At 41.7% G+C, this 144,179-nt stretch overlaps 1 long non-coding RNA gene across 1 annotated transcript; it reads right to left on the minus strand.

The window, feature by feature from the left end:
- Positions 1-13,098: 13,098 nt before the first annotated feature.
- LOC148148801 (uncharacterized) lies at positions 13,099-67,500 on the minus strand. The gene is made up of 3 exons (XR_015758582.1): positions 67,391-67,500; positions 17,718-17,850; positions 13,099-13,185 (listed from the first exon to the last, which is right to left on the minus strand). It is a non-coding gene; the product is annotated as an uncharacterized LOC148148801 (long non-coding RNA).
- Between the last annotated feature and the right edge of the window lie 76,679 nt (positions 67,501-144,179).

Here is a 144,179-nt window from a genome sequence, read left to right on the forward strand (position 1 = left end):
TATATTCAAATAATCTGGCCTTCAGCACTTCCTCACACTGCCTTTTGGATAGATAAGAGTTGCGAATGTTTATCTATAAGTATCAGAAAATAATTGAAAATGTTCAATACATCATTACCTTCAACTGGTAATGTAACTATGTATCTGAGATAAGGTATCCTGGTGGCTCAGTGGTTAGCACTGCTGTCTCACAGAGTGTGACCTGGGTATAATTCCAGCCTTGGTTGACTGTACAAACTCTACACAGACATTCTCCCCATATCTGTGTGGGCTTGCTCCGATTTCCTGCCACAGTCCAAAGATGTGCAAGTTAGGTGGATTGGTCATTGCAGACTTGATGGGCCAAATGGCCTCTTTCTGCACTGTATGGATTCTATGATATTATAACAATGATTCCACTTCAAAAGAACTTTATTGTGTATAAACAACTTTGCGATTTCCTGATTTATGACAGGTAATGCTTAAGTGCAGTTCTTTCTTAATGTTTTTTCAATGCTGGTGTACTTACCTCATAGATGGTGATCAATTCTTGGTACTGTCACTGTCATTGATGGAAATCGCATCATTAAAACCACAATTGCCAAGACACTATAGTGCTATGCAAAAATTTGAGATTTTTGGTTATTCATTCTTAATAGACCCAAAAACATAGAAATAAAAAAATCATTTACATCAGAATTACAAGACTTCAAGAAATAGAGATGAAGGAAGTCATTTTTCCCATCAGTTCATTAGTCTGCAAAGATTGTATATGCCACCTATCATATTATGCAATTGTTACTTAAGTGTTACGGAAACTTTGGTCCAATTATTCTCCTGGAATCACTTCCATGCATGTTCTCTACATGTGAATAACTTTCACATGTAGGTAAAATCACAGGTAAAATCTTTTATCTGTCCATGGTCCCACAGGCAATTCAATTTAAAGTCATATTCCATCCCTATACTTTGTAAATTCTTAATCCCGCATAGTTCTGTTGGATCACTACTCAGGAACTTCATACACAGACTAAAAAGTTGGACTTCCTCATAATTTGTTGCAGTCAATTCATAAATTTTGGCATCAAAACAAAGACATGGGGCCAAGCAGCTTTATGACAATGCCAGTTTGCTCAAGAGCTGGCTTTGAGAATTTCCACAGAACATGTACTCAACTAGTTCATCAGGAAGTGATCCTACTCTCGCATTGTCCAAATACTGCATGACTAACATAGGATGGCATTCTTCATGCCAATGTTCGTTACACAGGATGATGCCATGTCTTTTTTGTTACTCAGTTATCTTCAAGTCTGAGAACCAAGGCTATAGATAGCTTCTGGAAAACAATACTCACTCTTCCTGTAGCAAATGACGTCAACCAGCCATAGAACAGCAGTATGAGTCAGTGATTAGGCTGATGGTCAGGTAGCTCCCTAGAGAATTGTGGCCCTGATAACATGGGATGAATTTGGAAATCTCCTGTATAGCAGATATTGAGTATGGATAGATTGCTGTATGCTTCTCAGAGATGCTTATGGGAGGCCCTGTCTCTAAACAGAATCTGGGACATGTAAGCAGAAGTTTTGACTGCCTCTTAGAAGGAGAATCAATTGTTAATTTCTGAAAACCTCCCCTCAATCTACAGTTGACACCAGATCCTTCTCTCCCCTGAGCATGTAAAGAGGCATTCAATTCATCCATTACCTACGAACATACCCACCATCCTTCTTTACCCTGATATGACTAAGTCAGTAATCATCACTCGAGTGAATATTTCTGCAATAAGTAAATGTACTCTTCTGTATAAGACTCTAACACCCAAAATGAAACAAAGCATTATGGCCGCGCACAATCTATTTTAATAGGATTAGACTATCCTTTCTTATTTCTGTGCTTCCCTGTTTGCTTAAAGTGTCCTATCAACCAAGTTACTGCTCTCCCAAAGGGTCACCTCAGGTTGTTGATTTCAGGAGTAAGCTATTAAGTCTGTCATGGAACTATGTCTGGCATGGTCCTCTGAGGAACATAATCAAAGTAATTATTTTGAAACTGTTTGATTGGAGACAGATTCCTGACATCTGCTGGACCCTGGATCTGTGGACTCAATGATTGGTGGGATAGGTGATCTATCAGAGTTTAGATCAGAGTGGTGCTGAAAAAGCACAGCAGGTCAGGATTCTTGATGAAGGGCTTTTGCCCGAAACGTCGATTTTCCTGCTCCTCGGATGCAGCCTGACCTGCTGTGCTTTTCCAGCACCACTCTGAACTAAAAACTCTGCTTTCCAGCATCTGCAGTCCTCACTTTTGCCAAGGTGATCTATCAGCAGATATCAGATTCTGAAAGTTCTGCAACTCAGGAGTAGCCATGGAAACCATCGTTTATGCTATATTCCATTTCATTCCCTAATGCCCCAAAACAGCAGTCTGTGATTCCAATGAAGAGAAAGTTACCACAACATCTTTGCATCAAGGACAGCTACAAATTCAAATGTTACACTTGTCAGTTTATTGTAAGTCCTTAGAATCTGACTCTGCTCAAATGTCTTTCCAGGTACATATGAGTTCTAACTCTTGAGGTACTCTTGACCTCAGTTTCAGTTCACACGATGGCACTTTCTCATTCAGTCCATACACTTCCGACTTCCTTCATGTTCTACAAACATTACAACTGCATAGAAATTTCCACACCAGCCTCTGCTTGTGGATGCTTGAGATAAAAGTAAGTAAAGTGAATGTGTTGGGGCAGGGGAAAGATGGGTTAAGATGGAATAGTTGCCATTGGTAGATATGCTTAACTTCATCCTCTTCTTCTACAGCATCAGTTTCATACAACATGAGGAACAGAAAGTTCCCAATGTCACACTTGTTGCTCTGACAGATTATTGGGCATACAGACATAAAGTGATAGCTCAAGACAGTATTTTGTACAGTGGGAGTGGAGCCATTATTGCTAAAGAAATGACAAAAGAGAAGCTGAAGCACATCCATGCAAGCCATCATGGAACTGAATCTAGTCTGAGAATGACAAGAGCAATTCTCTATTGGCTACACATGAGTAAAGGGGTTAAGGACCAAGACAGCCAGTGCAATGTTTGTAACTTACGAGTTCAGCATGTTAAAGAGCCAAGTATCACACAGGATATCCCAGACAGACCAGAAGTGATTATCTTGTCACCATTAACTAGTATTCTGACTACTGGAAGTTAGATCAACTGACATCAACAGTTTCTACTGAGGATGTAGAATTCCTAAAAGCCCACTTCAGTCGTTATGGTACTCATGATATTGTGATGAGTGACACTGGCCTTCAAATCATGAATTAAGAATTCAGCTGCTTCACAAAGGATTGGGAAATTCAACATACAATATTACCATACAATCCCCAGTCAGATGGAAAGCTGGTGTGGGACTGAAAATCACTAAAGACATCATAATGAAACCTAGCATAATGAGCACAGACTTGTGAAAGGCAATTCATGATTGGTAAAACAAACCTGGAACACAGTCCAGTTGAAAGACTAATGTCACACCATACCCAAGCTGCATTCTCTGTAATGAGACAGCTCCTGAAGTCAGAGGTAGTTACATAAATGTTTGACTAAATCAAAATGAAATTGCAGAAAGCCAAATTTCACTTGAATAAACTGCCATGTCATTGTCAAAGCTGAACACTGGAGAACTAGTTAGTTAAAGGACAAATATTCAACACTCAACAGGAGTCAGCCAACTTGAGTCGTATGTGAAGTAGTTGTCAACCATACATAGTGAACATTAATATTAAATGTATTCTTCCAACAGCAGACATCCACGTACAAGTAGAGAAGCTGTTCTTTCACTGTGGAAAGATGATCAGGAAGATGTGATCTCACCACCTGCACAGAATGCAGAATGACCATCAGTTTCAGAGATCCACCATGGCTGGCAGTAGAAATTGATCAGCAACAACAATTACCACATCCTTAACATTTACCATGGGAACATTCCCCAAGAAAGACCTTAAAAATGAGTAGATACCTGATGAACAGTCAGTCAATGTTAATGCACATTTTATTTACCAATAAGAGACTTACACAACTTAAAGATATGTATACAATGCATGTGCAAACATTGAATGAATAATCATTTTCTTTGTCATTATGTAGTTTGGGCAATTTGTAACTGCATTTTTTGTTGTGAAGTGTGGGACATTTGGTAAAATGCATTTGTATTCAGTATATAGGCTACATTGCATCATGTGACCATTACCTCTATTGCAAGTGCCTTAGTGTGCAATTTCTGGTGACTACTAATTTTAATTAGAATTATTTCACATTAAAATCTATCAAACTTTCTGAAAATGTATGTAAATTATTTTATAAAGATCATAATTTATTGATGTCTTGCCGGATTGTATGAATCTTGGATACACGATTCATGTATACACGAAACTTGGACTTACCACCAATTCCAAAAAGACTCAGATCATCTATCAACCATCACCAACTGAGACAAGTCAGACAGAACCATCAATTCAGCTTGGTGAAACAACCCTGAAAAATCTGGACCACTTTCCGTATCTTGGAAGTTACTTCTCCAATGTTGAACTTTAATGATGAGATCCAACATTGTCTAAAATGAGCTGAAACAGCTTTTGGACATCTCCAAATAAGAGCTTTTCATGATTGTGACAGCCAGACAGACACCATACAAAGCAGTGGTGATCCCAACGCTCCTGTATGCACAAGAAGCTTGGACAACATACCGATGACATTTGAAAGCACTTGAAAAGTGCCATCAACACTGCCTTCGACACATCTCGAATATTAGCTGGGAAGATAGAAGAACCAATGTCAGCGTGCTGAAAGCAGCAAAAACAACAAGCCTTGAAGCCTACGTCATCATGAGCCAACTAAGATGGAGCGGTCATGTTGTTCAGATGAAAGACTAACATCTGCTGAAACAAATCTTCTACTCCCAGCTTAAAGAAGGCAAATATAAAACAGGCAGACAACAGAAGAGATTCAAAGATGTTTTAACAGCCAACTGAAGAAATGTAACATCAACATCAACATCAACAATCGGGAAACCAGTGCCAAGGACAGGAAACTCTGGCAAGCCATCATCCAAGAAAGAACAGCAACTTTCAAAGATAATAGATGTGCAGAACTAGAAGGAAATAGAAGAAAACAGAAAGCGAGGCAGCAACAACCAAAGCCCAATCTGCCATCTAGAACTACGGGTCCTGAATGTGAAGAACTTTCATAGCCAAGATTGGACTCATAAGCCACTTGAGAGCCCATACATAGATCAACGTAATGAAGACCATTATCTCGACCTCAAGGAATAGCCAGTATAATGACAATGATGAATCTTGGAACATAATCATTTTGTGCCATTTTCAATAAACTAAGTTATCTGTTGAAGACAATTTTTGATTGTTTGGTTTAGTCTCCCTCTTGCATCCTTAAGGCAGTTAATTTCAAAAAGAATGGCCAATAATCAACTGTTAGTACTCTATAACCCATGATTGACATTCACAGATGGCAATTTATAACATAATTCAAATGCACAATTTAAATAATTTCAGACGTTTGCTTTAGAGAATTGAATTTTAAAATTATTCAATCCACTATAATTTGGTTCATGTGGGTTTCAGAATTCAATTCACTGTTCTTTTCTGTCAGTGAATATAATTTAAGGCTGAACTTTTCAATTTCAGTTAAAGTGGAGTGATATTCATGTAAACTAGCCCACTATGACTTGAAATGACAATCTTCCATTCCTCATCTCATTAATGATACTGCCAAGCTCTTTGGTGCTGTTCTTGTGAAAATGTAGGATAGGAGAGAGGAAGCACTCACCAGTGTGGGGACCTTGCAGTGTGCCGCATTTAACTCCAGTTGTGCATAACTTCAGATTATGCAAACCAGGAACCAACTCATGCTATGGTGCTCCATAGCAATTACTGAACACATAGCTCAGAAAGGAAAGCTCTCTCCTCCATTTGTGACAGATTTGGAGCTGCTTCAGGAAGCGATGGTGGAGAGGAGCATGGTCAGCCAGCTACCTGACATGGGAGGCTACACCACTACACCCACTAGCTTAGCACAAGGTAGGGGTCTGCATCAGTGCTGTGTCAGGTTAAAAGGAACACTCAGCTTGCAGGAAGATGCATTCTGCACTTCTGCACTCAGCAAGGTAAGTGCCATTATCTTCTTTTGGTTACGTACACTCAGAGCCACTACTCATTCTAACTCTGTCACTGCATGCACTTCTCACCAAGGCTCATGGATTATGGCTCTCGCTATTGCCTACATCATGTCTACTCACCCACCATATCCTTTTAAACGCTGCCTGTTCTCTTGGCTTCTGACTCTGTGATGGCACAGTGGTCAGTACTGCTGCTCCACAGTGCCAGGCACCTGGGTTTGATTCCACCCTCAGGTGACTGTCAGTGTGGAATTTGCATCTTCTTCCTCTGCCTGCGTGGGTTTCCTCTGGGTGTTCAGGTTTCCTCCCACAGTCCAAAAAGATGCAGGTTTGAGTGGATGGGCCATGTTAAAATGCCCATAGTGTTCAGTGATGTGCAGGTCAGCTGGATGAGTCATGGGAAATGCAGGGTTACAGGGATAGAATAAGGGGGTGGATCTGGGTGGCATGCTCTGCAAACGGTTGGTGTGGATTCAATGGGCCAAAAGGGATTTTATGATTCCAGTCACTTGCTATGGATATCTCACTACTACTCTAGCTAATCCATCACTACTGACAGCTCTTCTGTCAACTTCCATCACACTCGATCCCTCCCTTTGTCTCCTCACAGAAAATAGTGTCTTACAACCAGGCACTTGGGGCCTAAAGGATTTGAAGGAGAAGAGTAGGACCCCTCCAATGCAGACAAGGGGATGGAGATGTTGCTACAAAGTACTGCACCATGTCAATGTCACCGATAGTATATACTAGCAGGTGACACACCAGACAGCCTGTACATAGAGTCATAGAGATGTACAGCACGGAAGCAGACCCTTCAGTCCAACTCACCCATGCTGAACAGATATCCCAACCCAATCTAGTCCCACCTGCCAGCACCCGGCCCATATCCCTCCAATCCCTTCCTATTCATATGCACGTCCAGATGCCTTTTAAATGTTGCAAGTGTATTAACCTCCACCCTTCCTGACAGCTCATTCCATACACATACCACCCTCTGCATGAAAAAGTTGCCCCTTAGGTCTCTTTTATATCTTTCCACTCTCACCCTAAGCCGATGCCTTCTAGTTCTGGACTCCCCCACTCCAAGGAAAAGACTTTGTGTATTTATCCTCTCCATGCCCCTCATGATTTTATAAACCTCTAAGGTCACCCCTCAGCCTCCGATACTCCAGGCAAAACAGCCTCAGCCTATTCAACCTCTCCCAATAGCTCAAATCCTCCAACCCTGGCAACATCCATATAAATCTTTTCTGAACCCTTTCAAGTTTCACAACATCTTTCTGATAGGAAGGAGACCAGAACTGCACGCAATATTCCAACAGTTGCCTAACCAGTGCCCTGTATAGCTGCAACATGACCTCCCAACTCCTGTACTCAATACTCTGGCCAAGGAAAGCATATCAAACACCTTCACTATATTATCTACCCATGACTCCACTTTCAAGGAGCTATGAACCTGCACACAAAGGTCTCTTTGTTCAGCAACACTCCCTAGGACCTTACCATTAAGTATATAAGTCCTGCTAAGATTTGCTTTCCCAAAATGCAGCACCTCACATTTATCTGAATTAAACTCCATCCGCCACTTCTCAGCCCATTGGCCCATCTGGTCCAGATCCTGTTGTAATCTGAGGTAACCCTCTTCGCTGTCCACTACACCTCCAATGTTGGTGTCATCTGCAAACTTACTAACAGTACCTCTTATGCTGCCATCCAAATCATTTATGTAAATGACAAAAAGTAGTGGACCTAGCACCGATCCTTGTGGCACTCCACTAGTCACAGGCCTCCAGTCTGAAAAGCAATGCTCCACCACCACCCTCTGTCTTCTACCTGTAAGCCAGTTCTGTATCCAAATGGCTAGTTCTCCCTGTATTCCATGAGATCTAACCTTGCTAACCAGTCTCCCATGGGGAACCTTGTTAAACGTCTTATTGAAGTTCTTATAGGTCACATCTTCCGTTCTGCCCTCATCAATCCTCTTTGTTACTTTTTTAGAAAAATCATTCAAGTTTGAGAGACACAATTTTCCATGCACAAAAGCCATGTTGACTATCAGTCATTGCCTTTCCAAATACATGTATATCCTGTCCCTCAGGATTCCCTCCAACAACTTGCCCACCACCAACGTCAGGCTCACTGTCTTTCATTCCCTGGCTTGTCCTTACCACCTTTCTTAAACAGTGGCACCATGTTAGCCAACGTCAGGTCTTCTGGCACCTCACCTGTGATTATCGATGATACAAACATCTCAGCAAAAGGCCTAGCAAGCACTTCTCTAGCTTCCTACAGAGTTCTAGGGTACACCTGATCAGGTCCTGTGGATTTATTCACTTTTTTGCGTTTCAAGACATCCAGCACTTCCTCTGTAATATGGACATTTTTCAAGATGTCACCATCTACTTCCCGACATTCTATACCTTTCATGTCCTTTTCCACAGTAAATACTGATGCAAAATACCCGTTCAGTATCTCCCCCATCTCCTCTGGCTCCACACAAAGGCCACCTTGCTGATCTTTGAGGAGTCCTATCCTCTCCCTAGTTATCCTTTTGTCCTTAATGTATTTTTAAAAACCCTTTGGATTCTCCTGAACTCCATTTGCCAAAGCTATCTCATGTCCCCTTTTTGCCCTCCTGATTTCCCTCTTAAGTATACTCCTACTGGCTTTATACTCTTCCAAGGATTCACTTGATCTATCCTGTCTGTACCTGACATAGCTTCCTTCCTTTTCTTAACCAAACCCTCAATTTCTTTAGTCATCCAGCATTCTCTATACCTACCAGCCTTTCCTTTCACCCTAACAGGAATATACTGTCTCTGGACTCTCGTTATCTCATTTCTGAAGGTTTCCCATTTTCCAGCCGTCCCTTCACCTGCGAATATCTGCCCCAATCAGCCTTTGAAAGTTCTTGTCTAATACCGTCAAAATTGGCCTTTCTCCAATTGAGAACTTCAACTTTTAGATCTGATCTAACCTTTTCCATCACTATTTTAAAACAAATAGAATTATGGTCGCTGGCCCCAAACTGCTCTCCCACTGACACCTCAGTCACCTGCCCTGCCTTATTATCCAAGAATAGGTCAGGTTTTACACATGCACACACAATCAGAAAATTGTCTTGTTCAGACTTAACAAATTCCTATCTTGTTCTCTGCTTTGTTCCTGCCTGCCCTGCCTGTTTGACTCTCTTCTGTTCTCAACTGTGCCAGTGTCAGATTGACCTCTTTCCTCACTATCTCCCTGCGCCCCCCCCATCACCGCCACTTCCCCCTCCGCACCCCCCACCTTACTACTTTAAATCTTCCTGAGCAGCTCTTGCAAATCTCCTAGCCAGTATTTTAGTCCCCTTCCAATTTAGGTGCAATCCGTCCTTCTTGTACAGGTCACGTCTACCCCAAAATAGATTTCAATGATCCAAAAATGTGAATCCTTCTCCCATACACTAGCTCCTCAGCTATGCATTCATCTGCTCTATCCTCCTATTCCTGCCCTCATTAGCTCGTAGCACCAGGAGTATTCCAGATAATACTACCCGAGAGGGCCTCCTTTTTTAAATTCCTGCCTAACTCTCTAATCTCCCTTCAGAATCTCAACCTTTTCCCTTCCTATGTCGTTTGGTTCCAATGTGTACAATGACCTCCTGCTGGCCCCTCTCCCCCGTGAGAACATTGTGCACCCTCTGAGACATCCTTGATTCTGGCACCAGGGAATCAATACACCATTCTGATTTTTCACTGCTGGCCACAGAAATGTCTGTCTGTACCTCTGATTAGAGAGTTCCCTAACACAATCAATTTCTTGGTACCTGATGTACCTCTCAGTGCATTAGAGCCAGTCTCAATACCAGAAACTTGGCTGTGCTACATTCCCCTGAGAATCCATCACCCCCTACGGTTTCCGAAACAGCATCCTTTTTTGAGATGGGGATAGTCACATAAGAGGTAAAAACAATGACTTCAGATGCTGGAAACCAGATTCTGGATCAATGGTGCTGCAAGAGCACAGCAGTTCAGGCAGCATCCGAGGAGCATTACTTGCCTACCTAGCTTAGCTTTCCGAGAATTAATCCATCTATGTGACTGTATCTGTGACTTTTCCCCCTTCCTATAACTGCCATCCATCATATCCCGTTGCTCTTGTAAATTCCTCATTGCTTCTAACTGTCTCTCCAACTGATTCATTCAATCTGATAGGATTCACAACCAACCGCATTTATTGTGGATATAATCCTCAATAACCCATAAACTCTCCCTAAACTCCCACATCTGGCAAGAAGAGAATATCACTCTCCTAAGGGACATTTTTGCTTCTTTCAATCTACAGACCCATTCCTCTACAAAACACTGCTCCAGACTAAATAATACTTATGGTTTATATTTTAAGTTTAATCAAGAGACATATCTCAATAAAACATTAATCAAGAAAGAACCCACTCTACTCACTACTGCAGATTAACTGTCAGACCACGCTTAAAATATTCCCTTGTCTGTTTCTGTGCTGTGACCTCTCCCAAACAGGTCCCTCCAAGATCAGTTGTGAATTTCACTGTTTGTTAATTTTCCCAGATGCACTCCGATGTCCAGCAATACACGAATTCAAACAGCAAAGGCAGTAACTGTGCAGGTTCACGACTGTGTCAGTTAGCAGTGTGGGTTTCTCTCTCTCTCTCTCTCTCTCTCACGCACGCACTAACCTCGCCATGTGCTTCCTTTGTCTGTTTCTCTCCCTTTTAAATGTGCTGTTATTTTGACTTTTCCCCAAAGTTCCAAAACAATACTTCAATCAGATGGTCCTGTCTGAAAGTCTAAGGGGAGGGGTCAAAGAGTGTCCAATCATAATCAGTCAAGGGCACATCCAATTTCCGAAGGGTTTGGATATGGTCAGTCGTCCACTTAGTACAATCAGAATCCGTGGATCCATCCTATTACAACTGGGGAGTGGGCCGTGGTCAGTCCTACAGATAGGGCGCAACCAATCAATCAGGAGTTATACAAAGATCTGTCAGTTGTCCGGTCTGTCAGCCTGGGCTGTCATTCCAATTTCATTCAGTGGTTTATCATCCCAGGGTTCTATACATTGAGAGTCAAGGTGGGTTATCAAGCAGCATTGCTGTGGTGGGGAAGCTGATAAAGTCAGTTATTGGGATTGGAGGCAACATGCTGAAATACAGGTGGTACAATCACTCTCTGAAGGGGTGCAAGTTTTGGAGACAATTACAGCATGGATGGGCGCGGGCTACTGCCGATGGGGAATCATCGATGGTCAACACCACTGTGGTTTTGCATTTTTGCTAACATTGTCTAATGCAATGATATGATTCCTGCATATCAACCTTAGGAGTCCTAGATCAGGATTTTCTTAAGTCCCTTCATACTTTAGATTTTCAAATCCTTTCCCTATTGAGAAAAAGTCTATATCTCTTCCCACCAAAGTGCATAACCTCACATTTTCCCATATTGTATACCAGCTGCCACTTTGTTGCCTACTCTCCTAGCTTGTCCAAGTCTTTCTGCAGCCTTGTCTCCTCCTCAACAATATTTGTCTCTCCACCTATCTTTGTATCATCTACAAACTTAGCAACAATGCTTTTCATCCAGATCATTAATGTATAATATGAATTGTTGGATTTCTAACGCTGAGCCCTGCAGAACTTTACTAGTCACTAGCATTCAGCCTGAAAAAGACTCCCATGTCCCCGCTCTCTGCCTTCTGCTGATTCGCCAATACTCTATCCATATTAGTACCTTGTTCCTAACATCATGGGCTGTTATCTTATTTACCAGCAACCTGTGTGGCACCTTGTCAAATCCTAAACTGGCATCTGATGAACTTCTTGGCTGGCCATGACAGTCACCCCTGATTAACCATAGCCCCTCTAAGGACAGCTGACTTTGGCATTTACACTCGCTTAAAGAGCATGCAGTGTGTTTGCCACAGAAACTGATGCTCAGTTGTGAACTGACGTAGCTCAGTGTCACACAGTACTATACGCACCCCGAATGCTCCCTTCCATCACACTCTGTGTCTCACTCTGCACTAAAAAGCAATGTCTTCCACACACCAGCTTGTAACTCAGCACAAAAGACACTGTCCTGAATGCAATCCACACAGAAGCTGGCAGGCTGTAAGTCAGTGCTGAGGTCAGTGAGTGTGCACTAAGAAAGCAACAATATATAAACAGTGGCTAGGCAGTTATTTGGCATCTTCCAAATAATTGAAAGGTGAATGAGCACTAAGAAAACATGCTAAGAGTCATAAGATGCATTTTGCGCATGAGATGTGGGTATGCTCTTATGTGCAAACCAACCTCACAGAATGATTCAATTAGTTGGTATCCCTAAGCTCCAAAGTGTTGAAGGTCAAAAGTTGTGTTGTACTTTGTCTGAGAGCAGTCAGGATGCTATGATGAAGCTGCGAGTTGGCATATTCCAACTTGTGCAGACAAGCATCATTGAAGATGGTGGCTATGGAGAATGCAGAGATGTTGCTGTGGAGGAACAATTATATGATGATCGGGACAGGCATTCAGTGAGCTCCAGATATTAGGTATCTGCTATGATTTACATGTTAGGCATTTGAACCATTTTTTTCAAATTGAAGAAGAGGAGAATTGGAAGTAACATGCAAAAAGATAAATTGAGATGTTAGAGAGATGCAAAAGCATTGAAATAAAATGGTCCCCCTGCTCAATGTAAGGTCTGAAGTCATCATTTAAGGCTTAAGTAAAAATTTGGAAAAAACGTTTCTTGACATCACGAATCTAGTTTTCTCACTTTGACCATACCTTCCCACCGGGAGAAAGTGAGGACTGCAAATGCTGGAGATCAGAGTCGAGATTGTGGTGCTGGAAAAGCACAGCAGGTCAGGCAGCATTCCAAGGAACAGGAGAATCGACGTTCCAGGCACTACACTCTCATACGTTCCCACCTTCCTTTAGCTTTTCAGACTGAACCAGGTAGCGGAACAGTTGAAGGAATCCAGTCTGATTTGCAATATCCAGAATTCTAGAGCATTCTAGTGATATAGAAACAGCAGTATGCATTGCATTTCATCATATGGTTATGCCATAACTACAAAAAAGGTTTACCATTCTATAAGAGATTTGTTTTTATTTCATACAAAAAGATGCCAAGATAAATCTTTTTTTTAACATAAACACAATGGCAAGTAACTTACAGCACAGTAAAGACTGCAGATGCTGGAAAACAGAGTCAATAGATGGGAAGCTGGAAGAACACAGCACATCAGACAGCATCCAGGGAGTAGGATAGTCAATGTTTCAGGCCCAAACCCTTTGTCAAGACTAGGGGAAGAGAAGGGAGCCTAGAAATATATAATGGGAGGGGGTGAGGTTTGGAGAAATGTAGTAGGTGTTTGTAGGTAGGGGGTTGTTGTGATTGGTCAGTGGGAAGGGTGAAGCAGATAGGTGAATAGGAAGATAGATAGGTTAAGTCAGGTCAGGGAGGTGTGGAGAAAGGGGAGGGCTGGAGATGGGAGAGGAGGGATTTTGAAGCTGGTGAAATCAATATTGAGTCCAATGGGCTGTAAGCTTCCCAGATGTTGTTCCTCCAGTTTCCGTTTGGTCTCACTCTGACAGTGGATAGGGCCAAGGATGGACATGTTGCTGTGGGAGTGGGAGGGGAAATTAAAATGGATGGAAATTAGAAACTCAGGTTGATTAGTGTGTGTACAGAGTGCAGATGCTCTGTGAGCCGTTCCCCGAGTCTGCGTTTGGTCTCCCCGATTTAGAGGAGGCCACATCAGGGGTAATGGATGCAATAGATGAGATTGGATGGAGTGCAGGTGAATCTCTGCTAGATTTGGAGGGCTTGATCAGGGCCTTGAACAGAGATGATAGGGGCAATGTGGGGACAGGTGTTGCACCTCTTGTGGTTAAAGGGAAATGTACTGGATGTGGTGGGGAAGTTAGTGGGGAATGTAGAATTGATGAGGGAGTTGCAGAGTGAACAGTCTTTGCAGAAAGCAGGCAGTTAGGGGAGGAGGGGAGGAAATATTGCTTTGGTGGTGGGATCTGATTATAGGTTGCAGAAATGTCGGAGAATGATACATTGGATTGAGAGGTTGGTGGGGTGGCATGTGGAGACTAAGGGGACTCTATCCTTTTTTTGTTGGGGAAGTGGGTTTGAGGGCAGAAGATGGAGGAAATGCAGTTGAGCGTATCCTTAATTATGGAGGAGAGGAAACTACAGTCCCAAAAGTAGTAGGAGGAGGATATCTGAGATGCCCTGGAGTGGAACCCCTCATCCTGAGAGCAGATGTGGTTGAGGCAGAGGAATTGGGACAGTGGAATAGCATTTTTGCAGGAGGGTGGGTGAGAGCAGGTAGTTATGAGAGTCAGTGGGATTGAAATGGATATCAGTGGTGAGTCAGTTTCTGGAGAGATGCCGGAAGGGAAGGGAGGTGTCAGGCGAATTTGAGGGCAGGGTGGAAGGTGTTGGTGAAGTTGCTCGAGCTCCACATGGAAGCATAAGGATAGCACAAATGCAGTCATCGATGTAGTGGAGGAAGAGGTCAGGGATGATGCCAGTGTAGTTGTGGAAGAGGGAGTGTTCCACGAATCCAATAAAATGGCAGGCATAGCTTGGGCCCACGTGCGAGTCCATGGCTACCCCTTGTAGGAAGTGGGAGGAATCCAAATGAAAAATTGTTGAGGGTGAGGACCAGTTCTGGGCGAATAAGAGTGTCAGTGAAGGGGGACTAATTGGGCTTCCAGGAGAGGAAGAAGCAAAGGGCCTTTACACCCTTCATGCAGGGGACACAGGTGTAAAGGGCCTGTACATCCGTGGTCAAAAGGAGGTGTTGGTGGCCAGGGAATTGAAAGTTTTGGAAGAGGTGAAGGGTGTGGGTTGTGTCTTGAATGTAGGTGGGGAGTTCCTGGACCAAAGGGGAAAAAAACGGAGTTGAGGTAGGAGGCAATGAGTCGACTGGGACAGTTAGTTTTATGGATTTTGGATGGGGGATAGAAACGGGCGGTGTGGGGTTGGGTAACTAATAGGTTGGAGGCTGTGAACAGGAGATCTTCCAAAGTGATGTGGTTCTTTATGGTCTGGGAGATGATGGCTTGGTGATCAAAGGTGAGGTCATTGTTGATGGGATGGTATAAGGAAGTGTCAGAGTTGGTGTCTGGTTTCAGCGATATAGAGGTGAGTTCACCACACTATCACCACACCACCCTTTTTGGTGGGTTTAGAGTGAAGAGACTAGAGGGCTATGTATGTTGATAGGGAGAGGCTGAAGTGGATGTGAGGGGTAGAGAGATCCGAACGATTGATGTCGCGGCAGTAGTTTGAGATGCAAAGTTTGAAGGAGGGTAGGAAGCCAGGGGTTGGAGGGGAGGTGACCAGGAGGATAGAGTTTGCTGAAGGCAAGAGAAGGAGTCATTAGAGGATGGGTTGGATTACTGTTCAAAGAAATAGGCATGGAGACGGAGGCAGTGGAAAAAGAGCTCAACATTGTGGCGTGTGCGTAACCCGTTCACATGTGGGCGCAGGGCAATGAAGGTGAGTCCTTTGCTGGGCACTGACTGTTCAGTCTCAGTGATGGGGAGGTCCAGAGGAATGGAGAATACCTGGCAGCGCTTGGCATTGAATCTGAGTGCAGAGCTGGGGCCCGGAGCAGGGGTGGAGACTTCACCGGAGTAGGTGTGTGTGTTGGAGTGGTCACGTGGATGGAAGTGAAAATAACTGGTCATTGATGATGTCGGCAGTCATGTGGTCCTGGACGCAAGCAGAAGCAGCAGTCAAATTATGTTCATATAATTTCTGGAACATGCTGCTGCATTGTTGAGAATAAATTCATGATTGGTTATAATATGTTCCTAAAGGAAATTTTATGTTTTGTCACAGTGTTCGTAAATCATGGCGGATCAATTTTCAACTTAAATTGCCTGATACTTAAAGCCTGTGATCTTCTTGGACTAAGTGTCAAGGCGTTCAGATTTCCTGTTTATGTTTATACAAGAAGGTACACATATTGGACATGAAATTGATGCCTTCAAAAATCCAATTCGGAAAGACAATAGAGCCAGACTCTGTAAAACAACAAATTGATCTTCCTTCAGTAGATACTTGGTTAAGAAGCAGAGTGAGGAAACGGATTTATAACACACAACAAGAGGACTTCCTTTGGTCTCCTTACTCTCGAAAAGCATAGCCCAATGATAAAGCAAACTAGAGAAACAACTATTCTTCGAGACCTCAAGCATATTTACAATTTTCGCCACTGCTCAGGATATCAGGCATTCATTAAAAAACAAGGTCTCTGGCTTAAACCTAACCCTCAAAAGATTCTAAGGATATGTTTTTAGACTGTATATTCTTTATTCCTATTGCCTGAGACACTCTCCCGTTTTGAAAGCTATCGACTTTGTATTTGACTGTGTGTGTTTGTGCTTGCTGTTGCAATTTATTATTTTTCTTAGAGTTAGTAAGTAATAACATTCCTCTTTCTTTCACTCAAAAAGACATTGTAACAGGCTTCTTAATTTTGATTAGTACCTAGTAGTTAGCCCGCGATTAAAGTATGATGTAGCTGGGCCTCCTGGATCAGGGGTACGGGCACTACCACTGTTTCACAACACGCCCCTACACTGAAGATTTTAAGATATGACAGAATAACTTGTTCAGATCTACAGGAAAAATCAATTAGTTGGCAGCTGGGATCACTTTAGTGAGAGCTCTAATTCTCTTGTGATATCAGTTAACACACAGCATCTGAAAAACAAAACTTGTTTACAAGTAAAGTGGTTTTGCTTAATCAGGAATTTGGCCCCATTGAAATTAATTGGGCAATTTATAGGTGATTATGTGACCCCTGAGAACTGTTATTAGCTTCCCACAATAACGCGAAGGGAATTGTTGACATTGCTGTTCCTGCTAAACGCAGGTTGGCATGTCTGTAAAAAGGTTAGAGATTTTGAGTCACAGAGGCAGGGGTTGATGCACCCAGTAAGATGAATATGAAATCATATCAGGAGAGTTAAAGTGCTGATTGAGTAGAATATGATAAAAAATGTAAGAACTAGAAGCAGTTTTGAAAGCCAGCTCGACCATTCAATAAAATTACGAATAATCATAAACCTGAACTTCATCTTCCCACAATGACTCCAATTCTCTTTGTCCCCTTAGTATTTAAATAATTGTTCAACCATTATCTTAAAAATGCTAAACAAAATCAATTGTAACATTTAAAAAGCCTCTGGATAGGTATATGAATAGGAAGGGTTTAGAGGGATATGGGCCAAATGCTGGCAAATGGGTCCAGATTAGGTGCGGATATCTGGTCGGCAGAGATGAGGAGTTCTGAGGAGTGGTCACTCAACCCAAAACATTACCTCTGCTTTCTCTCCACAGATGTTGCCAGAGATGCTGAGCTTTTCCACCAACTTCTGGTTTTGTTTCTGATTTACAGCATCCGCAGTTTGTTCAGGTTTTTTTAAGTAAAGCTGTTCAGGCTGATCTGATTTTGTTGTTCATGGGGTATCTAACAAGTAACTTTAGACCTGGTAGGAGAAAGTTTCAACTTACCAGAGGTAGAGTGCCTTTTTGTATCGACGATGTACCCTTTACGATGTGCTCCCAGATCAGCTCTGGGGGAGGCCAGGTGCATTCTTGAAGAGGTAAAGTGCCAGCTGGGAGAGGTAAAGCATCCTTTGGGATTCTGAAAAGTAGACACTAAGTGCATAAGTAGCGAGTAATCTCATTAAATATGCCAAACTCATTATAATTGCCTAAAGGTTCTGTCAACAGAGCTGTCAGAGGGAACCACTGATGGAGCCATCAGCAGAACAAAGTATCAATAAAAATATCAAATGGAGCTGTCAATAGAATGATTAAAAAGAGTTGTCAAAAGGAGCTATTTAACTGAGCTGTTACATTGTTAAGGCATTCAAAACTCCTACTCTTTAAATATATGATATAAGCTGTTGAGAGTATTTAAAAATAAATGCTTGCTATGTCATTCTATCTGCTAACTTAAACTTGAGGTTGTCATTACATCTGTGTGACTGATTTCACAACTTTACATTGTCATAGTGAAAAGTCTGTCAATTCAGTTTCATTGACATTTCCTAGTGGTGCTAAACTCTTTGAAGTAGGGCTGTGAATGCCAATGCTTTTTTAATATAATGAAATTAGATGTGCTTTTATTTTTAAACAATCAGAGTGTTATTTTTAAAAAAATAATTTATCAAAGTTAAGATTTTTATTTAATCAAAGTTTCTGTGAATTAGTATAGTAGTCAAAAGGACAACGGGTGGAATGTGATGGCATAGGTTAGCATGGGAGGGCAATGAGCAGCCATGATTGTGGCTAGAGAGTATGAGTTGGCATGGATTGACATAATTGGGCCACAGGAAGTGTGTGGAAGGTGAGGATTGTGAGAGATAGACGTTACTTTTCTGTTTTATGTTTCTTCCAATGCCTTGGCAAATTGTTGGTATCTTTGGTCTAGCCCATCTCCACACAAGCAGTCTCTGCGTTGTTTCTAACATCATCCACCATGACTCCAATTACCTCCTCTATCCAGGAATAGAAATCTGAAATTCTGAGGCATATTTTCCCAGGCTTGACCTTGGTGTAAAATGTCATTGCTATGGGAAATGGGCCTATCCCATCTAATCTATCTTCACAAAATAATCCAGTTAGTCCAGAAATCTAACTCATGAATCTTTATTGAATCCTCTTTAAGGCAAATATATCCTCCATTAGACAAGGAGATCAAAATGGTACACAAGGTATGGACTCACCAAAAACCCATGTAACTGCAATAAGACTTCCTTACTTATGTACTCTAAGCACTTTATAATGATCAATAATAGCCACTTATATTTATGTATGCCTGTTATGTAATAAAATGTTCTAAGTGACTTCACAAGAGTATTATAAAGCAAAATAGACTCCAAGATATGAAGGTATATATTAGGTAATATGGCCAAATATTTGGTGAGGGAGACAGGTTTGAACTATCATCATAAAGGAAGGAAGAAACATAACGAGTTGGAAATTAGGGAGATGTTTCAAAGCTTAGAGGCTAGGCATGGCCATCAGTGGTGGAACAATTAATCTTGGGGCTGCTCAAGAGACCAGAATTAGATGTGCTAAGGGTTCTGCTGCTGTAAAAGCTCATTGAGTTGCTGATGTGGGAAGGCCTTGAATGAGTTTTAATACAGATATAAGAAATTTAAAATAAAGGTGTTGGCTGACAAGTGGCCATTGTCAGTGAGTAAGAATACAGATAGCAGAATCTTGAATGATCATACCAGAGAGACAATACCAGAAGTAAAAGAACCATTAACAATATCATCTAATGTGGAGAGGAAATTAGATAGGCAATGGTTATATAGGAATAGCTTTGAGGCAACAGGATGTGGGTTTCTTGGACAAGATGAGCATAAATACAGCATGAAGGGGGCTAGGAGAGAAGCTAGAGTAAAATGCAAGTTCAGGCTAGGGCTGGAGATATTAGAGGAAGGTGGATGAGTTGAAGAGAGTATTAAAGCAAAGGCAGCTGATCAGATGGGCTTGATTCCAATGACTAAGAAATCATGAGCATCTCATATTTATTGCTGAACATAAATGGGGAGATTTTTGAGGGATTTAAGATAGTTGCAGCTAAGGCAAGATGTTGAGGACATAGTTACATTCCAGGACACATATTTTCTGAACCTGCTCAGGTATGTTATTACACATCTCTGGAGCAGAGACTTGGGGCTTGAATGCAGGCCTCCTGACTCTGGGGTAGAGACTCTGCCAGGATCCCTTGCATCCCTGGATTGGTTTCGATCAGTGAGCAATGTTTGCAGACATGAGTAAAATCTGATATTGTTTGTGGTCCAGTCAGATCTTGCACTGACTGACGAAATGAGTTAAAATCAAAATACTGTGGATGCTGGAGATTTAAAGGTGCTGGAGAAACTCAGCAGGATTGTGAGTTTTTGTCAAGAGAGAAACTGAGCTAACATTTCAAATCCAAATGACTCTTCTTCAGAACTGCCTTCTTAAAGAAACCAGTTATCTGTCAAATTCTTTCAAGTCTACTTCCAGTGGACTGCAAGGAGCAGAGAGAAAAATCATACCAGGGAACATTGATGTGGTGAGTGACTGTAATTTGTAAAAATATTTGTCAAAAATGGAGTTAAGGGTGCAGTTAAGAAAATCAGTCATTGCTGAAATGCTGTGGTGAATGGTGGGTCAACATTATTTCATGTAAAGTCCAATATGACAGCACAGATGGTGCTCCTGGTTTGCTTTCAGAAAGCAAATGGATCTGTTCTAGAATATAATTTCATGGGGCTCAAACCGAAGGAAAATCTCATTTCTGTACATTAGCAATCTGTCAAAATTGGACTTTCTGCTCAGTATAAATTTAGTACAGTTCCTATTTTAAATAAAGCATACGTTTGTGATCCATTCCCATAATTGTGTCTGTTTGTACACACTCCTGTATGGATCAATGATTAAGGTAAGGAATAACAAAAATAGCTTTGCTACATTTTGGTAGTGTTCTGAGGAAAGCTGCAGATGATCCTGACATCTTGTCAATCAGTTTGACTTCATGTTCATGGGTTAAATATTCCTAACGCTATGGAGATAGGACCGGAAGCGGTTAACACTATAAATGGAAGGGACAGTGTCAGCTGAATACATTCCTGCTTCTGAGGAACTTTCCTGGAACAGACCCAGAACTGGATTGGCTTCATGGAGGCAGGCAGCCTAACAAGACTAATTAAGACCCAATTTAGAGTCATTTTGGAGCAGTGACAGCATTTTACTCCGATCAGAGCAACCCCTTACTGCACGCAGAGATTGCCAGCTCCATACAGCTGGCTTCCAGGTGTCAGACCAGATCTCCCTCAGAGCCAGGGAGGCCATAGCCTTGATGACGGGTATCAGGGATAGAAGACCACAATCATGTCTGATTTCTGCAGTGGGGGTTCTCCTTTACCAGCTTTTTATTTAATGACTTTAATGCAGGCGAGGAAGGCACCTTTGTGTTGAGGTGTCCTTGCACTTGCTTGCCAACCTTTGTAGCATCCATCACTCTCAGTGAGGTTACACTGGTTGGATATTGTTATTTCCCTTTAGCCTCCATAATCCACCCATTGTCCTTCGCAGGATGATATGAACAGTGATGGCCAGTTAGGGCATTGCCTCCTGGCAGGTTCAAATCAAAGTAGAAGCTCAACCATTACCTTAATGAGTGAGACCAAATGGCCTACTCTGGATTCATGTTAATTTCTGTCTTTTAATATTTGAAGGACTTTTAAACATGGGTCCAAATCTCCACAATTCCAGAGGGAAAATGAGAAATGAGCCAAGGTCAACAGCAGTTTATGCTGTTAATAATGCAAAAATAGAATTCATAGGCAGAATGAGGACTTGTGAGTAGTTAGTACAAAGTCTCATTTCACCCATTCCCTTGGTAAGGCAATTTGGAACTTTAGACTCTGTACCAGGTAACCAATTTTACAGAAATCAGCAAGTCTTTACAGTATTATTTTTGGGGATGGTATTCACATTTTTTCGTTTTTATCATTACATTTTCAATACAAAAAAATGTCTCTTAGTTCATTTGTTAAATACAGCTTGAACTTACAACAAGAAAGATCTGCTCCAAAGGAAGACAGCATTTTTTCTCTCCATTTCCTGGTTTAATATTTAAAGAGTAGATCTGGCTTGCTTGACTAAAATTGCCAAATTCTCCTGTTTCTCCAATTCTGGTCAAGAGCCAATTTCCTTCCTTTTTCCAGCAAGTTCACAGGAGTTGTGATACAGACAAAACCCAAGCACCAAACCATTGATACTAGAGAACCATCATCACATTTACCTTCAAGCTAAAAGTTTAATTGTTTCTGTCTTCATCATCATCTTTCAATTAATTTAACCAAAAGATTAATGGAAACTGAGGTTATTTTCCATTCCCCACTTCAACAGTGAGCAACTCCATTGGAGTTTTGTCAACCTTTTCATTAAAAGAAAGTACTGATTGTAAAAGTTGTTTTGACATTTTCTTTCCACTTAAAGTTGTTAACCCCATGTCTTTCATCCTATTTTGGATACAAGAATCAAATTAGTAGTTTTACTATTTCTTTGCTCTTTCCGCTTTGAAGTCTCCTTGCACTTGAATGTTTGCATCAACAGTAAGGTCACAGAGGTGATCAATTGTACTTTCTGAAATCCCAATGAAAACAAAGAGAGTGTCAATGTACTTGTAACACCCGCCTTGCCGAGGGCTAGGTGTCATTTTCTTGCCTCAACATGCAGTTATTATTGTTAATGGTCATATTCTCTCAGGATACAGAACAAATACGAAGCAGTAAAAATTGGTTTCAGCCAAATCGATTGGGTGTTTTCAGGAAGTGAGACCGCATGAACACATCTTAGGACTCAAATTAGTTCAACTGAACAATTAAAATAAAATAAGCAGACTGCCAGATTTACTGTGCTCATTGTCAGACTGCCAGATTTATATAATGTTCATTGCCAAATCATTGTCCTGCCAGAAATATTGCCCCAAAACATGATCATAATATAGGAATAAACAACATAACGTTCCAATGGTAATTAAAGTAAGAAAGCAAGTCTTTCACTGATGTATCAGACATCAACTCCCCTTGCTGTACCCATCGAGCTGTGTCCAGTGTTTTACTCTGCACAACGTCTGACAGTTTTAGGAGCACAGTTCCATTTGGCTTACTTACAGCAGGGTGCATGACGAAGTCCATGCAATTTAATGTGAACTAACTGACCAGCATATGGTTTACTCCACTTTTATGGATCCTCTGGTGATAGCTTTGATTGATATTCGGAATCTTGTAGGGCTTAGAACAACATGGCCTATGATGAGATATGTGGCAGAATCAGGTGACAAGTGTGGCGAGGCCTAGATCAATGTTGAGATCATCTCGCTACAGTTTTTATGCATTCCACAGGTAGCATGGCAGGGTTCTCGTTAAACAGCAGTGAGATGATAACTGACTGGAATTAATAATTGTTAAACACCTTGTTAACACCAGACCTACCAAATTAAATATTTGGATTTTAATTTACCAAATTTGTTAAACAAGCTAGATGTCAAGAAAACTTGACAAGGAAACCAGAACAAATACTTGGCAGATTCAGCTCATCACTTGCTCTGAGCGACCTCTAAGTTGAAAGCTGGGCATTGCGATCTACAACAGGCACTGGACACAAGCACCCCCACATCTATAGACATTAGCATCTGACATGTATCAGCCTCTCAGAACCCTCATAGCGCATCTCCATTACAATGCTGCATTGCAGGCTGCCCTGGCAACTGTTATTTTTACACTGCAGAAGGGACACTGGGCACTCCGGGACAAAGACCCAGCTCATGGACTGGACTAGGCTGCAACTCCAGGCTCTTCACTTACTGTCACAGCACTCACTCGATCTGAGTCTATCTGAATGCTCACAGCATTCCTGTCTTCCACTGTCTTGTCTCGCCTTTTTCTGCTTTGCCTCCTTAGCCAAAGAGACCAGGCTCAAATAGGAACATAGAAGATGGGAGCCTGGAGTAGGTCATTCAAACCCTCAAGGCTGCTCTGCCATTCAATATGATCATATCTGATAATCAAGCTCAATTCCCTAATCATGCACTACGTCATATCCCTTGAGCCCTTTAGCAACTAGAACTATACCTATCTTCTTATATCTGGAGATTGTCTCGTAAATTTTCTCAGTGAAAACTTTGCATTAGGTTTACTATTAATACCATTAATATATACCACTCAGCAGGAACAAGCCAGTCTATATTCCAAAATATAATATCCTACAAGGCAAACAAGCAAAGCTTTGTTGGTAATTAACCATAGCTAGATTGAAAATGATTTGTCTTTCACATTTATAAAGTAAGCAATACAAACTGTCCAATGCATTGTTCTGAAGGTGTGCTTGCATTAAATTATTAAATTGTAATTTTCTTGATGTTTTCAGTTGGAGATGTTTTCAACAGGTTATTTCTATGATGGTAACGTAAGATGGCCAAAATCAATTTGTATCATTGTGTGGATTCTTCCTTGGAATGGTGATAGAGAGCTGCACAGAGATAGTGGCACCTCTGGAGGTGAGAACTGATTTCTTCCTATTTCATCAATGGATCTTCAGGAGTTTGTGATTGGGACAATCACCTGAACTAACCATAACAATGGTTAAGATCATTTGAACAACTGCTTTTTGGAATATATACAACCAACATGGAGAGAGATCAGATGCAACCTCTGTCATGCAGCTGCAGTTTTTGAGATTTAGTCCGTTCTCACACTTTAAAAGCATTCTCATCACTTTGAACCCTCTCTGTGGCTTGGAAACCAATCAGAAAACCTCAACTCTATAAACAGGAATTTTAAAGGAAGAGAATTTTAAAGTAGCTGACAAGTCCACTGAGCAGGAACACATTGACGACTGCTGGTGCTATGCTGCATGGATATTAATGAGTTACATTTAGCTAATTCTAAAATCTACCTGGGTTAGGATGAGAGACCCCAATGAGACGAGATGGAGGTGAAGGGGTCAATACTGTGGGAGATATATCTCCAATTAACATAATACTCATGAGCAAGATACACATCCTTTCACTGACCAGTAGCCTGCAAGGTTAAACCTGCTGGGCTACCCATTGACCATAGCCTTCCAGATGTTTTCTAATCAATCTGTTCAGAGCTGTTACACACTTCTATAAAAGGTGGGGCTTGAACCAGCGCCTCTTACCACTGCACATTTTATCAGAGCAGCAGTAAGATGAGACCCTTAACTGAACATTCATTGCCCATTTATGAAACTTAATTGGCAGACTGCTGGGTAATCCACCTGATGACTCCTAGACTACCAGTAAAATTGTAAAACAAATGCAGGTAGGTGGTGAGTAGAGAGGCAGCAGATACACTGTTACTCGCTCTCATTTATAGATCCACCTTCCTACTTTGTTGCTTGCGAGTGCCCATAAAATTAATCTCAAAATGAACATTTCAAATTGTTAAAGTTAGGCCACAGATTAACATGGCCATAAAAAAAGTAAACCAGTCATTCGCCTTTGTTTTTCAAGGCTGTTATAATGGTGGTTATATATTGACTATTAAATTTTAACTTCTATCTGATAATTATACTAGAGACTTATCATAGACTAAAATGATTTCTAAAATACAGGCATGAACATAAAATTACATCAGATAAGGCAAGCTTCAAGAGACTCATAGAACAAATGAAGCCATTTACACTAATTTTTTTTATCAAAAACAAAACAGTGCAGTCAGCATCCAAAAATACCCATCTTCAGTTTAATTCATGTGTGTATAACTACTTCATATATTAAGAAATGACTGGTTTATTTGTCAGTTAGTCAGCTTGGGAATAAAATGGAGCCAGACTCTGGAATACACACTTTTTAGCAGAAAAGCAAAGAGAAACAAAAATATTTTTGCAATAACCAGAGCTGAAATGGTATCTCTGAAATTTCCTGCCTATTTTTTTCATCATCTTCAAATTAGTGAAAAATAAAATTTGGAAAAGAGTCATTCATCAAGAACTCAAAGAAATCCATGGATTCTGATACCACTGAAGATGCAAGCCAACCATTAAATGACTATTGGCAGGTTAAGAATGTAACACTTTGAGGACTCTCCGGATGAGTTAACCATATACAGAGGAACCTCCATTATCCGAATATCAACTATCCGAATTTTGGATTATCCAAAGGGGATCGCAAGGTCCCGGTAGAAACATTACGTCAAAGAGCTGTTTCAACCCTGATCACATCTTTTGTTTACAGTTACAATGATTAAAGATGAACTCGGCTCACTGCTGCTGAGAACAGTCCCGGACAGTCCACGCACTGCCTCTAAATGATTGACCTCCCGCCCTCTCTCTCTCCCCCGACACTTTCCCTGGAGTTCTACATAGGGGTGAACCCTAAGCCCCCCTTCCCAGATAATCTCTCCAACATTGTCCTGTACAGGGCAAAGGTGGAACCTGTCAAGAAGTTATGTGTTTGTATGTGTGTGTGTGTGCGCGCGCATATATGTGTGTATGTACGCCCGTGCGCTATTTAGAGACTTACCCCACAAAGGCAGCAGCAGTCTTACTGTTGGTGTACAGTCCGGCTGCCCCGGATAGGGGGAGTGGACAGGGGGTGTGGACGGGGGCAGGAGCATGGACGGGGGTTCAGACGGTGGGTGGGAATGCACGAGAGTGTGGGGTTGGGGACAGACAGGGGGTGGTGTTGGATGGGTTTGGGGAGGGCGGGGGAGCGGGGTGGGAGCAGACGGGGTTGGGGGCATCCAGGGGGTCGGGGTGGGAGCGGACAGAGTTGGGGTGGGCGGAGGGGTGGTGTTGGAGTGGACAGGAACAGGGTCTCATGCACGATGTGCTGCTGCCGAGTCTCCTGAACGGGGAGCAGACTTCACAGAAAACTCCGAGCCCCAGAGGAAATCAATTAACTGAATAATCAATTATCCAAACGAAATAGTGCCTGCCCATCTTGTTCAGATAATCAAGGTTCCTCTGTAACCTTAATTCTCTCAGTATTTATGAGATACTGTCTGGTTTAAACTTATTAGCTAGGGGTTTGTGTGTGATAGGTATTGCATTTTTATTACTTTTTTCTTGGTGTTGGAGGTAACAAAATTCCTCTTTCGTTCATACAAAGAAATTTTAGTGATTGCCTCTTCCATTTTCTAGCAAACCATGTTTTCATTGAAATGTGCTTCGTGCAATAAAACAAATAAAAATATTTGTTGCAGCTGACTGCTGAGGTTAAAAGAGGGGAACCAATTCCCCTTCCTCATGTGGTTTTCACAAGACAAAGAAGTGAGATGAAAGAATATTTTATTAGACTTGATAAATTATCCTTACGAGACAGCATACAGTTCTGATCATCACATTATAGAAAGGATAAAAAGTACTGGGGAAAGTGCAGAAAATATTCACAAGGATGAAATCGGATGTGTATGTGTACACATCAAAAAGGTACACGTGAAAATCTAAAAACCTTATTTACTGAGCCGCAGTTACACATCAGATGGCCTCATGAACTATTTAGATACTTTCCCACAGGGTGTACCTGAACAGTAGCCTTAAAGAAACATACCCAACGAACAGATAAACATCACAATTATTCTTCAGACTACCTTGATAATGCCGTGGGAGATGAGTTAGTGCATACTTTTATTTGTTGCCCAAAAGAACATTGAATGAATGAAATTTATTGTAATCAAATTCCCACACAGATAAATGTTGTTACTACAAGAAAAGTAAAAGTCTTTGTGACATAGCTAATGAAAGGCAACAGTCATTGGGTAACTTAACAAGTATTACAAGTTTTGGGAAGAGGTGTTTGACGAGATGCCAGGATTAAAATCAGTGTTTCGTAGCCTCGAGAGCTGGACGTGCATTGGCAAGTACATTAGTGGAATTCCATATTTTCATTTTAATGATGATTGCAATATTCTTTAACGTATTTGATAAAAGTATATTTGTGACTACAGAATGAAATGTCACTGCCGTACTGTATTTCTGGTGCCAGCTCAATGCTAAAATTATTGATTCCTTGCTTCCAAAGGTATAATGCAGTGTTAAAGGCCTCAGATTGAAGATATTACATCACTTTTCTTCATTAGGTCAAAACTTTGATATTCACTTTATTTAAGAAGTTCTTCTGTACCATTATTAATGGACTGTTATTTGAGCCATGTGCTAATTTAGTTAGAATCATAGAGTTTTTAACAGCATAGAAAGGACCATTCCACCCATCATGTCCATACCAGACACCAAGCATCTACCTATTCTAATCCCATTTTCCAGCACTTGCCCCATTGCCTTGTATGCTAAGGTGCTTCAAATGCTCATATGAATACTTAAGTGTCTTGACAGTTTCTGTCTCCACTACCCTTTTAAACAGTGAGTGATAAGAGTTTCCTAAAATCTCTGACAAAATTTCTGCTCCCTTACTTAAAAGTGGTTATTGACCTCTCTATTATGGAGAAACGTTTCTCCTTACATACCCTATGCACCTCATGATGTTGTACATCTCAATCAAGACCCCACTTTAGCCTTCTCTGTTCTAAGCAAAATAACCTCAGCCTATCTAGGTTCTCTTCATAGCTAAATCACTTTAGCTCAGGCAACATCCTGGAAAATCTGCAGTGCACCTCTCAAGTGCAATCACATCCTTCCTATAATGTGATGATCCAGAACTGGCCTAACTAACATTACATTCAGTTCCATTAGAACTTCTTTGCTATTGTATTCACTACCTTGATTGATAAAGGTAAATTTTCCATTTGGCTTCTTACCTACCTGTCCTGCTGCCTTCAAAGATCTATGGACATACATACTAAGGTCCCTCTGATCCTCTGTATTTCCTCGAGTTCTAGCATTCGACACCCTTACTTTGTTAGCCCTCTTACGTCACACTTCTCAGGGTTAAATTCCATTTATCACTATTCTACCCCATCTGTTCAGCCCATCCACTTTGTTCTGTAGTCCAAGGTTTCCCTTGTTGCTATTTATTAAACCACCAATTTTCATGTCATTTGTGAACTTACAGATCATACCTCCTTCATTCATGGCAAAATCATTACAGTACAACCAGCAAAGGGACCCAGCACCAAACCCTGTGGTACATCACTGGACATAGGCTTCCATTCACAAAAAATTCACCTTTTGACTGCCATCTTCTCTTCCTGCCACAATGTTAATTTTAGATCCAATTTAGCAATTTGCCCTGAGTCCAATGACCTCTTATTCTTAACCAGTTCACCATGTGAGACCTTGTCAAAAGCTTTATTGAAGTTCATATAAACTACATATATTTCACTACCCACATCTACACACCTCATCATTTCATCTAAAACTTCAACCACATTTGTTATACATGAGTCCCCCCTCGGCAACGTCGTTCTGACCACCTCTGATTAAAGCATGCTCCTCTAAGTGGAGTTTTTCTGCCTCTGAATTTTTCCAAAAGTTGCTCTATTGCAGATGTTAGACTTACTGGCCTGTAGTTTCCTGGTTGTATCCCCACTAGTGTCTGGAGTATTGGTGCCACATTATCTCTCCTTCAGTCTTCTGGCATACCTCCTGTGGTCGGAGAGGATTTAAAAATTAATGTCAGGGTCCCTTTTATCACCCCTTTGCCTCCCACAGTAGCCTGGGATATATACCATCTGGGCCTGTATGTTTATCCACTTTCACACCTGTGAAATCACCTAATACCTACACACCCTCTCGATGCTAATTTGTTCCACTCCTTGTCTAATTATATCACAATACTTCTGTACTGCGAATACAGATGCAAAGTATTCATTTGTCCAAACACAGAATTCTCTGCATCCTTCCTCATTCCATCTTTCTGTTGAGTTGTACGTGCCACATTGAAGGTTGAAGCAGGTTTTAAGAACTCATCATAGAAACATAGAAAATAGGACCGAATGGCCTATTCCTGCTCCTTTGATCCTGCTCTACTATACAATATGATCACGGCTGATCAACTCAATATTCTATTCCTGCTTTCGCCCCATATCCTGTGTTCCTGAAAGCATTGAATTATTTAGCCTCAACCACTTTTCTGGTTTTCTAAAATTTTCATTTAGAGTCAGAGAGTCATACAGCATGCAAACAGACCCTTCGGTCCAACTCGTCCATACCGACCAGATAACCCAACCCAATCTAGTCCCACCTCCCAGCACCCGGCGCATATTCCTCCAAACCCTTCCTATTCATGTACCCATCCAAATGCCTCTTAAATGCTGCAATTGTACCAGCCTCCACCACCTCATCTGGCAGCTATAAACGTACCACCCTCTGTGTGAAAAGGTTGCCCCTTAGGTCTCTTTTATATCTTTCCGCTCTCACCCTAAATCTATGCCGTCCAGCTCTGGACTCCCCCACCCCAGTGAAAAGACCTTGTCTATTTACCCTATCCATGCCCCTCATGATTTTATAAACCTCTATAAGATTACCCCTCAGCCTCTGATGCTCCAGGGAAAACAGCCTTAGCATATTCAACCCCTCCCGAAAGCTCAAATCCTCCAACCCTCGCAACATGCTTGGAACTCTTTTCTGAACCCTTTCAAGCCAGAATTGCACGCAATATTCCAAAAGTGGCCTAACCAATGTTCTGTACAGCCGTATCATGACCTCCCAACTCCTGTACTCAATACTCTGACCAATAAAGGAAAGCATATCAAATGCCTTCTTCACTATCCTATCTACCTGTGACTCCACTTTCAAGAAGCTATGAACCTGCACTCCAAGGTCTCTTTGTTCAGCAACACTCCCAAGGACCTTACCATTAAGTGTATAAGTCCTGCTAAAATTTGATTTCCCAAAATGCAGCACCTTGCCAATATTTAAATTAAACTCCATCAGCCTATTGGCCCATCTGATCAAGAACCTATTGTAATTCAAAGTTACCTTCTTTGCTGTCTGCTACACCTCCAATTTTAGTGTCATCTGCAAACTTACTAATTATACCTCATATTCTCACATCTAAATCATTTATATAAACAACAAAATGTGGTGGACCCAGCATTGATCCTTGTGGCACTCCATTGGTCACAGGCCTCCAATCTGAAAAACAACCTTCCACTAACACCCTCTGTCTTCTACCTTTGAGCCAGTTCTGTATCCAAATGGCTAATTCTCCCTGAATTCCATGAGATTTAATCTTGCTAATCAGTCTCCTATGGGGAACCTTGTCAAACGCCTTACTGAAGTTCATAGAGATCACGAATACTGCTCTGTCCTCAGCAATCCTCTTTGTTACCTCTTCAAAAAACTCAATCAAGTTTGTGAGACATGATTTTCCACACACAAAGCCATTTTGACTATCCCTAATCAGTCCTTGCCATTCCAAATACATGTACATCCTGTCCCTCAGGATTCCCTCCAACAACTTGCCCACCACTGACGTCAGGCTCACTGGTCTATAGTTCCCTGGCTTGTCCTTACCAGCCTTCTTAAATAGTGGCATTTTTGTTAGCCAAGCTCCAGTCTTCTGGCACCTCAGCTGTGACGATCGATGATACTAATATCTCAGCAAGAGGCCCAGCAAACACTTCTCTAGCTTCCCACAGAGTTCTCAGGTACACCTGATCAGGTCCCGAAGATTCATCCACTTTTATGCATTTCAAGGCATCCAGCACTTCCTCCACTGTAATATGGACATTTTTCAAGATGTCACAATCCATTTCCTTACATTCTATAGCTTCCATGTCCTTTTCCACAGCAAACACTGATGCAAAATACTCGCTTAGTATCTCCCCCATCTCCTGCGGCTCCACACAAAGGCCACCTTGCTGATCTTTGAGGGGTCCTATTCTCTCCCTAGTTACCCTTTTGTCCTTAATTTATTTGTAAAAACCCTGTGGATTCTCTTTAACCCTATTTGCCAAAGCTATCTCATGTTCCCTTTTTGCCCTCCTGATTTCCCTCTTAAGTATACTCCTACCACCTCTATACTCTAAGGATTCACTCGATCTATCCTGTCTATACCAGAAATATGCTTCCTTCCTTGTCTTAAGCAAACCCTCAATTTCTTTAGTCATCCAGCATTCCCTATACCTACCAGCCTTCCTTTTCAGGTCAGGCAGCATCCAGGGAACAGGAGAATCGACGTTTCGGGCATAAGCCCTTCTTCAGGAATTTTAATGGCTGAAGAGCTTCTGTGCTTCTCCTGTTCCCTGGATGCTGCCTGACCTGCTGCACTTTTCCAGCAACACATTTCCAGCTCTGATCTCCAGCATCTGCAGACCTCACTTTCTCCTCAAAGCCTTCCTTTTCACCCTAACAAGAATATACTGTCTCTGGACTCTGAAGGCTTCCCATTTTCCAACCATTCCTTTTACCTGCGAACATTTGCCCCCAATCAGCTTTGCAAGTTCTTGCCTAATACCATCAAAATTGACCTTTCTCCAGTTTAGAAGTTCAATGATTAGATCTGGTCTATCTTTTCCATCACTATTTTAAAACTTATACAATTATGGTCATTGATCCCATAGTGCTCCCCCACTGACACCTCAGTCACCTGTCCTGCTTTATTTCCCAAGAGTAGGTCAAGTTTTGCACCTTCTCTAGTAGGTACATCCACATACTGAATCAGAAAACTTTCTTGTACATACTTAACAAATTCCACTCCAACTAAACCCCTAACACTATGCAGTCCCAGTATATATGTTTGGAAAGATAACATCCCCTACCATAACCACCCTATTATCCTTTCAAATTTGTTTCTCAATTTCCCTCTGACTATTAGGGGGTCTATAATACAATCCCAATAAGGTGATCATCCCTTTCTTATTTCTCAGTTCAACCCAAACAACTTCCCTGGATGTATTTCCAGGAATATCCACCCTAATAGCTGAAATACTATCCCTTACCAAAAACGCCACTCTCCCTCCTCTTTTGCCTCATTTTCTGTGGTTTTTGTGGCATTTGTATCCTGGAACATTAAGCTGCCAGTCCTGCCCATCCCTGAGCCATGTTTCTATAATTGCTATGATATCCCAGTTACATATTCCTAGTCATGTCATGAGTTCATCTGCCTTCCCTGTTAGGCCCCTTGCATTGAAATAAATGCAGTTTAATTTATTAGTCCAACCTTGTCCCTGCCTGCCCTGACTGTTTGACTTGCCTCTTTTCTCAGCTATAGCAGTCTCAGATTGATCTCATTCCTCACTATCTCCCTGGGTCCCAACTCCCCCTCCCCCCCCCCCAACTTACTAGTTTAAATCCTCCTGAGCAGCTATAGCACATGTCCCTGCCAGTATATTAGTCCCCTTCCAATTTCGGTGCAATTCATCCTTCTTGTACAGGTCACTTTTACCCCAAAAGAGATTCCAAAGATCCAAAAATGTGAATCCTTCTCCCCTACACCAGCTCCTCAGCCATGCATTCATCTGCTTTATCCACCTATTCCTACCTCACTAGCTCGTAGCACTAGGAGTAATCCTGATATTACTACTCACGAGGACCTCCTTTTTAAATTCCTGTCTAACTCTCTGTAATCTCCCTTCAGAATCTCAACCTTTTCCCTTCCTATGCCATTGGTCCCAATGTGTACACTGACCTCCTGCTGGCCCCTCTCCCATTTGAGAACACTCTGCACCCTCTGTACCTCAAGCTAGAGAGTCCCCTAACACAATCGATCTCCTGGAACCCGATGTACCCCTCATTGCATTACAACCAGTGTCAATACCAGAAACTTGGCTGTTCGTGTTATGTTCCCCTGAGAATCCATCACTCCCTTTCTTTTCCAAAACAGCATACGTGTTTGAAATGAGGATAGCCACAGAAGACTCCTGCACTACCTGCCTACCTCTCTTACCTTTCATAGAGTAACCCATCGATGTGATTGTATCTGCAACTTTTCTTCCTTCCTATAGCTGCCATCCATCACATCCCCTTGCTCTTGTAAATGCCTCTAACTGTCACTCCAACCATTCCATTCAATCTGATAAGATTCCAAACCAATGGCATTTATTGCAGATATAATACTCAATAACCCGTAAACTCTCCCCAAACTCCCACATCTGGCAAGAAGAGCATATCACTCTACTAAAGGCCGTTTTTACTCCTTCCAATCTACAGACCCAGAAAATAGTTCCCTCATATTTCCTCTACAAAACACTGCTCCAGGCTAACTTAATACTTATGGCTTATATTTTTAAGTTTAATCAAGAGATATATCTCAATAAAACATACAACCAAGAAAGAACCCACTCTATTCACTGCTGCAGATTTACAGCAAGGCCCCAAGGACACACTTAAAACTGTTCATTTGTCTGTTTCTGTGCGGTGACCTCTCCCAAATAGGTTCCTCCAAGATCAGTTGTGAATTTCACAGTTTGTTAATTTTCCCAGATGCATTCTGATGTCCAGCAATACATGAATTCAACAGTAAAGGCAGTAACTGTGCAGGTTCACTACTGTGTCAGTTAGCAGTGTGGGTTTCTCTCTCTCTCCTGCACTGACTTGACCATATGCTGCTGTTGTCTGTTCCTGTCCCGTTTAAAAGTGCTGTTGTTTCGACTTTTTTTCTCTACAAAGTTCCAAAAAAAATGCAACAGTAAAGTAAACAGTGATTGCTACTCCTGGAATTCGAGGAAATCACCTCCAACATCTAAAATGCCTCAAAAACTGAGTAGCCTGTTACAAGTAGAAATTTTTCCCGTCCTCCATCTATTGCTCACACTTAGACCATAGTTTCAGTTTAACAGAAACTTTAGGTTGGAGAACTGTTATAGATACATTATCAAAGCGATCAGATCATCTTTAATGACTCAAGATTATTCACTTTGATGTCGAACAATTGAAAAGTTAGCTTGAATTCTCTCTTATTTTGACATTCCTACAGTATGAATTCCCTGACCTGGCATTGGAACAAGCACATTACTATTCTTCTGATTTCTTCCTTCCCATGTTTCCTTTCCCAGACGGTATGATGCATCTGAAGTTACCATAGAAAAAATGGCAGCCAAGAGCCTACAGTATGCCATCACTTAAATACAATGGAAACAAATGTGCATAGGAAAGCTGATGCTTCACAGCAAGGTTTCTTCAACTTGTTGAAGAAAAGAATCATATAATTAAGATTGAATTGTAGGGTAATGAGATAGTGATGCATATGATGATGTGACAGTGATTTCAGCAGTCATGTTCTCGATTCCAAGAAAAGTGAAGGAAGGGTCTGCATCAGCAGGTAATGTAGCACCCGTGGGAGAGTATTGAGTGCTGTGTAATTAAAAGGAGTTTTGCAGAAACCTACTGCAGTTGGACTACAGACACTTAGATAGAAGAAACCTCACTAATATATAATAGGTGACAAGCTACCCAGAAAGATACCAATTATGATTAAAAATAGAACCCCAAACCACAATCTAGCATTGAAAGTGGTGTTACATTAACAGTGTAACAATATTGGTTAATCTTATCCTTTCAGAATCCTAAGCAGTCACTCGATAAAGAAAACAATAATTGCAGTGTATGGATATAAATGAAATGAGATTGCTGCTTCACTGTAATCCTTTCAGTGTTTGGTCCTTACAAATCTTTAGACGTTTGCTATCCCAATGAATCATTATGGGTGGACAATGGAAGTCTTCAAAATTAATTTCTATCAAATCATTCACTTCTGAAACCTCTGCAAAAGACAGAGTAATTACCCTAAGAATTTAAAGGTTGGCTCCACCCAATGGCTTTTGTTTCCTTGCAAGAGTTGACTTCATATGGTTCTGTTGAGTAGATTGATATACTGACAACATATCAAAACATAAACCCACTCTCAACTATTGAATTAATAATTGGCTCTGTAAGCCATTGCTTATAATGACTTTCTTCAGTAAACAGGATCAGACAAGTAATTGGATCATAGTTTTGCAATGAACTGAACAATGGAGCTCGTGCAACTGGTTGTGACTTTCTCATCACATGTTTCTACATTTTCAGTGTTACCCATCTTATTATCTGTCAACATCAGAAACATAACATCCCCATTTGATGGTCAAGAATAGAATGTTTCAGACCTAATGTTGATAATGAAGATGGCAGCAACATGGCCCTGTCAAATATTGTTACCATTGCCTCACAGAAAGTTCCCTACAAATGGTCGAGTTGTCCCAGCCATGAATACCTTCTGCAATTTTTTTTCTCTTGACTGGTAAAAGTACTCTGTTCAGCATGGCAATGAATGGCAGCTCAGAACAGTAGGAATTGAACCTGCATCTACTCCTGTTTAAAGGTCTGGAGTAACACCAATTTGACTCATTTTAATGAGGTAGATGTGAAATTCTGATGGTTTTAGAAAAAGATTGAGCACAAGCCAAAAGGTTAACTATTCCTTCTGCACTCATTTAACTACGATGGTTAAAATTTATCAACAAGTGGATTTCCAGCTGCAATTTTCTAAGTAATTTGGGCTAGCATTCATAAACCTACACAATAGTAAAATGAGTAGTATTTTACTATTGTACTATAGTACTTGATATGTTCATATCTGACAATGCCAAATCAATGAGCAGCAATGTGGATGTACAAGACAGATGATCAGTAATGTCTTGTGCAACTCCATGTTTACAAATTGCAGTTGCTACCAGATTAAATGGAACAGGTACATGCATCTCATTCATGATCAACACAAAACAGATGTGAAACAAGCAGCAGGTCTGGCAGTACCTGATGAGTAAATCAGATAGATCAAGTTATTGGGAAGACTCTGATAAAATTAAGGATAATTTTAATATGGGGACCAGGGAAAGTGGACAGAATTTAATTTCTCCCCCATCTGGGAGCAGAATAGGAGAATAGAGTTGGTGTGTTTGATTGGACAGTAAACCAGGAAATGAGCCAATTTACTTTTCTAGGTATCAGTACCTTGGGAAATTGAAACCTTTAAGTAGCATGTTAAGGGCCATTAGAGTGTCTCATTCTATTGTCACGAATTCTAGTAATAACCGATGGAGTGAGGTGAGGACGCTGAAATAGGCAGCTAGAGGCACTGCTAGATTCATTGCAGCTGATTGGAATTGGTTCTTGATCTACTATAAGAAAGGCACTAGCTGTTTGGTGAGTCTCTGATAGAGGTTAAGGACTTTACTATTCTTAAATTTTAACTGTGTAGAAATTGTTGGTAAAGTTAAAAAAATATGTTAAAGGCAACAGATGCAAGTAAATAATCCAATAACAAAAAAAGGCTATTCAATACAGATCACAAACATGTCTGTAATAAGTGTTTGACATCCAAGCAGCTTCGAATCAAAGTTTATGAGCTGGAGGCTGAACTAGTCCTTTGAGCGTAGGAGTTGGGACATCATGTTGAGGTTGTACAGGACATTAGTGAGGCCTCTTCTGGAATACTGTGTCCAGTTCTGGTCGCCCAGTTATAGGAAGGATATTATCGAGCTGGAGAGGGTTCAGAAGAGATTTACCAGATGTTGCCGGATATGAAGGTTTGAGTTATAAAGAAAAGCTGGGACTTTTCTTTTCACTGGAGTGTAGAAGATTGAGAAGTGACCTGATCAAAGTTTATAAAATAATGAGGTTTAGATAGAGTTAATGGTAGTTGTACTTGCTCTTGGACAAGGAATTTCCTAGGACAGGGGGCACAATTTTAAGGTGAGAGGAGAAAGATTTTATAAAAGACGAAGCAATATTTTTTTACACAGAGGGTGGTTCGAGCATGGAATGACTTCCTGAGGAACTGGTGGATGTGGGTGCAATTGCAACGTTTTAAAGACATTTGGATAGATACATGAATAGGAAAGGTTTGAAGGAATGTGGGCCAGGAGCAGGCAAGTGGGACTAGTTTAGTTTGGGATTATGTTTGACATGGACTGGTTGGACTGAAGGGTCTGTGTCTGTGCTGTATGACTTTATGACGCTATAGTCATTGTGACAAGGTTCTTGTGATGCAGTGGTAGTGTCACTAGATATGAACAAGGAGACCCAGGCTCAAGTCCCACTTGTTCCTCTGTATAAAAACATCTCTGAACAGGTTAATGAATAATATCTAGAATCTGAGACTCAACAGGGAGGTGGAGACCAGTTACACTACTCAGAAAAGGGCCTTCTGTTTTGGTTAATTGTCAGTGACAAGAGTATAACTGTTCTCTCAGCATGGCACAGGAAGGCATTCAAGATGGGGGAGCAACAAGGAATGGAGAAGTAGTAGGTGATTATATAATTAGAGGTTTGACACCTTTCTCTACAGCAATGAGAGAGAGTCCACATTGTTGTGTTGCTTGCCTGAGCCAGAGTTTATGGTACATGTTCAGGGCTGGAATGAGGAGCAAGGCACTAAATTAAAAGCAGAACATCAAAGATTGTAATCTGCATTATTACTTGAGCTGCATGCAATTTGGCACAGGAGTCATAAAATTAGAGACATGAATATGAGTCTGAATGTCTGCTTGGGGAAAAGTAGGTTCCAGTTCATTGGCCACAGCAAAAGTGGAGGCTCTGCCACATGGTAATCTACATCTGAACCACGCTGAGACACGTGTTCCTGAGAACCACAACCAAGGGAGTAGACAGGGTATGAGATTAAATGGTGGGATCAAGGAAGTCACTTTTGAGTTGGAGTTGCTTTAGGTTCACATTCCCGGAAAGGATAAGACCCAGATCAGCTCCATCTGCTCACCCCAAGATCAAGCATTCGATCTGCATCCAAAACATTCAATATTTTCAAGAAGTTGGGTTATAGTTCTTAAAGCTAAAGGGATCAAAGGGGTATGGGCAGAAGGCAGGACCAGGCACTGAGTTGGTTGATAATTGAGTAGCCGAGCAAGTTTGAAGGATTAAATGGCCTACCCCTTCCCTCCCCCTACCCCCACTACTTTGCATGTTTTAGCCCTGAGGTCAGGAATTGAATGTTCAGAGTCTATGATCTCATGCTGTTCCCAGAATCAAGGAATAGATATTTATTAGGGTCAGGGATTAGGCCCCACTTCAGCATCACAGAACAACCTTGAGAACAGGGTCCACTCCCTGGCTCCCCAGGGTTAATAATCAAACTCCTCTCCCTGGAAGCAGCTAGCAGATATCCTTCTGTAGGTTTCCAGAGTTGAAAACTCCGTGCCCATTAAACTGTTTTGGAGTATGCTCCATCTGAATGGAACAATACACTGTTTAACAGGTGGATATTTGACCAGAAACCTCCAAAGATGAAAAGCAAATTCTGTTGAATTAGAAGTCTGGAGCATGTGGGTAAACCCAGAATTCCAGATTTCCCGTGCCCTACTCTGGCCACCTGCTCAGATTAAAATTCTTCCTTAATTCTGTACAAAAGTGAGATCTCAAATATGATTTCTGAAATATTTGACATTTGCTCTAATTCCAGAACAAACAAAAAAAAAGTAATAACAATTAAGCAGATGACTCAAACATATCTGGGATTAGTTGTCAGTGGGGTTTAAGATTTAGGATATTTTAACAAGAAACTAGATGTCATGATTGGGAAAAAATCTTCATGCTGGCTGTGAGCCACAGTTTGAATTCCTTTCTCCACCCTTTGAAATACTATAATGCCACTGTCAATATCTTTTACTCTACATTCTAGCCAAAAGAGAAAATATGCTTTACATTTGACAGAAAGAAAATTGAACAAATGTGGCTGTTTTGAAATTTTTCATGAAGATCAGCAATCTTTTTTTAAAAAGTCTTTCACGGGATATGGGTGTCATTGGCAAGCACCCACTGCTAAGTACTCTTGAACAGAATAGCTTGTTTGGGGGATATCAGAGTGCATTTTAGGATCAACCACACTGCTGTGGACTGGAATCACGTCAGCCAGACCAGGTAAAGGTGGCCGATTTCCTTTCTTAAATCACTCTTAACTGCTGTTCACCTTAGATTATTGAAAATTTGTCTCTTTTTGTTCCAGTTTTTTATCTATACATCTTATTCTTATTGAACTGCCCACTGTAAATATTTACTTCCTATCAATTCCCACAGATCAATAACCGCTTATTGAAATAAAGAATTCAACTGGAAATAAAATAACTTTTCAAACTTACCTATCACTTTTCTGTGTTGTTTCAACTCTGTTTTGTAAGAAAATCTTGTCAATTTATTTTCCTGACTCTTATAGGGCTTGGTTCAGTGGGACAGAATGATGGCTCAGTGGTGAGTACTGCTGCCTCACAGCACCAGGGATCTGGGTTCGATTCCTCCCTCAGGCGATTGTCTGTGTAGAGTTTGCACATCCTCTCTGATGTCTGCATTGGCTTCCTCTGGGTGCTTGGTTTCCTCCCACAATCCAAAGATGTGCAGGTTTGGTGGATTGACCATGCTAAAATTGCCCATCATGTCCAAAGATGTGCAGGTAAGTGGATTGAGCATGCTAACATTGCCCAGTGTGTCCAGAGGTGTGTGGACTAGGTGGGTGAACTATGGGAAATGCAGGGATGGGGTGGTCTGGATGATATGCTCTTCAGAGTGTCAGTGTGGATTTGATGGGATGAATGGCCTGCTTCCACACAGTAGGGATTCAATTCTGCCTTTTGTGTGAGAAAGTTGCAAGTTCGAATACTGCTTCAAGACTTGAGCATGTAACCTATCTGATGTAGTAATGCAGTGATGAAAGTGCTGCCTTTCAGAAGTGACTTTTAAACTCAGTCTGTGAATGCTTTTTCAGCTAGGAATAGGCAAAGCCACAATTTGAAGAACAGCATGAACATTTTTTTTGGTGTCCTGACCAACACCCTGTATAAGTGCATCATATAGCACGTGGCAGACCTGTTTAAGAATGCAGGACCTTTAGTTTGTTAGTGTAGTATGCATACCCAGTAATGTAAAGGACTCAATTTGTGCCCTACCTGCTCAGGAATGTTTGGGCCTCTGCATGACCACCAAGCCTAAGAGGAACATTGACCCTAGGTAATAGTTATCCCTCCACCAACATTATTAGAAATAGATTCTCTGGTCATTAGATTAGTAATATTTGTGGGATCATGCTATGTGGTAATTGGCTGCTGCGTTTCCTTACATTAGAACAGCAGCTCCTCCAAATTGTTGTCCATTGATACAAAACGGAATAAGGGGTAAATCTTGAAATTACAAGCCGGTCTGTCTGACCTTAATGGCGGGCAAGTTATTGAGAAGAATTCTGAGCACCAGAATATATCTATACTTGGAGAAACATGGATTAATCAGAGTTGGACAACATAGCTTTATTAAGGTAAGCAAAATCGGAAATAGCACAGTCAACTTATTTTCTTGTCCCCCCAACTAATAGTCTCCACTAGCAGCCTTTCTTTCTCCCGGGCTCACCATTATGCACTCCTTTGTCCAACCAACTACAATTTTCTTTCTGTGGATCCTGTCTCCACCTATTATTTATTCCTTCCCCCTACCTGCAACACCCCGCCTCCTCCCACTTCCCAAACTTCAGCAAATACAGGAACATAAGAATTAGGGACAGGATTAGGCAATTCAGTCCTTCAAGCCCACTCTTCCATTAATGATCATGGCTGATCTTATCCTGGTCTCAACTCCAATTTCCTGCCTGCTCCTCATAGCCCTTTATCCCACTTTTCATCTGATTCTTCTTGAATCTGTTGATTGATTCTGCCTCCATTGCACTCTGTGGCAGATTCTCTAACCTATGAGAGATGTAGTTTCTCCTCCTCACCATTTTGAACCTTGTTTGAGACTGTCCCATAAGGGGAACATTTGTTCAATGTCCACCTTATCAGTCTCCTTTAGTATTTTATTTACCATAATCAGATTTCCCTCGCCCCCTCATTCTCCTGAACTCCAGTGAGTACAAGCCCAAGCTATTCAACCGCTCTTCATACAACAGCCCTTTCATCTCTGGAATCAATCTGGTGAACCTTCTCTGAACTGCTTCCAGTGCCACCACATCCTTCCTCAAGCTGGACACAATACACCAGGTCTGGTAATTATAACTACACTTCTTCACTTTTCCAATTACTTGTTGTGCCCCTCTCACAAGCCCTCATTATTTCCTCTTTTATACTGTGCCCTACTTTGGAACTACTGTTTGGGGGCCTGTAAACTATTCCTACCAAGGAGTTTGTTTCATTGCTTTTTATTTCTTTCCAGACTGATCAACATTTTGGTCCCTCATGCCAATATAGTTTCTTCATACTGTCTTGATATCCTGAAACAAGGAAGAAACTCCACCTCCTGCTCCTTCTTATCTATCCTTTCAGAATACTGAGTACCTTTTTGGATAATTAACTCTCAGTTCTGATCTTCCACGTTTCAGTAATCCCCACCACGTCATACCTATTGTCTCCATTTGCGCTATCAGCTCATCAACCTCATTCCAAATACAGTGTTTTTAAATAAGTTCTACTGTTCTGTGTTTCTCTTTTTAATATTTTGTGTACTATGCTTTCCACACCCTCCGTCCTTATTTATTAATCCCTAATAACTCTGAGCCTCATCTCTATCTCCAATCTTTTCAACTTACGTTTTGATCTTTTATGATTCTTTCCCTCACCCTGCCTGTTTGTCCTATTAACCGCTACCTTTTGCTCACTTTCTGACCTCTTGCTTTGGTTCCCACCCACATGCCTTATTAGTTTCACTTCATAGAACAGCAAAGTCTGAGAAGGAATCTTATTGAGAAGTATAAATTTTGGAGAACATTGATAGGGTAGTTAGTAAGGCACTTTTCCCATTAGGTACAGGGGTCAATAATCAGGGCATAGATTTAAGGTGAGAAGTTGAAGGCTAAGAGAAAAGTTCAGGGGAAACATATTCACTCTGAAGATGGTGGGACTCTGGAATTCACTACATGAAAGTGTGATTGAGTCAAACTCTTGTAACGTTTAAGTAGTATTTAGCTATTTACTCACATTTCCATAGCCTCAGGGCTACAGGCCAAGAGCTGGAAAGTGGGATTAGTATAGTCAAATCTATGTTGACCTGTACAAAAAGCTAAGTGACCTTTTTCTGTACTACAAACATCAATGAGTTTACTTAATTTTCTGTGAAGTGTCTTGGGAATACCTTGATACCATGAAAATTATGTATCTATGTAAGTTATAACTTTCTGTGACAATACTCCTGCAATTTCCACTATTTTCCTTAAAATGGTCCTAAATAACGTTTGTAAGCTCTGCCATAATTGCCTTGATGGATACATTTTAACAAGTTCAGTAGTCTTATAACTTGTACAGAGTTAATAATGAAGCTTGTAATTTTAAAAAAGCATATTCATTATATTATTAAGAATCACGCTATGATGATTTTAGCATTAGGAATTCTAGACTGACTTTATTGGTGTAGCAGACTGTAACACTGTACCCATTTCCACTCCAATCTATTCTCCAGACTTATTGTAAATAAATAATTAGCCATAGTCCACAAAGGACTATAGGCATTTCTCTCAATAGTGATTGACCATTTGTAGCTCGAAGGACATTGTTCTGCAGATATGGGACAGTACACCACTGCAGACCTCCATAAACTTGCACAGCTTGTGTAGGAATTGAACCAACATCATTGGCATCATCCTGCAATGTAGTCTAGCCAACTAAGCTCATTAATCTCCATTCATAGAATCACAAGGATCTAACTAATAAACAGGAGGTAAATTTAAAAAAAGTAGTGTATGGTATCTTCATCAACCCATTTAATTACTTCCATCCATCCACTATTTATTGAATGCATCCTCTTCCTCCAACTACTGTATTACACTATCTCATAGAATGATGGGCTGACAGTCCCCAGTTGCAGTTAAAGTGTGATGGCTCGTGGGTTTCATTGGGTGAAATCTTCTAGGGGTCTGAACGCTGTGAGCTATGGTGAGAAATATGGCTGAAGAATGGTGAAGTGTCCTGATCGTGTGAGTAGGCAGTGTAGAGGCCATGCAAGATTAAAGGTATGGAGGGTTCAGGGGAACTAATTTGAGGGAAGACATTGTGAGCAAGAGTGAGAGCCTGATCCTTGCTGAGAGGTGGCTGTAGTAGCAGAGTGAGAGTGAGGGCAAGGTAGCAGAAAGAAGAGTGTAGCACTCACACTGATCAAATGGGGAAGCTCATTGACTATATTGTGGCACTGCTGGCCATTCCCCTAGACCATGGAGACGGTACGGGTCCAGGTGGCGACCTTTGATCAGGCTGGCAGGATCTGGTAGTGTGGCATCATCTGCCAGTCTTCCAGGAAGAGAACATCCTCCTCTGGATTACGCCAACCACCAGGATCTCCCGGTTCCTATCGGAGAATCACGGTGCCATTTTCTCCTTCTCTAACATTTTTAGAACAACTGTCCTTCGGCCCTAAAGCACTTTTATTTTATTATTCAACCAAGATTGCTGGTGTCTTTCTCAGTGAATCATGTGACAAACAAGCCTGAAGTGTCAACTATTGTTGCAACCTTCTGACTTACAACTTCCATTGGCATATTTAAAGCCCACCATTCAGATTCAGCAAAGCAGGAACAAACCCTCTCATCATGCTACTCATCAGTGAAAAGGCTCAGAGGAAAAGGATCTGGAAGTGCTGGAGGATAGGGTAGTGGGGAGGAGAGCAGTCTTTATTCCTGCCAAATGTCAAAGGAGACCATGCCACAGATACAACCAGTCTGGACAGAATTTGGAGCACTGCTCAGTGTTGTGTCCCTCATTAGTGTTGTCTTAAGTTCCATGTCAATTATGGTTAAGTGCCACCATCTTCTCTCTTCTTAACTCACAGGGCCAGCACTCTGTGCCTAACTCAGACACAGCACACAGTTCTCAACATGGCTCATGGACTAAACTCTAACTATTCCATTCATCATATCCACTCAAGGGATTCCATGCACTTCACCCTCCCAAACTACTAGCTGTCCTGCACTCTGCTTCCTGTTCACATACTCAGGACTCCTCACCACTTCCCTGCAGGTGCTTCTTCTCCAAGTCCTCATACAATACCGCTCTCACCACTTTTTCCTGCATGCTCCATAGTCATCCATTCAAGTGGCCATTGCAAAACCACCAGCCTCATCACAACATGATGTCTGTTATCAATCTAACCCGCACTCCCTTCAGCCCCCATGACTTCAATCGAAATTAGGAACATTTATGATTTGCATATATTTACCATATCGCTTATGTGCAGGGACATATAATATAATGTGGGGAAATTGTGAGGTGTGCACATTTGTAGGAAGAATAGAGGAGTTAAATATTAAATGCAGAAAATTGCAGCACAAAGATTTGGCAGTCCTTGTGAGTAAATCATAAATTAACACACAAGTTCTGCATGTAACAGGAAAATCAAATGGAATATAGGCATATTTATTCCAAATGGAATACATGGAAGGTTTAGTTTCAGCATAATTAAACTGAAAAGCAGCAGATCACGTGAGAAAATCAACATGGGCTATGGTGACCTCCCACCATGAATCTCTCCCAAAAAAAGTTAAAGTTCAGCCACTTACAGCTTCCAGCTGGAGAGGAAAATCATGGCTTCAGCTGTTTTTGTTGCAAGCTACAAGTGTCAAAAGCAACCCTTCTTTAGCTACTTAATAACAATTTCCAGGCTCTATTTTTCCTATTTAGTTACATCGAAGCTTACAACAAAATATGGAAATCTATCCAATTTATCACATGAAAAATTACTACATAAAGACAAAAGGTGTAGGTCATGATGTTGAACTGCGTTGATGTCATCAATACATGTCAAGGTATCTAAAGAATTTCAAAGATCATTGCATGAAAATAATTGCATTTACTTTCTGTCCAATCATTACCAACTATTCAGGTCATTGCTGAGAATTATTATACATAGCTGTTCAGTCAAACACTTTGCTAATCTGACAAAACAAAGAATAAAGCACTTTAACAAACAACACCCAAAAAACCAATATCAAACATAAACAGGAAGAACAATCCAATCTCATGGACTCAAAGGCCAGCTTCGAGAGTTATGGGGAATGTCTGCTTCTTGTCCGAGGTTCCTGTATGCTGAATCAATATTCCTTTGTTGTTGTGCTTTATAACCAAGCAGCTCCTACAATCTCCATTTATAAAGAACAAAAGCACTGTGCACATACTGACCGATGTACAGATCAGTTCGAAGGGAATCCAACCCAGTTTCCGAAATTGCCTGATTGAGTGCTAGGATTTCATCTGCCCAGAATTTCTGCCAAATATATCATGAAGGAATTTTCTCGTGAAAAATATTTCTGGATGCAGCCAGTCCTCAATTAACGCAGTTTACCATAACGTGGTTTATGGTACAAAAGCATTTCTATTGGCCTGGAATGCACAAAGATGTGGTTAACTTTTGCCATACATGCCAAATGGTAGGTAAGCCAGAGGCAGTAATAAAACCAGCACCTTTGTTGCCAATTCCTGCAGTGAAATAATCTTTCAGGTGGGTTATGATTGATTGTACCAGTGGTAGAAGATCCCTTCAAAGCCAGGTTTAGTTCTTCCAAGAACTAAAAGTGGGAATCAGCACTTGTGTGCCATAATGCATGTGTCTACCAGATTTCCGGACGAAATTCCATAACAGATTATTAAGGCAAAAAGGTTGGTAGAGAAGTTAATAGCTTTCTTCACACAGAATGGGCTATCCAGAGAGAATTCAGTCAGACCCAGGGTCTAATTTTACTGCTAGGCTGTTTAAGGAAGTCATGGATAGCCTAGGTATACAGCACTTCAAATCAAGTCTGTATCATCCTGTTTCCCAGGGAACTTTGGAAAGGTGGCATCAGACCCTGAAAACCATATTAAGAGCGTATTGTCAGGATTACCTGAACGAATGGGATACTTTTATCCCAATCATATTGTTTGCAATTACAGATGCCACAAATGGATCTACTCATTTTACTCCCTTTGAGTTAATATATTGACATGAGGTGGGAGGCCCTTTGAAATTAAAGAGAAATTGACAGGACCAAAGTCGGAAATCTCACACTTGGATTACGTATCAGAGGTGAAGGAAAGATTAAATTGGGTAGGTGAGTTAACTAAACAGCACTTAAAGAGGGCACAGTATAGAATGAAGCAAGTAGCAGATAAAAACTCTGAAATTCAGACATTTTCCCGTGTGGATGACATATTAGTACTATTACCAGTGGTAGGAGATCCCTTCAAAGCCAGGTTTAGTAGCCCTTATGAAATTGAGGAAAATTTGAGTCACGTAAACTATCTGATAAAGACACCAGATAGAAAAAAACTGTATCGTGTCTGTCATGTGAATATGTTGAAACCTTATTATAATAGAGAGAGGGAGCTGGAGAAATAGATGGTAGTTACTGCCCCGCAGAGTGAGGAATCCAATCCAGATGCATGGCATCTCTGCATCATTGTTCACTGTGGGACCATCACAGACAGTAAGACTTTCAAACAATTTATAGCTTGAACTTTTATTTCCAGAAAGCAAATGTGAATGGAAATGCAATCAATAGAAACTGCATTCCCTACTCGAGTTGTACATATGAACTGTTTTATCTTAAGCAACAAGTAGCTCACAGTCAATGAGTGCTCACTGCACCCAGCTCCTATCCACTGGAATCAAGTCTTCATTAAATCCTCTCTGACCTATAATGTCTGGCATCCCTTGGCTTTATCAAGCACAAGGTGGTGTTCTTCCTGCTTCATGTCCTCATTCTCCTCTGCAGAAGACTGGACAGGTCATTCCACTACAAAGTGCATTTTGTTAATGCGAATTCACTACAACACAATTGACCAATCGGGGACACTGTTTCTGAAGCATGAACTTCTAAAGTATGTGTTGGTTATAACATGATTCCAGCCCCAGTGCTGTTATTACACGATCGTCCTGTAACATGAGGTTGCACAAAAACAGAACTACTGCATTATTGCAGAACTGACTCTACCTGCTTTCTCATTTTCTCCACATTAATCGGGTCTATTTGTTGCCTGTTCTAGTTGTGCAGAGCACAGGACACTAGAATTATACCGACCTGGCAGAACTTCAGCAGATCCATCACCTACACCACTATGTACCTGTACTCCATCACAGTCAGGGAATTCTGTAACACTGTCGTCAGCCACGAATGCAGAAAGTAGCCTTTCTCCCAGTAACCATTGAATTACAACGATGATGATATAATTAGGAAACTCAAAAGCTGAGTGAAGGAGTCAGAGCCAGTCATTTAAAGTTTCTGGTAAAACTGGGAAATACAAAGCTATTGAAAGCTAAGAGCAAATGTGGACTATTTGCTATAGAGATGCCATGCAAGTGCCATGTAGCTCAAAGTATAAGTTGCCTATAAAAAGAAAATTCATGTTTAGTCAACAGCATGTTTTGTTTCCTTTGTTTGAGATGAAGTTTTTAAAGTTAAATCTTATTATGGCAATCTTTCAACTATTAACTGAATGTTTAAATCTTTTTCAAAAACAAATTGCTGGAGAAACTCAGCAGGTCTGACAGCATCTGTGGAGAGAAAGCAGAGTGATGTTTCAAGTCCAGTGACAGTTCAGGTTACTGGACTCAAACAGTTAACTCTGTTCCTCACTCTACTGGATGCTGCTACACCTGCTGAGTTTCTCCAGCAATTTCTGTTTTGTTTCAGATCTTCAGCATTCAAAGTTCTTTTTGTTTTATTTCATTGTACAAATCCTCTTTAAGTTATCCATCTCTACAGAGGTCATGACAAATTTAATTGTCCTTTCCAAAAGATATAAAATGCTGTATTCAAATCATAAAACTAGGTATATCTATTTAGAAGTTAAGTAACACATAACAGTCTTGAATGAAAGAAGATTCTCAAAATTTGCAAATTCTTTAAAGGAAGTGTCATTGAATATTAATTTCCTTAATCATTTTCAAAAATTAAGTAGCTACATTACTTTTCCTTGAAGTCATCCAATAGTTGAATTTTGACTACAGCCCGGACGACTCAATATTGAGTTCTCCAATCTCAAACAACCTCCCTTCCCTGACTCTTATCCCAGCCCCTCCCCCTTCTTTCCAGCTACCAACCGGATTCATTCCTCCCACCGACCAACCAGATTGTACCCTCTACCTGTGTTCACCTATCTCTACCTCACCACCCTGCTCCCCCCTCCCCATCTACAGCTCCCCTTACACCCACCCCCAGTCCTGAAGAAGGGTTATACCTGAAACATTGACTTCTCCACCTCCTGCTGCTGCCTGGCTTGCTGTGTTCTTCCAGCCTCCTGCTGGTCTACCTTGGATTCCAGAATCGACAGGTTTTTTTTTTGTCTCAGACTACTAGGCATTGACATGGGAACAACATTCAGAAACATAGGATGGAACCTTCCGAGACCCTGAACACAAGGCTATTGTGGGAAATTTGGGAAAATATCCATGAAATGTTGAACAAGGTTCTTTTAGAGGCTAGTTGCATTTTTCAACTAGGTTTGGGACATTGGGAAGATTCTTTCTAGGCAGCAGTCGAGGTCGCTAACAGACAGAACACTTAAAAACAGTGAGAGGATTGGGCTGAGTCAGCATGGATTAATGGAAGTGAAATCATGCTTGGCTAATCTATTGGAATTTACCACAGGATATAACCAGTGAATTGATCGGGGAAATTAGTGAATGTAGTTACTTGCACTTTCATAAGGTTTTACTCAAGATTCCACATAAGAAATTAGAATGTAAAATTAAAGTGCATGGGGTTGGGGGTAGTGAACTGACATGGATAGCAAACCGGTTGGCAGATAGAAAACAATGAGTCTGAATAAACGGGTCATTTTCTTAATGAGTCAGTGATTAGTGCGGAAGCACAGGAATTAGAGTTTGGATCCCAGCCATTGGTAATATGTATTAAAAATTTAGATGAGTGAACTAAATGTAATATCTCCCAGCCTGCAGACAACACCAAGCCGGATGGGAATAAAGTGTTAGGAGAATGCAGAGATCCTTCAGTGTGAGGTGGACAGGTTGAATGAGTGAGAAAATGCGTGGAAGATGAAGTATTGAAGTATAACAAGGATAAATGTGGGGTTATCCATTTTGGTAGCAAAAACAGGAAGGCATATAATCTGAATGGCAATAGATTGGGAAAGGGGGACATGCAATGAGACCAGTCACTGAATGTAAGCATGCTGGTGCAACAATAGTAAAGAAGGCAATTGGTATGTTGACTTCCATAATGAGACAATTTGAGTGGAGGAGCAGGATTGTTTTGCTCAAATTGTACAGGGCATTGAAGAGACCACATCAGGAGTACTGTGTGCAGTTTTGATCTCCTTATTTGAGGAAGCATGTTCTAGCTATGGAGGGAGTGCAACAAACGTTTACCAGACTGACTCCTGCGATGTCAGGACTGACTTTTGAAGAGACACTGGATCAGCTAAGATTATGTGTACTGGAGTTGATAAGAATGACAGGAAAATCTTGTAGAAACCTATAAAACCCTGACCGGGCTAGACAGGGTAAATGCAAGAAGGATATTAGCAATGACTAGGAAATCCAGAACCAAGTGTAACAGGCTAAGGGGTACACTATTTAGGACTGAGATGAGGAGAAATTTCCTCACCTAAAGAATGGGGAGCCTATGGAATTCTCTGCAACAGAAACTGAATCAGGCCAAAACATTTAATGTTTTCAAGTAAGTGTTAAATGTCATTGTTAGGGCTAAAGGGATCAAATGAGATGAAATTAGGAACGAGGTATTGAATTGGATGATCAGCCATGATCATATTGAGTGGCAGAGCAGGCTCAAAGGGCCAAATGGCCTACTCTAATTGTCTACATTTGTATTTAAAGGGGAACAAAGACTATTTGAAGGTGATTACAGAACTTAAAAAAACAACAAAACAAGAAAATAGAAACCATTCAATCCCAATCCAATAACTGTAATCATAGGAATTCTTTCCTTTTACTTCTGCATTTGAACATGATGGGACCAGAAATACAACAATTCTTACAATTAGTTTGAAGCTGAAAGGTCCACAGTGGCAAAGGTTAGGGTTAAGCCAAGAAAAGGCCAATTCACCACTGAACTAATTCATGCTAGATTTGAAAAAGTCGTGTAATTCCAGATTTTACTATGTTGAATTTTAACTCTTACTTTGAAAAAATATGTAAAACAAAGACCTAAAAATCTTGATTCTCTGATGGTTCTTAAGCAGAATCTGTCAGATATTACAAACTTGGAGTTACATGATTGTTCATTTCCTAGTTTGGTGATGCTACTCCTTGATTTTAATGTTATAATTTCACTTATCACTGCAGGTATGGCTTTAACTGTACTGTGGAATAAACAGTCACTTCCTTCAAATAGTAACCTTTTTTGCTGCTATCAACAAACAAAGTTCCTTCCAAATCGCTGTCAATAAGAATTCAACTTCATGCTGTTACAAGTTGATCTCAAACTAAAGTATTCATTAATTGGATGTATGGTTGATTGTGAACTTTAAAGTTTCAAATTTCTGTTACGTGAAATGACAGATATATACATCCTTTGAGCTAACGTGGGCATATGGAGTGGGTGAAATTCTGGTTTTGTGCCAAGAAAATAAATCACAATATGAAGTCAATAGGACTCTTCTTTTTTTCTCCGATTGTATCTGGCTTCAAATATAATCTTTAAAAACACAAAGATCAACATGACATGTCTTTTCATATTTGCCTTACAATGTAGATTGTGTATTTCAGCATTGGAAGTAAGAATCAAATTGCATTTATATAGAACCATTTAAGTAAACTTGGCATCCCAAGTTGCTTCTTCTGGCGAAAGTAAGGACCACAGATGCTGAAGATCAGAGTCGAAAAATGTGGTGCTAGAAAAGCACAGCAGGTCAGGCAGTGTCCGAGGAGCAAGAAAGTCGGCGTTTTGGGCATAAGCCCTTCATCTGGGATGTGGGTTTGGCAGTGGGGGAGGGGGCTGAGAGATAAATAGGAGGGGGGTGGGGCTGGGAGGAAGGTAGCTGTGAAGGCTCAATGAGAGGTGATGGTGATAGGTCAGAGGGGAAGTTGGAGCAGATAGGTGGGAAGGAACATGGACAAATCAAGAGGGAGGTGCTGAGGTGGAGGATTGAAGCTGGGATGAGATGTGGAGAGGGGAGTTGAGAAAACTGGTAAAGTCAATGTTGGTGCTATGTGGTTGGAAGGTCCCAAGGTGGAAGATGAGACATTCTTCCTCCAAGTGTGAGGTGACTTGGATTTGGTGGTGGAGGTGGCCCAGGATTTGCATGTCTTTGGCAGAGTCGAAAGGGGAGTTGAAGTGGTTGGCCACAGGGTGGTGGAGTTGTTTAGTATGCGTGTCCTGGAGATGCTTCCTGAAAAGTCCCACAAGTTGGCGTCCCATCTCCCCAATGTAGAGGAGATCACATCAAGAGCAACAGACTTGGTAGATGAGGTGTTTGGATGTGCAGGAAAATCTCTGGCGGATGTGGAAGGATCCTTTGGGGCTTCCCAGAGAACAATGCAACCAAAGGTTGGATGCTGAGAAGTAACAGGAAAATAAATAGGAGAGCTCGCCGAAGGTGCAGTTGAAATGACAAGTTTTGAAAGGCTTGTGTGTCTGAGAGGAGAGTTAACAAGGTAGAAAAACTTGAGGGGAGGTGATCGAGTACTGATATTATCACTACAGTTCATGTTCCTGGTGCAAATGTTCAAAAAGCACCACATCAGATTGTAGAATTTAAACTGAACAAATATACAGCTACCATCCCCACGCTGATTGATGACATCACTACCGCCCCCATCATGGCCGCTTCCACAGCCACTTCCGCCCCTCACAATTCCTCATGCACCACACGTGACATCACTTTCACCCCTCACATCATCGCTGATGTCACACGCTCAGTGACTTCAGCCCCCTGACTGGCGGGTTTGGCACCACTTCCACCCCCAGCAATGCCACTCACCTGCATTCTGCTGACATGCCCCCAACAGATCCCACTGTTACCATCCCCGCCCCCCACAGATCCCACTGTCACCATCCCCACCCCCCCCCAAGAACCCTGAGGGGAACACCACCCCTGTCGTGAATCCACCCCCATTCCCCCCACCACCACACCCACTCCAGTTAAAGGCTCTGCCCCACTCCCAATCCCACACCCACACCAGGCCCTAGCTCCCAGCCCTGCTGAGTTTTCAACATCCCTCCAGACCTCCCCCTCAATGAGGACGAACAATCAATCCTCAGCAAAGGACTCACCTGCATCCCCCTCCACATCAATGAATTTAATACACACCGTGACGTCGAACACTTCTTCCACCGCCTTCGCCTCCGAGCTTACTTTCACAATCAGGACTCCCGCCCACCTTCCAAGGACCCTTTCGCCCGCCTCCAACACACTGCATCCACCTGAACACCCCGTACTGGCCTATTACCTGCACTCGACCTCTTCATTTCCAACTGCTGCTGGGACAGTAACTGCCTCAACCTGTCTACCCTCCTCCCCCACTCCGACCTCTCACCCTCACAACGCGCTGCCCTCCACTCCCTCTGCTCTGATCCCGACCTCACCATCAAGCCAGCGGATAAAGGGGATGCAGTGGTAGTCTGGCGCACTGACCTCTACATCGCTGAAGCCAGACGCCAACTTGGCGACACCTCCTCCTACCGCCCCCTCGACCATGACCCCACCCCCTATCACCAAACTATCATCTCCCAGACCATACAGAACCTCATCACCTCAGGAGATCTCCTACCCACAGCTTCCAACCTCTTAGTCTGGGAACCCTGCACTGCCTGGTTTTACCTCCTTCCCAAGATCCTCAAGCCTGACCACCCTGGCCGACCCATTGTCTCAGCATGCTCCTGCCCCACTGAACTCATCTCTACCTACCCCGACACTGTCCTATCCCCCTAGTCCAGGAACACCCCACATACGTTCGAGACACCACCCATGCTCTCCACCTCCTCCAAGACTTCTGTTTCCCCGACCCCCAACGCCTCATCTTCACCATGGATATCCAATCCCTCTGCACCTCCATCTGCCATGACCAGGGCATCTAAGCCCTCCATCTCTTCCTCTCCCAACGTCCCCAACAGTACCCTTCCAACGACACTCATTCGTTTGGCCGAACTGGTCCTCACCCTTAACAATTTCTCCATCGAATCCTCCCACTTCCTCCAGACCAAAGGGGTAGCCATGGGAACCCGTATGAGCCCCAGCTATGCCTGTCTCTTTGTTGGCTATGTAGAACAGTCCATCTTCCGTAATTATACCGGCACCACTCCCCACCTCTTCCTCCACTACATTGATGACTGCATTGGCGCCACCTTGTGCTCCCGCGAGGAGGTTGGGCAATTCATCAACTTCACCAACATATTCCATCCTGACCTTAAATTTACCTGGAACATCTGACACCTCCCTCCCCTTCCTGGATCTCTCCACCTCCATTAATGACAACCGACTTGACACCGACATGTTTTACAAACCACAGCTACCTGGATTACACCTCTTCCCACCCTACCTCCTGCAAGAATGCCATCTCGTATTCCCAATTCCTCCGCTTCCGCCGTATCTGTTTCCAGGAGGACCAGTTCCACCACAGAACACACCAGATGGCCTCCTTCTTTAGAGACCGCAATTTCCCTTCCCACATGGTTAAAGATACCCTTCATCTCATCCACATCCCGCATCTTTGCCCTCAGAACCCACCCCTCCAACAGTAACAAGGACAGAACCCCCCCCCCGGTGCTCACCTTCCACCCTACCAACCTTCGCATAAACCAAATAATCCGCCAACATTTCCGCCACCTCCAAACGGACCCCACCAACAGGGATATATTTCACTCCCCACACCTTTCCGCAAAGACCATTCCCTCCGTCACTAACTGGTCAGGTCCACGCCGCCTAACAACCCACCCTCCCGTCCTGGCACCTTCCCCTGCCACTGCAGGAATTGCAAAATCTGCCCACACCTCCATCCAAGACCCTAAAGGAGCCTTCTACATCCATCAACATTTTACCTGCACATCCACTAATATCATTTGTTGTATCCGTTGCTCCTGATGCGGTCTCCTCTACATTGGGGAGACTGGGCGCCTCCTAGCAGAGCGCATTAGGGAACATCTCCGGGACACCCGCACCAATCAACCACACCGCCTTGTGGCCCAACATTTCAACTCCCCCTCCCATTCAGTTGAGGACATGGAGGTCCTGGGCCTCCTTCATCGCCACTCCCTCACCACCCGACGCCTGGAGGAAGAATGCCTCATTTTCCGCCTCGGAACCCCAGGGCATCAACGTGGACTTCACCACTTTCCTCATTTCCCCTTCCCCCACCTCACCCCACTTCCAACCTTCCAGCTCAGCACTGTCCCCATGACTTGTCCTACCTGCCTATCTTCTTTTCCACCTATCCACTCCACCCTCCTCTCTGACCTATCACCTTCATCCCCACCCCCATTCACCCATTGTACTCTTTGCTACCTTCCTCCACCCTCCTCCCTGACCTATCACCTCCATCCCCACCCCCATTCACCTATTGTACTCTATGTTACTTTCTCCCCACCCCCACCCTCCTCTTATTTATCTCTCCACCCTTCAGGCACTCTGACTGTATTCCTGTAGAAGGGCTTTTGCCCGAAACGTCGATTTTCCTGCTCCTCCGATGCTGCCTGAACTGCTGTGCTTTTTCCAGCACCACTAATCCAGAATCTGGTTTCCGACATCTGCAGTCATTGTTTTTACCAAATATACAGAATTGCTGATCACCAGAAAATCCCACCTGGTTCTTGAAGAAAGACATCTGTCATTCTTACCTGGTGTAGACTACATATGACTCTAGAATCACAACAATGTGGTTGACCGTGAACTGCCCACTGAAATAGCCGAGCAAGCCACTCAGTTATATCAATCATTATGAGGTCTCAACAAAGAAACAAAACTGGGCAGACCACCTGGTACTTATCTGGGCACTAGAAATGACAATGACAAAAACTGCTGTCGATCCCACAAAGTCATCCACACTAATATCTAGTCCCAGTGGCAAAACTGGGAGAGCGGTCTCTCTCAGAATAGTCTAGCAACTGCCTGACATAGTTATTCTCAAAGAGTCATACATTTATCCAACAGGACAGACCCAGCATAAGTAGCAGCAAAACAGTATACATCTGAAGATAGTCACCCTGGAAGTCTTCAATATTGATTCTAGACCCGATGACATCTCATGGCTTCAGGTTAAACATGGGCAAGGAAACCTCCTGCTAATTATCACATATTCCCCTCCCTTAGCTGATGATTCAGTACTCAATGTTGAACAACACTTAGCGGAGATACAGAGTGGCAAGGCCACAAGATATACTCTGGGTAGAGGACTTCAATATTCACCACTAAGAGTGGCTCAGCATCAGCACAACTGATCAAACAGATTGGGTCCTAAAGGATATAGCTGTGAGACTGGCTTAGCAGCAGGTATTAAATTAACTAACGAGGGCAAAGCATATTTACCCTCATCCTTACCCTTATTCTTACCATCATGGACAGGTGCATCTGCGCAGACAGTTAGTAATGATCACACAGTCCTTGATTGAAAGTCCCACCTTCGCATTGAGAATACCCTTAATTGTGTTGTCAGGCACTATCACCATATTAAATGTGACAGAACTTGAACAGAACTAGTGACTCAAGACTTGGCACCCATGAGGCACTTTGGGCCATCAATAGCAGCAGAACTCTACTCCAGTACAATCTGTAAACTTATGGCCCAGCATATCCCCCACTCAACCATTACCATTAAGCCAAGGAATCAACCCTGGATCAATGGAGAATATAGGAGGGAGGACATACCAGGGTTATCACTAGGGGCATACTTAAAGATGAGGTGTCAACCTGGTGAAACTATCAAATAGGATTATTTGCATGGACAATTAAACAATTGGCTGGAGGAGGAGGTTGCACAAATGTCCCCATCCTCAATGATGGAAGAAACCAACACATCAGTGCAAAAGGTAAGGCTGAAGCATTCACAGTAATCTTCAGGCAGAAGTGTCAAATGGATGATCCAACTCTGCCTCCTTCAGTGGTCTCCAGATTCACAGATACCAGTCTTCAGCCAATTTGATTCACTCCACACAAATATCAAGAAACATTTGAAAACACTGGATATGTCAAAGGTTATGGTCTCTGACAACGTTCTGGCAATTATACTGAAGATTTAGGCTCCAGACTAGCACACAAAGCCAAGCTATTCCAGTAGAATTGCAACACTGGCATCTACCCGACAATGTGGAAAACTTCCCAGTGTGTCCTGTCCAAACAAAGCAGGACAAATCCCATGCCACAGGGCAAGAGTTCTAGATGGGGGAAGGGCAATTATTATGCAATTAGGCAAGACTTAAGAGGCATAGAATGGGGTAGCAAAATGCAGGGGATGGGAACAATCGAAATGTGGGGCTGGTTTAAGGGACAGATATTGCATGCTCTTGATAGGTATGTCCCTGTCAGGCAGGGAGGAAGTGAACCATGGTTTGCTAAAGAAATGGTGTTTCTTGTTAAGTGGAAGAGGGAGGCTTATGTGACGTTGAGATTTGATGATTCAAATGAGGCAATGGAGAGTTACAGAGTAGCTAGGAAGGATATAAATAAAGAGTTAAGAAGAGCATAGAGGGGACATGAGCAATCTTTCACAGGTAGAATAAAGAAGAACCCTAAAGCTTTCTATAGGTATGTGACAAATAAAAGGATGATTAGGGTAGAAATAAGACCAGTCAAAGACAGAAGTGGGAAGTTGTGTGTGCACCCTGTCGAGATCGGAGAGGTGCTAAATGAATATTTCTCATCTGTTTTCACACAGGAAAAGGAAAATATTGTAGAGGAGAAGACTGAAATACTAGCTATTAGACTTGAAAGGATTGAGGTTAGTAAGGAGTAAGTATTATCAATTCTAGAAGGTATGAAAGTAGATAAATCTCTTGGGCCGGAAGGGATTTATCCTAGGATTCTCTGGAAAGCTAGGGAGGAGATGGTAGAGCCTTTGGCCTTGATCTTTGAGTAGTCATTGTCTACATGTTTAGTACCAGAGAACTGGAGGATTGCACATGTTGTGCCCTTGTTCAAGAAGGGCAGTAGAGATGACCCAGGTAATTATAGACCAGTGAGCCTGTTGTAGGAAACGTTTTGGAAAGAATTATAAGAGATAGGATTTATATTATCTAGCAAGCAAAAATTTGATTGAAGATAGTCAACATGGTTTCATCAAGGGCAGATCATGTCTCATAAACCTCATTGAGTTTTTTGAGAAGGTGACCAAAATGTGGATGAGGGTAGGGCAGTTGACGTGGTGTATATAGACTTTAGTAAAGCCTTTGATAAGGTTCCACATGGTAGGCTTTTGGAGAAAGTGTGGAGGCATGGGATTGAGAGTGATTTAGCAGTTTGGATTAGAAACTGGCTTTCTGTAAGAAGGCAGCGAGTGGTGGTTGATGGAAAATATTCAGCCTGGAGTCTGGTTACTAGTGGTGTGCCACAAGGGTCTGTTTTGGGACCATTGCTGTTTGTCATTTTTATAAATGACTTGGACTCAGGCATAGGTGGATGGGTTAGTAAGTTTGCAGATGACACTAAAGTTGGTGGAGTGGCAGACAGTGTGGAAGAATGTTACAGGTTGCAGGGGGACTTTGATAAACTGCAGAATTGGACTGAGAAGTGGAAATTGGAGTTCAATGCAGATAAATGTGAGGTGATTCACTTTGGGAAGAATAACAGGAAGGCAGATAACTGGGTAAATGGAAAGATTCTTGGTAGTGTGGAAGTGCAGAGGAATCTTGGTGTCTAAGTACATAGAACCCTGAAAGTCGCCACCCAGGTTGATAGTGCTGTTAAGAAGGCACACGGTGTGTTAGGTTTCATTGGTAGAGGATTTGAGTTCCGGAGCCGTAATGTCATGCTACAGCTGTACAAAATGCTAGTGCGGCCTCATTTGGAATATTGTGTACAGTTCTGATCGGAATGTCATGCTACAGCTGTACAAAATGCTAATGCGGCCTCATTTGGAATATTGTGTACAGTTCTGATCGCCCCATTACAGGAAGGATGTGGAAGCATTGAAAAAGGTGCAGAGGAGATTTACCAGAATGTTGCCTGGACTGGAGGGAAGGTCTTATGAAAAAAGGCTGAGGGAATTGGGTTTGTTCTCATTAGAGAGAAGAAGGCTAGGAGGGGATTTAATAGAGACATACAAGGTGATCAGAAGATTAGATAGGGTGGACAGTCAGAGTCATTTTCCTAGGATATAATGTTGGCTTGCATGAGGGGGAATAACTGCAAATTGAAGGGTGATAGATTTAAAACAGATGTCAGAGGCAGGTTCTTTACTCAGAGAGTGGTAAGGGCGTGGAACGTCCTGCCTGCCAATGTGGTTAACTCAGTCACATTAGGGGCATTTAAACAGTCCTTGGATAAGCATATGGATAATGATTGGATAGTGTAGGGGGATGGGCTTAGATTAGTTCACAAATCAATGCAACATTAAGGTCAAAGGGCCTGTTCTGCGCTGTACTGTTCTATGTTCTAAGTTCTAATCCAACTCAGCCAATTATTGTCTCATCACTCTACTTTCAATCATCAGTAAAGTGATGGAAGGTGTCATCAACAGGGCTACCAAGCAGCATCTGCTCAGCAGTTTGGGTTCCGCTAGAGCACAGCTCTTCATCTCATTACAGCCTTGGTTCAAACATGAACAAAAACACTGAATTCCAAAGGTGATGTGAGAGTGACATTAATTTATTGACATCAAGTGTGGCATCATGGAACCGTTGTAAAATTGGAATCAATGGGAAATGGGGACAAATTCTCTACTGGTTAGGGTCATACATAGGAAGATGGTCGTGGATGTTGGAGGTCATTCATCTCAGCTCCAGGACATCTCTGCAGGAGTTCCTCAGGGTAGAGTTCTATTCCCAATCATCTTCAACTGCTTCATCAATGACCTTCTTTCCATCTTAAGATCAAAAGTGGGGATGGTCACTGATGGCACAATGTTCAGCACATTCACGACTCCTTAGATACTGAAGCAGTCCATGTTCAATGCAACAAGACCTGGACAATATCCCAGCTTGGACTGAAAAATGTCTAGTAATATTTGCACTATATATATGCCAGGCAATGATCTTTTCCTGTAGGAAACAATCTAACCACCACACCTTGACATTCAATTGTGTTACCATCACTGAATCTCCCATTAATCAATATCCTAGGAATTACCATTGAGCAGAAACTCAGTTGGACTCACCATGTAAATGCAATGGATATAAAAGCAGGTCAGAGGCTAGAAATACTGAAACAAGTAACTCACCTCCTGAATCCCCAAAGCTTATCCACCAGGTACAAGACACCAGTCAGAAGTGTGATGGAATATTTCCTACTTGCCTGGATTAGTGCAGCTCCAACAAACAAGAAGCTTGATACCATCTAGGACAAAGCACCCTGCTTAATTGGCACTACAAGCATTCACTCCCTCCACCACCAACGTTCAGTAGCAACATTGTGTACTATTTACATGATGCACTCTGGAAATTCACCAAAGATCCTCAGGCAACACCTTCCAAACCCACAGCCACTTCTACCTAGAAAGACAACAGTCACAGATGTATGGGAATACCATCACCTCTGAGTTCTCCCCCAAGCCAACCACTATACAGGCATGGAAATATGCTATAAAATCTTTAATGTTCCTGAGTCAAAATTCTGGAACTCCCTCCTTAACAGCATTGTGGGTATACCTATAACACATAGACTGCACTGGTTGAAAAGGTACAGGAGTTACATACTTAATGGTAAGGTCCTGGGGAGTGTCGCTGAACAAAGAGACCTTGGAGTGCAAGTTCATAGTTTGTTAAAAGTAGTGTAAAGGGTAGATAGGATAGTGAAGATGGCATTTGGTGTGTTTTGCCTTTCAGTGCATTGAGTACAGGAGTTGGGAGATCATGTGACAGCTGTACAGGACATTGATTAGGTCACTTTTGGAATACTGTGTGCTATGGGGAAGGATGTTGTGAAGCTTGGAAGGGTTCAGAAAAGATCTACAAGGATGTTGCCAGAATTGAAGGCCTTGAGCTGTAGGAAGAGATTGAATAGGCTGGGGCTATTTTCCCTTGAGCATCAGAGGCTGAAGGGTGACGTTATGCAGGTTTATAAAATCATGAGGGGCATGGATAGGGTAAATAGCCAAGGTATTTTGCAGGGTGGGGGAGACCAAAACTAGAGGGCAAAGGTTTAGGGTGAGAGGGGAAAGATTTAAAAGGGACCTAAGGGGCAACCTTTTCACACAGAGGGTGGTGCGTGTATGGAATGAGCTGCCAGAGGAAGTGGTGGAGGCTGGTACAATTACAACATTTAAAAGGCATCTGAATGGGTATATGAATAGGAAAGGTTCAGAGGGATATGTGTCAAATGCTGGCAAATGTTACTAGATTGATTTAGGATATCTGGTCGGCATGGACGAGTTAGACAGAAGGGTCTGTTTCCATGCTGTACATCTCTGATCCCTAAGATAGCTCACCACCACCTTCTCAACAGCAACTTGGGAAAGGAAATAAATGCTGGCCTAATCAGCAACGCCCACATCATATGAGTGATTTTTGTTTAAAAATTGCAGAACGCTAGATCCCAAAAGTCACATTATGACCTTATGGCTCATACATAACACAAAGATATCTAGGTGGGTTAATATTTTCAAGGCAAAGAGGTTATATTGGTTTTACATCCCATTTCAGTACTGCTGTAGACCAATGAAGGGTAATGGAAGATGTATTAACCTTAACTAAGGTGCAGTCAAACAAAATGCTAGTTTTACCCAGTATGACAACATTAGTACTATGTTCCTTTATGCCCAGGAACTCTCTACTTCAGAATTCTAGTAGCCATCAGCATTTATGGAGCAGATGTAAGATTCATTAGATATCTCTGGTAGGGACATTTGCCTGCATAATTTCTACACTCCATGGCAAGATGCTAAAATGGGCTGACAGCAATCTTGCCATTTGCCACTTCAACAGTAGTAAGAGTTAGGGCACTCTTACTCAAAGCTGGGAAGTGAACACTGTGCTATTTGGATGAGACACACACCATTTTGTATGCTGATCAGCCTCCACATGAAAATGTCATAGCAAAAGGTTCTCTTGGGCTCTGGTGTATGATTGGAAGGGCCAGTGTACAGACTTTGCTGGCATTTTCTCCAGATGAGCAAAGCACAGTGCTGCTGCCAGAGGAGGATATCCTTGGACACTATAACAGAACTATCACGTGCTGGATCAATATATGTGATCTGAAGGGGTGGGCGAACCTCCTTTCTGACAGCCATCAAGGTGATATCTGAACTAAATATTCATGCAATTGGCTGCCTCCAAGGTTCCATTTGGGAACTGTGTGGGATTTCCCAATCCTCAAGTAAGAAATGTCCCAAGACTGGTACCAAAGCAGTGCTTGTCAGATTACACCAATTAATCTTTAATTCCCCATGACAAGGTCAATTCCCCAAGTCAAGGATAGTAGTGGGAAGTTGCGTGTGGAGGCGGAAGAGATTGGGGAGACACTGAATGAATACTTTTCTTCAGTATTTACTCAGGAACAGGGCATTGTCGTCGATGTGAATACTGGGTCACAAATAAGTAGAATGGATGGCTTTGAGGTATGTAGAGAAGAGGTGTTGGAAATCCTGGAAAAGTTGAAAATTGATAAGTCCCCTGGGCCTGATGGCATTTATCCTAGGATTCTCTGGGAGGCAAGGGAGGAGATTGCAGAGCCATTGGCCTTGATTTTTATGTCCTCTTTGTCTACAGGAGTAGTGCCAGAAGACTGGAGGATAGCAAATGTGGTTCCCTTGTTCAAAAAGGGGAGTAGGGATAACCCTAGTAACTATAGGCCGGTGAGTCTCACTTCTGTTGTGGGCAAAGTCTTAGAGAGAATTGTAAGGGATAGGATTTGTGCACATCTGGATAGGAATAATGTGATCAAGGATAGTCAGCATGGTTTTGTGAAGGGCAGGTCGTGCCTCACAAACCTTATTGAATTCTTTGAAAAGGTGACGAAGGAGGTTGATGAGGGGAAAGCAGTAGATGTGGTATATATGGATTTTAGTAAGGCGTTTGATAAGGTTCCCCATGGTAGGCTACTGCAGAAAATACGGAGATATGGCATTGAGGGTGAGTTGGAGGTTTGGATTAGGAATTGGCTGGATGGAAGAAGAGAGAGGGTAGTAGTTGATGGCAAAGTTTCTTCATGGAGTGCCGTCACTAGCGGTGTTCCGCAAGGATCTGTTTTGGGACCATTGCTGTTTGTCATTTTTATAAATGACCTGGAAGAGGGGTTAGAAGGTTGGGTGAGCAAGTTTGCGGATGATACGAAAGTCGGAGGAGTTGTTGACAGTGAGGAAGGATGTGGCAGGTTACAGCAGGATATAGAGAAGCTGCAGAGCTGGGCAGAAAGGTGGCAAATGGAATTCAATGTAGCTAAGTGTGAGGTGATTCGCTTTGGGAGGAATAACAAAAAGAGGGGGTACTGGGCTAATGGTCGGATACTTGGTAGTGTGGATGAGCAGAGGGATCTTGGTGTCCATGTACACAGATCTCTGAAAGTTGCCACCCAGGTAAATAGTGCGGTGAGGAAGGCATATGGCGTACTGGCTTTTATTGGTAGAGGAATTGAGTTCCGGAGTCCTGAGGTCATGATGCAGTTGTATAAGACTCTGGTGCGGCCGCATCTGGAATATTGTGTGCAGTTTTGGTCGCCATACTATAGGAAGGATGTGGAGGCACTGGAACGGGTGCAGAGGAGGTTTACCAGGATGTTGCCTGGTATGGAAGGAAGATCGTATGAGGAAAGACTGAGGCACTTGGGGCTGTTTTCATTAGAGAAAAGAAGGTTTAGGGGTGACTTGATTGAGGTGTACAAGATGATTAGGGGGTTAGATAGGGTTGACAGCGTGAACCTTTTCCCGCGTATGGAGTCGGGTATTACAAGGGGGCATAGCTTTAAATTAAGGGGGGGTAGATATAGGACTGAAGTTAGGGGTAGGTTCTTCACTCAGCGAGTCGTGAGTTCATGGAATGCCCTGCCAGTAGCAGTGGTGGAGTCTCCCTCTTTATGGGCATTTAAGCGGGCATTGGATAGGTATATGGAGGATAGTGGGTTAGTATAGGTTAGGTGGGCTTGGATCGGCGCAACATCGAGGGCCAAAGGGCCTGTACTGCGCTGTATTCTTCTATGTTCTATGTTCTAAGATCAATTCTGCAGCCAGGTAGTCTTCTTTGCCAAACTAGTTGATTTCCCTGAGGTGCTGGATGCTGTGTAGTGTGCACACATCACGTTGAGAGCACCATATCATAGCACAGTTGACTCAGCAGCAGAAAAGAGCTCCATTCCAACTTTGTAGAAATCGTCTTTGATTATCAGTCCCACATCCCAGAATTTGCAACAGGTACTCTGGAAGTTACCATGGTCCCTAAATCTTTAACAGCAATCAGGTTCCTGCTTCATTCGAAGGATCGGATGCCATACAAGAATGGTCACTGGGAAATAAGCTGTCCTATCCAAATACGGCTGGTGACACCATCACACAATGTGCTGACCGAGACCAACTGTAGACATGATACAGCCCATGCTTCCACAAGGGCTGTGATGGAGTGAAAGATGGACCTCCTTTAAGTGAGGTTCTAATGCAGACAGAATGTGTCACGTAATCTTAGCATGTGGTGTTCTGAACAACTGGAACACCAGAGAGGATTGGATTTTGAAAAGTTGAGTGAGTGGCATCAACTATGCTCCCTGCTTTACCTCTTCTTTGTGCTTCTAATGCTCATTTTCACATGTCTATTATTCTCAATGTTCATTCCCTTCCTTTATAATTCTCTGGTTTGACTTTTTTTCTCTGCGTCAATCTCTAGTTTCTTCATTTTCTCCTTATATTCCAGTCGCTTTAATTGTAACTATCATCAGATTCCGATGTCTCACTATCCAAAGTAGTGCCTCCTCAGTATTTCCTCTAAACCCAAGTATTATACTAGCGCCTCCATTATTTTTGCCATTTTTGCCCCATCAGACAATACTACCTCCATTTACTTGCCAAGTCAATCAGATTCCTTAAGACTACCACGGAAAAATCTACCACTTGCAGGAAATCCTTTGCCATTTCCAGTGCTATGTCTTAAATCTAGTACAGAAACTGGTATTTTCCTTCACCTGTGTTATTTACCAATATTACATACAAATCCTTGTCTCTGTTTCCAATCCAATCCAACCTAAACCCGGACAAACATCAACGTTTATCATGACACACTGAATCATGCCCTCTGATCCCAGAAGCATCACAAAAGAAAGTGTTTAAATCCTCAAACTACCTGATTTTCAAACTAAGGTCGATTGAAAGCACAAATCAGGTTTCTTGCTTCATAAGCACTATTAATTACTATTTATTATAGTTACAGTGATTAAAGTCTAGCTATAGATAAATAGTCAAAGTAAGTTAAGTAATTTCTACAAATTAAACTTGAACGCCCTTTAAAAATTCCCTTAGACACAGACAGACAAACATAAAGAAAAACACATGGGTGGATGGAAAACTGAAGAAACCATTCTGTAGATTTTGCTCTCAAGCTCTGGTTACGTCTTACTGATTTAAAGGTCTCTCTTCAACCTTCCTTCTTTCCAAATGCTTCCGCTAGTTTGCAAGATGCACAAGCTGGCTGGTTCACTTATGAAAGTTGTCTGATTTATCCAATTCAAAGTCACAACTTGTTTCTTCAGATTTAAAATGCCTCACTATAGAGAAGTAAGAGAGGGAGTTTTCTGCCTGCTGTAGAACTAATGGTTTCTTTTCTGACCTGAACTGGGTTCTCTCTCTCTCTCTAACTCACTCACTCACACTCTCACACTCTCACATTCACAGGCCATAACTAATCATAACTAAGACAGAGGACCTTTGTCATTGATAACTGGTCACCAGTCCATACCAATCAGCTTCACTCATAAACAATCCTTCAGCTCCAGTTTGTCTGTCATGTTGCTGGACCTCACAGCTGCTCAAATAAAGCTCACAATCAGGATCACATTCCTTACTTTCCAAACGGTTCTTTCTCGTTTTAATCTTTTTTTATATATATAAAAGCACAAAACATAAAAAGACACAGTCTTTACAAAAGTTATGAATAGCAAGCTCCTGCCTAAGGCTGAGCAGGTTCCTGGTCTCCAGGAGCCAGTGCCAGTGCCCTGGGCCATTTCTTCCTCACCAGCTGGGAAGAGATGCCAGTGATATGCCACTGATCACCAGATTGTTCTCGTGACTAATCCAGCTAATTTGCATACTAAGGGGAATGGACCAACTAGTTGAAGATGCAGGTGGCACCTTTGTCAGTGCATCCTTTGAAGGATCTCTGGCCTCTTTTTCAGAGGCTGAGGAGAAGCTAATGTCTGAAGAGGTACATCTCCTGGCAGAGACTGCGCAAACGATCCAAACTATGAAACATTACTGAGCTGGGTGGTAATATAGGACCATGCATGCAGTGTCTGGTGCAGTAGTCTTTTCCGGAAGTCCTGGGAAAATGGGATGACCCTCTTCTCCACCACCCCATTCACCAGGATCTCCAGGACCCTCTTTGCAAAGCAAGGGGGCAATTTGCCCTCATATATTTATACAGTAACATACCATGAAGGACAATTCTGGGCTCACAGCATTTGAAACAATGCATAGCTGAGATTTAATTACAGCATCTACAGCATGAATGACAGAAGGTCTCAATATTGGTGAGCATTTCTCCTTCTGAAGAGTAAAGATGCACAATTAATGATGTGGCAGAGCAGATTTGTGTAAGAAAAGTCATGAGAGCTCGCAAAGTGAAATCCCTGCATGAAACTCCCAAAATTAACACTTTGCCAAAATATAGGAATATTCAACCAATCAAAAACATATAATTTGAGCCACGTAATATTGTGAATGGGATTGTATGCAATTTTCTTTAAAAGGGTCTTGAAATGATAAAGCAGTAGGAAGCAATTTGTCTTGTGTAGTCACTGGACAGTGAAATGAGTATTTACAGCCTGGAAGCAGTAGATACATTCGGAAGCATTTTATTCAACTAAATTGAAATATTTGCTACCCATTATTATGTGACTGGAAAAGCAGAGTCATTGGAGGCAAAAATGATCCTTCTTCAGTCAAGCTTAAAATGTTTCAGGTGTTCACTAAATTTACCCAGGAAAGAAACAAAGCTTAATATTCACTTGAGTCCAAAGATAATTCCAGACTTTGATATATTGATACTGCTTGTCTCTAATCAACAGTTTGTCACTGACACCTGATAATTTGATAACTTTTATCTCCTTAAAAATCCACAAAAATGTACATAAGAAGTGAATGTTTACAAATATGTTCCTTTCCACTATGAATATGGTGAGCCACAAGAGGGAACCAATGCAGTTTGATGCTATTGGATCAAAGGAAGTCTTGTCAACATTTTTGCTGGTACTATTGGGATGCCATACAAAAGCAGAAGTTGAAGGAGGGGCAACATTCACATAACAATAGCTCTTAATTACAAATGGATACAGAAAGGTCAGCTCCTCAACCTGGTCACAGTAAATTTGTTACTTGCAAAAGCTGTAACAACTCATTTGAAATGTTTGTAAATAACATAAGATGCTATTTCCCACTTCAAAATTGTGCCCAAGATATTTATAACTTACTATGTATAATAGAAACCATCTATAGAACCTTACTATTTGTCTTACCACAGGAGGAACATAATGTTAGTAGCTTATATGTATAGCAGGCACAGGAAATTATAATAGCAAAACAAAAATAAGGACAGAAAAGGGAACCGATGTCTGCATGCTTACCTTCGTCTAATTATTTGTCACTTTTGGGCAAATTTCACTGAGAGACATCACTTGATCCTTACTGTCTACATGCAACCCCGTGTAGATTAAAACGTTATGTACCATATTGGGTTTGGTTAGTGAATCAGGTGATTTGATTTTGGGTTGACATTGAATCAATGCTATGCTTGTCTGCACACGATGTCCTCCTCAAGCAGGCCACATCATTTTAATGATTTGGTACAATATCGGCGCACTACAAATGTTTAACCAGCTATTGCAGAATCTTCCTGCTGGATGAGGGAGTGAGTGAGAAATCCAAGGAGCCCAATCTGGAAATTCCGTCTTAAAGGAAGCCGAGTCAGGAAGAGTGCAAATGGGTCAGAAATAAACTGGAAGATTCTCCTGATCTCAAAATCTACAAAGGTCTTTAAAGAAAGCTTATTTTGGAACAGTCTGCCACTCCTTTAAGTGCATGCTTTATCTGACAGAGCTCCAAAAGTGCGTTATGTTCTATAGCCCAGGCAGGGACCAATTTTGACAAATAGGCTGCTGCCTGATGTGGGTGGTATTTGGGCTGTCCATGAGTGGGTCCAACAAAATATCAACAGGTAGAGTGAGAATGAAAATAGTAATGGGGAAATTTCAGCCTGTGATTCATGAAACACAACTGGTCTAGCACAATCTTTAAAAATTGGCCCCAACAATATTGACTTTCATCCAGTATAACATTCAGCGTGAATACATGCAATGAATGTTTTTCAGTTATGCTTCAGTTATATCCATGAAAGCTTTCCTTGGGTCATGGTGGAGTTAATCTAAATTTAAAATAGCATGCAAGCCATTGAAATAAGAATTATGTTGTATCATAAAAAGTGACATCAGGATTGTATACACCTGCATTTTGCCAAAAAGAACATTTAAAGCAGGCCTTTGAATATAATTCAACCATTTTATTTCCCATGAAACTATACAAGCTGAGTCCAATCAGATATGGTTGTGACATTAATGAAGATATTTTAGTTTTAGAGACTACCATTATCTTTGTATTTTGATGACATGCTTTGTGCTCATGTATTATGAGAAAAATACTCCAGCCGTTGATAGTTTCAAACCCACAATGAACTATAGAAATTACTAAAAGTCAGTAAAATTACCAAACCATTCAGACTGCATCAGAAAATGGGAATTGAAGCTTGACCTTTACGCATCTATTATTTACATTTTGCAAGAATTTTTTTTATTATAACTGCGTACTTTGAGCAGTTTTTGTTCTATATATTGGCGATGCACAATATTTGGGAAAAGACTAAGTTTGTTTACTACATGTTTGTCAAGTGCAGAATTATAACTGAGAAATTGGGAAAAATCATTAGTGAGATATTATGGGCAGCACAGTGGCTCAGTGGTTAGCACTGCTGCCTCACAGCGCCAGGGATATGAGTTCAATTCCAGCCTTGAGCGACTGTCTATGTGGAGTTGTATATTCTCCCAATGTCTGTGTGGGTTTCCTCCAGATGCTCCAGTTTCCTCCCACAATCCAAATATATACAGGTTAGGTGAATTGGCTATGCTAAATTGTCCACAGTGTTCAGGGAAATGTAGAGGAATGGGTCTGGGTGCGTTACTCTTTGGAGGGTCGGTGTGGACTTGTTGGACCAAAATGGCCTATTTACACACTGTAGGGATTTTATGATTTTGCTGTGTGATACACTGCTACCATGGGCTGAATTTTAGCCATAGCTTGGCTAAGTGACAATTTCAGAGTTTCACAGAGGGTTTCTCTCTAATTTCCAGGGAGCTATGTCATGGAATTTTCTGCTACTAATGTCTTTACATGTGCATCATGCCTCTATGGCACTGCTTTTTTTGCCATGATGTGCTCACCAATGGTGGAACTGCTTGCCACTGTCAGGATCTTCTCGGAGTCCCATGCCTGATGCCATATTGAAAACCAAGCTGTGCACTAGGTCAACTGCAACATGCCAAGAACTGCCATTTACAGTTGTAGTTTGGGAGGATTGTGCCAGCTGTGGCCAACATAGGCAATTTGGCACCTCTATTTGCTGACAAGGACCTGGAGGTTCTGGTGGATGAGTTGGTAGAGAGAAGGACAATCCCTCTTTCTTAAGAACCAACAGACACACCAAGCTCTGCCAGCCTGGACTGACATCACTACCCGGGGCAGTGATTTATCACAGGGTAAATCGTTATCCACAGGAACACTGAGCAATGCAGAAGTAAGTTCAGTGGCTTTCTGCATACTGCAAGAGTACTGACCACCAACCTGTCTCTGTTAACTCCCATTCTAACTCTGCTCCTGCATCCACCTCCCACCAAACCTCATGATTGAGCACTCCCATTATTGCATGCAGTACCTTCTCTCAATGACCCTTACCTACCACAAAACTGCTCTCTGTCTCTGACCATTATATGGCATATGTGAATCCTACTCACACACTGGGGACACCTCACCACCTTGCTGCCACCATATCCATGCCTTAGTGGGGAAGGACCGTGACAACTCACATGGTTTTGCTGAGACCTCCATGCCCTGGCATCCAAGTAAGTTAATTTGTCAGGTCATTGTCAAGCACTTCTCTACTCTTCCATTCTATTAAGAATGTATTCTTAAAATGCCCAAACATTATACCCCTAGTTTACAATTTATTTTCTCTCTCTCCAGTGACATCGACACAGTCTATACCATGAACTGACAAGCTCTTAGAACATCAACTCTGCCTCCTCTGTAGACCTGGGGGAAGAGGAAGACCTGCCTGTGCACCACCACATCCAGCAGGACCACCAGGTCACTGCCTCAACAAAAGGGCGCCACATTGCAATGAAATGTCAAAGACTGTGCAAAGCAGCTCTGAACTAACAGTGTTTGTCTGAGTGTGTCATGGCTTTTTAAAGATGGCTTTGGCACCAATATGTTAGTCAATTCTGGGTTATCTTAGAATTTGTCCAGGGAACAGCATCTGATAAAATGGGTCTAGAATTGGATGTGAAGAATGCATAAGGGTGAGGTAGGTAGTCAATGAGGTGAGTTTGGTAAGATACAGTTGGAAATCATGCTGGGTCTCATGGCAAAAAAAATCCAAAAAAACTCACATTTAACCAAAAAATGCAAAATGCAGCCGATTGATTAGTACTCGGGCAATAGGATGCTTTGTGCCCAATCATACATTCAAACCATTGCTAAATTAATTAAGCACAAATCTGGTATCTCTGGCAGTTACTTAAAACAGGTACTCCAGTATATTTGTGAACTATCCCTCAAACTTTCTGTACAAAACAGACAGGGGAGAGAAGTGTACAACAACATAAGTAGTGAAATTGATGAATTGGGGACAGGGTTGGGATGTGAAGAAGGGTTAACTATGCCTTTCCTCCAATGATAGCTGTGAACAAATGCTTAAACAGCTAAGTCATGATGATGTTAGATCACATGAAACTGGGACTTGGGTGTATAAGATTGCAGAAATGAAATTTCCTAACTTTCTTCTGTGTATAATGTATAAACTGAATAAATGTCATTGATGCTCACTGACAAGACTATAGATTGCCTTCTATCATAAGGCAGATATGATTTTACTGCAATCTCAATGAGCTTTCTAAATGAGGAGTGAGAAGTGCAGAGTTTTATGGAAAAAATGTTAGAGTTTTGGGTCTTGATCAATTCCTAACTTATCACTCTAATGTCAGTGTTCAATTTAATACCTTCGTCTTAGATATTTTGGCCCCCATCTCCCTAAAAACCTGTGGCTACCATTATCTAGATGTTCCTTACCATTGAATCACTAACTAATATAGGTCAATTACTCACCACTATAACAAATGTAACTTGCTATAATTTCAAGCTCTTCTCCCACAATGTCATGCATTTATGTTTCACCCTTTCTCTTGCAAAGAAGAAAGAACGTAACGCTTGTAAACAATCTAGTATATTACTTCTGTTAAAAACCGAAAGAACTGCGGATGCTGTAAATCAGAAACAAAAATAGATATTGCTTGAAAAGCTCAGCGGGTCTGGCAGCATCTTTGGAGAGAAATCAGAGTTAAATAGCTCTGAAACGTTAACCCTGATTCCTCTCCACAGATGCTGCCAGACCTGCTGAGCTTTTCCAGCAATTTCTATTTTTTTGACTCTACTACCATTGCTATGTTCCCATCAGTAGGGAGGATGTGAATGGTCATAATGAATTTATCCCAAGTTAAAGGCTGAGTGGACAATATTCCAATGTAAGACTGCTGAAAAGAAGTTTGCAAATTTGTTTCATAGCATCACAGTCGTAAACATGTTTTTCTAAATGTTTCAGTTAATGTATCAATTAAATATTGTGCATAGTCGAAGCCTGCAAATTCAATGCTTTAGCAAGAAATACAAATAGGTTGTATCTCTTTTCTACAGAATTCAATTCAGTTCAATCAATGGCTTTGGACAAGTTTTGGCCTCATTATCCTGTCATTCACAAACATCCCTCACCTTTTAGGCATTCACTAGAACTTAGCAAGTAGTATAAAAGAGGTGTAACTCACATATCTAATGACTTGTGCTCCAACTTCTGATCTCCTCACCAAGAAATACTGCATATTTTTGCACAAGACTCACAACATTTCTTGTTGCAAGATTCTCCAATCTATTACCACCATCTTCAAAACCCTAGAAACAATCTTAGAACCAGCCTATTGTATCTGTGCTGTCTCTTTGAAAGACAGTTCAACTCTACATCCCAAAATTTTTCCAAGTAGTCCTGATAGCTACTACTTTTCAAGTATATGGGCTGCTTGACACCATTAATATTGTGTAATGTCCATTTGGCCTTTAAAAGTTCCTATGGAATCAGACACCAGTACCCTTTCAAGTAATGTACTCCTGATCTTAACTGTCTGAGGAAAGTAATTTATCCTCATTTCCCCTGTATTACTTTGTCCAATGACTTTGAATCTATGATTATTAGTTAGTGAAATATTTACCACTGCGAAGGGAAATAATTTCTCCCTACTTGGTCTATGCAAACTCCTCTGAATTTTGATTGAGTTTTTCCAATCCCTCCACAAAGCTGAACTTTGTATCATTTTAATATCATCACTATGGCCTTGACGTCTGCCATAAATTGTACTGTCCAGAATTATGTGCAGCAAATAAAGATTTAACCAGAGATTTATGAAGGTTTAACCTTAGCTCCTTGATTTTGTATTCAATGTTATCATTTACAAAACCTCGAATAACATATATATTCTTACCTGCCTCAGCAATCTGGACCATCACTGTCCAACATTTATAAACATATACATCTAGGTCCCTTGTTTTGGAACTCCCCTCAAAATAATACCATTTAGATTATATTTTTTGGACTGAATTTTAGCTAAAATCAACTAAGAGTCAACTTCAGGGAGATGCATGGAGGGATTTCCTTTGTGAGTTCTAGCAAGTTATCTCATGCAATTCTCCATTGCTCATCCCACTACGTACACATCAGCATGGTTTTGTATCTGATTCATTTATTAGAGTTTTTCAAGGAAGTCTCAACCAGAGTGAACAAAGGCAAAGCCGTAGGTGTGTTGCATTTGCACTTCCAGAAGGCATTCAAAAAGGTACCTCACAAAAAGTTAAGTCGTAATATAAGAGCCCAGGGTGTTGGAGGTAGTATATTGGCATGAATAGAGAATTGATTTATGGGCAGGAAACAGCGAGTGGTGATAAGGGATTCTTTTTCAGGTTGGTAACCCGTGACCAGTGGGGTTCCACAAGGATTGGTACTTGGACTATGACTGTTTATAATATATATTGTATGACTTGGAAAAACGAAGTGAATGTACTGTAGCCAAATTTGGAGTCAACACAAAACTAGGTGTAAAGGCAGCTTCTAAGAGGGATACGAACAGTTTATAAAAAGAGATATTAATAAGTTAAGTAAGTGGCAAAAAATTGGCAAATGGAGTATTATATGTGAAAATGTGAAGTTGTTAATTTTGGATGGAAGAACAAAAGAACAGAATATTATTTAAAGGGAGGAAAACTGCAACATAAAGGAACTTGGGGATACTTGTAAAGCTAGCACACAGGTACAGCAGATAATCAGGGAGGCTAATAGAGTGTTGGTCACAATTACAAAGGGTTTGGGTATAAGAGTGGGGAAGACTTACTGCAACTGTACAAGATGCTGGTGAGGCTACATCTTGATTACTGCAAACAATTTTGGTGCCCTTCTCGAAGGAAAGATATAATTTCATTGGAGGTCTGAAATGTTTCATTTGGATGATCCCTGTTAAGGAAAGACTATCTTATGGCCAAAGACTAAATAGCTTAGGGCAGATGTTTGTGGGTAAAGGGACAACTGGAAAATGGGAAGCCTTCAGAAATGAGATTGCGAGAGTCCAGAGACAGTATATTCCTGTTAGGGTGAAAGGAAAGGCTGGTAGGTATAGGGAATGCTGGATAACTAAAGAAATTGAGGGTTTGGTTAAGAAAAAGAAGAAAGCATATGACAGGAAAGGACAGGATAGATCAAATGAATCCTTAGGAGAGTATAAAGGCAGTAGGAGTACTCTTAAGAGAGAAATCAGGAAGGCAAAAAGGGGACATGAGATAGCTTTGGCAAATAGGGTTAAAGAGAATCCAAAGGGTTTTTACAAATACATTACAGACAAAAGGGTAACTAGGGAGTATAGGGTCCCTCAAAGATCAGCAAGGCAGCCTTTGTGTGGAACCACAGGAGAGGGGGGAGATACTAAACAAGTACTTTGCATCAGTATTTACTGTGGAAAAGGACATGGAAGATATATAATGTAGGAAAATAGATGGTGATACCTTGAAAAATATCCATACTTCAGAGGAGGAGGTGCTGGATGTCTTGAAATGCATAAAAGTAGATAAAACCCCAGGACCTGATCAGGTGTACCCTAGAACTCTGTGGGAAGCTAGAGAAGTGATTGCTGGGCCCCTAGCTGAGATATTTGTATCATCGATAGTCACAGGTGAGGTGCCAGAAGATTGGAGTTTGGCTAACATGGTGCCACTGTTTAAGAAGGGTGGTAATGACAAGCCAGAGAACTATAGACCAGTGAGCCTGATGTTGGTAGTGGGCAAGTTGTTGGAGGGAATCCTGAGGGGCAGGATGTACATGTATTTGGAAAGGCAAGGACTGATTAGGGATAGTCATCATGCCTTTGTGTGTGGGAAATCATGTCTCGCAAACTTGATTGAGTTTTTCGAAGAAGTAACAAAGAGGATTGATAAGGGCAGAGTGGTGAACATGATCTATATGGACTTCAGTAAGGCGTTCGACAGGGTTCCCCATTTGAGACTGGTTAGCAAGATTAGATCTCATGAAATACAAGGAGAACTAGCAGGGACAATTTGGAGACAGAACTGGCTCAAAGATAGAAGACAGAGAGTGGTGGTGGAGGGTTGTTCTTCAGACTGGAGGCCTGTGACCAGTGGAGTGCCACAAGGGTCGGTGCTGGGTTCACTACTTTTTGTCTTTTAGATAAATGATTTGGATGTGAGTATAAGAGGTATAATTAGTAAGTTTGCAGATGACACCAAAATTGGAGGTGTAGTGGACGTGAAGAAGATTACCTCAGATTACAATGGGATCTTGATCAGATGGGCCAATGGGCTGAGAAGTAGCAAATGGAGTTTAATTTAGATAAATGTAAGGTGCTGCATTTTGGGAAAGCAAATCTTAGCAGGACTTATACACTTAATGGTAAGGTCCTAAGGAGTGTTGCAGATCAAAGAGACCTTCGAGTGCAGGTTCATCACTCCTTGAAAGTGGAGTCGCAGGTAAATAGGATAGTGAAGAAGGCGTTTGGTATGCTTTCCTTTATTGGTCAGAGTATTGACTACAGGAGTTGGGAGGTCATGTTGCAGCTGTACAGGACATTGGTTAGGCCACTGTTGGAATATTGTATGCAAATCTGGTCTCCTTCCTATTGGAAGGATGTTGTGAAACTTAAAAGGGTTCAGAAAAGACTTACAAGGATGTTGCCAGGGTTGGAGGATTTGAGCTATAGGGAAAGGTTGAACCTTTAGATTTTAGATTACCTTACAGTGTGGAAACAGGTCCTTCGTCCCAACAAGTCCACACCGACCCGCCGAAGCGCAACCCACCCATACCCCTACATTTACCCCTTACTTAACACTACGGGCAATTTAGCATGGCCAATTCACCTGACCTGCACATCTTTGGACTGTGGGAGGAAACCGGAGCACCCGGAGGAAACCCACGCAGACACGGGGAGAATGTGCAAACTCCACACAGTCAGTCGCCTGAGGCAGGAATTGAACCCGGGTCTCCGGCGCTGTGAGGCAGCAGTGCTAATCACTGTGCCACCGTGCCGTCCATTTATAGAGGTTTACAAAGTCATGAGGGGTTATGGATAGGATAAATAGACAAAGTCTCTTCCCTGGTGTGGGGGAGTCCAGAACTAGAGGGCAGAGGTTTAGAGTGAGAGGAGAAAGATATAAAAGAGACCTAAAGGGCAACTTTTTCACGCAGATGGTGGTACGTGTATGGAATGAACTGCTAGAGGATGTGGTGGAGGCTGGTACAATTGCAACATTTAAGAGGCATCTGGATGGATATATGAATAAAAAGGGTTTGGAGGGATATGGGCCGGGTGCTGGCAGGTGGGACTAAATTGTGTTGGGGTATCTGGTCGGCATGGACGGGTTGGACCGAAGGGTCTGTTTCCATGCTGTACATCTCTATGACTCTATGACTGTACTCACTGGAGTTTAGAAGAATTAGAGGTGATCTCATTGAAATATATCAGATTCTTACGGGGCTTGACAGGGTAAATACTGAGAGGATATCTCCCCCCATAGGAAAGTTTGGGACCAGAAGGCATAATTTCAGAATAAAAGGGCACCAATTTAAGCCTGAGACAAGGAATTTCTTTTCTCAGAGCATTGAGTCTTTGGATCACTTTACGACAGAACTGTGAGAGCAAAGTTCTTCTGTATATTGAAGGCTGTGATAGATAGATTATTATTGTTTAGTAGGGGTTCAAGGATTATGGAAAAATCAGGAAAGTGGACGTCCGGAATATCAAATCAGCGTGATCCTAGTGAATGGCAGAGAGTGTGGAGAGTCCAAACTGCCTACTCATTTTCTTATTTATTATGGTCATCATGCCTGTTCAGCACCATGCTTGCGCTATCATGCACTCACTAGCAGCACTTGCTGTTACCAGAACCTTCCAGGCTTTGGGCTGTCAGTGTCAAACGCAAAGCCCCAGTTGTGCACCAGATCAAATGCTGCCAGCCAGGGATAGCTGTCCCCAGGTCACGTAGTGAGAGAGAAACAAAATAAAATGAAGTCCTGTGGGGAGATGGGTGGCCCAGCTGACAGTTCATTGGAAATACCTATACCTGGTAAAATAGCAAACTGTGTATAAATAAGGGGAGAGTAGATAATAAAAAAAATTATTGCATTCAAATCTCTAATTCCTCACAGATAAGATTCTCATCTCAACGTTCAAACATTGGGTGGACATTTGGACTTTTCTTACTCATGTCAATAATTGGATATTTCTGCTGTCACCATTGTCTACATTATTCAAGCACTGGGAAGATTCTGCCCAGCATTTCTTCCAAAGTCAATCACTTCCAACATATTTTTAATTCGTTGCCTTTTCCACATCACTGTCACTTCACTTGTCCATGACTTTCAAAGTTACCACCATGTTCATTCTTTCTGTCATCCACAAACTTTGAAATTTCACTGGCTGTTCCCAAGTTCAGTTCATTTATATATAACAAGAAAATCAATGATCTTAATATAATCACGAGTTACCACAATCCCTTAAACACCAGGTGGTACTTTCTTTTCAAATAAATCTGTTATACAGAACTTTTTCAAGTCCATGCATGTGAAAGTTTTAGCATTACCTTCATCAAACTCCTCTGCTGCTTATTCAAATAATTAAATTGAGTCAATCAGACATGATTTGTCTTTGATAAATCCATGCTGTCTGTACGTTATTAACCCATTCTCTGTGAAAACAACTTTGTCTTTTTGTCTTAACTTGTTTTTTCCCATATTAATTAGAATGACTAGTGCCTGCAATTAACAAGTTTATCTCTCTTTTCTAACAGGAGCATAACATTTACAATCCTATAGTTCTCTTGTACCATGCTAATAATCAAAAATAAATGATAGATTGCAGTCAGAGCTTCTGCCACCTTCATCTTACATTGCCTCACAACCCCAGGATGTACCTCTATGGGTTGGAGCTTGTTAGCTTTGAATGATGTCAATCATTTTAGAATTGGATTTGTTTTTTTCAACATGCCTATTATTTCAATTCTACAAACTCCTTTACCCAAACCTATCTTCATCCCTTTCAGTTGTGAAGACAAATGCAATGTTTTCATTCAAAACATCAGTCATGCCTACCGCCTACTCAATAAGCTTTCTATTTACCTTGAACTACAACTTACTTTGTGGTACGTGTATAAGAAAAAATGGAGTTCAGCAAGTAGAACATTCGAAGCAGTAATCTTTGGATAACGCTCAGTACTACATATGAGTTAATGCAGAAAAGGAAGGATAAGACAGGTGAATGCATGGCTGAAAGGATAGTTCAGGAGGGACGGATTCAAATTATTGGGACAGGATCGGGGAGAAATGCAAGCTAGACAGATTTCACCTGAATAGAGCCAGATGGAGTTCCTTGGGGGTGTATTGCTAATGCTGTCAGAGATAATTTAACCTAACTCTGCAAGGATGTGGAGACTAGGAAAGAACATTAAAGATTTATAGCTTAAAAATGTGTTGCTGGAAAAGTGCAGCAGGTCAGGCAGCATCAAAGGAGCAGGAGAATCGACGTTTTGAGCATAAGCACTTCTTCAGGAATGATTCCTGATTTTTAAGCTCTGATCTCCAGCATCTGCAGTCCTCACTTTCTCCGTTAAAGATTTATACCAAGATACATAAAATATTGCTAGATACAGATTGGACTAAGGTTTTAAAAAATAGTAAATTAATGTGGGAGTCAGAGTAAGGGAGAAATTAAAACAACCTAAATGAGGATTACTCTGTATGTATGTGAACACACTGATTTTAGTAAAACACATTGTGGGCAGCATGGTGGCACAGTGGCACAGTGGTTAGCACTGCTGCCTCACAGCGCCGGAGACCCGGGTTCAATTCCCGCCTCAGGCACGTTTGCACGTTCTCCCCGTGTCTGCGTGGGTTTCCTCTGGGTGCTCCGGTTTCCTCCCACTGTCCAAAGATGTGCAGGTCAGGTGAATTGGCCATGCTAAATTGCCCGTAGTGTTAGGTAAGGGGTAAATGTAGGGGTATGGGTGGGTTGTGCTTCGGCGGGTCGGTGTGGACTTGTTGGGCCAAAGGGCCTGTTTCCACACTGTAAGTAATCTAATTCAATCTTGAGGATTTACAGGGCAGATTGCCAAATGAAATGATGTGGTGATGATAAGAGACCTTATTCAAGGAAGTGCTGGATTCAACATTAATATTTGTAGGCTTTTATTGTTACTTTCCTGGTCTGTCAAGTTTACTCTGGACATCATTAACCCAGGGCAGTTCCAACAATGAGGTTTACTCAGTTGCTCTTTATTGAATCAAGGCACGTTACAAAATACTACAGTATGAGTAAATTAAGACAAGCTCATCTATACACTGTTTACATTTGCAAGTGAACTGGCCTATGTGGCCTTGACTGAGGATCGGACTAAACTAGGTGATCAGCTTGGTCTGTCTCAAACTTCAGTGACTGATCAAAGAACTCCTGCTAGCTAGCTCTCACAACAAGGCACACTTTCTGACACTACTTTGCCATGCAAGCAGCCTGTGTGAAGAAACATTGACACTGTCCAGACTTCAACAGTTGATCAGATCGACCACTGGCAAAATCACAAGTGTGTCATTTACCACAGTCGGTTAATGTTTCGCTCATTAAGACATTGCTTTCTCTGGAAAGAGGCTTGTCCCTCATTTTTAATGAAACTTGACTGCAGGTCAGCAGTTTTTGTATCATCCAATCAGCTCTATGATATTTATTCAGCTTAACTCTGTGAGTAGCCACATTTTATTTCAACAAATGGTCAGCTATCACATCTAGTACTCTGTGTCTGGCTGATTTGAAACAGACACAATGTCACCAGTTCAGTACATGACCTGCTGAGTTGTAAACACACTTATCCTTTAGAAACCACAGAAAACACTTAAGGCATCATTCAGTGATTCACCTTTCAAAAGGGCGATTTTCTTTTATTTTCCTCTTTGTTTCAGCTAATCCAGCAAATTCAAGAAAGAAAGGAAAGCAAGGAGCATGAGTGGCAGTCTTGATTAAGGAGAGTTTTGCTTTATTTTAGGATGGGGATGTCTTGGACAGTTCAAGAACAGAGGAATAAGAAGGCTGCAATTACATTGATTGCTGCAGTCTACAGACCACAAACTGAGAAGGATGGTTCTTTTCTAAATGACTGAACTGAACCATAGCAAACTACAACTAACTTTCCCTTTAATTTTCTTTCTTTAGGAGCATCAGGCTGAGTGGAAAGAAAATTAACTAAGAACTCATTTTGCTGGCATACAGCCACTACTTCAAGCATTCTTCACTGGAGGTAATGGTGGTTACTTAAGAGGACTGCACAAATACAGGAGAGAGTATTCAAATTGTACAACAACAAAAAATCATACAGCAATATTGTCTCTAATAATTGGCACAACAACACTAAGCACAATGGATGAATGTATGTTACTGCTTCTAGCTTTGCTATGGGAACCAAAGCCCTCCCCACAGAGAGTGCAACCAGTTACACATGGTGGAAGTTTGCTCCATAACAGCCCACAAAATGTTAAACTGAACAAGCTGAAGGTTTTAACCATCTTCTGGTCCAAGGGCCAGAATCCAGAAACTCTGATTTGCTTTTCTTCTGCATCCAAAGAAATTGCCACTGCACAATCAGAAATCCTGTTTCATTCCTAATCAAATTATTAGAATTAGGTTGACCCTGGTAAATTTTACTAAGCAGAGACTGCCAAATTGGAGCACATAAAGCACATCCTGCCAACATCTGACCAAAATCCTGCCTACATGGAAAATCCAGGTTTGGTCTCCATCCAAAATGCTAATCTTTGCCAGAAAGTTTGCTGTCAAAATAATGGTGTGTTACCATAAGAAATGGAACCAGAGGAGGCCATCTGGCTCATTTTGAGCTCACTCTGTCATTAGTGAGGATCACAGTTGATCCAACATTCCTCATGTCCACTTTCCTACATTTTCCCCATAATCCTTGATTCCCCTACTGATCAAGAACCTATTCATCTCAGCATTACATACAGACAAAGACCCTGACCTCACTTCTCTCTGTGGCAAGGAGTTCAAAAATCTCTCAATTCTTTGAGGAAATAATTTCCTCTTCATCTCAGTCTTAATTTGGTATCCCTTTTTCTGAGACCATGTTCTCTGGTCTTGGACTCTCCCATGAGGGGAAACAACCTTTCAGCATTTATCTTGTTCAGTCCCTTAGAATCTAAAATGTTTCAATGAAGTCATCTCTCGTTCTTCTAAACACCACTAAGCAGAGTCCCAACCTGTCTAGCATTTGCTCATAAGATAATTCCTCTATACTGGGGATATTCCTAGTGAAGATTCTTTGAATTGCCTCTAATAAAATACCATCTCTACTTCAATAAAGGGACCATAACTGCTCACAGTACTCCTGATGTAGTCTCACCAGCAGTTTGAACAGTTGCAGTAAGACTTCTTTGTTCCAAAACTGCAACTCCCATGAAATAAGGGCCATCATTCCATTAGACTTCCTGACTACCTGCTGCACCTGTATGCTAGCTTTTTGTGTTTTATGTACAAGTACCTCAAGTCCCTTTGGGATAGATGGTATCTAGATCTATGTGTTTGTTTATGGCGTTGTGGTTGGAGTACCAGGCCCCTAGGAATTCTCTGGGACATCTTTGCTTAACCTGTCCCAGGATAGATGTGTTGTCCCAGTTGAAATGGTGGGTTTTTTTCACCCGTATGTAGGGCTACGAAGGAGAGAGGGTCGTGTCTTTTTGTGGCTAGCTGGTGTTCGTGTATCCTGGTGGCTAACTTTCTTCCTGTTTGTCCTATGTTGTGTTTGTGGCAATCCTTGCATGGAATTTTGTAGATGACGTTGGTTTTGTCCATGGGATGTACTGGGTCTTTTAAGTTTGTTAGTTTTTGTTTGAGAGTGTTGGTGTGTTTGTGTGCTTCTAGGATTCCGAGGGGTCTTAGTAGTCTGGCTGTCATTTCTGAAACTTCTTTGATGTATGGTAAGGTGGTTAGGGTTTCTGGCTGTGTTTGGTCTGCTTGTCGTGGTTTGTTCTTGAGGAATCTGCGGACTGTATTTTTTGAGTATCCGTTCTTCTTGAATACGTTGTATAGGTGGGTCTCCTCTGTTTTCCAAAGTTCGTCTGTGCTGCAGTGTGATGTGGCTCATTGGAATAGTGTTCTGATACAGCTTCGTTTGTGTGTGTTGGGATGGTTGCTGGTGTAGTTAAATATGTGGTCAGTGTTTGTCAGTTTTCTGTATACGCAGGTTTGTAGTTCTCCGTTGTCCTTTCTTTCGACTGTGACGTCCAGGAATGCGAGTCTGTTGTCGGTTTCTTCCTCCTTGGTGAACTTTATGCCTGTGAGGGTGTTGTTGATGATGTTAAATGTCTCTTCTATCTTGTTTCGTTTTGTGATGACAAAGGTGCCATCTACGTAGCGGACCCAGATTTTTGGTTTGATGGTTGGTAGGGCTGTTTGTTCTAGTCGTTGCATTACCGCTTCTGCTATGAGTCCTGATAGCGGAGATCCCATGGGTGTGTCGTTGGTTTGTTTGTAGATTATGTTGTTGAAGGTGAAGTGGGTGGTGAAGCACAGGTCCAATAGCTTCATGATGTTTTCGTTGGTAATGTGATTGATGGTGGTTGGGATGTGTGTGATGGTCTCTTCTAAAAGTGTGGTAAGTGTTTCCTTTGCCAGGTCGATGTTGGTTAAGCCACTTTTGGAATATTGCATGCAGTTATGGTCTCCCTCCTATCGGAAGGATGTTGTAAAACTTGAAAGGTTCAGAAAAGATTTGCAAGGATATTGCCAGGTTTGAGCAATAGGGAGAAGTTGAATAGACAAGGGCTGTTTTCCCTGGAATGTCAGAGGCTGAAGGCTGACTTTATAGAGTCTTATAAAATCAGGAGGGGCCATGGAATATGTGAATAGTCAAGGTCTTTTCCCCAGGGTAGGAGAGTCCAAAACTAGATGGCACAGGTATAAGGAGAGAGGGAACAATTTAAAAGGGACCTAAAGGGTAGCTGTGTCTATGGAATGATGTACCAGAGGAGGTGGAGGAGGTGGTACAATTACAATATTTAAAAGGGATCTGGATGGGTATTTGAATAGGAAGGGTTTAGAGGGATATGAGCCAAATGCTGGCAAATGGGATGAGATTAGGTTCGGATATCTGGGTGGCATGGATAAATTGGACCAAATGGTCTGTTTCTGTGCTGTACATCACTATGATGCTATCTAGAAATCTATTAAATCCTAGGAAGTAGCGCACAAAAGTCCTTAAACCCTGTAAAGGTTAGGAACATTGCTTGAAAAATGGCAGTTTCTGCATCTCTGTGGGGCTTGTATACATGGCTTTCATTTCAGATGAAACTGCTTTCTGACCAATCCAACTCTATTGCTCCAATCCAAATCATAACCATTTCATCAGGAGAGTAAAGAAAACTTTAATTTGCTGTACTATACTTTAAGTTCTCAGACTGCTCCTGCAATGTTGTGTAACTACAAAACCTACTGGATTAAACCTTTTCGCTTTACATTTAAAGCTGGATATGAATGTTTTGAGCACGTTTATGATGAAAGATTCCATTTCAGAATATTAGATATACTACAATTGTATAAATGGTACTGATGATTATATTGTGAATGTGAAGTATTTTAAACAGCACAGACTGTAATAATTACATTCCAGGTACATTGCAGAAAATCACTAAAGATCCTGAGAAAGCACCTTCAAAACCCACAAAAATTCCATCTAGAAGGCCAACAACAGCTGATCATGGGATGACCACGACCTGCAGCTTCCCCTCCAAGCCACTCATCATCCTGACTTGGAAATACATTACCATTCTTTCACTGTCTCTGGGGCAAAATCCTGGAATGCCCTTCCTAAGAACATTGTGGGGCTACCCACAGCACATGGCCTACAGCAGATCAAGAAAGCAGCTCATCACCACCTTCTCAAGGACAACTGGGAAGGGCGATACACGTTGGTCCAGTTAGTGACACACTGTTCCCTTAAGTAATTTTAAAAAAATCACCTTTCTGATTTGTGCAATTGAAACAAATGGATGACCTTTGGTTAATCTTGTGGAAATGTGCTGAAGCCACTTCTACTTTGTGAGTTAGGGACAGCAGAACACAGGAATATGAATAGGCTATTCAGCCCCTCAAATGTGTTCCTCTATTCAGTGGGATCATGGCTGATCTATGGTGTAATTCCATATACATGGCTTTGGCCCATTTCACAAAACAAATTAGCTATCTCATATTTAAAATTAACAACTGATCCACCATTAACTCCCAGTTAAGGGAGGAAGTTTCAAACCTCCATCACCCTGTGTGTAAAAGTGCTTCCTAACATCTCCCCTGAATGGTCTGGCCCTAAGTTTTAGATTAAAACCCCTAGTTCCAGAGTAGTGGAAACAGTTTATTTTTATCTACCCAGTCTTTTCCTGTTAATAACTTGTCGACTTCAATCAGATCACCCCTTTAAGTTTCTAAATTCTAGAAAGCTGTTCCAAAACTTCACTTCAGAAATGTATTGCCAGTTCTTCTCGCAAATAACCATGCCAATAATACACATTAATTGCCTGATTTTCATTTTAATTAATTTGGAGGATTAAGAGATAGACTATAGGCTGTGAATGTCCAAATATTATTTTATAATGACTTGCTGTTCATTGCCCACAAACATGACTCTTCGGATATTGCTGAATTTTGACATTGATTGATCATTAAACTCACCACACAAAGCAGATTCCAGTAATTAATATCCTAAATACCTTTAATGGCAGGATAATTGTTATTGATTGGTGATCAATCTCTCTGCCCCAAAACGTGAACAACTGAATTTAGGTATGACTTGTCCTCAGGAATTTGCAATTTGCTGTTTCTTACATTTCCTCTTAATCTGATCTTACTTTCTTTCCCTAACAAGTTAGACAGTCTTCCCCTCAATTTACTGAAGTCCCAGATTCCCAGTTGCTGTTATCAGCACATTATGGTGCAAGACTTGAAGGGTAAAGAAAATATCTAATTAGTATCATTCAAAGTGAGATACTTTGCTCCAGAAACCTCCAGCCAAATGTACTTTACAGTCACCATAAGCTGTGAATCACAATTGACTGAATCTCATATACATTCCTGCTCAACAGATCAGTAATGTGGCAGGAATACAGGAAACTGCAGCTTTGGTTATCATTCAGAACTGCTGGTGTGAATCTTTTGGATCCTCCCTGTGCATATATTATTAACTGCTTCTTTCATTAGTTCACTAATACTATCAGACACCTGCAGTTTTGCAGGCTGAATATCTCACAGGTAATGAGAGATGAGATCTGTAATTACAGTAAAATCACAGTAAAGTATCCAAAATAGGGAATTCCTTCTTTTGCACTATTTGACCAAGACTGTGACCACTTCTGTATGGCTTGAAGATTGAAATATATGATTTGCAATAAAACTCAATAGGTGTAAGCAACATAAGTCAAACTTTGCAAGGGTAGTTTTAGAACAAATAAAGGGAAATTAATCTTTGTACATAGAATGGACAACATGGGAACTAAATTTCCAAATAGAATAAAGAGATACAAATCCTGGAATCATTAGAGTGGCACACTGGCTCAGTGGCTACCTCACAGCACCAGGGATCTGGGTTCAATTCCATCGTTGGGTGACTGTCAGAATGGAGTTTGAACGTTCTCCCTGTGTCTGTGTGGGTTTCCTCCCACAATCCAAAGTTAGGTACATTAGCCACGGGAAATGCAGGGTTACTGAGACAGGGTGGATCTGGATGGGATGCTCTTCAGAGAGTTGGTGTGGACTTGATGGGCCAAAGGGCCAGCTTCCACACTGTAGGGATTCTACAATTCTATGTTGTTTAGGATATGTCTGGATGGATGAATCAAATAGGCTATATCCATGGTACTGTATATCTGCAGTTTTTATTATCAAACATTTGATCTTCCTTTGTGATGTGGCAGACCAGCTTTTCCAGTTGTAATTTCTAGTTCTTCTAAAATGTCACTTCCTTATTCAGATCAAAGCATTTTCAAAATGTAAAACAGAGTTAAAACATTTCAAAACATAGCCTGGGCTTTATGCTTTTACATACCTGACACTTAAAAGAAAGTTCAAGGCTTACCCCCCAAATAATATCCCTGAAATTAATTTGGAGGTGGTGTAAGAGCAGACGGGGATAGCCAGTGTCAGATTGTCATATGTCAATTACCCAGAGGGAAGTTCGGAATGTCGGTCAGTGGCTTTTAAATTTAATCAACTCACGATCATTTTACTTTCAGTTTGGTATTGATTGTGTGATAGCAAGCATAGCCAGGACTTGCACAGCACAATCTCAACTCCAAAACTTAAACAGCCAACTCATTGATGAAATTTAGAAGAGTTTGGTGGTGGAAACAAAAGAAAGCAAGATATGATAATTAGTAACAGGGTGCTCCAGATTTGCACTCCTGCTTCATTGATACTTTGCTGAACTTACTGCTGGGAGCTGAGAGGAGCCAAAGGAAGATGCATTTCAACATCAATGAGAAAAAGGCACTTGCTGCTGCCAAAGAGGTTGCTCAGAAGGTCAACAACAGGAGTATGGTGCCATGTTCCTGGGCTCAGCATAAGAAAAACATTAATGACCTAACCAGATCTGAAAAGGGGAGTACATCACACATTCGTCTACCTCCAGCAGAATGTATCACTCCACACTCTCTGGATCACTTTATTACATCATTCCTAGCAACTACTTACTTTGCACATGCACCTGCTCTTCTCTCTGCGTGGTTCCATACATTGCTACCTATCCAACCACCATTCATACTTATCCAATTTCATATCTTTCTCAAATGATTATCCTTATCCAGTGCACAGTGTCCATTGAATAAATACATGCCATATTAGGTGGCAGATGAGAGTAGAGAGGGTGAAACAAAGGCATAGGCCTACAGGTGGGCCTCTACAGATTGCCCAGCTAACAATAACAGGAGAAAAAGTGAAATAACTCCACAGAGGCTGCTATCCTGTCACTAAGTCACCTTTCATTTCCACATGGAGAGTCCTTGACACTGATGTAGCTTCCTCAGAGCCAGCTCTCAGAGTGAACAGGATGGCTGACACTCCTGTTCTTTTTTTTTCCGCCTAACTGCGGTAGTGCTTATTTTTTCCCCAGCACTCATGTTGTGTGTGTGCAGTTGTGAGACACAGTGAGAGACACAAGGTTTACGAATCTTTATTCAATTTTCATCACCAGGAAGAAAGGAAACACCCGAGTGGCCAGTGACAAGTAGTGCCCCACACAAAAGGCAATGCTGTGGACACTCCTGTTCTTATCTGTTAGCCAGGGCTCCCTGATTGGACCAGGCTAACAAACCCAGTCAGGGAATTCATATTCTATGAGGTCCTCCTGGCTGACCTCATTACAATCACTACAGAAAGCACTGGAAGAGAGTGGAGCTTTTGATCTTCCTTGCACTTGGAGGTGGGAGAATGAAACCTCCCAGTTACATTGGCAAAAGTGAGGACTGCAGATGCTGGAGATTAGAGTCAAGATTAGAGTGGTGCTGGAAATGCACAGCCAATCAGGCTGTATCCGAGAAACAGGAAAATCGATATTTCGGGCAAAAACCCTTCATCAGGAGCCCTTCCCACTTACATGGTGACACAATTAAATATAAAAACACCATGCAGCATATAATGTTCTGTTGACTTTATTTCAATAGCGAGCGAAATATGATAATCTTCATAACTATCAGTTGCAAGCTATTTACATTGTCATTACTAACACACATCCTTTCTCTCCAACAAGGCCTTCACACTTGCAACAAAAGAGCATTTTCAGAAGACAACTGCTCAAAGGAGTTTGATTTCTTTTGAGACAGCATTAATACTTAGCTTATACCTAGATTGGATACTCACATTCAGTGTACGTAGTCAGACAGATAGTTGGGATTTCACCTGCTCACTCTGAGTAAATGAGTGAGACAGCAGCAGAGAACACAGCCCTTTCCAACTGGATCCAGATCTTGTACATTGGAGACTATCATTGAAATGAAAAACAATGAGCAGCAGCTTCTAAGCATGTTAACTACAACTACTGAGATACATGAGCTGGCATTCTACTATTCTGAGTGGTTTGATGTTGTTTGTAGGGCATTATAATGGTGATATCTTGTATGGATAGAGAAGCCAACTAATGAAACATCAACTGAGGCCGTGTCAAGAGTACTTGATGTTGTAGGCAAACCTTTCACTTTTTCCCCACACCAATCCTTCCTCCCACCTCCAGCAACATAATGCTGTGTAACTTGTTTATTTATCAGGGGCCTTTCTTCAACAAACAAGTCAGATACAGGCGCACACACACACACGCACACAGAAATATGAATTACTTCAGTAACAAAAAGGCAGAGCATGCTGCAATTATTTTCACAAGAATGATTCCACATAATAAGGGGAATCAATGAGCAGCAGTGGATGAACAATGTGTACGGAAAACTGCTGGAAGAAGCTACTGGACATAACCTGAAACTAAGAGCACGTTTACAGATTTAAACCTCGAAGCCACTTTTATTTGCACTAGTCCTGCCAAATCCCAAGATGCAAATTCTCTAGACCAGCATCATTAGTAGCCTGTAAGAATCATTCCAATACAAGTTATGTGTGTAATTATTTTAGGTTTATCTTAATTTACCTCAAATCAAATGTTCTACCTATATTAACAGAACATAGGGCAAGTTAAAATCTAATTGTTAATAAGAATAATGACCAAAGTCATTGATAATTTACTCAGCAATTGGTAACTCAAATGGAACCACAATGCAGGCAAAGCACAATGCATGAAATGTTCCCATGCCACAGACTATTTGGACATCAACTAGAGGTCTCACTCACAGGACAAGCATCTGGCCCCTTACTATACCAGCACAAATACATTGCTGTGGCTGCTTCCTGTGAGATTGTTAAACAGGAGTAAGGTCTTTTGGGATGTTGGGGGGCCTAGAGTGAGGTAATGAAACTTTTATTTCAGCCACCATCACTGTTGGCTTGGCAGTACAACAGGACAAGCTTAAAGTCTTCAGGGTTGAGAGATAGGAAGAGCAATAAATGCAAGACATGTAAAGAAACTGTTCTAATCACAGATTCTGTACTCTCCTGTACTCTCTCCATTAATGCATTTTCTCTCTGCCACTGTTAATGCTCTTTCACAAAAAAAATCTTTGGTTGGGAGAGCAAACACAAAGAGCTGCAGATTCTGGAAATCTGAAACAAGAACAGAAATCGCTAGAAAAACTCAGCAGGTTTGCCATCATCTGTGAAGAGAAATCAGAATTAATGTTTTAGGTCCAGAGAATCTTCTTCATAGTGGGGGAAAGGTTGGTATATATGCTGAAGGTATGTTGGGGGGAGTGGGGTGGGGAGGTGGGAGGGGAGGTGGAATAATCAATAGGTGGAAATGGAGTCCAGATAGAGAGAACAACAGTTGGACAGACAAAGGTATTGGTAAAGGTCAGCCTAGGAGATAATCATTAGTAGTAGTGATAGCAGCTCATGTGATGACAAGGCTGGTGTGTGGGAGTTGGGGTAAGGACATGGGAGAAGGTGCTCAGCCCCTAAAAGTATTGAACTTGATATTAAGCCCAGAAGACTGTAGAGTTCCAAAGCAGAAAATGAGGTGCTGTTAATCCAACGTGCAATGAGCTTCACTAGAGCACTGTAGCAAGCCTGAAACAGGCGTTTTCCAGGGAACAGGGTGATGTGTTAAAGTATCGAGCATGGGCTCAGTGGTTAGCACTGCGGCCTCACAGCACCTGGGTTCGATTCCTCCCTGTCTGTGTGGAGTTTGCACATTCTCCCTGTGTCTGTGTGGGTTTCTTCCGGGTGCTCCGGTTTCCTCCCACAATCCAAAGATGTGCAAGTCAGGTGAATGGCCATACAAAATTGCCCACAGTATTAGGTGCGTTAGTCAGGGGGAAATATTAGGTAGGGGTTTGGGTGGGTTTCTCTTCGGAGGGGAGGTGTGCACTTCTTGGGCCGAAGGGCCTGTTTCCACTCTGTAGAGAATCTAATCTAACCAGAAGTTCTTTTTGTGAACAGATGTAGCTGTTCTGCAAATAGATTGTCCAGTCTGCATTTCATCTTGCTAATGTAGAGGAAACCACATTGTGAGCAGCAAACACATTCAACCAGATTAAGTGAAGTGCAGGTAAATTGCTCCTTCACCTGGAAGGTGTGTTTTGGGCATTTGGATGTTGAGGGCGGAGGAGGTAAATGGGCTGGCATTACACCTTCTGTGGTTGCAGGGGAGGTGCCTTGGCGTTGTGGGGGACTGTTGGGAATGGAGGAGTAGTGCACCAGAGTGTCCCAGAGGGAATATTCCTGTGGAAGGTTGACAAGGAAGGGGAAGGGAATATGAGTCTGGTGGTGGCATCCCACTGGAGGTGGCAGAAATACCAGCTGATGATCTTCTGGATGTGGTTGCTAGTGGGATGGTAGGTTAGGGCATGGGGTCCTTAAGATAACAGATGAGGGTTGAAGTGAGATGGGTCAGACCCAGCTGAGGCCCCTGTCAACTACCATGCTGGGGAATCCACTGTTGTGGAAGAAAGTGGATATTTCAGAGGGCTCCTTGTTGAAGTTGGCATCATTAGAACAAATGCAATGGAGGAACTGGTTGAGTGGAATAGAGTCTTTGCAGGAATCAGGATATGAGAATGCGTGGTCAAGATAACTGTGGGAGTTGAAGGGGTTTGTAATGGATATTGGTGGCCATCTTATGCCCGGAAATAGAAACCAAGATATCGAAGAAGAGAAAGGTGGAGTCACAGATGGACCAGGTGAAAGTGACAGAAAGGTGGATATTGGAAATTGATAAACTTTCCAATTCCGGGTGAGAGGTAAGTAGCACAGATGATGTTGTCAATGTGCTGGCTGAAGAGTTGTGGTTGGGGGTTGGAATAGGACTGGAACAAGGAATGTTCTATGTATCCCACAAAGAGACGTACCTGGGTCTCATGCAGTATCTTATGGTCAACCCTCTGATCTAAAGAAAGTGGGAAGAGTTAAGGAGAAGTTGTTCAAAGTGAGGACAAGCTTGATCAGGCAGAGGAGGGGTGGTGGTTGAGGATGATTCAGGCCTTTTCACCAGGAAGAAGTGAGAGTCCTAAGACCATCCTGGTGAGGAATGGATGTGTACAGGGACAGTCCATGGTGAAGAGATGGCAGTTGGAGATTATGAACTGGAAATTCTGAAACTGATTTGAATTGAATTGAATTAAATTGTCACATATACGGAGGCACAGTGAAAAGCTTTGTCTTGCGAGCAACACAGACACATCACAGAGTTAAGTAGCATAGATAGTAAATAATAGGTAAACAGCAGCAAAAATAAAAACACAGGTACAAGCGAATGTTAAGCATTTGTGAGTCCATTCAGTATTCTTACAACAGTAGGGTAGAAACTGTTACGAAACCGGCTGGTACATGTGTTCAGGCTTCTGTACCTTCTCCCCGATGGTAGACGTTGTAGAAAAACATTGCCAGGGTGGGATGGACCTTTAAGAATGCTGGTGGCCTTTCCTTGACAGCATGCCTGGTAGATGGATTCTATAGATGGGAGGTTGGCCTTTGTGATTGTCTGGGTCAAGTTCACCACTCTCTGTAACTGTCTCCAATCTTGAATGGTACAGTTGCCATACCAGGTTGTAATACATCCAGACAGAATGCTCTCGATGGCACACCTATAAAGGTTGGCAAGGATATTCACCGTCATGCCAAATTACCTCAGCTGCCTGAGGAAGAAGAGACATTGTTTGGCCTTTGTAACCAGTGCGTCCACATGAAGAGTCCAAGAAAGCTTATTGTGGATGACCACTCCCAGGAGTTTGACACTCTCCACTCGTTTCACCTCTGCACTGCTAATATGTAGGGGGGCATGAGTAACATCTTACAGAAATTCAATAATGAGTTCCATGGTTTTGCCAGTATTGAGAGCTAGGTTGTTTTCAGTGCACCATTTTTCCAGATCTTCCACCTCCCATCTGTAGTCTGTTTTGTCGCCATCTGAGATTCGACCAACTATGGTGGTGTCTTCAGCGAACTTGTAAATGGCATTAGTCTGGTATTTGGCAACACAGTCAAGGGTATGCAGTGAGTACAGTAGAGGACTGAGTATGCACCCCTGGGACGGCTCCAGTGTTGAGTGTTAGTGAGGATGAAATATTGTCCCAACCTTCACTGATTGTGGCCTGTGGGTCAGGAAACTGAGGATCTAGTTGCAGAAAGTGGGGCTTAGTCCGAGATCACTAAGTTTACTAATTAGTCTCGAAGGGATAACAGTGTTGAAAGCTGAACTGTAGTCAATGAGTGGGATTCTTATGTAGCTGTTCTTGGTGTCAAGATGTTCAAGGCAATTTTAAGTGTCAGTGGAATCACAGATGTAAAAGGAAAGGGGCTGGACAAAGGGAGAAAGAAGTCCAACTAAAGTAGGAACAGGTGAGTTCTGTGGGGCTGGAGCAGGCAGAAACAATGGGCATGCCTGGGCAATCCTGTTTGTTGGTTTTGGGAAGGATATAGCAGAGGACTGCACTATTCGTGATGCTGTAAAAGAAAGAGGGTGGATGTAGTCATTTTAGGAATGTGAGCTGGCAGATTCCTGAATGCAGGGGAAAGTTCTCGTTACTGTCTGGCCTCAAGGTATATTTCATGTCAAAGTTAGGTTGAAACATTTTTATTAAGCTGTCAGAGAGGCTAAGATGAAAGGAATTGAAAGATTGTAAAGGGATACAGTCAGTAAAAGGGACACCACTTTAGTGACACAGAAATCAAGTGTATATATTTGGCAATTTGATTGGGAGTTTGGGTTGCAAAGGAAGAAAGAGTTACTTTAAATAAGATTTACTGCAAGAAGTGAATACGGGACGTCTGATGAGAGGATGGGGGGGGGGGAGACAGGAGATGTTTTTACTTCTACACTTTTTCATTAAGTTAATTGTTTGTTAAGATTTAGACATGGCAGCACGACCTGGTTGAGAGAAATGTGTAGACTGTAAAATGTGCAGTAAGTGCTGTCAGCTGCTGAAACTGAGCCCTGGGTATCAGAGCACATGCAGCAGCTGGAGACACATCTACAAGGTGGAGAACGAAAGGGATTCCACCTTCATACATGTAGTCATACTGCAGAAAGCAAATGGATGACCAATAAGCAGTCCAAGACAAACAGGTATGTTGTGCAGGAGTCCTGGGATCCTGCTCAAAAATTAGGCCTTCTGTATTCGTGACATAAAGGTAGCTTCCCTCCCTGGTACCAACGTCAAAACTGTCAGAGGAGACTGCAGGATTTTTTTTTCTGGGGGAGGGTGATCAGCCAGAGATCTTGATTCAGGTTGGTGTTGGTTACTAGGTTAGGAACAGGGAAGTGGTCAAGTAATCAGCATTTAGTGAGTAAATAAAGAGAAACTGTTCCTCCTTGTAAAAGGCTCAAGAATGAGAGGATGAAGATTTAAGATGATTGGTAAAATAAGCACATGTAATGTGAACAGAAACATTTTCACAAAACAAAGTGGTTCAGGTGTGGTGGAAGGCACCATCTGAAAGTGTGGTGAGGCATTCAAAAGGACATTAGATGGTTCTTTAAACAGAAACAATGTGCAATGGGGCAAAGATAGGAGAATGCCACGGAGTCATAATGTTCATTTGGAGAGCAAATGGACATAAAGGGCTGAATGACCTCATTCTGTGCCATTGCATTTCTATGATTCTGTGATCACAAGGAAGTTTGTAACTTCCATAGTTTAACTTCTACATTAAATTTGTATCTTGCTTAATTCTCATTTTGACAAGGAATGGTATATCTGAGAATGGGATTAAATGGCAAAACAGAATCAATGGGCTGAATGGCCTAGTTTCTGCTCCTATGTCTTATAATCTTATAACCTTGTTTTTTGCACCTCGCACTAGTATGAAGGCTTTGAAGAATTTATAGAGTTCACATTTCATGCAATTAACGAAACACTGTTGCTGAAAATTGGCGGTAATGGACAAACAAAATCACAGAGGCAGTTTTGTTTGGATGCCAAGCCAGAGAGATCAATAACACTGAAGCAAACTTCTGTGCATCATGGAAAACTGAAATTATCCAGAAAATCCAGAAAAATCCAGAAGTACGCAATAATGCTGGCAGCATCTGTAGGGAGAAAGAATTAACATTTCATGTTGATGGATATTTCAAATCAGAAGTGAAATTATTAACACGAAACAACTAAGTAAGATATAAATGCAAATTATTGCTGTACATACATTGTGGTAAATGACAATTTTTTCCCACATCAGTTTGGTTACACATGTGAAATCAGGGTTGTGTTTGAAGGCAAAGTACAGACACAAGATGCTTTGTTTTCTATAAGCTATTGTCCTTCTGAATGTCATCAACATAGAACTAGCCATAACAGAGGCCCATATGTGCAGCTAAGTTTCCTGTTAAGATGTAAAGGCAGCTGTGGATCAACTCCTCAATCTGTCATCAATAGTGTAGAAAACTACAGCATAAACACAAAAGTTTCAAAGAACCTGTGCTGCTCTTGGGTAACAGGTGATGTCTGTCCAACTTAACGGCACACTGAGGACTGGAAGAAAGATTTAATGAAAATGCTGCAATATTGTAGCATTCCATAAACAATACACATATAAACTAACATTATTAAACATATGTTATTGTCTGCCAATAACTTAAACCAAGGAAATAAAAATGTGCATTCAAGGCTTCAAATAATCGCCAGACAATGGTCATCTCCAACATTTTACAGAAATTCTTTACTGAATTAGCAACGAGTGAACATTAAAAATATTTCATTGTATAATCTGTCCTTTGAAAAAGCTATTTCCACCTTTATGCTTTGTTTACTTAAAGATCAGACTAGGAATGGAGTTCTTCTTGCTAGACCACCAAGTAGCTCCAAAGTCATCCTTCCCACCCCCCACCACATGTACTCAAATACAAATAAGACCACCAAGAAACACCGATTAATGTATGTCGACTGGACCACCAGGGGATAAAGGTACATAATATATAACTGCTGCCAGAAAATCTCTTCCAGCTACCAGTTTCTACTTGCTGAACACATATAGTGATAGAAATTACTCAGAATGAACTTTTAATAAATTGATTATTAGGATTTCTCACATTCACAAGTGTATTTTATAGATAATGTTTTATTTTAAGCAAGTGAATAATTTAATTAAAATAGCACACAAAGGTATTTTACATGAGTGTATCAACAATTCATCAAAGAGGGATTATATTGTATAAAGGAGAATAATGTAAAAGAATATGAGGATATGAACAGATAGGAGTAGACGCCTACAATTGGAGCAAATGAGGCAATTTGTACATCCCTAAAATTAAACTGAGATAAATGACCAATTAACTTGCTATTTGGAGGCAAAGATTAAAAGATAAATGTTGGTCTTTAGATAGTGCTATTGAACCTATTGCCTCCACCTAAACAGGTTTAATGCTTCTCCCAAAAGGTTGTACCTCCAACAACAAAACAGTCTTTGAGTATTGCATTAAAATAGCAGGAGGAATCATGAGCAAAATACTGGAGAAATGGCCATTCACCCCAAAAGCATAAAAGGTAATTTGGAGCAGTACTTCGGAAATTCTGGGTGCATGTTCTCAAATTCCTGCAGAAGATTTGTGAACCTGCAGGCTCTGACTCAGAGACAGGCTGTTACCATTGATTGACATTCTGCAACGTGATGTGACAAGGAAGGAGGAGCTATTTTACTTTTCACAGTAATGAACTAGAAATGTTGTGGGTCAGGTACAGATTTGAACTGGTTTTAAGTTCAATCCTGTTGAAGTCAATTGACCTAAATGCAAATCATATTTAGTAGAAGTGAAGGTAAAACTACCTACAGAGGGAGTTGAAACCTCTGCCTTCGCTAACTTGCAAATTTTAATCTTTAAACTGAAAAGCGTTAGTTTTGACAGCAGATGAGAAGGAAGGAAAATCTCTTTACTCTGTCACATGAGGCATGGATCATTTTAACTCTGGGCTCTGCAACATTTGAAGAACTGTCTTTCTTTTTGACCGCATGACAAATCAGGCATTCCACAGATCTGGCATGCACTGTTTTCAAGGCCTACTTAAAGTAATGGCAGTGGAGTGAGGTTTCTGATCCTGGGGCTCGTCTGTTCTGTCCGCTTCTATTTTCCTTTCTTTTCTTTTGTCTTTTCTTGTTATTTTTTTCTTTTGTTTGTTTCCTTTATTTTGCTTAACTGTTGTTTAAGAGCTCAGTCACAGTGATGGCATCAGTCGCGGTGAATGAGTCCAACACAGATTCATGGAGGCAGCGGCAGAGGCAGACGCGTGTTTGGACTCAGTAGGAAACTCAGTGGCGTCAGCAAGTGGACTCATGGTGGTGGCAGGGTTGAGTTTGCACCAGTGTGGTACCTGGCAGCATCTGTGTTGGTGAGATTCAGTGAGGATTCACAGTGGCAAGGGCATCAGTAGAGGCAAAATAGCGTCACAAAGAGTGGCAACTTTTGTTCCAGCAGCAACAGTGCAGTGAAGGAGATTCATCCCTGATCACCAGGCCCTGGGCCCATGATGCAGTACTTAATAAGAAGGACTGCAAAGCTGAAGAATTTTTTTTTCTTTATTTCTTCACTTTTCTGCCTTTATATTCTACATTTTGGTTTATTTTTCTGTGTTTTAACATGGCACCGGAGACACGATACAAGCACTTTTCACTATACTTTGTAACAAAATACACATGACAATAAATCAATCAAATCAAATAAATAAATCAATACTTTGTGTAACACAGAGTCAGCAAGATTTGTGATTGGCATTGTCCAAATGATATTGACATACTTGGGAAAGGTTTTACATGGATATACAAAAAAAGTACATCTATTTATTTTATTATTTAATATTGCAATTACTATTTTGTTTGGTAATGGGCATGGGCAGCTATTGATATCTAATGGTTGCAAATTCTGTTCCAACCCATTGAGAGTTGTGAAACTGAATTGAATGAATCTAGCATTTTATAGTGAGAAAACAATCACAAAATCTGTTTTTGGATCATTATAAAAAACTAATTTGTTAATGCTCTTAAGGGAAGAAAATTGTGCCCTCCTGTCATCCACCTTGTTGAACCCCAGAGTTACTCCAGCCCACAATATAAAGTAACTTTTAAATCTGAGTGTGTTTCAGGTGAGTGATGATCTGAGACAAAGCAGTAGCTTGCCTATTGTCTCATCCCACCACAGCCTGCCTGCCTCCTGATCAAGATAGCTCAACAAGAAACTCAATCACTCAAATCCCACTGTTTTACATAGAACCCCTCGTTGTATCCACAGGAACCTGTGGTTTAGTATCAGAACCAGTCAGTGGAAACATAAATTGTGTTGGAAGCCTAAGGATATCAAGAACCCTGGAAAAAGTCAAGTTATGAAATATGTGCTAGGATCAAGAGACCAGACCAGGTCTAGGTAGGCCCAGAAATTTGTTATAGAAGCCATGAGAGCTCTCTTGCATCCCCTAACTCTTAGGGAAGATGATTTAAGTGATTACATAGATCTACTCTATGATTCCTGCCATAGTATAGTTTTTATAATGTGTTCATGCAGAATTCAGCAGCTGAAAATGCACTGTTTTGCTAATAGTCAAATTGCTACTCTGTGCCTGCCTGTTAAGTAAGCTCCTGCTTGCCTGTGAAGTCAAATTAGTGAACGTTTGGAATGACATGAACCTCTTCCTTCCATCTTACCTGTACCCCACACGCAGTGTTCCCAACAAGCAGGAGGGCTCATTCAACTACTACTTGGTTGATTCATAAACTCTTTAGAGGCAATAGATGGGTAATCAATACTGTCTAACAGAATTACCCACATTCTAAGAGCAAATTAGTAAATATTGAATCAAAATTTATTGTGGCAGCTCAATGAATGCCAACTGGTATTTGGACATGCCCTTGCCAGTTTAATGTTGATGATATTTTGCCGAACAAGGTACATGAAGTGGGAAATGGAAACAAGGTGATGCCCTTACAGATCATTTTAGGACGAGGGTGGAGAGGGCAAGTAACTGTTTATTTCTTTGAGGAGACTGAAGGCTTGTGAAATGAGCATTGAGAAGAAAGAGTGTATTCAATGCAAATCATATACAGAAAGACGCAAAGTTAGAGAACAAAAGGTTGGTTTAGAAGATAAAACCAGATGCAGAATTCTTGTTGCAAAAAGTCTTCACTAAAAATCTGAAGGACAGCCATGACTCACTTCTAACAATTAGCTTTTAGTGACAGAGAATGATCTACTGACATTAACTGGTACTTAATTGCTGCCAGATGGCGATCTCTAGTTTTTCACAGATGAGTTTAGTTCCCATTTGCCACACAAGTACAGGAACTTCAAGTCTCTCAAGTATTTCAATGGTGAGCCAGACAGTTGTTCTAGCAAAATTAATGGTGTGATAACATATCTCAAACAGCTCCTTATGGATTGCTGCATTTGAATGCATGTTCACTAAATAATATTAGATAAGGTTTACTTGGCAGCAATTTTTGAAACAAAGTTATCATGGGTATTCAACACGTAATGCTAATGAGCTTTAGGTTCAAGGATTCCACTTATTACTAATCGGATGTAAGATAACCATATGAAATCAACTCCGTATTCTTGTGTAATTCATTTTTGGGATGTTTGAAGCCATGAATATGAATCACTGTATTGTTAGACTGTGCTCTGAGTAACTGTGGTTAATGTATTCCATACCTTTCACGCATCTTGGCAGTACGCCCAGATCTGATAGAGCAGAGTAATGACAGCAAGCGGAAATGATGCCCATAAAAGGTGATGCTGACCATAATAGGTGATGCTTAGGTTTTTCAGCTCATGACCTAATGAATACTCCAAGCCCACTGTGAACATTTGCGGAAGTGACTATGGCAAAAGGTGTTACCGATGTCATTTACAATATACAATAAAAGCAAATAAAATGAAGAAATGTAAATGTGTGTAAGTGTATCTTTTGATTAATAAAGTATGAACAATTGTGGAGTAAGAACTGTATCACTTATGATAAAGATTAGAATATTTATACTTTAGTATTGTGAAATGCTCCCACTCTAGTTCATTCCAGAACAGTCCAGAGAATTCAGACATTGAACTACTAAGCAACAGCAATTGGATTAGTAGTACAGATAGTTCTCCTATAACACCGCAGTTGCATTCCAGTGAAACCTTGCCTAATAGAAAATCACTTAATATAAATAATGAGGCCGATGGGAAAAGTGGGGTTAGGGGCAGACCAGCAAAAATTATTGCTTAAGATCCATCAAACATCACCCAAAAGCCTAATGCAAAGTATAGCATGGCCTGAATGAAAGTTGAAATCATATTTATTCACAAATCAAAAGTAAATTTAACACAGTACATTTTTTAAAATGTAAGAAAGCTGCTCTCTGTACAGTACCTCTCACAGAAAGCTGTTCTGTTGGCAGCTGACATCAATGCATGCACAGAACAGTACAAAGACTAGCACCAATTTGCACATGCACAGAATGATGCAGACACCAGCGCATGCCATGGACACCGGTGCATACGCAGAATAGCGTGGAGATTTCATCATGTACATTGACGCAAGTACAGAACGAAATGCGCAAACCGATCCCCACCTCGAATCGCTCTATTGCCAACGGAGGTAAGCGCTCTCAAAAATACCGTCCCTAAGTCTTCAGTGACGATGTAGCCAAAATGCGTGTTTTCCCAGAACTATCTGAACAGTAACAAAAGGTTAGAGTATGTGTAGATTAATCTGTCAGCATTAATCATGCATCACTCCCAATTTATCAAGATACTCTATGTTTTTGGAGGTAAATATCATACAGAAATAAAGTGATTATTTTGAGCCTGCATTCAATCATTGCAAGGTTCACTTTGGGCATAGGACCATGCTCCCCTTTCTATCAATTCACACAAAGCCAATTCTCAATCTCTTATTTCAACCCTCTCATGCATAACACATAGACCACCCACCATTTCTTCTTATGTTTTCTCATTTGAGTTTTCAAAGTCTTTCGGAGACATTTAGGGAAGCACAGTGGCTCGGAGGCTAGCACTGCTGCCTCATTGCGCCAGGGACCTGGGTTTGATTCCAGACTCAGACAATTGTCAGTGTACAGTGCATACATTCTTCCTGTGTTTCCTCCCAAAGATGTGCAGGTTTGCTGGACTGGCCATGTTAAATTGTGCATAGTGTCCATGGATGTGCAGGCTGGGTGGATTAGCCAAAAGAAATGCAGGTTTCCAGGGCGAGAGTGCATCTGTGTTGGATGCTCTTCAGAGGGTGGTGTGGACCTGATGGGCCAAAGGGCCTGTTTCTACATTGTCAGGATTCAAGAATGCTTTCTAAACATTGCAATTTTCTTTCAACTAGTGTGTGAAAAATCTCACCATTTCATTCTTCGTGATTAATTGAGTTAATATGTGAAATACAATTTATTTAGATCTTGCATTCTGAAGGTATTCAACTTCTGTTTCTTTGCATCCATCATTAGCTAATTCTCACAATGAGTATTATAGGATACCGAACTGACCCTCATTTTCACATTTCATTAATGATAGATAGGAACCTCAATGTATTGCAGGTCTTTTTAGTCCTTAATTCCATTTTTTTTTTGTTTTGTTTTAAAAAGAGGACTGCTGCAGAGAAAAGATGACTGCAGGTGTTAAAAAAATCTCCATTCATAGTATATACAAGGGGGGGAGGTAAACTGCCCTTTCAACTCTACAGGAGGGTGCTAGTGCAACTGAATGTTCATGTGTATACCAGCCTATGTCCAAGTGTTAGCTCACTTTGAAAGTCACAGTGGAAGAACAGTTCCTAGTTATCCCTTGTGTGCTGCAATCCAGTAGGAAAAAATAATCAGGACAAAGCAACTTCAATCAGCCAGCAAAACCAAGATTCTGAAAGATCAACTGTTTGATAAGCAATATCATTGCTAAAGGTAATCTATGCAGCCACAATATTGTGAGCAATTAATTGCCTGACGTGCAAATCTTTTTTTTTACCATTTAGCTTTTTGGACTTGCCTTTTATTGCTAAATTGTTTGTATTTTTGTTCCATTAATGATTCTTCTCATGTTCAGTAATTAATAAACTCACTCATCTTGATACATCAGGAAAGCCTGGGAAGAGTACAAACTGCTGTTACTGAGCATCGGTGATGGAGGGAGTGGATGCTTGGGGATGCAGTGGCGATCAAGCGGGCTGCATTGTCCTGGCTAGTGTCAAACGTCTAGGGTGTTGTTGGGGTTGCACCCATCCAGGTAAGTAGGGAGTATTCCATCACACTTTTGACTTGTGCCTTGTAAATGATGGAATTGCTTTCAGGAGTAACTCGCTGCAGTATGCCTAGCATCTTATCTGATATTATAGCCACTGCATTTATGTGATGAGTGCTGTTGAGTTTCTGATCAACGATAACTCCCATGATATTGATAGTGGGAGATTCAGTGATGGTAACACCATTGAATGTCAAGGGCGGTGGTTAGATTGTCTCTTATTGGTGATGGTCATAGCCTCGCATTTGTGTGGCACCAATATTACTTGCCATTTGTCAGCTCAAGCCTGGATATTATCCGGAACTTGTTGCATTTGAAATGGACTGCCTCAGTGTCTGAGGAGATTTGAATGGTGCTGAGCATTGTGAAATTATCAGTGCATATCTCCACACTGATCATTTGATGGTGAGAAGGTCATTGATGAAGCAACTGAAGATGGTTGGGCTGAGGACACTACCCCAAGAAATTCCTGTAGAGATATCCAGGAGCTAAGATGACTGACCTTCAACAACCACAACCATCTTCCTATTTGCCAGGTATGACTTTAACCAATGGCGAGTTCGTCCCTGTTATCTATTGATTCCAGTTTTGCTAGGGCTCCTTGAAGCCACACTTGGTCGGATGCAGCCTTGATATCAAGGCTGTCAGTCTCACCTCACCTCTGGAAGTCAGCTCTTTTGTCCATGTTTGAACTAAGGCTGTAATGAGGCCAGAAGCTGAGTGGCACTGGTGGAATGCAAACTGGGCGTCACTGAGCAGATTATTGTTGAGCAGGTGCTGTTTGATAGCACTGTTGCTTACACCTTCCATCACTTTACTGATGCTTGACTGATGGGGTAGTAGTTGGCTTGGTTGGATTTGTCCTGTTGTTTATGTACAGGACATACCAGGGCTATTTTCAACATTGTCAGGCAGATGTCAGTGTTGTAACTCTACTGGTACAGCTTGGCTAGGGAAGCAGCAAGTTTTGGAGCACAGGTCTTCAATACAATTGCCGGAGTGTTTTCAGGGACCGTAGCCTTTGCAATATCCAGTGTCTACAAATGTTTCTTGACTGGGTCTGCTAGATTGGCTTCATTAAAGCAAAAATTCTTTCAGGCCTGGAAGAAAGATTTCTCAAAGGGAACTGAGCAGTTGGGTGAATAGAGATGGAATGTCAGTTCATTCCTTCTCACCCAGGTGGATAGCAGTTTGAGGTATCCCATCGGGGCTGTACCGAATTGGGGCACGATGTCCAAAGTCTGATTTCAGCAACATTCTATTTCATACCTCTGCTCATACAAAACCACAAGGTCATGAAAAATGTATCTATAAAGAACAATGTGACTTATTCTCTCTTTCTCATATTATTGTCAACAAGCATTTGATTTCCTAGGTAAATGAAGTTGTTTGTCATAATTATGTTGCATCAATCATTAAAGTCAAGATTAGAGTGGTGCTGGAAAAGCACAGCAGGTCAGGCAGCATCCAAGGAGCAGGAAAATCGATGTTTCAGGCAGGAGCCCGTCATCATTCCCGATGAAGGGCTCCTGCCCGAAATGTCGATTTCCTACTCCTCGGATGCTGCCTGACCTGCTGTGCTTTTCAAGCACCACTCTAATCTTGACTCTGATCTCCAGCATCTGCAGTCCTAATTTTCACCTCAATCATTAAAGTATCCATCTTCATTTTTGCTCGTTCTTTTTTGCTTTCGTTTTCATTATGGACAATATCAACAGAACAAAATAAAAACTGAAAGAACTGCAGATACTGTAAATCAGAAACAAAAACAGAAGTTGCTGGAATTGCTGAGTAAGTCTGGCAGCATCTGTGAAGAGAAATCAAAGTTAACTATCCAGTAACCCTTCCTCAGAACTGACCGTTCTGAGACCGGCAACTAGCATTGGACTGGCAACGCTAACACAGATGCTGCCAAACCTACTGAGCTTTTCCAGCAACTTCTGTTTTTGTTTCTAATTTCAACAGGAAATTGCTGCTGTGTGTTCCCTTAGTTTAGTTTAATGGAGTATATTGGACTAAATCTCACCTAGGGTTAACTGTAAAATACTCTACTGTCATGGAAGGAAGTGATATATACTTACATCATCTGAAACTCTATACAAGCAAGCCTGGGCAGCTAGTGTAAGGAAGTCTACTTATAACTAAAAATTGTACAACAAAACTCAAGTGCTTTGCAGCCTACGGACTTCGTGAATTATTGAAACAATTTCAAAAGAAAACATAATATATAATGGCAGCCATTAAAAAAACTGATAGAAAAATCTCTATCTCTAAATGAAAGCTTCAAGACAGTTACTGTTTCAATGAAGTTGAAGCGTGGTCAAAGACAGGAAATTTGCTTAATTTTGCATCACATCAAGTCTTACATCAATGACAGACTATAAGCAGGTCAGATAAATTTGTACACAATGTATGACTGTGCAGATGATAGCCTGGCTGCTTTGAGGATCAACAAGAATATGGACACCTCTGTCAAAGTTATTGTTGCATTGTCTATGTGATTCAAACACCATAAGAACACCATTATTGAATGCTCAAAATTTAATATAAACCCAGCAACATTGGAAAAGCAAGAATGCATTTATTAATGATTTGCATCAATTAGCAAAAGACAAGGGTATAGGAATCTGAGAGCAGAACTAAGTCACTGCAGAATAGTTGTTGGAGTCATGTATGATGCATTATTGGACAACTTGACACTAACAAAGATGAGATTCAGAATGGTGGCCTTTGTCATCCACAACTGGTCACAACTCCACAAACCAATTAGCAACCTGTTGTCAACGAACTCTCACATTGTTCTCAACCCTGCTTCTGGCCCACCTGCAAACAGGGTCACTCCAACACTTGAACAAACTAACGTTATAAACATGGCTTACAACAAGTTGCAATAACTTGCTTGTTAAAGTACAGAAATTCCTTCCAAAATCCTTTGTTTTGAAATAGCTCCTTCAGTCTACGATCAAAAATACAGAAAAATAAAAAGACACAGTCTTTATATGCCTCCACACTTGTAAGATGAAATGCCATTTCAAAAATGTGTTTTATCCTAAGTTAGTTGTTATGAGGCTTACATCCATTTCTCTTTCCACTCCCCATCCTATACAATCTTCAAATTTCTTAAACCTATAACTTATTTCATTATTTGACATACAGGTCTGGAAGAATCAGGAACACTGATTCGTAAGGGGCAAGATTTTCACGCAGAGGGTGGTGTGTCTATGGAATGAGCTTCCAGAGGAAGTGGTGGAAGCTGGTACAATTGCAACACTTAAAAGGCATCTGGATGGGTATATGAATTGGAAGGGTTCAGAGGGATATGGCTCAAGTGCTGGCAAATGGGACTAGTTAGATTAGACTCTCTACAGTGTGGAAACAGGCCCTTTGGCCCAACCAGTCCAAACTGATCCTCTGAAGAGTAACCCACCCAGGCCCATTTCCCTCTGACTAATGCACCTAACGCTATGGGCAATTTACCTGACCTGCACATCTTTGGACTGTGGAAGGAAACCCACACATACATGGGGAGATTGTGCAAACTCCACACAGACAGTTGCCTCAGGGTGGAATCGAACCTGAGACCCTGGTGCTGTGGGGCAGCAGTGCTAACCACTGAGCCATCGTGCTAGATTAGGTTGGGATAGCTGGTTGGCATGGATGAGTTGGACCTAAGGGTTTGTTTCTGTGCTGTTTATCTCTATGAATCTATTTATTTGGATTTCCATCAGTTTCCTAAAGGCTACTTGGCATTCTGCTGACCATACCATTTTAGCTTGTTAATTTTTTTTAAAAAATCATAACTGGTAAAACCCATACATTCCATCCACACTAAAACCTCATGATTTTTCATTTAGTTTTAGAAACAGGAAATTCTATTAGAGACTTTGCTTTTGCTGTCTATTGGAACACTTGAGCTTGTCCTACAAAATGTGTCTTGGGAAGACACTCTAGCTTGCCTGAATTCACCTTTGGCTAAATTCAGTACTAAGCCAGCTGCTTAAACAGGTCTTACAACTGTCTCACATGCTTGCCCCAGGTTTTACTATTGATTATGACATTGTCAAAATAAAGAACACAATTATGGATGTCACCTGTGCCTTGTTTCATAAATCTTTGGAATGCAGCTGGAGTTCTCTTCAACCCAAAGGGCATAACTAACAGTGGTACAGCACGTTTAATGTGACATTTGATATTTTGTTAGCCCTTGATGATTATGACGCTTGCTGGTACTCTTTTAATAATTCCAACTTAGAAAAAAAGACACTGCCAACCCGACCAATACAATCAAACTATAGAATTTGTTACATATCTGTTTTCGTGACTATAGTTACTTTCCTGTTTTTCAAACTGAATCTAGCTGACCCATCCACTACAGGAACTAACACTGGTAGCAAACTCCAGCTGCTTTGACTGGGTTCAGTTGAGTGACTTTCAAACATCTATTGAATGTCGTTTCCACCTGAGCTTGTTTTTCTGTGTTCAACCAATAATTATATTGTTTTATCAGAACTATCACTCTTCTATCCACATCATGTCTAACTAACACAGTACATGCACGTGTGCCTTCACAGATTAGACTTCCCAAATATACTTACAAGATCTTTCCATTGTCCTTGCTGTATATAGTTAAGGTTTTCATAACCATCTATTCCTCCTTCTACCTTACTCTTAATGCCTATCATCCTTCTCCAATCTTATCACCAGGCACACTTTCTTCTCCTTATCCTCTTCCCTGAAATGGTACCTTTTCAATATGCTTATGTGTCATAATCAACTCTTCTTCTCATGAACTAGAGTATTTATTGGATAAATCACCTCACAACTCTTCCTAACTAGCTGAATGGACCACTGAATTTCATTTTGAGAAGTTCACTTTAAAAAGGCAACAATACCAATGTTTAATCTCTGACTTGCAACCTTCTAGTCATAGAGACATACAGCATAGAAAAGGGCCTTTCAGCACACCATATCAATGTTAACCAACAACCACTGAACTACATTAATCTCATTTATTTGCATGTCGTCCATAGTCTATTATGTCCTGGCATTTTAAGTGCTCAATGGTGGCAGATGGAGTTTAATTTGGATAAATGTGAGGTATTACGTTTTGGTAAAATGAATAAGGGCAGGACTTATACAGGTAATGATAGGGCCCTGGGTAATGTCAAATAGAGAGACCTAGGGATTCAGGTACATAATTCTTTTAAAGTTGTGCCAAGGTTGGACAGGATGGTTAAGAAGGAAAATCGATGTTTTGGGCAAAAGCCCTTCATCAGGAAAGAGGCCTCATGCTTGATGAAAAATTTTTGCCTGGAACATTGATTTTCCTGCTCCACGGATGCTGCCTGACTTGCTTTTCCAGTACCACTCTATTCTTGACTCTGATCTCCAGCATCTGCAGTCCTCATTTTCGCCTAGGATGGTTAAGAAGGCATTTGCACTCTTGCCTTCATTGCTCAGACCATTGAAGATAGGAATTGGGATGTTATGTTGAGGTTGTACAGGATGTTGGTGAGACCACTTTTGAAGTACTGTGGAGTTATGGTCTTCCAACTTTAGGAAGGATATTATTAAACTAGACAGGGGTTCAGAAAAGATTTACCACGATGTTGCTGGGACTGGAGGGTTGAATTATAACAAAAGGTTAGATAGACTGGGATTTTTTTCCAGTGGAGTGTAAGAGGTTGAGGGGTGACCTTATAGAGGTTTATAAAATCATAATGGTCATTGAGAAGGTATTTTCCTTAGGGTGGGGGATTCAAAACTATCGGACATATTTTCAAAGTGCGAGGACAAAGATTTAAGATATAAAAGGGATGTGAGGGGCAAACTTTTCACACAGAACATGGTTCATATGTGGAATGAACTGCCAGAGGAATGGGGAGATGCAGGAACTGTTACATTTAAAAGACATTTGAATAAATACATGAACATGAAAGGTTTGGAGGGATACTGGTCAAGTGGGACGCATTTAGTTTGGGAAACTTGGTCAGCATGGACAAGTTGAACCAAAGGGTCTATTTCTGCATTGTATGACTCTATGACTTATCCAGATGCTTCTTAAATGTTGTCACTTCCACCGTCTCAGACAGCATGCTTCACATTTCTACCACCCTGTGTTGAATGTTGGCCTACACATTCTTCATTTTCACTTTTGTAGGTACTAATTGCTCTAGCGCTACCATACATGGTCTTGTGAGTGGTTCTAAAAACACTGACATGTAGTCCAACATTGAAGATTCATCTTCTTGTTTCAAGAGCTTCTCCCTAATCAATTTTAATGGACCTTTAATCTCATTAACATAAATCAATTCAAATGGACTAAATATAAGAGAATAACTTGGAGAGTCCCTGATTATAAGAAATCTAATCTTTGTCCCAATTCTATGGCTATTCATGCCAGTATGCCTTCATCATAGTTTTCAGAGTTGAATGATGTGTTTGTCCTTGTGTTTGTGATTGATAGATAGTTGAATTCAATTACTTTATACCCAAACTACTGATGATGTTCTAGAAAACCTCAGACATAGATTTAAAATCCTGATCAGATTATACATCAATTGGCAGTCCGTGACAAGTGAAAAAGGTAACACTGGCTCTGCTTCCTGAGCGTCAATTAATAAAGACATGCCAAGCTCTTCTTTTGAATTATCCTCATTCTTTCATAGAGTTTCTGTATTTCTAACATCTGTTTGTGGTGTTACTTTGGCCTCTATTAGACTTTTGTTTAGTCATTTCTCTGGTCACTGTACCTAATGGAAAAATACCCAGAACCATTCTTGCAATTGTTTTTTTCAGCCTCTCTCGGATTTTCCATGGTTATAGGCTAATTTATAATATTTGCTCCAACCAAATCAATTCACAGGAGTAAATCCACTCTGTTCATGGGTAATTTCATAACTACTCCAACTATTACATATTCAGAAAGCAAGTCACGCCAATTGGATGTTATACAATGGAATCAGAATGTACTTTCCATTTCAAATAAACACAAAGAACTGTGGATGCTTGAAAACTGAAACAAAAAGTGAAAGTACTGGAGAAACACAGCAGGTCTGGCAGCATCTGTTGAGAGAAAAATACAGTTGAGGTTTTGAGTCCAGCGACCCTTTATCAGATCCTGCTCCGATGAGGGGTCACTAGACTTGAAACGTTAACTCTGTTTTCTCTCAACAGATGCTGCCAGATCGGCTTTGTTTCTCCAGAACTTCCTGTTTTTATATGTTTTCCACCATTCGTGTTTATCAAATCTTTGACTTTCATTGAACTCTCTGAAGAGAAAACTAAAATTATTCCAACTAAAAACTGAAAGAACTGCATATGTTGCAAATCAGAAACAAAAGTTCTGTTCTGAGGAAGGGTCACCCAAGCTGAAACGGTAGCTCTGATTTGTCTTCACAGATACTGCCAGACCTTGCTGAGTATTTCAGTATTTCTTTCTAAATTATTCTAAATTCTTCTCCTGCAAAAGAGTTTGCGTAGCCTCTATATCTTTAAAATTGTCATGGACTTGGATGTTTCATTTGAAAAAAAAGGGATGATAATGCTTATGTGCATCTTCTGCACATATAGCAGCGTTTACCTCAATTCTCTTAATTGTAGTAACAACTAAAATTTGTTCTGTGGCCTTTTTCTTTTGCGTTTACCTTTTGAACACATTCTTACAACTCCATCACAATTTCCAACATTCTGAAAAAATGTGTCTCACTTTGCTACAATGGAAATATCTCAGCTTCCGATTTACACATCCACCCTCAGTATTTTCCTTTCTGATTTGAGAAGGAGACTTTGAAGAATTCTCAGCTCTTCATTCTTTACCCTAGCCACTTGCCTTCCTTTCACACTACCATTTTCTATCCCCTTTTAACTTATGAGAGTGATAGAAGAATGATTTAATTTTATGGACCAGCTCATAATCATCAGTCATTACATCTGCCAGTCTGGCAATTGCAAACCTTTGGTTCTCAGTGTGGGTTCTTATTTAGGAGGGTAGTGAGTTTTTGAATTTCTCTAAGACAATAATCTCTTAAAGGACACAAAGTCCCCAATTTACCTATAGGATTAACACAGGCTAACTAGAAAACCTGATTTCTGTATGTAACAAGAATGGCTATTTGTCTCAAATAAATAGGTTCTAACTGCAGAAAAACAACCAGAACTGTCAACATTTAGCTCTACAAGTGAGACTCTAACCCCCTCATAAATCTCTCCAGACATATTCATACAGGTGACTGAGACAGACTAAAACAAAACATGTTATGGGCGTAGGTAAAATAAAACTGAGGGAGCAATTTGATGACTCCATGGGGTCTGCCCAGAATATATGTTCACTTGTGAGAATTTTCTGTTCTTCAATCTCCCTTCTTCAGGTTTTTTCACTTCTTCATGGGAGGCATAAGCAATTAGTTGAATAACCTCAAAATCCCTTAGTTACTGGTTAAATGCCACAACTTCTAGCAACTGACAAAAGAAGATAATACGGCTTTCCTCAGGCTTTGCGTATTTGATTGGAGAGAAAGTAGCAGACTCCCACATCTGCCCTTACACAGGAGCAAATCAGATAGTTGTTTTTCTTTTTTAGATAAGAAAACACCCAATAGGAAAACATCAAAGGGCAATGCTGTGTGATCAAAACAGTGAAGGGGAGGGTAGGGACTAAATCAAAATAGATTTGGAGGGGAAAATAATGCACTCCACTCCCTGCGGCGCCCACCTCAAATCAGATAGTTGTTTATATTTTTTCTTTTTTTTTTAAACCTCCACATTACCGCCTAACTGCGGTAGTGCTTATTTTTTTCCCCAGCACCCATGGTGTGTGTGTGCAGGTGTGAGACACAGTGAAAGACACAAAGTGCACGAATATTTATTCAAATTCCGCCACCAAGAAGATAGGAAAACACTCGGGTGGCCAGTGACAAACACTGCCCTTCACATCAAAGGGCAGTTCTGTGTGATCAAAACAGTGAAGGGGAGGGTAGGGACTAAATCAAAATAGAGTTGGACGGGGAAATAATGCACTCCGCTCCCTGCGGCACCCACCTCAAATCAGATAGTTGTTTTTTTCTTCCTTTTCTTTTTTTTACACTACCGCCTAACTGCGGTAACATTCCTGTTTATTTTTTTTTTCTTAATTTAACCCCCACACTACCACCTAAGTGCAGTAGTGCTTTTTTTTTCCCCCAGCACGCATTGTGTGTGTGTGCAGGTGTGAGACACAGTGAAAGACACAAAGTGCACGAATCTTTATTCAAATTCCACCACCAGGAAGATAGGAAAACACCCGGGTGGCCAGTGACAAACACTGCCCTTCACATCAAAGGGCAGTGCTGTGTGATCAAAACAGTGAAGGGGAGGGTAGGGACTAAATCAAAATGGAGTTGGAGGGAGAAATGATGCACTCCACTCCCTGCGGCGCCCACCTCTCCCTGAACAACTCCAGGGTGTTGGTGGACACCGCGTGCTCCCTCTCCAAGGACACCCGGGCCCTAACGTAACCGCGGAAGAGGGGCAGGCAGTCGGCCCTAACGACCCCCTCCATGGCCTGCTGCCTCGATCTGTTGATGGCCAGTTTGGCCAGGCCCAGGAGCAGACCCACGAGGAGGTCTTCAGACCAGCCCTCCCTCCTCCGTACCGGGTGCCTGAAGATCAGGAGCATGGGACTGAAGTGCAACCAAAAGCAGAGGAGGAGGTTTTTCAGAAAATCAGATAGTTGTTATCAAGCTGATGGATATTATCCACAGCTGGTCACAATTCCACAAACCAATCAACAAACTGTTGCTGGATGAATCTCGTTCCATTCACAAGCCTGGTACCAGCTTGTCTACAAACAGCCTCCCCACTTGCTGCAAAAAGCTACGCTATAAACATAAGTACAATGAGGTTCAATAACTTGCTTCCTATAAGTAGAGCAATTCCTCCTATAATCCTTGCTTTTCTTATTTCATTCCACAACCAAAAATAAAGAAAAATAAAAAGGGTTTTTACACTAATGAGCTAATTCGATTGCAGGATATCTTTGATCATACACAGCTAGTAGTGGCTAGCAAGCATTAACAAGAGGTGGGTCTTATTGAGAGGTCTTCTGGCATTGTGGTTTATTCCCTACCTCAGAACCAGGACCCCTGGTTCCAAGTAGTACCTGCTCCAGCAATGTGTAATAACATCTTTAAACAGGTTGGTTCAAAATGTGACAAAACAAGATGGTTCATTGAACAGAAGGGAAAAACTTCAGGAAAAAAGAGACCTATGCTCAGTCAACCAGTGTTGCAAATTGGCATTCCAAAGTGGATTGGCTGAGAAACCACTGTTTTTGTTCAGTTTAACTTAATGAATTCTGTAAAATTTAAGAAAACATACTTATATGTGGAATGGATATTATATTAATCAGGATGAGTAAACTCTTAGATTAGCTTTCTCAAAATCAGGCTACTAATGAGGTTAGTGGAAGCAAAAGTGATGACTAATTTCAAAATAATCTTGTGCGGGTACTTGAAGAAAGTAAATATATGGGGTTTGGGGGACAGAACAGAGGAATGAGATGAATCGAATTTTTTTTGTCACAAACAATATAGAATCATATAATCCCTACAGTGCAGCCCACCAAGTCTACACCAACCCTCTGAAGAACATAACATCCTACCCAGACCTACCACCCCCCCGCACTCCAACCCCATAAACCCATGTAGGTTTTCTTATAAACCATTGTTAACCTTTTAAATGTTGTAATTTTACCATCCTCCACCACTTTTGACAGCTCATTCCATACATGCACCATCCTCTGCGTGAAAACGTTGCCCCTTCCCTTAGGTCCCTTTTAATTGTTTTCCTCTCATCCTAAACCTGTGCCTTCTATTTCTGGACTCTCCCACCCAGGGAAAATACCTTATCTATTTACCCTATCCATACCCCTCATGACTTTATAAACCTCTATAAAGTCACCCCTCAGTCTCTGACATTCCAGGGAAAACTGCCCCAGCCTAATCAGCGTCTCCCTCTAGCTCAAACCTTCCAACCTTGGCAACATCCTTGTAAACCATTTCTGAACATCTTCAAGCTTTTCAACGTCCTTCTGTGACATCTACCATCTAGAAGGACAAGGGCAGCAAAGGCACGGAAACACAATCACCTGCAAGTTCCTCTCCAAACTCACATGCCATTCTGACTTGAAAATCTGCCACTGTTCCTTCATTGTCACTGGTCAAAATCCTGTGTGCTCCTGCACTACAAGGGCTGCAGTGATTCAAGAAGGCAGCTCACCATTACTTCCTCAAGGGCAGTTAGGAATGGACAATAAATGCTAACCTAACTAGTGACAGCCACACCCCACGAAAGAATTTTTGAAAAATTCTATTCCTTTGTCAGCTACTTTGATAGAAATTATGAGATTTTAAGTGAACAAATCAACAGCTCAATTCCAGTACTGAAGAATTTCATCTGAATCCCTTAAGTATCTAGTAATTTTTGTACAGTATAATTTATGGCCTACAACATCAATGCACTTAGTGATATGAGGCACTATTACATACCATGGCATAATTTGCAGAAACCTTACTATTTTGTAATGACAGGCACTTTCTTTTTTCCCCAGGATATCTCTGTTTTCAGTACTTTGATCTGTTCATGTCTGCAAACTGTAGTGATTCTGAACCACCTGAACAAACTAGGGAGCCAAGGTAAGTGCACAGCACAAAGTAGCATGTTTAGTCTGCATGGTACATTTTCCTAATTGATTGACATTTTACACTTCTGGTCTATTGACAAAACAAGTCAATTAAAACAGGAAAATTCTTAAATACCCTATTCATTCATTGCATGTGGGTATCTGCATTAATGTTTGTTTTTTTCCATAGATGTTAAGCTGGGGCAATTGTCCTAAATTAAAATTATACACTGTTTTGGCAACTCAAAGAATTTTTCACAACACATGAAGTAAGTATTGACAAGTTTTCTTGACCAGATATGAAAGACTGTTCATTATCTTCTTTTCAAATGTCTTTTTTTTTTGTGTTGACCAACTGAAATCCGATTGAATGAAAAGACCTGAAATGCTTACACAGATTTCAAAGACTCAACCACACGAGGCCAGCATAATATAATCAGAGTTATTATGTCACACAAAACACCATTGAATGAATGAAGAGGATTCTGAAGTAAAGGTTCTATTGTTGGGACCACTCGGGAAGAGTTTGCTCATCTTCAGTGGACTGTTTTGTCACAATTTATCATGGTCTGCTGTATCCTGCACACCTTCACTATTTGTGAAGGTACAGCCTCTGCTGTCAGGTATAAGTAAGTACCAAAGAGAAGGATGGAAGGGAACAGGGAAAGCAGGAAGAAAGGAGGAAGCAACCAACTCAACCCCTGTCTCTTCAGATTCTCTGTGATTTCCAGACCCAACTACAATACCAGGGAACACAATCATAAATCTCCGCTCTACATCAATGATACAATGTACCTGCCCTCTGCATTATTTACTGTATTCTTTTGGCCGCAATGATAAAGTGAAAGCCACCACAATACTATCATTCCAAACCAACTTTATTGAGCAACTCATCCTATATTAATTACACCCATGTATATTTGGTTTTCTAATGAGGCTGCTCTATCTAGAATATTGTTCTTCCTTGTGCACTGGGCCACCTTGGAAATTAAATCTCCTCAGGAACATGGTCTCCTCCTAGTCTGGACATCCTCACACACTCTGTCACTTTGTCCTCTTATGCACTGGTCCTCCTTATGTAAGGGCCTCCTCACATGCAGGAGCTCCGTATGCAAGGGGCTGCCTCATACACTAGGAGCAATTTCCAGGACTGGTCCTGCTCATGATAAGCAAATGCAGGAGCAACATCAACATTAACAGCAGTAGGAGCATCACGAGAAGCAACACAAGCTGCCTTTTCCTCAGACATATGCCCCTTTAAAGAGAAGATGGAATGGACGCTGAGATCCAAGTGAAAGGAAGTGAGATTTCAGCACAAGGTCAACGGGAAGATGACTAGATCTCTCAATGATCTTCAGGATATTCATCCTCTCAGGGCGAGTTGCTTCTGACATGTGAAGCCTCCTTCCTCCAGTAGAGCAGGTGGACATGCATTACAAGAGCTTGCTCCTTGAGGGGTCCCACCACACCTTCCATTCACTGACTTTTGACAAGTCACGTTGTCACTTCTCTGACACTGTGAGAAACCAGGGATGCAAGTGTTTCTTTTTGCTGGTGTTCAGAATTAAGGCCATCATGTAACCCCATCACATGAATGCAAAATGACAATGGAATGAGTCTGAATATGAGTGTTTGCTATTCAGCTGGGAATATGAGTGCCTGAAGTAAAAGAAAAGAGTTGAACTGCACAGTGTGTTAACCTGAGGAGTGTTGTGCAGGAGAACACTGGAAAGTCAAGGTGCTTTTGTTTCTGTGCTGAGTTTGTCAGAATCACAAACCAACATCTCCAAATGTTTATATGGCTAGTGCTTGTTAAACCTGCTGATGCAATAGTTCTCTTAATACAAAACTTCTAAATGGAATTAATCTAGAGATGGGTCTTGAAGACAAGATGTGATGGGGTTCTCACTATTTCCTCATTATTTATGCCAAACAAACCAAAAGTGAAACAAAAATAGAAATGACTGGAGAAACTCAGCAGGTCTGGCAACAACCTTGGAGAGAAAGAAGAGTCAAGTATTCAGGTCCAGTGACCCCTCTTCAGAAATTAAAAGTTACATTGCCCCAAATACTATTTTGTAGGCAACTTCTACACTTAAAAAGAAAATAAATTGCTCAATTAAGTTTAAGAACAAATCTACTAGAATTCTTTGAGGATGTAACTAGGAGAATTAATTGGGGTAGCCAGCGGATGTGGTTTATTTGATCTTTCAGAAGTCCCAAATAAGAGCTTAATGTATAAAATTAAAGTGCAAGGGATAGGACGTAGTGTATTGAGATGGATAGAAAATTGGTTAACAGACAGAAAACAAAAAGTAGGAAAAAATGAGTCTTTTTTTCTGAGTAGTGGTGTACCACAGGGATTGGGATTAGGACACCAACTATTCACAATATATGTTTACGATTTAGACGAGGGAATTAAATATAACATCTCAAAGTTTGCAAGTGACACAAAGCTGGATGGACGGGTGACTTGTAAGAAGGATGCACAGATGTTGCAATGTAACTTGGACAGGCTAAGTGAGTGAGTAAATGCAGTATAATCTGCATAACTGTGAGGTTATCCATATTGGTAGCAAAAATAGGAAGGCAGATTATTATTTCATAGAACATAGAACATTAGAGTGCAGGACAGGCGCTTCGGCCCTCAATGTTATGCTGACCTGTCATACCAATCTGAAGCCCATCTAACCTACACGATTCCATGTACGTCCATTGCTTGTCCAATGACAACTTAAATGTACTTAAAGTTGGCGAATCTACTACCATTGCAGGCAAAGCATTCCATACCCTTACTACTCTCTGAGTAAAGTAACTACCTCTGAAATCTGAGCTATATCTATCCCCTCAATTTAAAGCTATGCCCCGTCGTGTTCGTCGTCACCATATTTGGAAAAAGGCTCTCCCTATCCATCCTATCTAACCCTCTGATTATCTTATATGTTTCTATTACATCACCTCTCAGCCTTCTTCTCTCTAACGAAAACAGCCTCAAGTCCCTCAGCCTTTCCTCATAACACCTTCCCTCCATACCAGGCAACATCCTAGTAAATCTCCTCTGCACCCTTTCCAAAGCTTCCACATCCTTCTTATATTGCGGTGACCAGAACTGTACACAATACTCCAAGTGCGGCCGCACCAGAGTTTTGTACAGCTGTAGCATAACCTCATGGTTCTGGAACTCGATCCCTCTATTAATAAAAGCTAAAACACTGCATGCCTTCTTAACAACCCTGTCAATCTGGTGGCAACTGTCAAGGATCTGTGTACATGGACACCGAGATCTCTCTGCTCATCTACACTACCAAGAATCTTACCATTAGCCCAGTTCTTTCCATTCCAGTTACTCCGACCAAAGTGAATCACCTCACACTTGTCCACATTAAACTCCATTTGCCACCTCTCAGCCCAGCTCTGCAGCTTATCTATGTCTCTCTGTAACCTACAACATCCTTCATCACTATCCACAACTCCACCGACCTTAGTGTCGTCTGCAAATTTACTAACCCACCCTTCTACGCCCTCATCCAGGTCGTTTATAAAAATGACAAACAGCAGTGGACCCAACATTGATCCTTGCGGTACACCACTGGTAACTGGACTCCAGGATGAACATTTCCCATCAACCACCACCCTCTATCTTCTTTCAGCAAGCCAATTACTGATCCAAACTGCTATATCTCCCACAATCCCATTCCTCCACATTTTGTACAATAGCCTACTGTGGGGAACCTTATCAAACGCTTTGCTGAAATCCATATACACCACATCAACCGGTTTGGTCACCTTCTCAAAGAACTCAATAAGGTTTGTGAGGCACGACCTACCCTTCACAAAACCGTGCTGACGATCCCTAATCAAATTATTATTTTCTAGATGATTATAAATCTTATCTCTTATACCCTTTTCCAACACTTTACCAACAACTGAAGTAAGGCTCACTGGTCTATAATTACCAGGGTTGTCTCTATTCCCCTTCTTGAACAGGGGAACCACATTTGCTATCCTCCAGTCTTCTGGCACTATTCCTGTAGACAATGACGATTTAAAGATCAATGTCAAAGGCTCGGCAATCTCCTCCCTGGCTTCCCAGAGGATCCGAGGATAAATCCCATCCGGCCCAGGGGACTTATCTATTTTCACACTCTGCAGGATTTCTAATACCTCTTCCTTGTCAACCTCAATCACACCTAGTCTAGTAGCCTGTATCTCAGTATTCTCCTTGACAACATTGTCATTTTCTAAAGTGAATACCATTGAAAAATATTCATTTAGTGCTTCCCCTATCTCCTCTGACTCCACACACAACTTCCCTCTTCTATCCTTGATTATCCCTAATCTTACTCTCATCATTCTTTTATTCCTTAAATACCTAGAGAACGCCTTAGGGTTTACCCTGATCCTATCCGTCAACAATCTTCTCATGTCTCCTCCTGGCTCTTCTGAGCTCTCTCTTTAGGTCTTTCCTGGCTACCTTGTGATCCTCAAGCGCCCTAACTGAGCCTTCACATCTCATCCTAACATAAGCCGCCTTCTTCCTCTTGACCAGAGATTCCACTTCCTTTGTAAACCACAGCTCCCGCACTCTACAGCTTCCTCCCTGCCTGACAGGTACATAATTATCTAGGACACACAGGAGCTTTTCCTTGAATAAGCTCCACATTTCTAATATGCCCATTCCCTGCAGTTTCCTCTCCATCCTATGCTTCCTAAATTTTGCCTAATCGCATCGTAATTGCCTTTCCCCCAGCTGTAACTCTTGCCCAGTGGTATACACCTATCCCTTTCTATCACTAAAGTAAACATAACAGAATTGTGATCGCTATCACGAAAGTGCTCACCTACTTCCAAGTCTAACACCTGGCCGGGCTCATTACCCAGTATCAAATCTAATGTGGCTTTGCCCCTTGTTGGCCTGTTTACATACTATGTCAGGAAGCCCTCCTGCACACACTGGACAAAAACTGACCCATCTATAGAACTCATACTATAGTGTTCCCAGTCAATATTTGGAAAGTTGAAATCCCCCATGACAACTACCCTGTCTCTCTCACTCCTATTGAGAATCATCTTTGCTATCCTTTCCTCTACATCTCTGGAACTATTCGGAGGCCGATAGAAAACTCCCAACAGGGTGTCCTCTCCTTTCCTGTTTCTAAACTCAGCCCATACTACTTCAGTTGACGAGTCCCCAAACATCCTTTCTGCAACTGTAATACTGTCCTTGACCAACAATGCCACACCTCCCCCTCGTTTACCATCTTCTCTGTTCTTACTGAAACATCTAAATCCTGGAACCTGCAACAACCATTCCTGTCCCTGCTCTAACCATGTCTCCGAAATGGCCACAACATCGAAGTCCCAGGTACCAACCCATGTTGCAAGTTCACCCACCTTATTCCTGATGCTCCTGGCATTGAAGTAGACACACTTCAAACTAACTTCTTGCTTGACGGTGCCATCTTGCGTCCCTGAAACTTGATTTCGGACCTCCCTACTCTCAACCTTTTCTATACTCGAACTACAATTTTGGTTCCCATCCCCCTGCTGGATTAGTTTAAACCCACCCCAATAGCCTTAGTGAATTCCGCCCCCCCACCACCAGCACCAGGGTATTAGTACCCCTCCGGTTCAGATGAAAACCATCCTGCTTGTAGAGGTCCCACCTACCCCAGAAAGAGCCCCAATTATCCAAGAATCCAAAACCCTCCCTCCTGCACCATCCCTGTAGCCACATGTTTGACTCCTCTCTCTCGCTATTCCTTGCCTCACTAGCACATGGCACTGGCAGCAAACCAGAGACAACAACTCTGTTCATCCTAGCTCTAAGCTTCCATCCTAGCTCCCTGAATTTCTGCCTTAAATCCCCATCTCTCTTCCTACCTATGTCGTTGGTGCCTATGTGGACCACGACTTGGTACTGCTCCCCCTCCCCCTTAAGGATCCCAAAAACATGATCAGAGACATCACGAACCCTGGCACCTGGGAGGCAACGGACCAATCGTGAGTCTCTCTCATCCTCACAGAACCTCCTATCTGCTCCTCTAACTGTGGAGTCCCCAATGATTACTGCTCTGCTCCTCTTTCCCCTTCCTTTCAGGGCAGCAGGGACAGACTCTGTGCCAGAGCCCTGTATCCCACTGCTTTCCCCTGGTAAGTCGTCTCCCCCAACAGTATCCAAAACAGTATACTTATTGTTGAGGGGAATGGCCACGGGGATCCCTGCACTTCCTGTCGGTTCCCTTTCTGTCCATTGACTGTAACCCATCTGACTACCTCCCTGTAACTTCTCTCAATAACCCCCTCTGCCTCCCGAATGATCCGAAGTTCATCCAGCTCTAGCACCAGTTCCCTAATGTGGTTTTTGAGGAGCTGGAGTTGGGTGCACTTCCCGCAGATGTAGTCAGCAGGGACATTAGTGGTGACTACATCTGCAGGAGGAACATTCAACTGCCCTCACCTCCATTCCCACTATTCTAAATTCCCAAAGAGACTGTTGAAAAATAAGGAGTAAAAAATAAACTAGTTACCTTACCAATCTGGCGCACAGAACCTTTTTTTTGGTTAGAGGAGGAGGATGGGTGGGAGACACTACCCGAGTAGTGTTTCAGGTAACACAACCACACAAATATATGACTTCCCAGAAGTCCTTCGCTAAATTGAGAGAGGGGAACATTCTACAAGACCTGAGTGTTCCTGGGCACTAGTCGCTGAAACTAAGCATACAGGTGCAGCCGGCAGGAAAGAAACCAAGCTGTATGTTAGCCTTCATAGCAAGAGGATTCAGAACAAGAAAATGATACTACAATCATACAGGGCATTGCATTTATGGAGCCATACCTGGAATACTATGTACAGTTTTGGTTTCCTTATCTGAGGAAGCTGAAAGACTATACAAAATAAAAGATGAATAATTAAACAAGTTTGATGCCCAAGAAGAATACATAAAACAGAAAATACCGTGAATATGATGGTGTTTGGTTTATAACCTTTCTTAAGTTTCAATTGAATTAATTGAGTAATTGAAGATATTTTTGACTGTTTTTAGTGCATACAAGCAATGATCTAAGCATAGCCTTGTTTGAGTTATACAATATCTTGACAAAACAGTCAGATGCTTATCAAAATTCACATCCACACACAAACATTTTTTTGAAATCGCAGTTAGTTCTGTTACTAAGAGTACCTGATACATTTTATCTTCTGAGAAATGCCTGTGCTCAAGATTTTGTTGTGAGAAACATACAGCAATTAGTCAGGGGACAGAACAAAAGAGTGTGAGGTTATCCTTGGCCACAGCTGTCTTTTACCATAGAGTCATAGAGTCATACATCACAGGAACAGACTCTTTGGTCCAACTCATCCACGCCAACCAAATATCCGAAACTGATCTAATACCATTTGCTAGCACTTGGCTACTATCCCTTCAAACCCTTTCTATTCTTGTACCCAACCAGATACCGTTTAAATGTTGTAATTATATCCACCTCTCTCACTTCCTCTGGCAGCTCGTTCCACACACACAATCACCTGCATGAAAAGTTTGCCTCTCGGGTCCCTTTTAAATCTTTTCCTTCTCACCTTAAACCTATGACCTCTATCAATGAATCAAATTGCACTCAGTCATTCAATGAAACACACTGCACGTGTTAATTCCATGAGTATAGTTTAGATTAGATTAGATTAGATTACTTACAGTGTGGAAACAGGCCCTTCGGCCCAACAAGTCCACACCGATCCGCCGAAGCGTATACCACCCAGACCCATACTCCTACACTTACCCCTAACCCCTAACACCTAACACTACGGACAATTTAGCATGGTCAACTCACCTAACCTGCACATTTTTTGGATTGTGGGAGGAAACCGGAGCACCCGGAGGAAACCCACGCAGACACGGGGAGAATGTGCAAACTCCACTCAGAGAGTCGCCTGAGGCGGGAATTGAACCCGGGTCTCTGGCGCTGTGAGGCAGCAGTGCTAACCACTGTGCCACCGTGCCGCCCATATTGTGGATTCTCCTACATTGGGAAAAAGACATGGCTATTCACCCTATCCACGGCCCTCATGATTTTATAAATCTCTATAAGGTCACCCCTCAGCCTTTGCTGCTTCAGGGACAAAAGCGCCAGCCTATTCCTCCTTTCCCTAGAGAATAAACCTTCCAATCTTGGCAACATCCTTGTAAATCTTTTCTAAACCCTTTCAAGTTTAACAACATCTTTCCAATGGCAGGGAGACCAGAACTGTATGCAGTATTCTAAATGTGGCCTCATCAATGTTAAAGTAAATGTGGTAGCATAACAGCTTTAGTTCGTAATGCTAAAGGATTCCTTGTAATATAAAATGGGGAAGCGTCCACAGTACTAACAGAAAGGTACGAACAGCTGCAAGTGTATGTGGGCTTGTGTGTGTCCATTTGTTAGAAGGTAGCATTTTGCAACTTCAATTCTAAATGCCAGACCTTATGTACTAGGTAAGCATGTTGAGAGTGATAAGTGGTGGGAAAACTATTCTACAACTCGATTTAAATCAGTAGAATGCTCAGCTTGCATCAGCATATATCTTTACTAACAAGTGCTTTCCAGTTTGGTTTCAGTGCCTCCAGAGACAGTTGAGCCGTTGCATTTTCTATATTGTTGCTGCCAAAGTCAGTTGTGGTTAACGCTGGAAGCCAAATGATGAAACAGGAATGTGCCTTAGCTAAGAGGTGACAGTAAACACCTCAGTCAATAAGTCTTGATATTTGATCAGCCATTGTTTGGTATCCAAAATGTTGTGCATTTCCTCACTCTGCATTTTACTGTACAGGTAGTTCTTAGTCACAGAGTCATAGAGATGTACAGCATGGAAACAGACCCTTCGGTCCAACCCGTCCATGCCGACCAGATATCCCAACCCAACCTAGTCCCACCTGCCAGCAACCGGCCCATATGCCTCCAAACCTTTCCTATTCATATACCCATCCAAATGCCTAAATGTTGCAATTGTACCAGCCTCCACCACATTCCCTGGCAGCTCATTCCATACACGTACCACCCTCTGCGTGAAAAGGTTGCCCCTTAGATCTCTTTTATATCTTTCCCCTCTCACCCTAAACCTATGCCCTCTAGTTCTGGACTCCCCGACCCCAAGGAAAAGACTTTGCCTAATTATCCTATCCATGCCCCTCATAATTTTGTAATCTCTATAAGGTCACCCCTCAGCCTCCAACGCTCCAGGGAAAACAGCCTCAGCCTGTTCAGCCTCTCCCTGTAGCTCAGATCCCCCAACCCTGGCAACATCCTTGTAAATCTTTTCTGAACCCTTTCAAGTTTCACAACATCTTTCCGATAGGAAGGAGACCAGAATTGCACGCAATATTCCAACAGTGGCCTAACCAATGTCCTGTACAGCCGCAACATGACCTCCCAACTCCTGTACTCAATACCCTGACCAATAAAAGAAAGCATACCAAACGCCTTCTTCACTATCCTATCTACCTGCGACTCCACTTTCAAGGAGCTATGAACCTGCACTCCAAGGTCTCTTTGTTCAGCAACACTCCCTCGGACCTTACCATTAAGTGTTCTTCTATAAGGAGATGGTTGCATTCTTGTGCAATCCCGCATTATTGAAAAGTTAAGCTTTAGAAATAGTGCTTAAAATGTTGGCGATGTAATCATGTTACAGCCAACACATGTTCTAAAGGTTGGTGCTTTAGAAACGTGTCCACAATTTGTCAATCACATTACAGCGAATTCATATTTACAAAATGCTCATTAAAGCAGAATGATCTGTAGATCGTCAGCTGCAAAAAATGTTTTTCATGACAGCTGATCTACTATTGTACTTATTACTTTTGATCTTGCCTTATTTAATACTTTTCCTGTGAATGGAATGTAATTTAATGCATGAGATTAATTAGTGGGATTAGAATTGTGTACAGTGCAAAGCTTTTGTGCATCTTATAATCATTGATATTTAATACAATTTATTCAACACAAAACTCACAATCTTTGTGACACATATTTGTATCAAAGGTAGAACTGTTTACAGATGTACTCCCATTTATTAGATTCTTTCATGCACATAACTCACTCTGTCTGAATGTATCACTACCTGGTACGGCAACTGTACCATTCAAGATCACAGAAGGTTACAGAGAGTGGTGAACTTGGCCCAGACAATCACAAAGGCCTACCTCCCATCTATAGAATCCGTCAACCAGGCTCACTGTCAAGGAAAGGCCGCCAGCATTCTTAAAGATCCATCCCACCCTGGCAATGCTTTCCTACAACCTCTACCATCAGGGAGAAGGTACAGAAGCCTGAACACATGCATCAGCTGGTTTCATAACAGTTTTTACCCTACTGTTGTAAGAATACTGAATGGACTCACAAACTCTTAATAACATTCACCCGTACCTGTGTTTTTGTTTTTGCCGCTGTTTACCTATTATTTACTTATCCATGCTACTTAACTCTGTGATCTGCCTGTATTGCTCGCAAGACAAAGCTTTTCACTGTGCGTCGGTACACATGACAATAAATTCAATTCAATTCAATTCCTCATCCTATGAGGAATCATGGATTTCTAGACTAATGAAACAGTGGGTTTATGCCATCAGATCAAGTCTCTTGCTATGCAATCTAAAAACAACAGCAACTTGGTTGCACTCCACAGTGATTATCTACACCTATTGCACAGTTGAGCTCAAGAGACTTACAGAGAACTACAGTTAATGACAAATGTTAACAACAGATATCAATATATTGAGATTCTGATGAATCTTGAGGAAGCTGATCACAATAAATCAGGATAAATTAAATTTTGCAGCTGGAGGGGAAAAAAATTAGAATGCCCTAAGCTTAAGTTTTCTAGTTCCTGCAAATCAAAACAGATTTACTGCTGAGTCAATTTGATGGGATTTTAGTTATTCTATTGATAATGTAACTTTCACACAAAATATCAGAGAGCAAAAAAGTAATTATCATCACATTTTAGACAACATGTAAAATGTATTCACCATTAACCAGAGAGGTTTCACCGTACAGGAGATCTTTCCCAAAGTTGCAGCTTTCCGCTGGCTGGTTATACTGCATTCCAGACACATTTTTCCTTAAATGCACAATTATGGTCAATTGTGTGCATAATAATTATTCACTCCCTGTGACAAAAAGACACTGAAGTGAGGCTTGACATTTTCCTTTTAACTGAGAATAGCCAGGGCCAGTTCTTTACTCTAATTAATGTTCACTAACAAAGCTGGTAGAATGTGAGGAGAGTTTCTGTCAGTCCAAAAGAAGCAAAGTAACCTTTCTTTGGATAGTCCGAACCTTTTCCATGGTCAACTCCATGGTTCCCTTTAGAATTAGTGGTGATAGGTGCACTACAGTAAAGATATTGCATAGACCTGTGTGCAGAACAGCTTAGCATCTTGAAAGATCTTCTATTCAGGTTCTCCCATAGTCTCTGTAACAATGCCTATCATATTTATCTAACACACAACTACTTATTAATGTGCAATAAACAATGGGTGGAAATTCTCCCCTTCCTGGTGGTGGTGTGAATATTTGCAAGACAGTTGGAAAATATGGAGAGAACGAACACAGTCAAAATCTTGATTTTCAGAAGACAATGTTCCACTTGAGGCTTCAACAGTAACTTTAGAATCTTGCTATTGAGTGACAACTACCTAATTTCCATACATTTGCATCTCATTAATACCCCAACTCTCCTGATTTCTATGTCACTCCCATGATCCACTTTCTCTAAGAAAGTAAGCAAGATAACTAATTGACATGTTTGGCAGAGATGGCTACCTGGCAGCTACAGCTTACCAATTACTCTTCCCAGCCATCATCCTATTTCTTCACCCAATGTTCCTTTATGCTCCATGGTCAGTATTCTCCTCAATCCTTCATTCACACAGGCCAGTCCCAGGAAACTACCAGCCTGATCACATTGTTCATGTCTGCTCTTAGACCAACTCTCACACTCTTTAGCCCTTCAGTACTTTACTTTGAAATTCAGGGACAGCCAACAACTTGCATACTCCTGGCAAGCTACTTTGCACACAGGGACACACATGCACATATATGTAGATTGCATCTCATGGATCATAGCTTGCATCTTATGGATCATAGCTTGCTTTTTTTACTGTCGCTCATTTTAAGCTTATTTGGAGGCTGCCAGACACTACCAACTTTACGTTCTGTTTTAGTTTACAGGTTCTTCTGCACTCAGCTATAGGCTGTACCTTTACATTGCTTTTTAGCTGCAAGAGAGAGGCAAGAACCGAGTGATGGGCAGAACACTGAACAGACAGAGTGTGAGTATATCACTGTGCAGGTCCGTTGCTATGTCATTGTCATTCCTGCAGTATGTACAGCATCTTATGTGACAAATATTCTGCATGGGCTTCAGCCAAATGGCCATGGCCATGTCTAAAAGTCAAAGCAGAGGTGTCCTTTATGGGATGAAGAGAGACATAGATCTAACAGGGAATAGTGATACAGTCAGTCAGAGGCCTGTCTGTTTACACTACATGGATGGGCCACAGTCAATCAGGTGCTTGATCCGATCCAAGTTTGGAGATCCATGCCATTGAAGTCTGGTGAAAGCATTTCAGATCTGATGTTTCAGAACAGGAAATAGCAACCATTTATTGAAGTAGAATTTTTAATGTTAAAGCAGTTACAAACTACACTTCATGGTAGACACCCTTGGGAGCAGTCATAAGATGAGTTCTGTAGGAGACAAACATACATTGGAGGCTCTGTGAATAGGCTATCCCCGGTGAGTAAGGAAAATTTTTAAATAACACACAGTTTTACAGGCTGGGAAAGCAAACAAGTAAAGTCATTCTTTATACCACAGCTCAAGAATCACTGCCAGACCAAGTGGACACCAGAAGATAAGCTATAGCAAGGGCTGCAAAGCACTAAACTGAGGATATGGACCCAGGAGCATCACAAAATGAGAATTAAAGCTACAAATGGGTAGATTACAGGGCTGAGCAGCCCTGGTAACGCTCTGGTCTGAGGGAGAATAAAAGTTAGGTGGTTTTATTAAGGGCACAGAAAATGTAGGAGATCCTTCAATCAAACCTGTTAAATGGGAGAAGCACATATTTCAACTGGACAGAGTAGGAAACATCCATGCAGAAACCATAAAAATCATGGGCAAGCATTATTCGAGCCACAGACAATGGAAATCATCAGGAATAAACCTTTAAAGGAGCAAGATTTATCTCTTAAATCTGTAAAGTGAGGGAATCACTTAGTAAAATTGTTTAAAGCAGGCATAATTTATTAACACTGCAGGTAGCAGGATTCAATCAATAAAGCTGTTAAGGAATCACTTAAGGCCTTGAACAATTATTTTAGCCACAAAAAGTGGGATTCCATTATTTTAGTCATAAGAAGGCTGGAATCCTCTACTTTAGCTGCAAGAAAGTGAAAATCTTCAATTTTGGCTGCAATCATGGGAAAATATCTATATCAGTTACTTCTGGAAAATGTCCTGAAGTAGGATCAAGTCACAGAAAAGCAAAGTGGTTAATGAGGTAAACAGTACACATTAAAAGAAAATTCTGAAGTATTCCTAAGGGATACAAATGATCTAGCCCTAGCTTTTTTTTAATCAATGTGTCATAGAGTCATAGAGATGTACAGCATGGAAACAGACCCTTGGGTTCAACCCGTCCATGCCGACCAGATATTCCAACCCAATCTCATCCCACCTGCCAGCATCTGACCCACATCCCTCCAAGCCCTTCCTATTCATATACCCATCCAAATGCCTCTTAAATGTTGCAATTGTACCAGCCTCCACCACTTCCTCTGGCAGCTCATTCCATACACTTACCACCCTCTGCATGAAAAAGTTGCCCCTTAGGTCTCTTTTATATCTTTCCCCTCTCACCCTAATGCCCTCTAGTTCTGGACTCTCCAATCCCAGTGAAAAGACTTTGCCTACTTAGCATATCCATGCCCCTCATAATTTTGTAAACCTCTATAGGGTCACCCCTCAGCCTCCGACCCTCCAGGGAAAACAGCCCCAGCCTGTTCAGCCTCTCCCTATAGCTCAAATCCTCCAATCCTGGCAATATGCTTGTAAATCTTTTCTGAACCCTTTCAAGTTTCACAACATCTTTCTGATAGGAAGGAGACCAGAATTGCACGCAATATTCCAACAGTGGCCTAACCAATGTCCTGTACAGCCGCAACATGACTTCCCAACTCCTGTACTCAATACTCTGACCGATAAAGGAAAAGCGTACCAAATGCCTTCTTCACTATCCTCTCTACCTGTGACTCCACAAAAATTTCAAACCAGGCACCATGGCAGTGACATTATATTCTCAGATAAGGAGCAAAGGTTAAGAAAATACTTTCTGTGGTTGACAATACAATGTTTAATTGGTTCAAGAGGTGCAGCATCTAAAATTAAAGATATGCTAAAAGCAACTCTTTAGCAGAGGTAGATGTAAAGGTAAATTCACTACAGTCCCAGAGGACCATACAGTTACTGTCTTATTAAAGAGGTGGTTCAGGTGGTTTAACCCAATGTTCACCATGCCTCAGGCAATGGGTGAGTTTAATAAGGAGAGCCTTCATGATAACCACAGCTGGTATAGAATTGAACCCACATTGTTGGCATCACTCTTGAGTATGTTTGTCCAGCCCTCAGTCCTCTTCAAATGGCTGAAGAAATCAAATAAAAGCAAGAACAAACTGATACATGGAACAAAAATGCCAAGGGACAGTCAGTTAAGAACCAGCCTGTCATGAAAGAAGCTGATCCAGGAACACAGATCAAGGATTTCATTAGGGTCCCAGACTCATGGTGAACCTCAGTCAGAGGGCAGAGTCCACTCAGTTTAGCCATGTTGGTATAACAAATTGGTTTTCTACTGTCAGCAATATGGAAATATGTGGCTGTGCCAGAATAGCAGAAACATATTCCATTGCGAGCAGCACTGAAGAGAGCTGAAATTGCAAGAATCAGCAAGATTTATGAGGAAATATGAGCAATCAGGTGCTCAATGAGCTAACTAACAAATCTTTAACTGATGTATTTCAGAGTATAATACAGCTCAGTAGACAAATAGTAATGTCAGATTCCTGAATAATAATCAATGCTGAGGTGACTCAGGAAAGGCGAGTTCAAGCAGAGAATTTCATTTCCTCATCTTCCCAGAAAACATTCTCACTAGCAGTTATACAATCCTCAAATAGTGGGAGTGAACATGTTGGTTTCATCAGTAACGCAATTGCTGGGGGCAAATTAGAATGTTCAAACAAATTATCAAGCTGAAATCAGAAGTTCACACACTTCAGCACAGATTTATTGGACAACTGAGAGTGAAAGTTTGCTGACACAGATTGAAGTTGCCATGCTTCCAATTTCATGGCAGCCATCACTGAGAAGGGAGAAGCAATGTCTAAAAGTTTCGGCTGTTGCAAAGAAAAGATTGCCTGGTTGAATAGGGAAGATCCCCCTCCACAAAGGAAATCTATAATTTTAAAGTCTTCTTGACATTACACTTAAAAGCAATTGTCTGTTTCAGCAGAAAAACACAATCCATGGAGCAAATGGAAGAGATTATAAATCCTCCAGTTCAAAGGGTCTTTTATACATTGTACTATCCTAAGAACCCAACAACAATCAACCCAGAGAACTACCAATGTTTCCAGTACAAAGTGAATATGTTCTAAAATATTAGCAAAACCTTAATTTGAGAAGTCAGAGACTGGGGGGAAATGAGACAGTGGGAAAAGCAATTATATAGGAACATATATGATATTAGTAATGGAGGGAAATCTTGGAAGGAGATGTTGTAAAAGGATGTAAGTTACTGAAAAGGTTAATACTGAGGAGTGTTGTAAGAGCCACCCACTATGATGATATCATGTGGGCAGAACAATTTAGGATCTCAAAGGAATGTGATCTACCTTCCAGGTCTTCCTTTTGGTATCAGTAACAATGTATATGACAACGATGTGACCGGTAACTAGTTGCTGACATACAAACATTATTCTTGTTCAATAAAAGAGCCTTTTCTAGTTCTCGTTGGTAAGTTGTTTTCATTTAGCACACTAGACCAAGCAACCCTGGAGACCCCTGCTCTTAAACAAAATGGTCACAGCAAACTTATCATGTTCTGAAGTGTACATTTGGTTCAACTGCATTTACAACAACCCAGTGGGCCATTAATAAGAGAGTAAATCTGGTATTCTTTTTCAAAGAGAAAATTCATTGCTGAGCAAAAAGGAGGTGTTATCAGCATTTCACCAGGTAGTATTCTGCAGACTGCAAGTTTCGAAATTGAAAGGAAAAACCATACAATTTGTCAATATCAAATAACAAGTCGCTTGTGTGATCTTTGCTCATTTCTCTGATTGTTCATGCATTTGGAGTAAAATAAAACAAAGTTTTGATTAGAAAGAATTACTTGCATAGGTAATTAATCAAATGCTACGAAGTTTCTCAGATGCCTGAACAAAATACCAAACTGTTGTGGGCATGAAAAAGCTTGAATTAAGATAGCGATGTCATCCTTTGTCCATATATCCAGCTTTACTGACAGATGACGCGTAAAGTGCGTGGTTGGAAGTAAAGCAATGTATAAATCTTAATGAAGCAAGCTGTATCACACACTCCGCCCCTCAGTAAAAATATTTGCATCTAAATGCAGAGTGCTGATTGTGTTTCAGTGACATCAATGAGCCTGGTAAAGTCATGTTCCGACATTATGTAAAATAATTTAACTCTATTCATATAATGATTATTTATGTTTGCTTACTTCAAAGAGATAATAACATGGAGCTATGGTGAGGGTTGGTTACTTGTGGATAAAAATAAGGACACATTAGGTTAATATACATTCTTCCATGTGTTTTAGTCGCATAGGTGATTACCTATGGTACACATGGCACATTTTGAAACTCACCATAATTATTGCTACACTTGCACATAAGGAGGGCCAAATTGACCATGTATCTGTAAGTAAACTTTTTTTTACAGTAGCCATTAATTATCATAGAATCTCTACAGTGCAAAACTGTAGAGTACAGTGCAGGTCATTCAGCCCATTGAGTCTGCACCAATCCTCTGAAGAGCATCCCAACCTATACCTGTAAACCCATATTTCCCATGGATAACCCACCTAACCTGTGCATCCCTGGACACTCAGGGCAATTTAGCATGGCAAATCCACCTAAGCTTCACACCTTTGGACTGTGGGATGTTGCCAGGGTTGGAGAGTTTGAGCTATAAGGAGAGGATGAGTAGGCTATTTTCCCTGGGGCGGTGGAGGCTGAGAGGTGATCTTATAGATGTTTATAAAATCACAAGGGACATGCACAGGGTGAATAGCCAAAGCCTTTTCCCTGGGGTAGAGGAATCCAAAACTAGAGGGTGTAAGTTTAAGGTGAGAGGGGAAAGATTTATAAGGGAGCTAAAGGGCAAATTTTTCACACAGAGAGTGGTGCGTGTATGGAATGAGGAAGTGGTGGAGGTTGGTACAATTACAGCATTTAAAAGATATCTGGATGGGTGTATGAATAAGAAGGGTTTAGAGGGATATGGGCCAGGTGCTCGCAAATGGGACTAGATTAATTTAGGATCTGTTCGGCATGGCGAATAACGGATTTGTTTCCATATTGTACAGCTCTATGACTATAATTGCAAAGTACCAGGTCAGATTAGATTAGATTAGATTCCCTACAGTGTGGAAAAAAGCCCTTCAGCCCAACAAATCCACACCAACCTTCCAAAAAGTAACCCACCCAGACCCTCTTTCCTTTGACCAATGCACCTAACACTGTGGACAGTTTAGCAGACTTTTCGACTGTGGGAGGAAACCATAGCACCTGGAGGAAACCCATGCAGACACAGGGAGAATGTGCAAACTCCACACAGACAGTCGCCCAAGGCTGGAATCGAACCTGGGTCCATGGCGCTTTGAGGCAGCAGTGCTAACCACTGAGCCACCGTGAGCCTAAAATGTTAGCTTTAATTCGAGAAAAAAAATCTTCATGTGATTGCAAACAAGCCATCCATGGTAAATTGATAAAGGAGCTTATTTCTTTATCAAACATTGCCATGACTTCACTCTAATACCAATATTTTCCATAATCATCTATCAAGAAATGCCTAGACATGACCTCACTGATTTTCTCTTATTCATGGATGCCACAGACTGAAATAGGTTTGGGCTGTTTCAGCCTAATAACAAGGATAAAGAACACAAAATGGAGTTTCACCTTTTGAGTATTTGCCTTAAATGATGTTGATGTAGTATAATTGCAGGCACAGAGAGAAAGTAAGGACTGCAGATGCTGGAGAATCAGAGTCACAAAGTGTGTTGCTGGAAAAGCACAGCAGGTCAGGCAGCATCTGAGGAACAGGAAAGTTGACATTTCGGGCATAAGGCCTTCGTCAGGCACACACAAGTCCACAGATGCATAGACATGTTATGCTGGCAAAAGACTCAAAATTCAAAGGTCTGTCTAAACTAGATAAGCCAACACTAAACTGGACAAATGATTCAACACAGTAGTTCTATGTAAGCACTTTATTCTATATAGCTAAACAGATGATTCTTTTCCTACAGTCATGGGTGTTGCTAGCCAGCCAACATTTATTGCCCATCCCTAGTTGCCCTTGAGAAGGTGGTGGTGAGCTGCCTTCTTGAACCACTGCAATCCACGTGCTATAGATTGATCCACAATGTTCCTAGGAAGGGAATTGGAGGATTTTGGCCTAGCAGTAATGAAGGAATATATTTCCAAGTTATGATGGTAAGTGACTTGGAAAGGAATTTCCAGGCGGTGATGTTCCCAATTATCTGCTGCCCTTGTCCTTCTAGATGGAAGTGGTCATGGATTTGGAAGGTGATGATTAAGGATCTTTGGCAAATTCCTGCAATGTATCTTGTAGATAGTACACATTGCTGCTAAATGTTGATGGTGAAGAGAATGAATGCTTGTGGATTAGGTGCCAGTCAAGCAGGCTGCTTTATCCTGGATGGTGTCAAGCTTCTTGAGTGTTGATGAAGCTGCAGTCATCCAAGCAAGTGGGGAGTATCTCATCACACCCTTGTGAATTGTAGATGGCTAACAGGCTTTGGGGAGTCAGAAGGTGAGTTACTCACCACAGTACTCCTAGTTTCTGACCTGCATTTGTAGCCACTGTGTATATGTGGCAAGTGCAGTGATAACCCAGTCAATGATAACCCCAGATTGTTGATAGTGGAGGTTGGTAACACTGTTCAATGTCAAGAGGCAGTGGTTAGATTGTTTCTTGTTAGAGATGGTCATAGCCTGGCACTTGTGCACTGTGAATGTTACTTGCTACTGATCAGCCCAAATGGATATTGTCCAGGTCTTGATGCATTTGAACATGGGTTGCTTCAGTATCTGAGGATTTGTGAATGGGGCTGAACATTGTGTAATCATCAATGAACATCCCCACTTCTAAACTTATGATGGAGGAAAGGTCATTAATGAAGCAGCTAAAATTGGTTGGGCCAAGGATACTCCCTGAGAAACCCTTGCAGAGACGTCCTGGAGCTGAGATAACTGACCTCCAACAGCCACAACCATTTTTCCTACATCTCAGGTATGACTCAATCAGCGAAGAGTTTGCCCCTTGATACCCAATGATTCCAGTTTTGTGAGGGCTCCTTGATGCTACACTTGGTCTATTGTGGCCTTGACGTCAAGGGCAATCACTCTCACCTCACCTCTGGAATTCAGCTCTTTTGCCCATGTTTGAACCAAGGCTGCAATGATGTTAGGAGCTGAGTGGCCCTGGCAGAACCTAAACTAGGCATCACTGAGCAGGTTATACCTGAGCAGATGCTGCTTGAAAGCATTGTTGATGAAACCTTCCATCATTTTACTGATGATCAAGAGTAGTCTGATGGGGCGATAATTGGTTTTCTGTGCAGAGGACATACCTGGGCAATTTTCCACATTGTCGAGAAGATGCCAGTGTTGTGGCTTTATCGGAACATCTTGGCTAGGGGAGCGGCTAGTTCTGGAGCAAAAGTCTACAGTAAAATGCTGAAATTTTTTTCAGGGCCTGTAGTCTTTTCAATGTCCTATATCTCCAACCAATTCTTGATATCATGTGGAGTAAATCGAATTGGCTGAAGACTAGCAATGCTGAGGAGACTGAGATGGATCATTCAATTGGTACCTCTGGCTAAAGGTTGCTGTGAATGCTTCAGTCTTATCTTTTGCACTGATGTGCTGGGCTCTTCCATCATTGGGGATGGGGATATTTGTGAAGCCTCCTTTTCCAGTGAGTTGTTTACTTGTGCACCATCATTCACAACTGAAAGTGGCAGGACTGGAGAGCTTAGATCTTATCCATTGGTTGAGGGATCACTTAGCTCTGTTTATCACTTGCTACTTATGCTATCTTGTGTGCAAGTAGTCCTGTTTTGTAGCTTCATGAGGTTGACACCTCATTTTCAGTTATGCCTAGTGCTGCTCCTGGCATGCCCTCCTGCACTCCCATTGAACCGGGGTTGATCCCCTGGCTTGATGGTAATGGTTGAATGGGGATATGCCAGGCCATGAGGTTACAGATTGTGGTGGAGCACAATTTTGCTGCTGCTGGTGCCCCACAGCACCTCATGGATGCCCAGTCTTGAGTTGTTAAATCTGTTCAAAGATTATTCCATCTAGCACGGTGATAGTACCACACAACACGATGGAGGATATTCCCAATGTGAAGGTGAGACTTCATCTTCACAAGGACTGTGCAGTGATCACTCTTAACAATACTGTCATGGACAAATACATCTGCAACCAGCAGATTGGTAAGGATGAGGTCAAATTCTGGATTAGAGTGGTGCTAGAAAAGCACAGCAATTCAGGCAGCATCCAAGGAGCAGGAAAATCAATGCTTCGGGCAAAAGCACTTTATCAGGAATACAGGCAGAGTGCCTGAAGGGTGGAGAGATAAATGAGAGGAGGGTGGGGGTGAGAAGAAAGTAGCATAGAATAAAATAGGTGAGTGGGGGTGGGGATGAAAGTGATAGGTCAGGGAGGAGGTAGCGAAGAGTACAATGGATGAATGGAGGTGGGATGAAGGTGATAGATTACTTACAGTGTGGAAACAGGACCTTCGGCACAACAAATCCACACCGACCTGCCGAAGCGCAACCCACCCAGACTCATTCCCCTACATCTAACACTACAGGCAATTTAGCATGGCCAATTCACCTGACCTGCACATCTTTGGATTGTGGGAGGAAACCGGAGCACCTGGAGGAAACCCATATAGACACGGGGAAAATGTGCAAACTCCACACAGTCTTCTGAGGGGGGAATTGAACCCGGGTCTCTGGTGCTGTGAGGCAGCAGTGCTAACCACTGTGCCACCGTGCCACCGATAGGTCAGAGAGGAGGGTGAGTGGATAGCTGGAAAGGAAGATAGGCAGAAAGGACAAGTCATGGGGACAGTGCTGAGCTGGAAGTTTGGAAAAGGGGTGAGGTGGGGGAAGGGGAAATGAGGAAACTAGTGAAGTCCACATTGATGCCCTGGGATTGAAGTGTTCCAAGGCGGAAGATGAGGCGTTCTTCCTCCAGGCGTCTGGTGGTGAGTGAGCGATGGTGAAGGAGGCCATAGACCTCCATGTCCTCGGCAGAGTGGGAGGGGGAGTTGAAATGTTGGGCCACAGGGCATTGTGGTTGATTGGTGCAGGTGTCCTGGAGATGTTCCCTAAAGTGCTCTGCTAGGATGAGGTCAAGAACATTTTTCCCTCTTGTTTGGTGCCCTCACCATGTGCCGCAGACTCACTCTAGCAGCTATGTCCTTTAGGACCTGACCAGCTCAATCAGTCGTGCTACGGCCGAGCCACTCTTGGTGGTGGACATTGAAATCCCCCCTGCTGAAAACGTGTTGCTGGAAAAGCGCAGCAGGTCAGGCAGCATCCAAGGAGCAGGAGAATCGACATTTCGGACATGAGCCCTTCTTCAGGAAGGGCTTCTTCAGCCCTTTCCTGAAGAAGGGCTCATGCCTGAAACGTCGATTCTCCTGCTCCTTGGATGCTGCCTGACCTGCTGCGTTTTTCCAGCAACACATTTTCAGCTCTGATCTCCAGCATTTGCAGTCCTCATTTTTTCCATTGAAATCCCGCCCCCCCCCCGAGTACATTTTGTGTCCTTACCATGTTCAATGCTTCCTGGAAGTGTTGTTCAACATGGAGGAGCACTGATCAGTCGAGGGAAGACAGTAGATGGTAACAAGCAGGAGGTTCCTTTGCCCGTGTTTCACTTGGAGCAATAAGACTTCATGGGGCCTGGCATCAATGTTGAGGACTTCCAACTGTACCACCACCTCTACTGGGTCTGTCCTGCTGGTGTAATCTGTGAGGTATGATTCCATGAGTATAACAATGTCAGTCTATTGCTTGAGTAGTCTGTGAGACAGCTCTCCTCAGTGTTGGCACTATCCCCCAGATGTTAATAAGGAGGACTGCAGGACTGACAGGGCTGTTTCTGTTATTGTCTTTTTTGATGCTGGGTCGATATCGGTGATCCATCAGATTTCGTTTTTTTTCTTGAGGCTTTGTAATAACTGATACAACTGAGTGGCTTGGTAGGCCATTTCAGAGGCCAGTTGAGACTCACCCACATTGCAGTGGCTCTGGAGTTACACATAGGCCAGACCAGATGAGCATTGCAGATTTCCTTCCCTGAAGGACTTTACTGAGCCAGATGGGTTTTCTTTCCCGACAACTGGCAACGGCTTCATGGTCATCAGTAAATTGATAATTCCGGATGTACTTTTATTGAATTCTGCTGTGGCAGAATTTGAATTTTAACAAAGTTTCTGGATTAAATGCCTAGCAGTAATACCACTGGACAATCACCTCCCCCTTTGATGATACAAATTCTCAACTTTTTACTCGTGAAAACCTTGGACTAAGTGTCACGTTATTCCAAATGAGCCATTTTCCTCTGAAAATTTGACGTTCATATCATAACAATGCAACCATTCACGCATTATCTGTTAGATCTGGAATGATTATCTCTAAGAAAACAGGAATATCATAGTGCGGGATGGAAATATGTAAAGCTTTCTGGACACCCACAGTGTAATACTGAAATTCCTCAAGACTTGTTTATCTTTGATGTCCCAAGAACAATTCTGTTATCATTCTGGAGAGAAATATGATTGCAAGATTTCTGACATCACCAGATAATATCAGGCCAAAAATAGCATTAGCCTTACTAATCTTGTGACATTATCAGTTTGAGATTGCACTACATGATAAAGTGACAGAAAGATGGTATTTGCTTAATGCTGATATTTCATTCACTGAATACCTTGTAGATAAAATAAAATACATCACAATGGATATCATCATTTTGCCATGCAGAGTTTGCCTTACAAGAAAGTTCTGTTGAAAGTGGAAAGGTACAGAAAGCCCACACACTTCACATATCAAAGCACAGAATGCTTAACAAAGGAGGAGACCAAACATACGTCAGCAATGTAACTCAGCATGCTAATTGGGGTTGAAGGAATGCATCTGACTCTTTGACGCACTTGAAGACTTAAACCTAGGTTTGCACAATGCATTGAGTTTGGATCTGCACTTGATTATGACATCCACTTTTTGAAGAATGAGGTAAAGCATTAATGACCATAAAAGGTAAAAGGAAATGCTGGCATTCTTGTATGGCAGGTATACTACTCTATCATTATCTACACAGGTGGTTGGTTAACATTATACGCTCACGGCAAAATTTAGTCTGCACTTGTTCGTCAATGTTCACACTTCACCCCATACAAATAATGTAGCATCTACTTCCGGTTGGCATTACGAGGTATAAGATCAGTCTTCTTCTTTAATGAATTGCATTAGATAGTTTTGAATGTTTTGGTTAGGCAATGGAATTGACAAACAGCAGCCAAATGAAGAGAAGAATAAAATTATAGGTTGACTGAATTGAAAAATGGGGCAAAAGGGATAAATTATGAGGCAAATTATTCCTCACTTAAATTGTTTTATGGACATACCACGTACTCAACCAAAATCCATTCAATGAAAACCATTAAGCTTTTAATGTTTGAAACATCATTAGCCTTTTGTCATTTCTGCTTTGCACTGCCAGGAATCAAATGAACACAAAAGGAGAAATATTTCCTTTCAGCCTAGTGATGTTTCCTTTGTTCATTAGTTCAGCGTCTTAATATTTGTCTTTCCACATCTTCAAATATCATACAATAGAATTAATGGCTTTTCTTCCACTTTTATCTTTCAAATAAACCAAAATCATTTGCATTATATTTCATTCCTCTTGCTTCCAGAAAATGATGAAGGGCTTATGCCCAAAATGACAACTCTCCTGCTCCTCGGATGCTGCCTGACCTGCTGTGCTTTTCCAGCACCACACTTTTTGACTACTATTATACTGGAAAGACAAACATCTGACAGCCAGTCTGAGCAGCAATGAAACCACTTTCAGACATTTGTAAACAGTCAAATTTTTTCTGTCCATCATAAATTACAAAGCCATACTTGATATAACTGTTGGAGCTGAATCAGTTTCTCACCCACATTTTGTTTTCCCTTTGGCTCAAACTTTTCAGTAACTCGATGCTGTTGGGTTCACGTACAGTTGAACCAAACTTAAAATGAGGTCAGTTCCATAACTCCGTGATTAGTACAGGTGCTGTAATTGTAAGAGTTGTACAATAGACACTAGAGCTACAACATGTAGTTGGATTAGACAATTAATTATGACTCAAATAATCATCTTAATACTGTATTAAATTCTAATCCAGAGGGCCATGTGGTGCAGTGGCAGTGCCGCATTTCAGGAAGTGATGACCACGGGGGCATGTCCTAACATGTCCAAACATGGTGATTAATATTTTTTAAAATGCAAATTCTTTGTTTTGACAAGGTTCTATGATTGCCCAGCCTACACTTTGCATTGATGCGTATAGCATTGTAGCTTGTCAAAAGTTATATCCTGATTCTGCATAAATAAGGGAAGACAGACACCACAATGGGTGCCACTGGCCAGTGTGACTGTTTGATGGTAGTGTCCCACCCTTGTGCCATTTTCCCAGCGGCAGGATGTGATGTGTCAGGGTCCCTTCACCCAGAAGTAAACTGAGCTTGTTAAAAGGAGAAAGTGAGGACTGCAGATGCTGGAGATCAGAGTTGAAAAGTGTGGTGCTGGAAAAGCACAACAGGTAAGGCAGTGTCCAAGGAGCAGGAGAGTCGACGTTTCAGGCATAAGCCTTTCATCATTTTATGCCCGAAACACCGACTCTCATGTTCCTTTGATGCTGCCTGACCTACTGTGCTTTTCTAGCACCATACTTGCTGAGCTTATTAAAAATCTACTGTCAGAGGCAGAATAGAGTTTTTCTTATCAGCCTCAGGTGTCTAGAGGCACCAAGGATGGTGTAACTGCCCTGGAGGTGTCTGATATTCTTGTTCTTATTGCGTTGTGTAAGAATGTTTACAAAGTCTGCTGAGGTCAAGAAGACATTAACTTCATGAAGAAGCATTGCTGTGACTTCACTTGCCATAAGACAGCAGAGGGAGCAAAATCATGTGATATTGCATCACTTCCTGAACTAATATATACCGTGATACATCAGAGGGCACAATAGCAAAGTTTCGGTCACAGAGACTGTCATCTTGGTGGGTACACTATCTAGAGTAGGCTCAGGGGTACGATGTGCATATCACTGACATAGGTCCACAGCTGTTGGAAAAAAGCAAGCCTTGCAATGTCTCAGACTCAGAGGACTGCAAGACAGCAAGCTCCTACTCAGGTCTATGCAGAAGACATGCCTCGGTCCTTAGTCATAAGCAATATAATCCAACTGGAGACACAGGCAAGGAAATACACAGGCCATGATATCAGATGCCCTCTCCAGACTGGAACATAAGATGGAGGAGTCTATCTCACCTCTGCCAACTCTCTTGGCTCCAGCACTTCAGCGCTCAGCTGCCTCAGTGGAAAGGATGGTGCTGTGGTAGATAACCAGGCTGAGGGGCATGCTCCAACCCTGCTTCAGACCTATACTTCCTCGACGTAACTACAGGTGCATAGCATCAATGGAATAGTTTAGGAGATTCACAGCAGGGCCCAGGGCCTCAAGGCCCCTACCCTCACAGACTACCTGTCAGAGTTATTACAGTCAACAGTGTGTACCAGTCAACAGCTTAGGCAACAGGGTAAACAACAGCCTCCCAACCAGATAGTATACAAAAGATGTTACACTGTAAACAAAAATTTCCAGGTAGCTCAGTTCCCTGGAACAGTTTTCCAAAAGGTTGTCACAGGTGTGGGTACCTCTTCGGATAACTGCCCTACCTTCTTCCGGTTGGAGTGATATCTTGGCCCATCTCAGGACCCTCATCTCCAGCTTCTCAGAGGTTTCCTTTCACTTCCACATCTCCTTGTCTCCCAAGACATCACACTCAACTTTATCGAGTAAGGTTAGGTGTCACACAACAATGATGTGGGACACTTTGTATGGGATGTACTGGAATGCATCAGCTGAGCTGTCCAGACACCTGAATTTTGATTTATAGCAGTCTCACAGTCTGTTCAATAACAGTTCTTGTGGAGGCATGGGCAACATTGTACCTCTCCTTGGCTTCACTTTGTGGAATCCTGACCAGTGTTATCAGGTCTTAAGGGCACAGCCGTGCTGCTGAGCACTGAGGGATTTAGGCACCTCTGAGTGTTTCAGGATGTAGAAGTCCTGACAATTCTCTGAATGTTACATGCATACCTGCAGTATTTGGCTGCCATGGCCACAGATGGTCTGCATACTCCAGGAAGAGACCCTTTCTTATTAAGGAACACTGCTGGTCACTGATAGGGTGCTCCGATCATTGCTTTGATCAAAGTGATTTCATCCTGCACTTAGACTAGACCTGCTAAGGCTGCTCAGGTGCTCCCGGTGTGATCTTCTCTACATCGGAGAAAGCGAACATAAACTCAGGGAATGGCTCACCAAGCATCACAACCTGGTCCGCAGGGGCTGACCGGACCTCCCAGTCACCGCCCATTTCAATTCCCCTTCCGACTCCCTTTCCGACATGACCCTTCTTGGCCGCCTCCGTTGCCAAAACAAACCACAGCTCCTATTGGAAAAGCAACACCTTATCTTCCACCTGGACACCCTACAGCCTGGATGAATTCAACATTGAGTTCTCCAACTTTAAATAATCTCCCTCCCCATCCCCCCAACTCTCTTCCCAGACCCTCCCCTTCCCTTTCACTGCTCCCTGCCACCAACCAGATTCATCACTCCCACTGACCAACCAGGTGGTACCCTCTACCTGTTTTCACCTATCCCTGCTTCACCATCCTGCCCCTACCACCTCCTTTATCTGCAGATCCCCCACCCCACCCCCACCCCCCCTTCCTGAAGAAGGTTTATGCTCAAAACATCGACTTCTCCACCTCCTGCCTGGCTTGCTGTGTCCTTCCCACCTCCTGCCTGTCTACTTTGGATTCCAGCGTCTGCAGTTTTTTTGTCCATAAGGCAGCAAAGCTGACTTGTCTGGCTGCCTGACTCCCTGTAACCAAGGCAGAGTGAATGAATTGGTGAGCTTTCACAAAGAAAGCATCTGTTACCTCCCAGAAACATTTAGAAGTGGCTGCATGTGAATGCTCACACAGGTTCACAGCAGCTCCCAGAAATGATCTCCTCGTATAAAAATTGAAGGCCCCTATAACTGGAATGAGACTGCCTCCCAGCCCTTGTAAGCACAATGCTCTTCCAGCAGCCAGCAGATGTAGGATACCACATCCTGAGGCAGGCTAAGACAGCGTCCACATTGCCTGTTAGTTCCAAATCAAAGGCCAAACATGTGATTTGAGCCCATGCTTATTGTCAACCTTGCTCCTGTAGCTCTGGATATTGTACCACTGCTCGTGGAGCCAGTGAGGGCTTCTGCTGCTGCTGCACCTTCAAACTTAGCTACTGGCTTCTCCTCAGTTTCAAAGTGACCAGAAGAAAGGCAGGATAGAAGATATCATCACACGGTCAGCTTCAGGAAACCTGTAAAGACAGCAGTTTTATACATTCAGTCAGCTTTGATGTTGTCCTTCAAACATGTTCTATGATGCCCTTGGTAATTCCTTCATGTAGCAATATTTCTCACTTGCCCTCCTCCCCCACCACATGTTTACAATGGAAAGCTGCATCCTGTGCGGCACCAAAGGGTAGCCAACTGGCAAATGATGAGATGCAAGAAGATATTACGCATTGGCTGGTGTACCTGAAGCACATCAGTCCATCTTCCCAACCACAACAGTCAGCCTCCTTTCAGATAGGTTTTGAGAGAACCATTTGAATCGTTATGAGTGAGCTGCCAGCAACCCCTCACTAACTACACCCTGAATCCACCCTCCCTCATCTAACAGGAGTTTCCATCCAGGTGTCCAGAGTTTTCAATTCTGGAGATGGCCTGTGCTAATGGGGCAGTTTATAGATCGAAGAGTGCATCCTTCTTCCATGGTTTAGTACATATCTGAGACATCACAAGATGGCAATCAGGCCACAATGTAATTAAGCTCCAAATCTTTATGGGATTCCTCTGCAAAGTGATGCTATGAGTTGTGATGCTTTTTTGGTTGGTTGAGAATGGAATCCAACTCTCCACTGGTCTTATGATTAATAGAAGGAGCATTTGTCATGAAGTGGTAGTGTCCCTTCCTCTGAGCCAGGAGACCTGCTCCCACTTCCTCCAGCATTGTGTGATACAATCTCTGAAAAGGTTGATTAGAAAATGTCTTATGATTAATGAAGCCCCTTCAGTTTGTCAGAAAATCCAACTTCATGCAATTCTACCATTTAGCCCAAATGAGGTAATATACCTCCTACTTTGAGTGCTGCCCTTTTGATATCAAAAGAGAATTGTACAGTTATTTCTAAAGTTTTTTGAGACTCACATTTTTCCTCTGAATTAATGTGTTTTACCCTTTCCATGTTATCTGTCAAATACTCCCATTTTTTACCTTCCTTACCACTTTTCTATCTCCATTACCCAATGACCAACCAGCTACCTCCCTGAAGAAGGGTTATAGCTGAAATGTTGACTCCTCCACCTCCTCATGCTGCCTGGCTTGCTGTGTTCTTTTGGCCTTCTGCTGGTCTGCCCCTCCTTTCCAGCCAATCTCCTTGATATGACAATTAATATTCCATCACAAGCCAGGTCCTGATGGCCCCACCCCCGACAGTTGACACCCTTCTGACAAAGGTGACATTCAGCCTCTCATTCCTTGCCCACCAAGACCCTTGCTGACTTATGTGGTCAGGTGACCCATAATCTCTAGGACTGTTACAGAAATAGTGACATTTTTCATGAGAAAGGATAAAAACTGGAAATGTGATACCAAGTTTAAGCGGAGCTGGGCTCTGCCATTTTCAAACTGCTGAGCTGGAACAGACTGCATTCACGCAGCCAAACCTTTGACAGCCAAGTTCTCATCACAATCAGACAGGCCTGGATCTGCTGGCCAGGTACCAACACCTACGTTGTTTCCACCTCCAGTGAACCTGCTTTGTTAGAAGAATGCTACACTGACTTAGTGGCCCCCAGCTCAGTAGGAGGCCGAAGGCATAGCTGGACAAGGACAGGTGAAGGTTCAAACCCACGTTCTGCAATTTCAAAATACAGACATTGTCCCCACCCAATGATAGTATTGGACATGGGCCAGAGAATCTTTGGGAATGAGCAAAGAGTGCGATAAATGGAGCAACACGGAGCCCCACTTCACTCTGCCTTTTGCACCTTCTTCAAAAATCTACAGAGAGCACCTTCAATTGGCAGCTGAACTGTAAAATGTCTCCAACTCCTTGTACCTCATGGTGAACATCATCAGACTGATCGGACCCAGACACACCACCTCAGTGAGACAACCTAATGACCAGAACCTGCCCTGGATGAGAAGAGAAGCCCAAATTGATGACTGCAGATCCTGAAACATCAATGAACCCTCAAAGACAGAGGAACAGCCTGTCCCAGTCTAATTAAACAGATATTGCCAGTCTTTTCAGACAAATAATTCAAATACAGCAGTAGGGAATTGTGCTTAAAGTGTTGAGAATCCTTGAAAGCATATGTTAGAAATAGACATCTAGTACACATTTGAGATTGATCATCTGAGTTCTAAGCATCTTGACTGAAGAGTGCTGTGAAGAGATTGATAGAATTTAATAGAGTTTAATTAAAGTATATCAATAGAGTCTGATAAATATTGTTTTTCGTTGATAAAGTGTTCAACCTCCCCCTGACTCTTATCCCCTTTGTTTATCTCATTGTATACCGTGCCGTAGTTAAAAAGTGTTATTGCAAACCGGTCAAGGTTAGTCAGGTTACATTTGCCCACATTTTCACTTTACAACATTGGCGTCACTGAGTGACCTGGTAAGAAGCATCTGAAAGGATACTCTGGTAAATCAGACCACATCAAAAAAGGAAAGGAAACTGACCAGAAACTGGGCAGAACCAAGTGCTTACATTGTGAGATATGCAAACTGTAGCTTTTGAGACAGGGGCTCTCGAGGGCTATTGTAACATGAATTAGAAGGAAACCCGAACACAAAGATTATATAAAAATTAGCCTCTGTGGGTAAAAATGTTGCGATAAACCAGCATTGGGTCTGGGATCCGGGGATCAGAATTGCTAGAAGAAAATACACCATTGTTTTGGGAAGCAGACTTCCAAAGTAGTTAAAGCCATAGCTATAGCAAGTTGTATGGAACAGCTCCATGGTGAATATGTGGAAGTCTTAAATTTAAAGAAGTATTCAGAGAGCAAGAGAGAAGAAATAATTAATGCCATGCAAGAAATTGAGAAGGGATTGGAGGAGAGAGAGGGAGACAGAGAGAGAGAGAGAGAGAGAGAGAGACCAATCAGACATTATGAAAGGTTAGAAGTCACTAGGTTTGAATGAAAAAGAATGAATTTAAAATTCCTGGAAGAGGAGCACTGCAGTATAGTAAACCAATGGGAGCATTTCAGGCCCAGTTTGAGAAAGTCTATCAGTAGGAGAAGCAGGCAATCAAGCATCTCAATGCTGCCCAGAGAATTATAGCCCAGAATTGCCCAGTAACCCTTCCTCCTCTGACATTTGCACTGTACTGCGCCCTTCAACCACAGACACACCCTTTACCACGTGCTCTATAACATGGTCTTCTGCCAAAGCCTACCTCCTGCCATTAACTACATTAACCCAGGATCCTGATGCTGTGAGGCAGCAGAGCTAACCACCATACCACCCCACATTGTGATTGGATATATGAAGGATCATGTTTCTCAATTGGCATTCGGAAAGTTAACTTAATTCCACAGGGAGTGGGACTGTTCATGTAAGCCAGTGCATGTCAATAACCAAAACCAGCCGTCAGGCCATCGTTTTGAAGATGAGAACTTAATCACTTAACATCACCTCAACAGCAAGAATTTGCTTTTCGATTTTCACCTGAATAAGTTCAT

The sequence above is a fragment of the Chiloscyllium plagiosum genome, unplaced genomic scaffold (assembly GCF_037043375.1).
Source record: "Chiloscyllium plagiosum isolate Xiang-an unplaced genomic scaffold, Cpla_swu_hap1 HiC_scaffold_11, whole genome shotgun sequence".
Classification (NCBI taxonomy): Eukaryota; Metazoa; Chordata; class Chondrichthyes; order Orectolobiformes; family Hemiscylliidae; genus Chiloscyllium; species Chiloscyllium plagiosum.